The 121896-nt window shown below is 37.9% G+C and overlaps 3 protein-coding genes across 4 annotated transcripts in view; 1 reads left to right on the top strand and 2 right to left on the bottom strand.

Annotated features, from left to right (window-relative positions):
* The window catches only part of LOC127660560 (hepatocyte nuclear factor 4-beta-like), an 11572-nt gene extending 2781 nt beyond the window's left edge, over positions 1–8791 (top strand). Inside the window, 7 exon segments of the mRNA XM_052150888.1 lie at positions 300–483; positions 1654–1748; positions 1925–2028; positions 2653–2802; positions 2917–3004; positions 5718–5870; positions 7540–8791. Coding sequence (XP_052006848.1) covers positions 300–483; positions 1654–1748; positions 1925–2028; positions 2653–2802; positions 2917–3004; positions 5718–5870; positions 7540–7859 — 1094 coding nt within the window. The 3' untranslated portion in view covers positions 7860–8791.
* Positions 8792–38777: 29986 nt separating this feature from the next.
* On the bottom strand, positions 38778–64552 carry LOC127660552 (cysteine-rich secretory protein LCCL domain-containing 2-like). The gene is made up of 15 exons (XM_052150875.1): positions 64414–64552; positions 60977–61308; positions 55912–56030; positions 55277–55409; positions 51103–51218; positions 50616–50716; positions 50364–50531; positions 49449–49509; positions 49293–49359; positions 49072–49202; positions 48918–48961; positions 48499–48571; positions 48307–48382; positions 43043–43173; positions 38778–40760 (listed from the first exon to the last, which is right to left on the bottom strand). Exons 2-15 carry the CDS (start codon positions 61229–61231, stop codon positions 40709–40711), a joined length of 1527 nt encoding a protein of 508 aa, XP_052006835.1. The 5' UTR covers positions 61232–61308; positions 64414–64552; the 3' UTR covers positions 38778–40708.
* A 10095-nt stretch (positions 64553–74647) lies between these two features.
* Positions 74648–119646, bottom strand: LOC127660522 (ubiquitin carboxyl-terminal hydrolase 10-like). 2 transcript variants are annotated; one of them, XM_052150826.1, is made up of 15 exons: positions 119394–119646; positions 107505–107573; positions 104527–104572; positions 104091–104150; positions 102035–103207; positions 97405–97496; positions 97183–97292; positions 96944–97002; positions 96759–96862; positions 95578–95677; positions 93538–93718; positions 90746–90911; positions 89409–89553; positions 86758–86823; positions 74648–79066 (listed from the first exon to the last, which is right to left on the bottom strand). In XM_052150826.1, exons 1-15 carry the CDS (start codon positions 119415–119417, stop codon positions 78879–78881), a joined length of 2583 nt encoding a protein of 860 aa, XP_052006786.1. In that variant the 5' UTR covers positions 119418–119646; the 3' UTR covers positions 74648–78878. The 2 variants fall into 2 exon arrangements, with proteins under 2 accessions (XP_052006786.1, XP_052006795.1); XM_052150835.1 differs by lacking the exon at positions 104091–104150.
* Between the last annotated feature and the right edge of the window lie 2250 nt (positions 119647–121896).

Genomic DNA, 121896 nt, shown 5'->3' on the forward strand with positions numbered 1-121896 from the left:
TTTAAATATGTATATCTGCTAAAAAATACATTTTGTCCATGTTTAGGCCTAGGTGTACACTAGCATGTGGCTTCAAAGCTAACATTGACTTTGATTTAATTAATTTCTCTTTATAAGTATTGAAAATAATTTATAATCTTATTGGTTTAAATATTTATGATTTATATATTTAAATAATTTATATATGAGATATAAATATAAGAGTTTAGTTTCATGTTTATGCATACCTTTTATAGCAATCTGCTGTCAAACAGATGCTAGGCTTCAAAATATATTTTGTCCACTTTTTTCCATCTAAGAACCACTAATACCTCACTCCATGCCTGCTTCCGAACCATTACCTTTGCTGCAGCAGAGCAGCGTGAACCTCTGTGCCATCTGCGCAGACAGGGCTACAGGGAAACATTATGGTGCAGCGAGCTGTGATGGTTGTAAGGGATTCTTTCGAAGGAGTGTACGCAAGAACCATACTTACACATGCAGGTGAGAACACAATCAGACTGATAAATGTCCACCAAATATGCACGGTACACTTGCAAATCATTTTTGTATCCAACATCAGCTACATCAAACATGTTTTGCCTTGATTATTTGCAGTAAAAGCAGTGGAATGAGTTGAGTTAGTCGGCATAAGTCTGCATATACATGAAATAATAATAAAGGGTCTTTTAGGTCTTCTGACGGATATCTTCTCTGACCTATTAAATGGATAGTTCACCCAAAATTGAATGTTCTCTCATCATTTGGTCACCCTTATGCCATCTCTGTATGACTTTCTTTCTTCTGCAGAACACAAATGAAGATTTTTATAAGAATATATAAGCTCTTAAGGTCCATAAAATGCAAGTGAATGACGATTAAATTTTTAAGCTCTAAAAATCACATAAAGGCAGCATTAAAGTAATCCATATGACTCCATTGGTTTAATTCATATCTTCAGAAGTGATATAATAGGTGTGGGTGAGAAACAGATCCATTTTTAAATCCTTTTTCACTATAAATCTCCATTGTGAAAAAGGATTTTAAAATGTATCTGTTTCTCACCCAAAGTGATTGGATAATTTCAGAAGACATGGATTAGACCAATGGAGTCACATTAATTACTTTAATAGCTTGAAAATGTCTGGTCAGACCTTCAGAGACCTACAGAGCTTCTAAAAATCTTCATTTGTGTTCTGCAAAAGAAAGAAAGTCATACACATCTGGGATGGCATGAGGGTGAGTAAATGATAAGAGAATTTTCATTTTTGGGTGAACCTTTTAAGTTCTCATTTACTATAACATGTTTAATATTTATCAGTAAGAGCATATTGAAAGTCAGTGTAGGTTCTCAGAGATTTTGGTTGTGTCCAACAAGACAACTGTAACTGCCGACTAGGTGAGACAGAACATCACAAGTTGATTTCACAGCTTAGTTTATACAACGGTAATGTTATTTCACAGTTTCACAGGAGCTGGCAGCTACACACTGTCTTGATACGACCTCATCTATACATGGTCACAGATGTCTGTGTCCTATAAAAACTCTGTGATCTGTGACCACCTTAATCAGAACCTGTATGAGTGTGACATGAAGTGTTTCATTGGATTTCTCCTCCGTCTCTGCAAATGTGAGAATTATATGTATTTTTGTCTTTTTGTATGTGTGTGTAGGTTCAGTAGACAGTGTGTGATGGACAAAGACAAAAGAAACCAATGTCGCTACTGCAGACTTCGAAAGTGCTTAAGAGTTGGCATGAGGAAAGAGGGTAAAATATTAAAGATGTCGATTTCATTTTAGATAATGTTTGTTTATGATAATGAATTTGAAGAGTTTCTTTACAGAAGTTTCTACAAGATCTGGAATCAGCTTGCATATAAACTAATTGAGTTATTGGAATTTTCCCATTACATATGAATACAGATCTCTCCTTGTGTATCTTAGCTGTTCAAAATGAGCGTGACCGTATCAGCTGTCGTAGAGAGGGCCAAGGGGTGGGAACGCTCACCATCGATGTGTTGCTGCAGGCAGAGGCCAGTACTCATCAGGCAAGCTTTCTGCAGAAGTCATTTTGAAAACATCATGAATATAATATTTTTTCTCACACATCATACTGATAAACTGTTTAGATGTCCTAGTAAAGATTTAAAGGGATAGTTCACGCAAAAATGAAAATTCTCTCATTATTTACTTACCATCATCCCATCGCAAATATGACTTCCTTGTGCTGAATACAAATTAAGATTTTAAGAAAACATTTCAGCTCTGTGGGTCCATACAATGCAAGTAAATGCATACCAAAATTCTGAAGCTCCAAAATGCACATAAATGCTAAATAATTTATAAAAAATAAAAATGACCTTGGCAATTGTTATAATTGGCTCATTGTGATTACAGCCTATTTAATTAAGATTAGCAATTAATTTGTGCTAGTTCTGAGGGCTTTAGTGTAGTAACACCTATACATTCACACTGCATGTCAAAAGAATGCACAATAATTAACTGGATGATTGGCATAAAGTATGAGCCAAAAACAATGCACAGCAATAAGTCATTGCAAGTTTTCTTCCAATTCAGACATACTAGTCTTTTAGTTACAGTCTAGCTTAAGTTATGGTTTTGTCCTACTGTACTGACTGTACTGTAAAGCTCAGTCATGCTGCTTTCCACAGCACCTCTCCCTGAATCCCATGAGGGACATCAACACCAAGAAGATAGCCAGCGTGGGTGATGTGTTTGAGTCCATGAAACAGCAGCTCCTTCTCTTAGTGGAATGGGCAAAGCACATCCCTGAATTCTGTGAGCTTTCCGTGGATGACAGGGTATGCCTATACCTGCTTGTATTCATTCAATCATGTGCTTTTAGTTGTCTATGGCAGGAGCTATGAGCGAAATGCTGTTTGTGTGTGTATCTACGTGTATGTATCTATGTGCAGGTCGTGCTGTTGAAAGCTCACTCTGCAGAACACCTCATCTTAGGGGTGGCACGTCGATCACTGCCCTACAATGATGTCATCCTGTTGGGTAAGGGAGTGGCGGAATTGGGCTCACTTGTACAGTGCTGTGGGAAAGTATTTGCCCCTTTTCTGATTTCTTCCGTTTTTCTGTATTTTTATTTCTAAATTGTTTTAGATCTTTAAACGATATACAACATAAAACAAAGGCAACCGGAGTAAACACAAAATACAGTTTTAAAATATATATATATATCTCTTTTTTTCTTTTTTTTTCTTTTTTTTTTATTGAAGTAAAGAATTTTATCCTACAGTATGTGAAAAACGAACTGCCCCTTTAAACTTAATAGCTGGTTGTGCCACATGTAGAATCAACAACTGCAACCAAACACTTCCGATAACTGGAGATCAGTCTTTCACAACACTGTGGTGGAATTTTGGCTCACTCTTCTTTGTAGAACTGCTTTAGTTCAGCCACATTGGGGGGGGGGGGGGAGTTTCGTGTATGAACTGCCTATTTAAGGTCCTTCTACAGCATCTCAATCGGGTTCAAGTCAGGATTTGACTAGGCCACTCCAAAACTTATTTAGCTTTTTTTGAGCCATTCATAGGAGGACTTCCTCCTTTAGGATTTTCTGGTAGAGAGCAAAATTAATGTTTCCCTCAATTATTGCAAGCCGCCCTGGTCCTGAAGCAGCAAAGCATCCCCACACCATCTCACTCTTTTTGAGGAATTCTGTGTTTGATTTACACCAGATGTAACAGGACCCCTGTCTTCCAAACAGTTTCACTTTCGACTCATCAGTCCACAGAACATTCTCCCAATAGGTTTGAGGTGATTTGTCAAAATTCAGATGAGCCTTAATGTTCTTCCTGGTTTGCAGGGGTTTTTGCCTCGCCACTCTTCCATGGATGGCGTATTTGGCCAGTGTCTTTCTGATAGTGGAGTCATGAACAGTGACATTTATTGATGTGAGAGAGGCCTGCAGATCCTTGGATGTTGTCCTTGGCTTTTTTGTGGCTTCCTGGATGAGTCGTCACTGTGCTCTTGGAGGAATTTTGGAAGGTCGGCCACTTCTGGGAAGGTTCACTATTGTTCCAAGTTTTCTCCATTTGGAGATAATGGCTCTCGATGTGGTTCTTTGGAGTCCCAGAGCCTTTGAAATAGTTTTGTAACCCTTCCCAGACTGATGTATTTCAATCACCCTTTTTACTCATAATTTCTGGAGTTTCTTTCGACCTTGGCATAGCGTGCTACTGAGACCATTTAGCCAACTACATGCTGCTGAAAAAAGTTCTATTTAGGTGTTGATTTGATTGAACAGGGCTGGTAGTAATCAGGCCTAGGCAATGTATTATGAGATATACACAAAAACAGAAGAAATCAGGATGGGGTCAAATACTTTTCCATAGCACTGTAAATGTGTGGTTACCTAAATGTTCAATATAGAGTATATAGCTCTTTTTACAATTATTATTCTAAAGCAGCTTTACACAGAGAGAGAAAAAAACAGAAAAATGATGCCTTACAAACAAACAAAAGTGTTTATTTCTCAGGGCATTTTTTTCTTCCAAGAGTCAGTTTCAGCATAGTCACATACCCTTAAGCCTTAGCTTGAAAAAAATAAAGAAATAAAAACAAAATAACTGAACATTTCCACCTATATTTGCTTGTCCCACAATTTGGGGTAATTTGTCACAGTGGAACTTACAGTGGAATTAGTGTTATGTGCATATTGGGAGAAACACATTCCCCTATCACAAAAAAATCACCTCTCTTGAAATATTTGCCTTCATTAAAGGGATAGTTCACCCCAAAATGAAAATTCTGTCATCATTTACTCACCCTCATGCCATCCCAGATGTGTATGACTTTCTTTATTCTGCAGAACACAAACAAATATATATTATAAGAATATCTCAGCTCTGTAGGTCCATTCAGTGCAAGTTAATGGTGGCCAAAATTTTGGAGCTCCAAAATGTAAATAAAGGTACCATAAAAGTAATCCATGCCACTCCAGTCGTTAAATTCATGTCTTCTGAAGCGATATTATAGGTGTGGGTGAAAAACAGATCAGTATTTAAATCCTTTATTTTACTATAAACCTGCTCTTTCACTTTCAAAATGTGAATGAATGTGAAAGTTGAGATTTATAGTAAAGGACTTAAATTGATCTGTTTCCCACCTACACTCATCAAATCACTTTTGAATATATGGATTTAACCACTGGGGTTTTATGGATTACTTTGGCCTTTAAGTGATCTTTGGAGCTTGAAAGATCTGGTCACCATTCACTTGCATTATATGGACCTACAGAGTTCAGATATTCTTCTAAAAAATCCTTGTTTGTGTTCTGCAGAAGAAAGAAAGTCATACACATCTGGGATGGCATGAGGGTGAGTAAATGGTGAGAGAATTGTCATTTTGGGGTGAACTATCCCTTTAAACAGCCTATTAAAAAGCTTGTATAATATAGTTTACCCCTGCCTGCTTATATGCCAGTGCAGTTTACTTAAGTTCTATTGTTTACCCAAGAGCTATTACAAAAATATGATGATTACTGGTGAGGGACTATTCTAATTTAAGAGCATTTTGAACTAGATGTTTGAAACCACCATGCAAAACCTCTGCTGGAGAAAACACACATTTGCGACTTGGACTTTTGACTCCAAATGTTATCATTAATGAGATACAGCCCTTATGACAACTTACCCATGTGTCAGCTTGCCTCGGTCTCCCCAATAATTTAAGCCATATCAGTCTTTATAATGTCTTTTCACAGGAAATGACTTCATCGTTCCTGTGAGAGGGAATGAGCAGGGGATGTCCAAGGTAGCAGATCGTATCTTGGAGGAGCTGGTGAGACCTCTGAAAGAGCTCAGCATCAGAGACACAGAATTTGTCTGTCTCAAAACCATTGTCTTCTTCGCCCCAGGTTAGTCAGGGATCATCACTGAGGGCCGAGACCCAGATCTCGGTGGTACGCTTCCAAACACAGTGTCTGTGCCAGGAGCTTTTGTACTTGTTCTTGGCACAACTTTGTTGTACCGTCTTCTTTGTTTTTGGCATGTTCTATGTGGATCTATTAATATCTGATACATTGCTGAATTGGATTGGAGAGTTGGAGATTTTACTACCTGTTGGCCTAAAGGTCTTATTATAAAGCTAGAGCCAAGTTAGTCTGAGATTGTTGCTTAGACAAATATATTCACTCACAGACAATCAAGCACATCATATACAAAAGGAGCTTTTCCAACAATGGTTACCCTTGGTGAACCATACCATTCTGTACCGATCTAAAATTGGGGACACAGTTTTGGTTTCTTTTTTGTTTGTGGTGCTGCAAAATCAGGATTAGAATGGACTCAAGGGGGAAGAAATCTCACAATTACGAACCATGTTCAAACGGAAATTCTCCTGGAACCATTACTCACCATGCTCACGTTTGTCCCAATGATGGAAAAGCGCCTAAAGACATTTGTGCACCCTTCTAAAAAGACCAGCTTAACCAGCATGTAGTTCCCACAATGGTCTAAGTTGGTTTATGATGGTTAGTGCTGGTTTGGTTATAGTCTAGCTGGTAAACCAGCATAGCCATTTTTCAGCAAAACCTAGAATGTTTTGTCTTATCAGGCTGTTTAAAGGCTGGTGCAGACACCAACACACCCCATGCTTGGGGACCAGCAACCTAAACACAACATAAGATGGTGACCAGCAATGCTGTTCTTTACAACAGGGCATACAGAGATTTGAACAGTGTTGGGTAGTAATGGTCTACATGTTAGCTGGATTACATAATTAGATGGACAAATAACAAATAGTTTATTTAATGTTTACAAATGTTTAATTTACCCTATAAGCTCTGAAGGTATTATTAAAGATTTCCTGTTTCAGTGGCATACCCAAAATTAAAGGCTTGTAAATTGATAAAGAAGAAAAAAAACAAGGAGGGTCAAGTGTTTGGTATTATTGTAAAGAAAACTTTAAAAAAATGTTAATGATATAGATTATGATACATTCTGAGACTCTCAGCCTTAGAAACTGCTGACATATCAATACAACATAATAACTGTAATAGAAGTGTAATAAGAAATGTAATAAGTAATCCAAACGTTATAACATTACATTACCTAAAAAGTGTTATATATTATAGATCACATTACTGATTACAATTTTAGTCATGTAATTTGTAATTAGTTCCACATTACATTTCAGAAGTAATCTACCCAACACTGGATATGAAGCATCCATCAACAAAATGGTGAATGTGATCTCAGAGAGTACCTTCACCAATAAGTTTTTAATTGCAGTGCTGGGTAGCAATGGATTACATGTAATCCATATTATGTAATCAGATTACAAATTGAAGTACTTGTAATTATATTTAATTCAATTTTAAAATACTCGTGACCAGATTACAGTTACTTTTTATCTTTTTATGGATAACAGATCAGATTAGATTACTTTAAAATGTAATCCAACAGATTACATTACTGACTACCATTTTTGTAACATTATTTGTAATCAGTACCACATAACAATTCAGAAGTAATCAAACCAGCACTGTTTAATTGTAATATGTCACTGAACCCTGTCTGTTTCAGACTGCCCTGGACTACAGTGTGCCCAGGCAGTGCGCCGGCTGCGATTCCAGTCCCAGGTGTTGTTGGATGAGGCCACTAGCGAGCAGCGAGGGCGATTTGGGGAGCTGCTGTTGCTGTTGACCACACTTCAGAGTGTGGCCTGGCAGATGGTGGAGCAGTTGCAGCTAATGCATCTCCTGGGCAAGGCCAACGTGGACAGCCTGTTGATGGAGATGCTACTGGGAGAGGAGGCAGCCAGAGGATCTGAATCACTGCAGGCCTCAGTTATCAAATTAACTTGTTGTTCCCCTAGAAAGGAAGAAAAACAAATGAGATCTTAAATATCTCAATTGACAGTGAAGAGATTATATTAAGAGCAAACTGTGACATTTGATTAAGTCTCTTGCTACTCAGTTTTTACTTCTGAAAAGATACTAATGTCTGCTACCAATAGTAATAGATTTCCATATACAGTTTACATACAGGACATACGGTAAGAATTTAGACAAAATGTTATTTCTCTTATGGAATTTTAGGGTAAACATCTTAGACAAAGTTGATACTTCAATGAATCATAACTGAGAACTTTATTAAGTCTCTGAAGCTATGAAAGAGCAATCTCTGAGTGGTCAAATTTACCTTTGAGTTGCCACATTGCTGATTAATGGTCAGTATATAAAGTCTTGTGTTTAGGCAAGCAGTGCTGGTCCTAACCATCATGGAAAGTTAGACGTTCTCCAGCATAAACTTCAGTGAACTTAGAGCTGATTAAGATTATAGAGGGTCTCAGTTCAGAGTCCATCTGTCTCAGTCGAAGCTTCCAAGTTTAAGATAAGACTCAACATCAGTCCTTTAAGGAAGTTGAAGCTCTCTCTGCCTTACCTGCAGCTGCAGTATGAACAGGTTGAAAAAGCAATAATGGTATAAAACAGTGAGTGTGCTCTTTTTTGCCTCTCTGTTGAGTCAAATCCTGAGCCACAAATACTCTATACATCTACAGAGCCTGTCCTCTCCAAAGAAATAGTGACAGAGCATATCCCACAGCCTAACATCACATCAGTGATCCTCCCTGTACCCTCGTGTGAGTATCTGGAGCTCAGGTAGCTAGTAAACTGTCAATCCTAGGTGTGGGCAATGTGATAAAAATTGTATTTCAGGATTTGAATAATTTTCTTTCATGATAACGATATATATCACAATATAATATTTTTGGGGGAAAATTAATACAAATGTGTTTATATTAAATAACCATATTGTAATGGCTATTTCTGGATAATCAAGTCAGTGAATTAAATACTTTTATAAATGAAAACTACTTCCTCTTATATAATTTACTCTTTTTTGGAACTTGACCAAAATAGTCAAAGTAAAAAATAAACACACACTCAACTCAAATCAACACTAGTTAATGCTGAATTTCACATTGGTCTATACAATGCAAGTAAATGGGTACCAAAATATTCAGATATGTTGTTGACCAATATTATGATAATGTAACAAAGAAATAATACAGAAGTTAAAAAAATATCCAACAAAATTATGTTGGGCTTTCTAGCAGTTTGAGATGTTTGACTTCCTCCATAGTGCTTTAAGGTAAAAACCTCTGATTTCAGAATGGGTTACATAAGTTTTGTGGTCTGTGTGGCAAGTCCAGCAGGCTTCCCGATATTTGTGCATCAGAGACTGAGCGAGATTCCTCGTGTTACTCAATCTGGCTTTACTTGATACCACGGTGCAGACCACAAAACTTGCATGACCCATTCTGAATTCTGAGTTTTTTACCTTACATGAAAGACAGATGTGCATGAGAATATGAGAAGCATATTAAGCACTTATGAAGCGCTGAACACAAGGTGAATGCCATTGAATTTGGAAAAATTTGAAAATGCCAGAAAAAAACTGAACATATTTCTTCAAGTCTCACGTGAAGCACTGCCCACTGATAGATAACGTGGTCCCAAACATGTGGATATTTACGTATTGCAATGTACATGATATAGCAAAATATCTATCGATTGACACTTTATATCGTCACCACAAAATATATTGTCATTTTCCCCAGCCCTAGTCAATCCTATACAATTTTAAAGGAGAGCTCAGCCAAACATGACAATTCTGTTATCATTTACTCACCCTGATGTTGTTTTAAACATGTATGACTTTCTTTATTCTATAGAACACAAAAGAAGATATATTGCAGATTGTTCACGCTGTTCGTTTTCATAAAATTAAATCATATAGTGACCAAAAAGTACCGTAACGTTCCACAGAAGTAGTCCATATGACTTGAATTCTTTATTCCAAGACTTTTTATGTGAACTATATAATTTCTGCACCACTATTGTCACCAAATGGAATTGCAAAAAGAATTACTGTTTTCAGCCATGTTACATTACCCCATTCTCCATTGGTCGACAAACAGATAAGATCTTATTTGCTCTTCTGCATATTCAATATTGACGTGTTGTCATCGGTTATGAGATATTCAATGACGTTTGGCATCTAATGACATTTGATGCAAACCAATGATGTTTGGCATCACTGACGTCAAACCTGGCACAAAAGGTCTTCAGATGGCAATTTTGAATAGAACGATTGAGAACGATTGAAAGTTGATCTTTAGAACAACATGAGGGTGAATTCACACTAACCTAATTAAAATTTTGGGGTGAACTATTCCTTTAAGGCTTGAGGAGTTTAAATATTTGAAATGGAAGTCTACAATATACATAAAACTAGTTTTTGATGTAATAAATGTTTGAATACTGATACTTACAGACTCCCTTTGTTAGATGTAAATTGTATTACTAATGTCACTTTTGTCATTCTAAACTTTGGACCCAAGCAGCTCTGCCTGAAGAGCCCTTGCTACACACACACACTGTGCCTGAGGTCTTCATACATGGACAAGCAGCAGACATGCCAAGAGAAATGGCCAACAGCCTCGCCATACCAACTGTCCACACATGCCTTTAACCACAATAACTAAGTCATAGACACACATGTGTAAAGTTTTTCAGTTATACAGACACTAATAACTTGACATACTTCACTGTATTTTGCATACCTGATCTGAAAAGTGATTTTTATAATGTATCAAAAAGGTGTGTGATCCACTAATAGCCTAGTTTTAAAATTTGACAGAGTGAAAAATTTATGTCAAAATGTTAGGTACTTCATAAAAATTCTAATGAAATCAGTAGTAAATGATTGTCTAATTTATTGGATTGTGACATGGGAGCGTGCACATAAACATTCAAATCCAACAGATTTTCAGGGTTCATGGTTCAATCAGATACAGACACAGTCATGTGCATGAGAGAATGGTACAAATGGTAAACAATCGAGGGAAGATAGCATTTTTGCTAATGTTAGAATTTAACATTAGCTAATATCTCGTTTAATACGTTTTTTTTTATCTAACTATTTACTTCACTTATGAAACTGATATTTGTCTAATGCAAAAAATATATATTTTCGGACAAACGGGTTTCAGCTATGACTGTGAACTCTCAAGTTAGCATAATGTAGACTAAAACGTTTAAACAAACATTCACCAGAGGGCGCCAAATGACTACTAAGATCCAGATAATGCAGCTTTCCTGTGACAGGACTGGTTTTTGTTATGTTGTCTAATGATAAAAGACTAGTTTTCCTTGTCCAGCCTGATTATACAGTTACAAGTACAAATAGTGAAGTGAGATTAGCCCCATATAAAAATCTAACCTATACACAAACTTTAGATAAGTGCAGAGAAGGTACATTTTACCATCACCCTAATTTGGTTGCTACAAATATTAGCATCTAAAAAGCTATATATGAAGTTGCTATTTTACATAGCTATTTATGAGCCTCCCTCTCTAGTGCTTTTCCCCCTAGCAGGTTAAGTGTAAATTAAAGTTAACAGGAGTGATGGTTCTGATCAGGAGGGTTAGTCTGACTCATCAGAACAGAGGAGCTTAGTGGGCAGTTATATGTCAGTAAAGAAATGGAAAAATAAATATTTACCCCCCTGGCAACAGTAGCCACAACGTGTGAGAGTATCTGCCTGCCCTCCTTTCAAACCGATGTACAGAAACGAATAAACTAATCATAACTAATGGATGACTAATGCTCCCATTGCGCCAAGTTCAGAAAATGTTTTTCTTCACCTGTGGAGACAAATCCCTAACTAGTAAAAAGCTAGCACAATGAAACAATGGAATTGCAGGAACTGAAAGTTATGAACCTTAATGCAACATGGAAATGAAAATAAGCAAAATTATAACAGTAGGCTAATGATACTGGATAACACATTGTGTCCATACATTGAAGATATTTACACAGTAAAAGCACTGAAGTAACCTATATTTCATCAGCCAACCCAAATTACCTGTGTGTTTATAATTCAGATGCGTTAGGGCATTAATGACTGGTATTTACATTTATTTAAAAGCTTTGAGTATTTGGAAAGAGGCACAAACTATGATACTTTTGTATTCTGTTCATTGAATAAAATTATCAACAGAGTATTTACAGTATACCAAAGGTGTTCCTACGTATCTGTCATTTATATACCATATATCTCATAGCACTACATAATTATTCTCAGGTGAGTTTTGTTTTTTAATCGAAGTGTACTATAGTTGCCATATGATGCCAATTGGTGCCAGATGTGAATCATGTATTTTGTCATTGCATCAAACCTAGTGCAATGTGTCTTGACACACCATATTGGAATGTATGTGAATGTAAATTATCTATATTTCACCTTTAAATAAAACAGGAGAGAAAGAGAAAATAAAATGTATCAGTTCTATTACAAAGCAGTAATTTTTGGAAATAACTGCAATAACTGCACTCACAGGTGAAGCGAATAACATTGATCATCTCCTAACAAAGCCACATGTCAAGGTCTGGGTAGATTAGATGGTAAGCAAACAATCAGTTCTCGTAGTCAACATGTTGAATGCAGGAGAAATGGGCAGGAGTAAAGATCTGAGCAACTTTGACAAGGGCCAAATTGTTATGGCCAGATGACTGGGTCAGAGCATCACTGAAACGGCAAGGCTTGTGGGGTGCTCCCGGTCAACAGTTGTGAGTACCTACTGACACTGGTCTGAGAAGGAACCAACTACAAACAAGTGACAGGGTGTTGGTGCCCAAGGCTCTTCGATGCGTGAGGGCAACGAAGGCTATCTCGTCTGATCCAAACCGATAGAAAATATACTGTGGCACATGTCACAGAACATTTTTATGATGGTAATGGGAGGAATGTGTCACAACATACAGTGCATTGCAACCTGCTGCGTATGGGGCTGCGTAGCCGCAGACCAGTCAGAGTGCCCATGATGACCCTGGTCCACCATCGAAAGCACCCACAATGGGCACGCAAGCATTGGAACTGGACCTTGGAGCAGTGTTAGAAGGTCGCCTGGTCCAGTGAGTCCCGTTATCTTTAACATCACGTGGACAGCCATGCACGTGTGCGCCGTTTACCTGGGTGATGGCACCAGGATGCAATGTGGAAGACGACAAGCCAGAGGAGGGGATGTGATGTTCTGGGCAATGTTCTCCTGGGAAACCCTGATTCCAGCCATTCATGTGGATGTCAATTTGACAAGTGCCACCTACTTAAACATTATTTCAGACCAGGTACACCCCTTTATGGCAATGGAATTCCCTGATGGCAGTGGCCTCTTTTAACAGGATAATTCACGCTGCCACACTGCACACATTGTTCGAGAATGGTTTGAGGAACATGATGAGGAGTTCAAAGTGTTGCCCTGGCCTCCAAATTCCCCAGATCTCAATCTGATTGAGTATCTATGTGATGTGCTGGACAAACAATTCTGATCACCAGGAGCTACAACTCACAACTTATAGGACTTGAAGAATCTGCTGCTAATGTCTTGGTGCCAGATACCACAGGACAACATCAGGGGTCTTGCAGAGTCCCTGCCTCGGCGGTTCGGCACTGTTTTGGGAGCACGCAGAGGACCAACAGCATATTAGGCAGGTGGTCATAATGTCTTGGCTCATCAGTGTACATACATACTGTATGCATATATATTCAATTTAGGCCTATTGGAAATAACCACATAAGCAGGCCAGCTAATGGTCATGAAACAATATCAGATTAATCACTAGTTCAATAAAAATTCCAGTAATTGTAAGAGTTGGAATGGTTCCATCAGTATATTTAAAATTTGAGAAACTGGCATGTTTATGTTTAAATAATGATCCTTGGAAACTCACATTATCATTTTGTCAATCTAAGAAGACATAAGTTCTCTTTGCCAGCTTTAGGGAAATTATCAAATAAAAGACTCCCTCAATTTTCTCTTGGAACTTGGTCATACTTCACAGCTGATGTACAAATGTGTAGTATGTGGCTATAGCACATTGGTAATACAAGGTTTAGACCCTTGTCTTAACCAAACCAAATCTGTTACATGTTAATTTGCATTTTTCTCTTTTGAATCCAAGCCATTCCGTATCATTCGTATGAATCTCTTTTTCAAAAATCCTAGTCATCCTACATGCCCCAGTACTCTTTTTGGGTACAATAATAAAAATAAAAAGTTTTCTACTTTTATTGTTAATGCTTCTTTGGCATTTTGCTAAGAATGAACCACAGCTTTCATTCAAGTAAATAGATATTTCTTTCTCCATGGCTAAACAGGGCTGCTGGCTGGTGTTGAAAAGTCGTTCTACATTCTCCAAGAACTTCAGGAGCTCCACTTACTTCCAGCTGGCTGCCTTTCACACCACTTTCAGTCTGCACTTCTCTGGGCTTTTCTGTGCTGCTTTAGGCCTGTCCTTGCTGTCTTCAGTAAACAAATTGGGGAATAAACGACAAACCGCACAGCCACATAGCACAAACTGGGTCTTTCAGCATGCCTGTCGTCCAAACTAGCCCAAAGTCTAGCATCCATAATACCTGTAAAATCAGGCTTCTTCTTATTTTTGGATGTTAACATATTGGCATAACCTGGGAGTTTCTAGTTGAATGATGACCTGATTTCAGTTCAGGTGGGGAAGGGGGGGTGGTAACTCCCTCAATAATCAAAACTAGCAAGTACGCCACTCAGTCTGACATTTGAAAAAAGCTTTAATTTTGGGAAAATCCACAGCTGTAGAATTTCAGTGGACTGAACAGCTTTTTATCATATACATTTTTCAAATTCTGGTAATAGCATATAACTTTGCCAACTAATGGTCATGACACAATGAGACATTAGGCAGTACTTAAATGAAGAGTCAAATAAAGGATAAATTGATTTCTGGTAAGAGTAGGAGTGGCTGCATATGTGTAATTACAGTTGAGCAAATCTCAACTTGGATGCTTATGGCCCTTTTTTGAAAAATAACTATGAATGTTAGTTTGTAGAAATGTTTAATACTGCTGTCATTAATAGACATAAAAATATATATATATATATTTATATATATCGGCTATTATATATACAAATACAGTTATCCTGGCTTACCAACACTCCAAATACTTTTTGTGGCTGCTGTATATTGCTTAGATGTTTCAGGCAAACAAGAGGGCAGAAATCATAACTGGCATGTTGAAGAACACATATATTTTCAGTATTGCCAACAAATGAGAGTGGTCATTATAAATCAAAGTAAAGATCAAAACCACCCTGATGCGTAGGCTGCAATCTCATAAGAAAACTTCACTCACCCCAGATGCTTCAAGCCTATCACTCTCACTAACATTCAGAACAGCTGTCATATTGGATTCAGTCATTTCTCCTTATACTTATGCATAATTGTAAAGGTGTTTGCAGTTGGCTCATAGTATGTAGATTGATAGCTTCATAAAGCCAGACACTGTCTACAAGAAAATCAAAAGTTGAGTTCTCATAAAAGTAATTTCTCAAATTTTTTTACAGAGAAATGTGAACAGCTATGAAGGCCTGTTGAACTTGTGGTGGTTGATGGGTGGTTGATGAACATCATTTTTACGAGTTCTGGTTGTCATACACAAATTACAAACTGTCTTAAAGGGCTAGTTCACCCAAAAATTTAAATATCTCATCATTTACTCACCCTCATTCCACCCCAGATATGTTTGACTTACTTTCTTCTGAAGAAGAGTATCTTAGCTCTGTTGGTCCATACAATGCAAGTGAATGGTGGCCAGAAATTTGAAGCTCCACAAAACTCATAACGGCAGCATCAAAGTAAACCATATGACTCCAGTGGTTTAATCCATGTCTTTCTGAAGCGATCTAATCAGTTTTGGGTGAGAACATACCCAAATATAACTCCTTTGTGGATTATTTTTATGCTGGCTTTATGGGCCAATCCTATATCATGAGAATTCTTCACAATAGGACAAGGTGGCATTCATACAAAATAGTATGAGTTATACACCAACCAATGAGCAACACTTCCCTTGTGCCAATGTATAGTTTTCAATGCGGTGTTTGTTCTGTATTAATCCAAAATTGTGTTTTTGTAACTTTAACTCCTAACCCAAACCCCATTCCTTAACTTACCCACAAAGTGTAACACCTTACCATACCCAAAGCGTAAACATAACCATGATATTAATGTTTAAAGGCCTGATGTGTAAAATGGAAGAAAACAACACTTCCGGGTTCCGAACGCATGTTCGTTAAACTTATGTGATTGGATGATGTATAAATCATACATTTTCAGACAAATTAAGTTGTACAAATTCACCACCTCTTAGTATAGTTATGGATTCTCATGAGACTATGTTGCTAAGGCACTTACAATCTAAGTGAATGGTCAAAAATCAAGATTAAATATTGCAAATGACTTTACAGAAATAAGTTTAGTATGCGATTTTATCACACAAAAATAATGTTAACATGAACAATGCTAACGTCTTGAGGCTACACTTTTGAAACAGTGTGTATTTTAATGTTTGTTGGCTGGCCCCATTCACTTCCATTATCAGTGCCTCACTTTAACTGGGATAACTTTTTTTTCTATTGACAAATCGAAATTCATTTGTGTGGAAATCAACATTATGCCACAAATGCTGTTAATTGAGCTTAACTTGTACTGGAATATGTACCTGGAATATTCTTTTAAAGTAGGGATTCTAAGTGCATTACTATGTTGACAAATGGACATGGACATTATTTTCCACATAAAGACTCTAGTTAAAAATGTATATATTTGGAACAGTGTATGTTTCTAGATGCTGTACAGAAACTAGTGACAATGCAAATAATGCTGGAGGATTTTCAAGGGTTCCCAAAATATTGCACAATTAGAAAATGATTTTCTGAGTCTTTCTGCAAAGGATTTAATAATTGGAGACACAATAGACTATAAATTTATAGGCAATATACAATTTTTTACATTTATAGTCATTTGTGAAAACAGATCTCAATTAGGTTATGCCAATATTGTATTTCTCTCCACATTGCTCATTTTGATACGTTTCTATATTTCACAGTTAACAATGAGAACAGTCACAATGTAGGACAATTTCAAATTTATTTTCAGTGAAAAAATTATAATTCTTGAGGGGGAAAAGCTGCAATTACTTATTCAGAAATAGATAGAAATAATTCCATATTATGTCCAATCCATCTTTATTTCATCTTCTTTTCTTCTTCTGGATCTCTCTTCCATCTTCATTACCTTTCTGAAATGGGACAAGAGAAAATTGATATTGTTATTTATTATAGCCTGTGTTGCTAATGTTAGTAATAATTTGCAATAGTGCTGTAACCAAAAACAGGAAGCATCACCACCCACTTTTATTTTATGCTATGGGACCTTCAAGTCTGGTTTCAGTTTAATAGAATATTAAAGAATAGTGAATAGTGTGTTGGGTCTATGCTCAGTTTTGTGAGAACAAAATGTAAAGCCCATAAGTTAAAACAGATTGACCACCAACACTGCAGTTGAAGAGACAGTGGGAACATGATGTGTCTCGTTCTGTAATTCTTTAATCATAGAAAACTGGATGGTTAAGCCCAAAATATCAATGCAGTAAATCCAGCATGTGACATCACAGTGATGAAAGTATATTCATCATAGCTGGGAGGAGATGCTGATTGGCCAGCCAAGAAAGACAGAAGAAATTGAAAGCCACAAGTTGAGAAAAAGCAAAGCGCAGACCTGCCACTTGGAGCCAAGCACCCCAAAACCTCAGAAACCATGGTGGAATTGGCCACCATTGTGAGCATTACCAGGTGCCAGGGAAATACAAGGATGAGAGCACACAGACAAAGACAGAATGGTCGAGCCGTAGCCTGGCCTGAGTTTCATTGCTGACGCATTTCATAAACAACTCTGCTCTGGAGATATCACCCATATATCAAATACACTGACACAATGCCCACAGTAACACAACCAAGTTCTGCTTCAACTGATTCAATGTAAAGCAAAAAGAAAAATTGTTCACACCAATTCGTGATTTGTGGGAAAGAGAGTCAAAAAAATTATTTGTTTACAAATCGGACAGTAGGTGCCATTCACACAAAACACGTTTTCACTTCCGTCTGTGCTTTATTTTTTTCAATTGTTTTCCTACGTAAACTTACGCTAGATGGTCATTTTTGACTGCTGCGCCGCGTATTGCGCAGGAAAGCCACATTTTTGGAACAGGTGTGAAGTTAAAAAGTGATTTCCGCATACACGACTATGATAGTACCGTGACTTTTCCAGTCGTTTGAATTATTGGATAAGGATTTTAAAAATCATTTACAAGAGATCATAATCATGAAGAACAATTTCTTGGCAATTAAATATTTTAGAGCAGAGCTTAACTAGAAAAATTATTTCTATATTTTCAATATAGAAATGTCCTTGACCTTTTTAAGATTTAAAATAATAGTTCACCCAAAAATGAAAATTCATCATTTACTCAGCCTCATGCCATCCCAGATATGTATGACTTTCTTTCTTCCGCTAAAAACAAAGATTTTGTGGGAAAAATATCTCAGCTCTGTTGGTTCTCACAATGCAAGTGAATGGGTACCAAAATTATGAAGCTCCAAAAAGCATATGAAGGCAGCATAAAAGTAAGATTACAGTGGTTAAATCCATATCTTCAGAAGCGATATGATAAGTTGACGTGAGAACCATATTTTTACTATTAAACTCCACTTTCACTTTCATATCCTTCTTCTTGTGCTTTTGGTGATTCACATTATTTGTGCATATCGCCACCTACTGGGCAGGGAGGAGAATTTATAGTAAAAAAGGACTTATTGGTCTGTTTCTCACCCACACCTATCATATCGCTTCTGAAGACATGGATTTAACTACTGGAGTTGTATGGAATACTTTCATGCTGCCATTATGTGCAGCATAAAAGCTTCACAATTGTTGGGCTTCAAAAATTTGGTACCCATTCACTTGCACTGTGTGGACCTACACAGCTGAAATATTATTCTAAAAAATCTTAATCTGTGTTCAGCAGAAGGAAGTCATACACATCTGGGATGGCATGAGGGTAAGAAAATTATGAGAGAATTTAATTTTATTTATTTTACAAAAATATTTTATTTTTGGGAATTTCCATGACTTCCAGGAAATCCTTGTTTTTCAGGTTTCCAGGTTTTCCATCACTGTGGGACCCTGAAACAATTTTATGATACTTTGATGCTGTTTTATTTGATATATATACAGTATATATATATATATATATATATATATATATATATATATATATATATATATATATAATTATTATTATTATTATTATTTCTTGACTTTTTGTGGATGACAAATCTAACCTTCATTCACTTTCATTATATGTAAAAACGAGGCCAGGACTAAACATTCAACTAAATATTCACCTTTTATGTTCCACGAAAGAAAAAAAGTTATAAAAGGTTTTGAACGACATAAGGGTAAGTAAATCCTTTTCAGCAGAACTATATATTCAATGTATCATTGGTGCAGTAATTACCAAATAACAATGGCATGTGATTAAAAGTTAAAGACATGAATGCATCTCAGACCATTTTCTAGATCCTGGGCAGTATTTCCAAACCCCAATGTTATTCCTAATTTTTCTCTTGGTCAAAACACCACACTTATGCTGAGAGTGAGAAAGACAAGCACCTTCTCTCTTATTAGGAAGGGGGTGGGGGCAAGCTGTCAGCTGTTTTTGCCCTCTCTTTCAGGTAGCCATAACTGACAGCAATTAATACAGAATTTATGAATTTATAACAGGAAACCAGGCTGCTTTAACGAAGCATGCCCACAGTTATGTCCCAAATTTAACACCAAATGTTGAATGTTGTTTAAAAGAAGAAAAGCCCAAAACTTCTCAAAGGTTTTTATTTTATTTTTTACATTTTTTGGATAAGACAACGTAATAGGTCATTAAAATCTATCTTGTGTTAGCTGAAATACACTAGCAGACAATAAAACTCTTACTATTTACATTAAACATCTTTTTTACAATAACAAACCAAAAATGGGTTGAACCGAGTAAACAAATTAGTTTTAATTAGTGTCTGAGCCTGCAGTGGTTTCTTTGTTTTGTTTACAAATTAAACTGGTGATGGAAACAGGCTACAGGACATTCATCAAGGCTTCCATTTAAGGCCCTCGGGTTTAATAAAGTTAAACGTGTTGTCTTTGTGCAGTCTTTATTAGAAGATGTAGTACAATGCAGAATTACCATCTGCTGAGCCAACAATTAGCCAATCTGTTGTGTTTCAGCAGACAAACCTGAATAGGACACAAGCTTTTCTACTGTATAATAATGAATCTACTTTAACACAACTTGTAAATAAAATGTTTTTGTGTTTAACATGGTGGTAACAGTGTATTATCTTAATGAAACCCTTGTCATGGCATTCATTTGTCCTGTAATGTGCACCCAGCAAATTATAACCAGCCCTTTGTCTAATTATGTAGATCCAAGGTGCAATATTATTCCTCTCTTTTTATCCTGCACTGCCAGGAACCAGACAGAGTTTTGTGAGATTAAACTGGCAATGCTGGCACAACATCATGTAACTCCAAATTTCACACACTCCAGGCAACTATCACAGCTTTCTTAGAGCTTTCTGTGAATGTTGTTTTAAAGCCTCTTCAGGCACATCCCTTTTGACAATGTCCATGGATGGCAAATCGAATTAGTATGTCTATTAGAGGTCTGCAAAGGCCTTAAAATGAAACCCAAACCCGACCCGTAATCGAGACCGTGTGGCCCGACCCTACCCGGCCCAAATGATACCTTCAGATTTTAAGCCCTGTACCCGACCCGAAATCACTTACAAGGCAAAGCAGCCCCTTACTACACTAGAGCAGAAGGGGAAAATATTGCTTTACCGTTTATTCAGCCTGATCTCACATAAAAATCGGCAAGTGTGTGCCGATTTATCTTTGGCCGAAATCGGTATACGTTGACCGAATTTGAAAACACTGCCTCCAGAGGCTAAAGCGTTAAGTGTTTCAGAGCATATAAACAAGTGTGACATCCATTTATATCCAAGAGAGTTCGACCAGAATCCAGTTGTAAATATTGTTTTCTGCTGAACAGGGTGTAAAACAGTGAAGAGAAATGCTTATTTTATTTAATCTACCCCCCAACCAAAACCCAAATCTAACTCTGACCATTAGTAGAGACAAAATGTAACCTCCTTAACATATTAGTGATTGTTTATACAAACATGATTACTTCCTAGTTTGATTAGGGACTGAAATGTCGTCTCCCATGCAACTGACGCAATGCTACCAGTTGAGCCACAAGGGAAAGTAATTCTTGTTGAGCTGTTCCAAATATGTATGGAGATAGGGCATGTCAGTGAGTCGGCATACTGTTGCCGATCCTAGGTTACCGGCACTTTTGTAAACAGCATGCCGACTTACCATGTGATCATGTTAGTTTATTTGCTAAAACTTCACTTGGTGCAGAACAATCTGGAATAATATGAAACACTGCAACAGTCACCTCTATGCAGCCTGAACTTGTTTAGATTTGTGAATTATTTGAATCATTGTGACAACTGCGCTAAAAACTATAAAGACGCATTTTTGAAACTTTTAAGTTATTTTTAATTTGTATTTAAACAGTGCCGGTTTAGCGCAAGACGCTGAAGAATAAGAAAGACGCGAAGCAAATGTCAAAGACATTCGTCCAGCATGTGTTTACATAGGAAAACAATGGAAAAACAGAACAGGCATGCGCAACAAAACATTTGGCATATCTGTTAGTGACCGCATGCGTGAAACAAGTTCTGTAAGCCTGTTTATTTTTTCATTAATTACAAGCCCCAACACAACCCGAACCCAAAGTCCTACTTGAAAAACTGACTGAACCCGGCCCGTAACCTGTTGAGTTCTCGGGTCCCGTCAGTCCTGGGTCGGGCTGCAGACCTCTAATGTCTATCTGTCAATGTTTGTCCAAAGGAAATCTATGCTGTGGTGCTCTATAAATTACACAAAGAGAGCCGGGTTATTGAGGACACAGGGGCAGCTGTGTTTGATTTGACAGGGCTAAAATGTGTGTCCAGCAGTCTCTTCGTTATTTTCTCGCCAGGAAATTCACAATACCACTATTTACATGGCATAAATCCCTCTTATAAATGCACAATGATGGAAGGGGCTTGAGCATTCCATTACAATGCCAAATTGTTATAGCTTTTTCTCAAGCTGGACACTACTGAGAGTGATTATTCTTGCCCTCTACTGCATGTTTATACGTAAACACCTGTAGCCTCTTTAATCTGAGATTTAAGTAAAAATGAGGGAGCATGTGGGGGCAAGTCTTGGCAGCTCTGGTACTTTGGCTTGAGATGGAGGCCTCTAGCACACCTGGTTACATACAGAGCGACCCCAGAGAGAGAAATCTGCCCAAGCTGTGAGGCCACAGGCAGGAGAGTACTTTTCCATATATCAGATGTGACTGTGTCTGCTAGATTCACACATTTCTAGTATTAAGCAATACGCATTAACATGAAGTAGATTAATCGAGTAAAATACAAGCAAAATACAAGCTATTCTATCAGATAACACACATCCATTATTTGTGCAAAACTGTACATCAATGCTATTCTTTTCTCATGTCATACAATACTTGTATTGCTGCTCAAGTTATCAGCAGTTCTTCTGATTTGAAATTGTTACTTTTAATTCCAGTACAGAATTTGCAGTTTAAAAAATATTATAATAATTTTCAGTTACAGATGTAACCACCAGGCTACAAGCACATCGGACCTTTTCTACTGTAACTCTAAAGTGTTGTTAGGGTAGATTTAAATATATAACTAAAGGAATCATATTCCTTTCTACACTAAGAACAATTTAGAGGCTGAAAAGCTCCAATGTGTCTGTGGCCTAGTGGTGAAATATCTAGGTAAATGTGATCCCTGAAAGGAACAGATTGGTATTTGAAAGGTATTTTGTGTACCTTCTAAGTTACAGTTAATGAAAAGGAATGGAAATGTACCCTCTTGAACCTTCTGAGAGTGTGTGTACCGATTCAAGGTCCAGAATAATAACTTGCTGTTGACATTAAGAAAAATCTTGTAAAACAGTCCTGATTAAACAAGAGTGACATCATCTGTCACTTACAGCAGCGCTCTATGTAGCTGTCAGTCTGAGGATAAGCTGTTGATTGATGATCCCAGGTTTATAAATGAGCATTTACTAATTACCACAAACCTACATTTATGCATGTCTGTTATATATATAATTTACATTATGACCACCTGCCTTATATGCTGTTTGTCCTGTGGTATCTGGCACCAACACATTAGCAGCAGATTCTTCAAGTCCTGCAAGTTGTGATGTGGAGCTGCCGTGGATTGGACTTGTTGGTCCAGCACATCCCACAGATGCTTAATCGGGTTGAGTTGTGGGTAATTCGAGGCCAGGGCACACCTTGAACTCTTCATCATGCTCCTCACACCATTACCGAACAATGTGTGCAGTGTGGCAAGGTGCATTGTCCTACTAAATGAGGGAATACCATTGCCATCAAGGGGTGTACCTGGTCTGAAACGATGTTTGGGTAGGTGGCATGTGTCAAATTGACGTCCGCATGAATGGCCGTAGAGCATCACACTCCCTCCTCCGGCTTATCGTCCTCCCACAGTGCATCCTGGTGCCATCACTTTCCCAGGTAAACGGCGCACACGTACATGGCCGTCCACATTATGTAAAAGAAAACGGGACTCATCGGACCAGGCGACCTTCTAACACTGCTCCAAGGTCCAGTTCCGACGCTCACATGCCAATTGTAGGTGCTTTCGATGGTGGACCAGGGTCATCATGGGCACTCTTACTGGTCTGTGACTACGCAGCCCCATACGCAGCAGGTTGCAATGCACTGTGTGTTGTGACACATTCCTCCCATAACCATCATTAAGATTTTCTGTGAATTGTGCCACAGAAGACCTTCTGTCGGTTCTGACCAGACAGGATTTTGTGGTTTGTCCCTTCTCGGACCAGTGTCGGTAGGTACTCACCACTCCTGACTGGGAGCACCCCACAAGATGCTCTGACCCGGTCGTCTGGCCATTTAGTCCTTGTCAAAGTCACTCAGGTCTTTACCATTTTTCCTGCATTAAACACTTTGATTACGACAACTGATTGTTCGCTTACCATCTAATCTACCCAGACCTTGACATATGGCCTTGTTAGGAGATGATCAACATTATTTGCTTCACCTGTGAGTGATCATAATGTTGTGGCTTATCAGTGTATATATGTAATAATAACCAGCTGGTAGGTAGCTGTGCAGCGTGTGAACCTCACTAACCTGACGCACTAGTGACTGGCATTTTTTTTACTATTGTAATCAGATTATATTAATAGAAGTTACTATAGTAATATTACTATAGAAGTTGATTACTTTTAAATACATTACTTGGGTTACACATATTACAAAATACATTAATTATGTTCAAAACATGACAAAACAAAAACTTAAAAGTAAATTTGAAAACAAATATTTTTCTCTACTTTTTGGCCCAGAGATGGTTCTTGACATTTAGAGGCCCTTTGAAAAAATTATGTTAGATGCAACACAAAAACGTGTGTTTGAAGAAATACGCTTTTATTTTGAAGAACAGAAAAAATATAGGCTGTTGATGCACGTGTCTGATATGCAGTGTGTTCAGATGTTGTGAATCACAGATGCTCATCTGAAAACAGTTTGCAAGAATAGTGTCATCTATGAGAAAGCTGCGAATTATCTCAGACCATCTCAGGTGGTGTTCTGAGTTTAGTTTGCTTCATTTCCAAGAAGCAGTTCACTTTATACATGCTTTGTGAACCCAACTCTGCAGATTATTTTTATGACATTGCTTCATTCCAAATATTTGTGGATATAAGTTTCCATAAATAGCTAATTACATGCAATGGCATTACAGTAGGTGAATTGTCATGTGTGTCCTCATAATTCAGTACAACTTCAGAAATAGTTTTTGAACAAGAAGTTTGTCTTCTTTGCTTGCCTACTCTTTAGCTTCCACATGTATGTTAATATAGTTGTTATGATAATAATGATACTATGGTATGTTATATTACAAAATATTATTAAACATTATATTATGAGTGTGTGTGTGTGTGTGTGTGTATGTGTGAGCGTGTATTTATCACTTTGTGGGGACCAAATGTCCCCATAAGGATAGTAAAACCCGAAATTTTTGACCTTTTGGGGACATTTTGTCAGTCCCCATGAGGAAAACAGCTTATAAATCATACTAAATTATGTTTTTTGAAAATGTAAAAATGCAGAAAGTTTTCTGTGAGGGTTAGGTTTAGGGGTAGGGTTAGGTTTAGGGGATAGAATATAAAGTTTGTACAGTATAAAAACCATTATGTCTATGGAAAGTCCCCATAAAACATGGAAACACAACATGTGTGTGTGTGTGTGTGTGTGTGTGTGTGTGTGTGTGTGTGTGTGTGTGTGTGTGTGTGTGTGTGTGTGTGTGTGTGTGTGTGTGTGTGTGTGTGTGTGATCACCTTTTGATGATGTTGTAGTCTGTCAGCTTTCTGAAGATAATGTCATTTTGTTGAAATTCATCCTATATTCTCAGTGGAAAATAGCAGTCCAAGTGAGTGGGTATTCCTCCCTGTTTTGCAGTAGCAGGTGCACAAGAGCCTTTCACTTTAGAAACCACAATCTCCTCCACCATTTTGAACATGTTCTCTCCAATGTGGAAAGTGCCTTGAGTTTGTGTAATTAATCAGTCTGTTGTGTCTCTCAGCTGTGATGAGCCTTTATGCTGAAGTTGTTTGTTTAAAGTTGTTTAAAGCTATTTCCTAGCTTTAGTAGTTTAGTAGTAATACTAGCAATCACAGAGTGCCGTTGAATGTAAACACTGACTGACCCTGACTTCACGTCACCAACTGGCTCATATTACACACAAAAATGGTCTTTGCCTCCACCTGCTACCTAAAATATGTAATGTGACAATATTAAATGTAAAGAGGCAGATAGCTCTTAACACATCTGCACTGCTCTTACACTTTATTTTAGAATGGCAAGAACACAAGGGGAGTGAATAATTTAAAAAAAACAATTTTAAACAAAAAATTGTTTTTGTTAAGGACCCTAATGTAAATTAACCATGGTTTTACTATAGTAATATTGTAGTAACCATGACTGTAATAACAAAGACTGTTGTCACCATGGTTGTCATAACAGAAATTTTAAGTGGTAATACTGTTGTAGCCATATAGTAACCATAGTTTTACTATAATAATATTGTAGTAACCATGACTGAAGTAATAATGACTGCTCTCACCATTGTTCTCTAGGCAGAAATCAAAGTTTTCTTACAATTAACCATTGTTTTACAACAGTAATACTGTAGTTTACATATAGTAACATTGATTTTACTATAGCATTGTAACCATGACAGTAACCATGTTAATTGTGTGGTTACTATGATTTCACTAAAAATACAATGTTTAAACTATAGTTACTGCAGTAAAACCATGGTGATTTGTAGTGAGGGCAAATCTCTTGAAGTGTCTGTTAACAAATAGAATATTTTTACTTTGGATTTGGCAGTATTATTTTTTTCCTTGAACATAACAAATATGAACCGTACCGAAACCGTGACCCTAAAACCATGACATAAACCGAACCATGAGATATTTTTACCATTACACCCTATATATAGTCTCACGGTTTGGTTTATGTTTATACTATATATATATACAGTATTTTTCTATATATATAGATATATATAGTATTTGTGTCTGAAAAATCCAAGTGATATGATATGCAAACAGCACGTAATGGACCTTTTTCAAAAACTGTGATGATGCGTTTCCACCTTATTTACCAGCATAAATCTAGAAAATGTTATATTTGCAATTTTTTTTGTATTTTGAGTAAATTTAGAACATTATACTTACAGTAAACTGGCTCTTTAACCAATGGGTGAAAACGTGTGGAAATGTATCACTGCTTTTGACAGACCATGTGAGTAACTCCGTAAATACAAGCATTCAATCAATATTAACTTTCAACAAAGTGCCAACATACCATGGTATAAGCTGCTCTGTAAAAGAGCCAGGAAAGAGGCTTACTGCAAGCTTCTTCTCTCTCCAGAAAAATAAGGGAGTCTGTGGAGCATGAGTAAATAAAAATGATTCCATGAAACAAAATAAACATGGGTAAAAGAGCAGGGAATGTGTGATTCTCATTTAATATAACGTGTTAGATATAAAAGTCTGTTGTAAAGAGACATCAGGGATGTGAGACTTTTTGAAGAACAGTTTACACTGTGGTCTGTCTTTCTGTTTCTCAGTAAGTTGAAAATGTTGGTTGGGACTACAGTGTTGGCTCCTCCTCTGTCAACGTACATCAGCGGCCTGCCTCGGTAACTCGTTGCCCATGTCAGATCGGTGTTTGTCCCACAGGGAAATGGAAATATGAATCAACAAAGCTGTCACTTTAACTCCTAAAATAGCCAAAGCCTGTGACAAACCACAATGAGTGCACAGACATCAAAACATCTATATTCATAATTTATGGTTCATAGGGACAACAGGCGGCTCAAGTTTCATCTCTTGTATCCATCTGCTTCATCTAATGGAGTTTCATAACAAAGTTCGGGAGGAGCGTGTTCATTTAATATGACCAATCTCATCGCCAAGGTAAGCATATATACATAGCTGCTTACCTCCATGGCGGTGACGATTCTTCCGGCATTCGGCTCTGCCCTAACCCGAAGATGTCCCACGAATTCGATCTCTTCACCTCCGATGAGGAATTCTAAACTGTCCCTGACTCTCTACTACAGCTTGATGAGTCCGGGATCATCTCTCCTTCTCACAACATGGTTTCTCAACCTCCGGACACAAATCGGGGTCTCCAAGCTAAGCGCTTGGTATCATCCTCCACCCGGCACCGCTGCAGGAACACAACTTCTCCTCCTCCTTCAAGATCTTCTCAAACATCCATGACTGCCACCTCCACCATGCACGATCACCCCGTTACTCCCAACATTTCCAAGTGGACCGTTAATGGATGTGACACACATTATCAGTAGCAGACATCTCGTTCTCTCACATTTCAAACAAAACACAGCTCTATAATCTGTATCAGAAAAACATGGCGATTCACTCACCCCGTCAACTCCTACTACATCCGCTATCTCCGATAGTGCTCCAAGCACTCCAAAATAGCTGATCCCAGTCATAAACATCCAAAACACCCACGATCCTTCGATCTCAACCAACCAGCACCAGTGGAAATAATATTTCTTCTGAGGTAAACAAGGACGCGTGGCATCTGCGAAGACTCTCCACTTGTGGAGCATGCGTCACTATCTCCGCCCCCGCTGAGCTCCTTCCTCCCTCTAGTGACATAACGTATGACATTGAAGCTTCAATACCTATATCGAATCCAGACGTCTATGGTTTATGGAAGTTTAAGTCCATTTACAAACTTATTTAAAATTACATAATGATATATCCTGTAATACAAATATTATTATAAATAATAAGGGCTCTAGATATTTCCCTCATACAATTCTGTTAGTCGTTTATATGTTCATTAATATTATTATCACATGATCACACTAGATCAAACATCAGGCGCTTCTTATAACAGAGACGCATACCTGGATAATGGCTGCTTTAAATTTGACCAACCACCAGATGGCACTGTTTCTGACACTCCAGAGGGTTTGAATCTTTTCCCAGAGCAATCAAGGAGGAGATTCAGAGCTTCACAAGGCTCAATTTGCCCTTACCTACCTCCCTCCTGTCTCCCTCTCCAACATCCCAGCGCAAATCATCACACAACAGCAGGGCTTTCAGCAAACTTACCTCCCAAAATGCAATCAGATCATCCTCTGTTTTCAAGTTTCCCACTGCACACACCAGCCATCCTCCTCTCTCGTCTATAACAGCTTCTCTAAATCTCTTTATTTAGTTTATTCCGTGCAGCCTCCTCTCTTTACCAACGTTCCTTCTTCTATCCCTACCTATAGGATATACCCTACGCTATACCCCCCATCTAACTGCAAGACAACTTTCCTCTCTTCGGAACCAATCCTAGCATGAGGCTACTTCTGCAAACAACTGTGTTTCCAAATTCTTTTCCCCCTAACACTCCTCTCCCAGCTCGTCCTCCCACGTTTACACTTCAAATAGCCAAACCTCTCACCATTCCCTCAAATATGCTTCCACTACAGAGCCTCTGCCAGCCTCTAATCACCTTCACACTCAGATCCTAGCAGATGCAGGCATAGATCTCTCTTCTATCCTTTCGGCAGTCCCTCACAGTAATGCAGTCTGATCCATAGACTGCAACAGGTCTTCTGTTAGACTCAAAAACCCCTCACCCAACTCTTCTCGCAGGCTCACTCTCGCTGAATTCTGCATTGCATTTGGATGCTACACTGATGTAATTTGCTCAATAATTCCACACAGATGGCGGAACTATCAATCTTTTTCAGTGCTGGCCATTTTTTACACTTACCATAGGCTTTTCTCAGCTAAATTAGAAATCCGAAAGTAGTGCAGTGGAATCATTGTCAGTACTGGGGAGCACTAGATCTAGACTTACACAACAGGTTGTTCCTGGGATGCAGGAGCATCTTGTGCACAGTCTGCAGTTCAAGAGAACAACAATGATTTTTTAATGACTACAGCTATGCAAAAGGTCAGTCCCGTTCCCTGCATATTTGCAATTTCTGTGGAGGTGCTCACCCTCGCTCCATATGCCCTGCTCAAAAAGTACCTCAGCAATCCTATCATTATTTATGTCCTAGCAAAAGAACTAGCTAACTATCCTGATACTTCTTTCTCCCAATTTTTATTGACTGGGCTAAAGGCCACCCTTTTCATTTCTCATCTCTTCTCATTAGCCTCATCCATCAATTCACTAAACGACCCCAGAACCGTAGACATATTATGTTGTGCACTGGAACGGCCTCACCTTCTTTTACAATTATTTAATTTCCTTCCCCGATGACATACACTTGTAAACGGATGCAGCCCCATCCATTGGATTCAGAGGATTCTACCAGGGCCGCTGGTCCAACTGGCCTCCCAATCTAAATAAAATTACCACCTCAATCCGCTTCCTCCACTCTTTTCGTACTTTATCCCATCGTGTTAGCGGCCCCCCTACAGGGGCCGGAATGGACCACTAAAATCATTTTAGTCCATTGCGGCAACCTAACAACCGTCCAGTGCATTATCTCTAGATAATCCAGAATTGGCACCTTTTCTTAGATTCCTTATATGAATCTCCATCCACAACCAATTCATAATTAAGGCTGAGCATGTTCTAGGCTCAAAAACTCTCTCTCTCTCTCTCTCTCTCTCTCTCTCTCTCTCTCTCTCTCTCTCTCTCTCTCTCTCTCTCTCTCTCTCTCTCTCTCCAGAGATTCAGAACCTTAACTCTAGAGGTGAACTCAACTTCAACCCCAGTTCCTCCCTGTTCAGAGCAGAAATTCCACTAAACTACCACTCAAAATCCTTCATCAAGCATCTCTGGACTCCATTCTCCAAGCCATCTCTCCACAAACCCTCCAAACATATTGGACAGCCTGTGAATCTTTTAAAAATGTTCACAAAACCTACAAACTTCCCATCCCAGATTCCCATCCCACTTTCCATCTCATCCCAACTCACATCTCAATCAATCCAAAAGTCTTTACGCCAAGACTATCAAAGGGTACATGAGCGACATCCATTTTTTCCATAAAATAATCTTCCTCTTCCACTAACAAAAATTCCTCTTCAATAAACCTTCCTCAAATCTCACTCCTATACAAGGGCATCCAAAAAGCCCAACCCACCAGAATCGACACCAGACAGCCTCTACCCCATTGATCTCTTAACCAGATGCCTAACCACACTCTGTCAGGGTTACATTAAAAAAAACACACCACCAAAACCCTCGATGCCATGTTCATTCTCACTTTTTCCGGTCTCCTCCACTGCTGCGAATTCACCACCACCTCAAAATTTTATTCCAGTATTCATCCCACTATCTCTGCATATCTTTGTACATCCTCGACAACTTTACCATTAGATACCACATAAAACAGAGCAAAAAGATCGAACCAGAAAAGGCATTCAATTAAAATTTCAAACTGTCAACCCCCATCCAGCCGTTTCGATCACTTGCATCTCAGAGTTTCCCAAGTTAAAACCCCTCTCAACCTGCTCTTCGCGGATGACAACAATCAGGAACCATCACAATTTTGGTTAAAAAAAATCGTTCCTCCTCAAATATGGCATCCCAGCAAATTTATACTCAACCCATTCATTTCGCATCGGTGCCGTGACCACCGAAGCCAGGTCTCTTTAGCGTGAGTCTGTCTCCGCAAGCGATAAGTTATTGTTCCTTCATTTGTGGCACTTCCACTTACACACAGGCTCAGCAGACCACCACCACAAACTGCCATATCAGACCCCGTTTTCATTCTTTTTGGGGGGAAGCATCTTAGGGACTGTCGTTCAGCATCTCAATATTCCTACCCAAACACATTGCTTTCCATGTTCTAGAGGCTCCAACGCTAGCAACTCGCTGCCGGGTCTTGGGGTATTCCAGCTCAGGTCAAGTCTCGAGCCTTGAGCCCTTGTCCAGGGACAGCATGCCAAACTCATTTACACTATCCTCACTACAGGATTACATTAACTTGCAAACTACTGAAACTATATGTTGTTGAACAAATAAAGCAATCCACAGCTTGCATGGTTAGAATGTGCAAATTACAGCTTGTGGGAATGGAAAACCCTGTTATGTGTTTAAAATCTACTGGAATAGGGAGGGTGCTATCCTAAATCAAAGCAAGCTCTGTAGAGCAAATCTGATTCAAAACATGAAAAAAAATATTCCACATATGGAGTGAACAGAAGGCAACTTCTTGATGAAGCTTAAAGGGTCGTTCACACTAAATGCACCCTTGCATTAAAAAAAGCTTTATGCAGCGCCACAAATAGAGCAGACTGTAGGTGACTCGAGATGTGTTTTTAACAAGTCGAAGATCTATTTAACTTTACACTGTGTCTAAAAAATATGGCACTCCAGCGCGAAACGCTGAAATAACAGCTAGATTCTGTGCAATGGTCAAATGTGTTCATCTAGTGCAAGAAAAACTACATTTACTACTGTTTAATTTAGTTAATTTTCTTAAGATGTCCAATCTTAATTTTTTTGTATTAATCATTTGTATATGGCAGGTAAGCAAGTGTAAGGACAGTGAAACTGTTTCACCATCAATTGAATAGCACAATCTTCACCACAATGGTAACCCCCAAAACTCAATCTTGCTCAAAATGGCATAAAATAGCGCTTAATTTCAACATTTGTTCACCCCATCCAGTCCCATGCAAAACCTGTTGGGAAATGAAAACCCTGCCCAGTTTCATCAATGCTACAAAAAGTAGTCATGTAGTCCAAACTCAAATGGATTAATTAAACTTCAGTTTTACAAATGTAATTGGACAGAATGCAATGAAACAAGATGTGACAAAATGTTCTACATTTACATTTGGCAGACGCTTTTATCCAAAGCGACTTACAGTGCGCTTATTACAGGGACAATCCCCCCGGAGCAACCTGAAGTTAAGTGCCTTGCTCAAGGACACAACGATGGTGGCCGTGGGGTTTGAACCAACGACCTTCTGATTAACAGCCCTGTGCTTTAGCCACTATACCACCGTTCTACAATTGTTTTGCTTCGTTTCAATTGAGAAAACTGAACAACATGCAAAAATCCTTTTTTGTGTGCACCTTCAGCTCCAAAGGCCTCATCCACACCAATGCATTTTCATTTGAAAATGCACTGATTTCCACTACATTTACACCTCTCATGCACACTGGAATGCTGGTTCCCTTCACTGAAAACCTTACCGCATACTTTGGAAAACAATCACGTTATAAAACTGAACACGGATTAGTGTAGATGTGGCCTAAGTGTATAATTTCCATGCCACATAGTGTCCATCCATCTATCCATCTTCAACCGCTTATCCGAAGTCCCCAAACTTCCCTATCGCGAGCCACATTAACCAGCTCTGACTGGGGGATCCCGAGGCGTTCCCAGGCCAGTGTAGAGATTTAATCTATCCACCTAATCCTGGGTCTTCCCCGAGGCCTCCTCCCAGCTGGACATGCCTGAAACACCTCCCTAGGGAGGCGGCCAGGGGGCATCCTTACCAGATGCCCAAACCACCTCAACTGACTCCTTTCGACGCAAAGGAGCAGCGGCTCTACTCCGAACTCCTCATGGATGACTGAGCTCCTCACCCTATCTCTAAGGAAGAAGCCCGCCACCCTTCTGAGGAAGCCCATTTCGACCGCTTGTACTCACGACCTAGTTCTTTCGGTCATGACCCAGCCTTCATGACCATAGGTAAGGGTAGGAACAAAAATTGACCGGTAGATCGAGAGCTTTGCCTTCCGGCTCAGCTCTCTTTTCGTGACAAAGGTGCGATAGAGCGAGTGCAATACCGCCCCCGCTGCCCCAATTCTCCAGCAAATCTCCCGTTCCATTGTCCCCTGACTCGTGAACAAGACCCTGAGGTACTTGAACTCCTTCAGTTGGGGAAATACCTCTTTCCCTGCCACATAGTGTCACTAAACGAAATTGCTAAAATTATGACTAACAATGAATAATGTGTTGAACAGGTTTTCCCAACACTACCCCCTTATGCATGTGGTCAGACAAACATTTAGTCTCATATCAAACTCATTGGTTGAGCCAGAGTTGCTAAGTCAGGGGGTCCGGTCGTCGCAAACAGGCAGCGCAATAGCACCACAGTGTTTACACTTTTAAGTTAAATTAACCTGTAAATGGTACTTTAACACTTAAAATTGTATACCTTATTTATTAAACTAGGAGAAAGAAGGCCTATTTTAGCATCCAAACAATGTAATACTTCAGCTTTTAAGTCTTTTAGGATAGAGAAATGGAAACAAACATTCAGAGTAGCATCCAGGGATTTCCTCAGTCCCCTTTCTCTAACCCCTACTGAGTAAGTAAACACACTCCCAGTCTTGTACTTTCTGTCTGGGAGAGAAACCTTTCTCAGAACCTTTCTGATGAAACGCAAAGGGCCCTGTATTACGCATATGCAGAGGTTTTATTGAACAACTTAATCATACAGTGTATGTTTATCAGAAATATCTCAGGGACTACATTACGCAAACTAAATGGCATTTGTCTTGGCAGGCAACTGCACAACTGCAGTCTTTGATATGAGAAAGTTTTCCCAATGATTCCCGTTTAAAAAGCATAATAAGTCCCGCTCATGATAAGAGTGTATTTCCTATGAGTCACTGCTTCTGACGTGAACACATAACAGTGATGTTGTAATGTCAAACACCGAGAGGGAGAAATATTAGACCTTCTGATTTCTGTGTCCAAGTTATCTATTAATATATGTTTTCTTTGGCCAGAAACATACTTGCATGACCATACTTGTATTGACAACACGCGGTCCGGCTGAACATGCTTAACGTGCGTTATTAAGTTACTGTGGTGGTAACAAACCTCAGTATTCAAGGGGGCGATAGAGTAAACTTCAAATGTCTGAGTCATTAAACTGTATGTGTTATTATTCAGTATGTTTCAGCCTCTTTTTTTAATAAGGGTGAAAACGGCTAAGAGAAGAAATTGTGAACAAACTTCATTGGTTCTTGTGAAAGTGAACAAGATTTGAGATCGGGGCAGTCTTCAGCCCCACACTTTGAGTACCATTATGCTAGGAGTATGTTTAATGGCATGATTGTAATCTGGGTTATGCAATATCCAATAAATACTCTTGGAATTTGTGAGGATGTTCATCTCTATGCAAGGATATTTAATTGTCTCTTTGTTTGAAGTTCAGTTGATGTTCTGTATATTGACTGTAAATGACAACATTGTCTAAAGTATATGGGCCTTGAAAGAAGCCAGTGTATTAAAATCTTTTCAGAGCCCATCCTGTAGACGCCAACATAATCCTTTGAGGACCCCAAGAGCATATGGTGGCAATAAAAGACCTGACATCCATCAAACAGCATCTCTCTTGAACAAGCCACCAAGCCATCAATGGTCCTAAACAGCTTGTCCTCCAGAGATTCAGCTTACAACCTTCACAGCAGTACTCTGGGGCACTGATGGCATATCTTGTCCATTAAGTAATGTGGTAAATTACTATACTGTACATGAATAGACATCTATTGGAATATAAATGGGATTAAAACAGCTGGAATTGAACCATGATCCCAGACTTTAATAGACATAGTTATTCATTGATAGACAACACAGTTATGATGGTTGTTTGATTTTAGCCAAATATTTCTTAGGACAATATAGTGTATATGAAACTAATAGTATTAAAGACAAAGTTTTTTGTCATAGTAATATGCCAGGAGCCTTTATTATTAATTCTTCCACTATGGAAAGAAGTTTATGTAAAATATAAGGTGCTGAATTCAGAAAATAAATTTTGTCCCTTGATTAATTGCTTTATGGTTTTAAATCTGTATGCAGTATAGCAAACAGTGGATTGAGAAAATGACAATGTAATGCCAACCTTTCATTAAGAGGTCTGGACAGCCAAAATGACTTTTATACTATATACTGTATGTATATACTGTAGATATTTGGACATTTCATTTCAATGACTGTTTGAGCAAATTTGAGTGACATTTGAATCCTGTAGTAGAGATTTATTTTTTTTTTTAGTAGAGCTCCAGTGACGGGGTTCCCAGATCTCAGGTGATTTACTGCAGCTCTTCTAAACTCTAAACAGAGATACATTGTTTCCTTTGCTTCTTTTAGTAGAGGGGCCTGGGTGTCTCTAAGGCATCTCACCTTTGACCTCTGTTATGGCATGATCTTTAAACAGATTCTTGATAGGCAGGAAGACATTAAGAATTTACCAAACTTTTACTTTATAGTTCAAATACCTAAAATGTCAGTTACTGAACTTAAAAGTATTATAACAAATTTAAAAACAATGTATTTATTAGTCTAATTAAAAAAAAACATTCTAAACAAAAACAGAGGGCAAAGCAAAAGGGCATTTATTTTCTCACCTTGGCAGAACAGTTTCTCTTTATTTTTATGATGATTTTCATGGCATGATTTTACACACAGTAGCACAGAAGCATTTTGCTGCCGACGCAACACAAGGCTTTTTAATGTGATTATGACATGAGAAGATTCTCACTGCAGGCATGCGAGACGGGAATAATGCAGGATGCTGTTGCCAGTGTGCGGGATACAACCCGATGTAGTCGCTAATTAGTGCTGCCTTCACGTGCTATCATAATTATCGTAAATATGAGTTTCCCACTCGGATGTTGCACATGAACGACCGTTCAAGTTGTAGTTACGACTGGGAAACTTTACATTTTGATACCAGAGTTTTCCAGTTGGGTGGACACTTAAACTTTCAACATGGCAGAGAAGAGCATAAATCCTCAGCTCCCATGGCATTATGGGATAGTACAATGTTCAGTGGATGCACATATCATAATCTCGCCAGATGTACAGTAGTATGTCTTCGGGTATTTCTCACTTAGCGTTTTATGAACACTGAGGGAACCATACTACATTGGCATACTGTTTTTGGCATACTATATAGTAGGGAAGTATGCAAAGGGTTGGTATCAAGGCTGTAGATTTTGCTTGAACATTGGGGGAGTTGCAGCGTGAAGCCTTTACATGTTTCCATGATCATGATATAAATAATGGGGGGTTGTACTTGCTTGTTTTGAATATTGGGGGGTTACCTCCCCCCATCCCCCCTGGAATCTACATGTCTGTCTAATTGGATGGGGATGTAACACATGGTGTTTACTATACATGACATTCTTTACATGGCACATATTTGCATGGAATTGTACCACTTTATGGTACATGGTACCATATCTAAAAACAAATCTGGTATTTTTTGAAAGTGAATCCTTTTGTAACAACAGTTTCAACTACTGTGCAACAATTTCATTTAGCCATGCTCTTATTGATGATCAAGTTTAATAAGCCACGTCTATTTGTCTTACGTTTTAAATATCAAGCTGATGCATATCGTCCCACATTACCAAAATGTTCTACCAGAAAGTATGATTCAGAAAGAAGTTCTCAATTTCCAGTAACACGCCTCCAATTGCCTGTTCTCCACCATCACCAGACACCTCTTTCTCTCCCTCCTCTTCCTCCCTCTTTCTTCCCTCAGTGATTGTCATTAATATGGCCTCATTGAACTAATGTGTTCTGTTCTTCTTAAATGTTGTTTCCCCCTATAGACAGTCCTGGTCTGTCCCACTTCTGCCAAATCATGAATCAATGTAGTCAGTTCAGCTGGCTCTATTCTCTGGAGTCTGCGGAATGCACATTTTCTTAATATAAATTTTTTATTTATAAATTAGCAACTCACCCAAAGGTGTTTTGTGAGCTTATTGAGACTGAATCGAAATGCTGTAAAACTGTTGAAAACGAACTTTCTCTATAATTCAGTCTGCTGTACACACATAGAAGCTGGCTGAGTGTTGAGTTTGGCTAAAGTGTTTCCATCGTATTTCCAACAGTGGTTGATTAGCAAAACACGTGAATGAATGAGTCATTCCGAGACATTTTCCAATGCTCAAGTGTCAAAGACGCAAGTCACAAGCTGACATGAATAAAATAATTACATGTGTCACAAGGATCTGGATACTCGTTTCTGCCTGTTACATGAGCCATTGTGCTGAGATTTTTTACTTTAAGTTGGGCACCTCATTTGCAGAGAAAGCTAAAATATTTCTAAAAAATATATAGTGGGGCTGGTAAAGCTGTATTATTGTTAATTAGTTTGTCTTATTGATTATTAACAGGGTTCCCACCCTTTTTGACCAATGAATTTTCCAGACCTTTCCAGTCATTTTTTAATGTCTGCAAATACTAGGCAAAGTGTGACTATTTTGAAGATGCTAAAATATAACACAGTTTTGATTTATTTTGGATTTTGTTTAGTCACAACATAATTCCCATAGTTCCATTTCTGTTATTCCATAGTTTTGATGACTTTACTATTATTCTAAAATGTGAGAAAAAAAGATATATTTAATTAAGAATGGGTAAGTGTTTCAAAACATTTGACCTGTAGTATATGGAATTTCCATAATTTTTCCAGGCCTGGAAATCACATATTTAAATGATATTTGCAGGTTACCCATGTTCCCATGGGAACCCTGCATTAAATACTTCTTATTGATTAAAGATTATGTGAACAACTTTTCAAAATGTACACGTTTTCTTTGAGTAGGGAGTTTAAAAAGTCTGACTAAAGTGTCTAAGCAGGATGTTTCACTCCAAGTATTACCATATACCTTAAGAATTCCTACTCCTTTTTGTCTCGGGCGTGAGGAAGACATGATTAAAGGGCAGAGTAATGATGTTCATATTTAACAATTTCGACAGTGGCCTGATTGTTGGTGCCAGATGGGCTGAGTATTTCTGTAACTGCTGATCTTGTGGGATTTTAAGTCTCTAAAGTTTACTCAGAATGGTGCCAAAAGCAACAAAAAAAAATCCAGTGATGGCAGATCTGCAGATGGAAACTTCTTGTTGACGAGAGCGGTCAACGGAGAGTGGCCAGACTGGTTCGAGTAGAGAGAAAGGCTACGGTAACTCAGATAATCACTCTGTACAATTGTAGTGAGCAGAATAGCATCTCAGAATACACAACTCCACGCACCTTGAGGCAGATTAGCTACAACAGCAGAAGACCACGTTTTGCACTTTATGAGGACCTTAGTGTTCCTAATAAAGTGTTCAGTGAGTGCATGATACATTTTCAGGAGAAACAACCTTTTTTTCATAAGTGCATGAGAAAAGAAGTGAAGTGAAGGTGAATACATTTTGACAGATTTTTATTTTTGGGTGAACTATTCCTTTAAATCTACACTGAAGATTATTGTACATATAAAACCCATGACCTGAAAAAATATCAAGTCAACACAAGGCCAAAAGTCAGTTTATAGTAGTAAAAGGTTTATAGTCTTAACTTTTAATTTAAAAAACAATTATCTTCTGTTTTTTTAAAGCACAGATGGCATAGACTTTTATATTCTAACAATAATAACATGAAAAACACATATCAGAATATTTACATCCACCTGTACAAACATGTATGACTTCCCCAAACACATTAATATTCAAATGTTATGCTGCAACAGAACTGAGGTAACCAATTCCATGAAATTATACATACTTATATATATATATATATATATTTATATTATGTAAGAGGGAGTGGAGAAAAGAAAAAGCAGCAAGACAGAAGCCTTCAAAGGCTATAGATGAGATCATGCTGCTCTGCAGCCCTTAAATGGGGTATAAGAACATTTACATTTAGTCTAAATATCTGTAACTGGTTATGCAACATTATCCAAATAAAAAAACTTATTAAGCTTAGAAGTAGATATAGACAGCAGTCCATTTCCTTTCTAAGGCAAGGCTTTACATGCAATCAGCTTAAAGGGATAGTTCACCCCAAAATGGAAATTCGGTCATCATTTTCTCAGATTTATGTGGTTTCAAACCCATATGACTTTCTTTCTTCTGTGGAACACAAAAGGAGATGTTATACAGAATGTTAGCCTCAATCATCTTTCTCTTTCATTGAATGGAAAAATGATGCAATGGAAGGGAATGATGACTAAGACTACAGATTGAAGAAAGTCATACAGGTTTGGAACAACATAAGGGTTAGTAAATGATGAAAGAGTATACATTTTTAGGTGATCTATTCTTTTAAGTACCTTTAAATTTTGTGGCAGTATAAATGTTGTTTAAGACAACACTGTGCACTTTATTTCATTTCACAAGTTAAACTTTAAATGAAATTGCTTTTGGCAGTGATATCCGACTCTGGGTTGTATATAGCGTTTAACCAAACAGGAATATGTTAGCAGACGTTTGGCTCGAGTCGGCACATATCATGTGTCACATTCATAAATATTTGCTTCCTGTTCCACAGAATTTGCAGTTCTAAGGAGGGGTTAGAGGATGCATAATAATAGGTCATGAAAAATGGAGGTGCCATATTGATAGATCAGTCTATGCATGCACTCAGTGCCTAAGAATTCTCCTGGAACTGAACAATTGTGAAATGTTTTTGCATATTTATTTGCAGTTTGACTATATTGAGCATTGTAGACTCTGGAAGGCTCACATGCATTGTAAAAGGAAAGATCTCTTTTTGTTGGAGGTCTGCCTTCACTCCGTCCTCCTTCCCTTTTCCATTTCTCTGCAGAGCATCTGCCCATCCTCTACAGGACTAACAGATTCCAACAACTGTACTAGACACATAACATTCAACTACCATTTAACCCTCCCTCAATTTCATCAGACTATAGAAATTATAAAATGAATGCAAAAAGTGAGAAACACAACAGACCTGACCAATCAAAATATAAAACCAAATTATATGTACAGATTAAATACAGTGTAATCCATACACATTTCTTGTCAGAAAAATAAGGATATAAACAATGATTAAAATCAGCACTGCTGTTAAAATACCATTTCGACCGCACTGCATTTTGGTAAGACTTGCATGTGTGATCAAACACATTTTTAAACGTACAAGTATGAAACCTTTGGAAGTCTTCTGATTGAACCAACAGTAATTTAGAAAACTAAGTTGGAGAAGACTTAAAGAGGTCCTTTGCCAGTGTCTTTCCTCCCAAGGTGACAGAAAGACGGGAGAAGTTGCATTCCACATTGACATGTCCTGTCTTTGAGGGCAAACAGGAGACCTTTTTTTCAATGTCAGTGCTGTCTCACTCCCGAACAGCAAAGACTCGAAACGAACCACCTTCTGTATTGGTTTTACTATAAGACAAGAGAGAGGGGGAAAAAAAACATTTTAAAGTAACAGAACTTTTTACAATTTAAACAGTGTCTGTCAGACAGGAAACAATCAAACCTTGGACGCCCACATAAGCACTACTGTGCAACATTTTAGAGCAATTTTATAGCGCATACCACCAGGCCGTGTCTCCAAAATTAAGACTCACTATAGGGTAGCTTTAGTGGGTCCAGAACACCTACGGTCAACTAACACAAAAATGCCTTAAAGAAAAACAGCTTAAGATGGTTTTGGTTGGTTTCTCAGCCTAGTTAGGCTCGTTTTCTAGTTTTAGAAGAGTTTTGTGGACTTTTTGGCTGGTTAGGCAGGGAGACAAGTTGGCTGACCAGCTAAACCAACTGAAGACCAACTTGGACAGGCTAGGACCCTAGCTAGGCCAGAAGACGACCAGCTTGGCCAGGCTGGCAATCCATGCAGACCAGATGAATACCAGCTCATTCAGGCTGGGAGATTAACTAAACCAGCTGAACATCTGCTTGGCCAGGCTGGCAACCATCTACAACAGAAAAGACCAGCAAGCTCAGGATGAGAGACTAGCACCGTCAGGCTGAGACCAGTTAGACCAGCTGAAGCTCAGCTTGGCCAGGCTGGCAGACCATCTAGACCAGATGAAGCCCAGCTTAGTCAGGCTGAGAGACCAGCTAGACCAGTTGAAGATTAGCTTGGTCAGTCTGAGAGACAAGCTTGACCAGATAAAGACCAGCTTGGTCAGTCTGAGAGACAAGCTTGACCAGATAAAGACCAGCTTGGTCAGTCTGAGAGACAAGCTTGACCAGATAAAGACCAGCTATGTCTTATTCAGTAAAATAAATATTTAATGAGGAAATTCAGGGCAAATAGGAAATAGGATCCAATTTATTTAGTCACTGTAACTGGTCTTGTCAGGGGATTTAGTTCGATTATCTTCTAAATTGTTGTAGATGTTCTACTCAATCAACCTCAATAATTCCTTTACCAGCTAAATTCTGCATAGCTCTGGAAACCATGACACTAACACTGACTCACTGTGTCTCATGTTGTGGTTTAATTCAAATTATACCTTTTTTCCAGCAGCCATTATCAACTACTGTTTTTGGCCTTGCCTTGGCCTTTTATTTAAAATGGATTGGCCTTCAGGTGGTGGTGTATTGGGATATGTTAGACTAAAGCTGGCTTAGTTGGCTTTAGCTGTGCAGTAATTATCCTCAACCGGGACCAAGTGAATCAGCCACAAACAACTTTTCCATCCAATGGAAAATTGAGCGCATGTGAATACTTCCCTGTTAATAAAGCAAAGTTCACATGACTGGTTGCCCCCCATTTCCCCTATATTGCATCATGTGAAAGATTTTCTGAGCCTACTGAAAGCCAATCTAAGATATCACTAAATGGCTTTACTATGCTGTCAATAGACCGCTTAGGGTCAGCAACATGTTAGAGGAGTGGAGGATCAATTCAGTTGAAGATGGTGTTTGATTTAAGCATTAGATTTCATTGCATTGGAGCCGATTTTGTCTATATAAGCACTTTGCATGCAGCATTGAAGTGCAGGGCTAGAGTAAGCAAAGAGAACCTGTGTGGTCCAGCCACACTGAGAAACCACACTATTACTCTTCAACCACTAACATGGCACAGGCAGATTTGGCCATCTGAGTGGTCCATCGTGGTATCTGACCACTGGATTGAGTTAAGGTCGCTCAAAAGGACGAGTTTTGCACCCGTCTATGCAGTTTTGTAACTGTTTCTCAATGCAAGCATGTGCTAGATGGACATCTTTGACCATTGCGATGCATCTTGCTGCTTTTTAAGCATCTCGTGCCATGATAACACATAGTCTTTAGATCACAGTCATGAAAATGATTTGTTACATGTTATTGCTAGTCAAAGGCAGGTGGTATGAGTGTAAGGAACATTCTCCTTCTAGAGAGCACTACTAGGTAAAATGAGTTGGTGAAGTGTGCGTTATCAATAATTTGGTCTGCATTTTTATCTGTAAATTTTAAATATGTTTTTACATTAAATCAGCCAACACTGAATTGTGTCAAAGTTTATGAGTACAATAACATCAAAACTAACAGACATGAACTAAAAGTCACAAAACTTTCCCACAGGGTCTTAAAAAGTTGACTTGAAACACTCACTAAAACGCATTTGTTGCGCTGTGTCTAGTTTAACGAAAAACATTTTCAGATTGAGCGGCCCCTTATGGAGAGAAGGCAATGAGTGGAATGGAGAACAGAGGTGAAGTAAGATACAGAACATGTACCTCTCAGATTGGATGCCATTCCTCATGGTCCCAGTATAACTTTTCCTCTTATCCAGAGCCAGAACATCCACATAGCCCCCGCCAGCTTTGATCACTCCAGCATGGATAGCTGCTCGGCAGATACTGGAACCCTGGCCATGGGTAGACAAAGGGGTATTCTTTGAGTCAATATGCTCTCCACCTCTAGTCTCATGTAGAGAGGCATTCATAAGTGGTTCCATTACACTGGCATTCATTCCTTCATGCAAGAGATTTTATATGGTCATGGCCTCATGAACACACATGCTTGCACATCTGTTACATTACATTTATATACATAGATCATGCATTGGACAATAAACACAACCCCATTACAAAACCCCTATAGGTGTTGGGGTGTGGTTGCTAGGGCATTACTTTGTGGTTGCTAAGGTGTTCAGAGTGTCTTTTGTGCACAATGCTATGTGGTTACAATGTGGTTCTGGGTGGGTGCTTACTGGCCCAAGTTACTGGCCAAAATCCCAGTCCCAAGTCTGAATAGTATTCGGACCTCTTCTAGATACAAATTGGATCTAGAATACAAGTCAGATCACTTCAAAAAGTAATTTCACACCTTTCCTCAACAAACCACAACATTTATGGGATAAACAGAGTGAGATGAGTTTCGCAGCAATCCCAACATTGTCTCATGACAGCTCATGATAATTCGTATGAGACAGCAAAATCTTAAAATATGACTTTTATTCACCTAGAGACTAACCAATCAACTAACAGATTTTTAAATCAATACAATAGGCATAACATTTTAGCCAGCCTCCTATCCGACTCTTTATTTTAGGAAAAGAAACTTCATTGAACAAATTTGGATCCTCATTCCATTATTTATTTATGCAATACAAATGAATAACCTGTAATACTCTTTCCTTGTCTGGTTCCAAACCCAATGTTTTCCTTCTTGCATTGCACACTAAATTACGTTTTCCTGTTAAAATCATGGTTAGATTAAGAGTTTGGGTAAGGGATTACACTTTATGGTTAGGTTTAGTTAGAACAGTGGTTTTTAAAGTCCCACACTTTGCATTTAACACCCTATTATAAGATGCCCATTTCTCAAATCTCATTCACTTTCTCACATATAGTAGCACTTAAGTGTTAGCACTCAAACATTTGTCTAGTTTCAAAGGGGAGCGTGACCAAAAATAATTAAATAAAAGAACCACTAGGTTAAACTAATGGAAAACTGTAAAAATGTAATTTGTCAATTTGTCTTTTTTCTCTATGGAAGTACAAATGGTTCGATTTTGTACGAGCCATCTCCTACGATTTCGCCATCTCATACAAATTATAACATCATAATACCAGGTTGTTTAATCCCTAACAATAGTAATAGTGAGCAATAGAAATGGTTATGATTGACTTAGCAAGCACCACTATGTTTTCAAAGCTTGGTTCAACAGTCCTTGATATGTAAACAGTCTAAAGGAGCCCAGACAAATGACATCACTTCTCAGTCTGCAGTACGCACAAGAGCAAGGCCAGAGCTCATGAGCTCCAGAAAAGGCAAGCTGGGCAGATGCCTGGCATCTGACCAGCTTAGTGTTCAGGGCAGGGCATGAACTTTCTGGATGTCTGGTTCCAGAAACCCACTGCACCCTGGAAGAGGCCTCAATCTTCTTTTTCTTCTGCTGATCAACAACACAGTCTCAATTCTCTTTCTTTTTAGAAATGGAGTATAACACCGGGCGTCCCCTGAAGCCCACACCTCGGCTAATGAAATGCTCACAGCTCATCGCACATGTCTGGGTGCCACTATCTTAATATGCTCATCCAATTGCTCATGCATTAAGTATAAGTGTATGTTCAAACAATGGCTACCTTTATAAAACACTCAGTCCTAACCATTAAATAATCAGAGTATATTAGTGCGCCGATCTAAGGCCAGCTGTATGGAACTCAGCTTTTACAGAAGAATGCAGATGCAACAAGCCAAAAGGCAACAAGTTCATCTGAGTTCACCCACCACTAAACATCCAGGCCATTCCAGAGCCACATCCCATTCAGATAAAAAAAGACAGGAGAAATCAGACAGAGGTACAAGAGGACATGTGGGAGGGGTTGCAAAGCAATGATTTGATGGGATGTAAGAATCATTCTCGTGATATCTCGACATTTGACATTTAGATGACAGAGTTGACCAAAACTGTAATAATAATGCAAAGCTATTTATCCTGATAATGAAGAATCTAATTAAGAAAAGAATATTTGACAGAGGTGGTGATGCAGCTGATGTGAATTAAAGCAAAGCACTTTGGACCTTTGCTTTAAAACACTTTGGACCTTTTTGGACTTTTGGATAATTGAAAATGTAATTCACACCCAAAGTCAGTTATTCCACTTATACCCCCAAGTAGCCACATGCACATGAGTTAATCCAAAGACATTTGTTCAGATTATCAGTTCAGAGTGTAGAATTATTTCTGTATGTCACCGATTGAGTAAAACAGCCCAAGCCATCATAACACTTCAAATCAAATCAAATCACTTTATTGTCACACTACCATGTACACAAGTGCAACAGTAGGAGAAATTCTTGACCTTCAAAAGTTTCTGGAAATAACATGGCAAAGTGATTTGCAAATGTAATGTGGATAAATCTGGAACTACTTTATAGCTGCGAAATTATAGAAAATTATTACACGGCTTCTGATTGCTCAATCGCAGCATTCTGAAGTCAAATATTATTTTATAAAGGCCGACAAACTGTATAATTGACCACTGACAAGGGGAACTGATTTCCTAAATAAACGTACTCATTTCTACATCTCTGCAGTCTTATTCTTCTCACATAAAATTAGTGAACACTCAAAACAATGTTTCAGAAACATTTATGTATATATTTATTTGGTAAGTAGCTGTGTGATAAGCAGTCGGAAAAGCATCCTGATCTTGTGATAATGACCAGCTGACTGTACATTATTACTAACTTTATCAACCACCTTGGAAATGTGTGTCACCCAGTCAAGAATTTAACAATGGCAGGTTCCGAAAGTAAAAATCTCATTCATTTTCTCCATAGGCAAATGGATTTTTAACGATAACTTATAAACCTTTAAAAGACAGACCTATGGTGAGCTCTGAGGTTGTAAATAGATGATATATGCTTCTGTTGAAGCCACAGTCCACGTTATTTCAACTTCATTTAAAAGAAATCATGTTTAATAGCAAAATGTGTGGTCAATAACTACACTACTCCATGAATGCTGAAGAGAACGATAGACTAGTCAGAGATTTGTGGCAAAAAAACCACACCAAAAGAGCTATACAATGACTGCCTACTACACTTAAAGTGTATTGTTTCTATATTTAAATTCAGTAACTTAAAATCAATAGATTTATATTTTTTCATAATTTTCCAGTTGATTACGTTATTCACAATACTTCATTGGATTGTAGTTAATTCCCTCCCTTATGTACACTTACTGAGCACTTTATTATGAACACCTGTACACCTACTTATTCATGCGATTATCTAATCAGCCAATCGTGTAGCAGTAGTGCAGTGCATAAAATCATATGGGCCAGGAGCTTCAGTTAATGTTCACATCAACCATCAGAATGGGGAAAAAAATGTATCTCAGTGATTTCGACCATGGCATGATTGTTGGTCAGACGAGCTGTGTTGAGTATTTCTGTAACTGCTGATCTCCTGGGATTTTCACGCACAACAGCCTCTAGAGTTTACTTAGAATGGTGCCAAAGACAAACAAAAACATCCAGTGAGCGGCAGATCTGCAGACAGAAACACCTTGATGATGAGATAGGTCAACGGAGAATGGCCAGACTGGTTTGAGCTGACAGAAAGGCTACGGTAACTCTGATAACCGCTCTGTACAAGTGTAGTGAGCAGAATAGCATCTCAGAGTGCACAACACGTCGAAATGAGGTGGATGGGCTACAATAGCAGAAGACCATTTTGGGCACTTTATTAGGACCATTGTGTAAAATGGTAAGTACACAGTCTTTGTTTTGAAGCAAACAGTATTTGAAAATGTTGCAAAAAGGCAAATGTTTGTATTGTTGTGATTCACCTCATAGCTGGTTGGTTTGGTTCATTGCTTACCTACGGAAAATACCTATGGAAAAAACGTATGGGAAAAACACCAGAGCTAAGACCCCTGAAAAAGTGGGTGGGCACTGCTGCACTTTATAATGTGAGATAATAAATGAAGAACTTATGGCATGATGATTGAGATTGATAATCCCTGACATTCTCAGGCTGTTCCCTGAGCAGTTAAGAGGTCCATAAGGCCAAGACCTCACCTCAGGTATGCACAAGTCAGTTCTAGAGAACTGCTTTTTAGGTCCACTTACACAGCTGCTCTTCTGTGGTCAGTCTACACTCTGGGAGAGAAATTAGTGGTGACAATGTAGCCTACCTCCTCAACAACTCCCTTGCTCACCCAGACCATTCTCGCGGTCCGCCCATACCACAAGATCAGCACACTCACTTTAGCACTCATGAATGCTTGACAGCAAAAGCCAGTTCTCCCTCATTTCTCATCTCTCAGCACTTTAAGGGTCGCTTGCAGACATGCATGGGCTTTATGTATAAAACTTAAGAATAGCTCTTAAAAATGGTCTTAAACTTTGACTTAAGTTTCAAATATTTCTTAGTAAATAGTCTTGTATAAGAGTTTTTTATATAGCTTTTAGCTTTATTTAAGCTAAAAGCTCAATTTCAGCAAAGTTTGAGCCTGAGTCTTAAGAGCTATGTGAGGTGACAATGTAGTGAATCAACAACTGAATCAGCCAATAGTGAGCCTGAAAGGGTAATACATCAAAGCGTCAAGACTCCCTTCATTCATTTGCATCTGACTGCCTCCACAACAACACATAAATGCTTACTTTACTTTTAATCACTTCCACACACTGTCTACTAGTGGTGAGCAGTAAGATGGCAAGAAGAGAGCAGGTCAGTCATGAGCAGCGAGCCAATCATAACAGTGGCCTTTTATTGTTAAGTCTTAAAGGAGAAGCAGCACCAAAACTGAGTGTTTCTGACAGAGGGTCAAAATGAGGGTGGAAAATCATCATGTTTTACAAATATATTATAATTTTTTTTTATGTGTAAAAACCTTTACTAATATTATAAGTGAACCTTAAGGATAATATTAAAATAATAAAAAAATGTCATGACTCCTTTAAGTCTAGGAATAAGAGCAAAATTACATCATTCTTGAAAAGGTTTACATTCTTAAGACTTAAATTGAACTCCAAGCACTTACGTCACCGTAGATGTTGGTGCCGACCACTGTAGCCCAGTATGAAGGTTCATTTATGCAGTTGGCAGGGCAGAATACTCTAAAGAGGTAGAGTTGGAAAAGATAAGTTGCATTACAATAGTAAAGTACAACTTCTTGATTACATCCATTTTAAACGGATTTGATTAAAAATAATATAAATAGTTTGAACTGTACCTTGGGCAGTGAGAGGAAGCCTGCCTGAATGGACAAATCTCAGCTACTGTCGTGTAGCAGTCTATAGTTTGCTCTAAAAAGGGGAAAAATAGATTAGAAATGGTCTATGAGGCATATCGTCCATCAAGGCCCAAAAAAGTAATGTAACGGGACCATGGATAAATACCATGTATCAGATGGTAATACCATGGTAATTGCAAGACTAGTGTTGTGCTACCATGGCATATGTCCACAAACATGGTATTATGTATTATGCATTGTTCTATCAATTGAAACTTTTTAATAAGTATATTAAAAGTGTGTTGCCAGTTATCTTAGCATCTTCAACAGTTACTGACTCTTATCCACTGATACCCGCTGACATTATCAGCGCAAGGAGAATTTTTGTGTTCAATTGATAAATCAATAATTTCACTCACCTTCCACTTTTGACACCATAAATGCATTGCCGGGTTTATATTTACTGAAAAGAAAAAACAGAATGCACAGATAAGAGTCAATAATTATCACTGTGTATTGTAAATTGTGAACAAACTGAGTGAAGTGACACTGTAACCTTGGGATTCATCCTACCTGAATGACTCGACACCATTCTTGGTTGCCTTTACAAAGAATGGGAAGTTGTCTTTTCTTTTGGTATCCACAAGGCCACCATTGTTGTCGATTACACCATTGTGGATAGCAGCGCGACAAATACTTGATTGCTACAATAACCAGAAAACAATTAATTAAAAAAATGCACATTTATCATCTCATTATATGGGACACATTAGATCTCAAAGTGATATACTTACAACATCATAGTAGAGTGTCCCCCACACTTTCCCTTTCTTGTTTAAGCAGTTGGCTGGGCAGTTGTACCTATGAAAGAAATTATGTACACCAGTAAAATTTCTGAACTTATCTTCATTTCAAATCTTTAAAGAAATATCCAAGTATTTTGCACTGACCTGTTGCAGGTTGCTCCTTTACATTTGTCCCTCATTTTTGTCTCGCACTTAATATTTTGAGCTGTAATGTAAGAGATAAGACATTAGAAAGAAACTTTTATATCAAATGCACCATTGGTGCTTCTATGCACCAATCACTGATGCTGTATGCTCAAAGTAGCCACAAACTTTATATCTGCTTTACCTTGTGCAGTTTTCTAAAAAAAAATGTGCCCTTTTTTACGGTCCACCAGGACAAGCATGCTAAACAAATCATCTGGAAAATATGTTTATCAACTATAAAGAATTTTATAGCATTACAAAGGGGAGGATCTCAGTTTGAGTGAGCTTCTAGTCCACTCAGAGGCCGAGATATTTTAAGAAAAAAATGGGGGTTGATCATGAACTGAAAATTAGACTGAAAGTCTATGGACCAGCACATCTATGGAGGGCTGAAATACATTAGAGTGCCACCTACATTTCAGATCTGCATTTTGTGATGGATGGTGATAGAGAAAAAAAATATTGCTGTCATCTAGTGCAATAAAATAAGACATTTTGCTGGGAGATAGAGCAAACAAAACCAGAATCACATGTTTATACTTTTAGGACAGAAAAAAAATATATATATAAAAAAATATATATACACATTATCATAAAATTAAAAAAGATAAAATATGATTGTCTTTTTATTTATTTATTTATTTGTGCAATTAGTCCACAGTATGTGTGAATAGTGAGCTTTTAAATTTGTATAAAAAATTGCAGGCGGCAGCCCAAAATACACCAGAGTTTAAGAGTCTATGTGACGATTTAACTTTTTGAAACATAACGAAGACAAAGAGACCAGGAATGTTTATTAAGGCAGTAAATGGGGTCAATTTTGATTTCATGTTGATTATTACTGGGTAGTGATTTCCAGCTCTTCAAACTCACCTAGATATGCGGTGCTTATAGATTTGGGTGAGGAGGGTCTGGTAGATACAAGCTTCTTAGGAGTGGAGGGTTTGGACTGAGGCTTGGTTGGAGTAGTGCGAGGTTGTAGGGGCTGCTGAGGCTTCTCCACCTCATTCATATCTGGAGACTCATGGTGTTCAGAGACTCCTTAAAGTCAAACAAAACTCACAAATTAAATATAGATGTTTATGAAATGCTTGGATAGAAGTTCATTGTTCCATTTCTCCTCACCCTTGTAACAAAGTTTGTCCCTGCAGCCTCCTCCATAGCTTGGTGGGCATTGGGAGCAGGGGCGGCCTTGTTGGTACGGGGCTTCGCCGATCCAGTTTCCTCTAGAAGAGAGCACAGGTTCAATGTGAGTTTGGAAAATATAGCAAAACCTACATACTTGACTAAGAACTCAACACATCAATCACTCTAATGCTCTTTGCACATTATTATCATACTCTCAAAGATCTTGAGACAAAAAAAGCTATTCCCAGCTGCCAAATTAAATAATTAGCCTGAAAAGAATAGCCAAGTCTGCCCACGTTTTTCTTTCTTTCCTAAATCCTTCATTTACTTTTCCGTTTCCTAAGGATTGATGGTGTTTATGGCTGCCATGTTTAGTAGGATGGAATCTTCACTTTAAAAAGTTTTGTTCCATAGGATTGTCATCAGGAATAGTAATTAGGCATCTGGTGTTAAGTGGATAGAAGTCAAAGAAAGATAAAGTTACTTGGGCGAGTAGTTGCAGACCAGATAGATGGCATTCTCCCAGATTTCACCCCACACATTCATACGTGGACACTGGTGCACTGCACAGCCCACACGATTGGTTGTTGCCCAGACCAGCTGTAAACAAACAGACGTTCATTATTATTTGTGGTGTTTGTTATGGAAAGCATTACTATTACTACTGCGCATACGAAGAGTTAGGTATGTGAATTAACTCTTAAATATGTGACTTGAGAGGTATTGCTTTTCCCTTAGCAGACAAAAAATGGGTGAAAAAAAATCCAATACATTTACATTGAAGAAAGGATTCAAGTCATATCTAGGGACTAAAAAAAAGACTCTTGACTTGAGCCATTAAACAACCACTTACCAATAACCTGGAATGCCTTAGCAACTGTATAGCAATGTGCTAAACCAGTGGATATTTTGACATTCATTTTGTCATTCTGGAAGTTTCAAGAACTGTATGTTCTTTAATAAAAAAAACAATGCTACCTCGTTAAAAGGAGTTGTTGAATTACACTAAGAAATATGTCTTTTATATGTTGTACATATAGAGTTTTTAGCATTCTAGTACTCTGTTTTTAGCATTTTTATTAAAGAGGTAGTTCACCCAAACATGTCACCATTTACTTACCCTCATGCCATCACGGATGTTTATGACTTTCTTTCGTCTGCTGAACACAAACAAAGATATTTAGTAGAATATCTCAGCTCTGTACGTCCTGTACAGCCAGAACTTTGAGGGTCCAAAAAAGCATATAAAAGGCAGCTTTAAAGTAATGCGGTGTTAAAATCTGTTTAAAATAATTTATATATTTTTCCCCACACCTATCATATCACTTCTGAAGATATGGATTTAACCGCTGGAGTCATATGGATTACTTTTATGCTGCCTTTATATGCTTTTTGGACCTTCAAAGTTCTAGCTACCCTTTACTTGCATTAAATGGACCTACAGAGCTGAGATATTCTTCTAAAAACCTTTGTTTGTGTTCAGCAGAAGAAAGAAAGTCATACACATCTAGGATGGCATAAAGGTGAGTAAATGATGAGAGAATTTTCATTCGTGGGTGAACTATCACTTTAAGTTAGTTTCCAGAGTCCCGCTTGTTGAGAAACACTGTGCTAAACCACTCAGAACACCTTTGCAACCACATATCAACACCCTGACATTCAGAAATCTAGTTACAGCATACAGTTTATCCAGCTTATTTTTTCAAGATTTTTTGAACAGTAACTAATAAGTAGAATCAGGATTGTTTGTTTTTAAGGTCCTTGACCATATCACTCTCTCTTTTCAGCATCTGACTGGTTGGGGAGGGTATGGTATATGTAAAATGTATCCAATTACGAGTCTCATGCCCAATTTAATTTGATTGTATATTCATTCTTATCAACCCCCCTCTGATGAAGAAATGTTCCCCAGCAGGAAGTGATCTGCAGGAAGGGGCAGCAGTAGTAGATTGATGGAGACATGGGGGCAGTGAATACAGACTGCACTCTTTCATTCTGCCCTGTTGGGGTGGAAAGAGAAGCACCTCAAGTGTGACCAGGGTAGTTTCCTGAAAAAGGTGTGTGTGATTCTTCCCTTCATCCACTCTTATCCATATAAACAAAGTAATGCCTGTGTGCAGTCCATCGAGTTGCGGTCAAAGCCCGCGCTGATTCACTTCAACACAATGGAGTTCAGCGAGTGCAACCCAGCAGCACGAGCCAAACCATTTGACAGTGAAATGAAAGGGAAGTGCTTACTCAGGCTGTTTTTTTTACATACAGTTAAACTGCATGCTGGGTTTGCATCCAGCCCCGTCAAGTGCGTGCACAGGGAGTGCTTTTCAATTCTCAATCAGGAATGCACTTCCTGTGCTGAGGCCACAGGCGGTGTCGGCTATGGGACAATGATTCAGCAAAAGCATTGGCCTCAATACATCTTCCTCTCCTGTCTAACAAGACAAAGTATAATTCAAATTGATCCCTGAGGGATTGCCTGGCACGGAGTAGACTGCAGGACCTGCAGACCTGTTCTCCCACGCCAGGCACGTGAGAGAAGGGAAAGAGGGTCAGGGAGAGATGCACGGACTTGGCATGGATTTCCAGCGTCTCTGCGTTCTACATCTTCAAAGGAATTTAGGTCAAACAGGAAAATTAATCAGGAGGCTGGGAACATCTTCCAGATGGTTGCGACCAGCTTTCAGAGGGCCAGTGTACAGGGGAACGTGCATTTTCATAAACTCATCCCAGCAAAAATGTCTGAGCAGAAGGGACACCAGTGCTCAGCTCCTCTCTCTTTCCATTTCGTCATTTGTTCTCAAATGTTTAATCTGTTATTGTCTCTCTATAACTTGAATTGGTCTCACATTCCTACTCTTCTGTTTTTGTGCATTACAGCTGTTTGATCTGGCATGTCTAGTATGTTTTGATGGTATCCACATTACTATTTCGAATGTAATACTTTTTTAAATGAGGAAAGGGAGCCAATATAGAGTGTAGAATAAAACAGCATAAGAATCACAGCAAATCATTGGTTGCTTGCAATTACTACTATAGTGGCGCCAAAAGTATTTGAACACTTAAAATGCATAAAGCCTCACTTAAAGTAGAAATGTCATTGCATTTGATATAAAATATCAAGTTTTGCTTGAAAGGTGTTCTTGTGCTATCTTTAATAAAAATGCCACTTGGTTTAAAATTTTGAAATCAAACCTTATCAAAGACTTAAAGGGACAGTACACCCAAAAATGAAAATTCTCTCATCACTCATCCTCATGCCATCCCAGATGTGCATGACTTTTTTTCTTCTGCTGAACACAAACAAAGGTTTTTTAGAAGAATATCTCAGCTCTGTAGGTCCATACAATACAATTGAATGGTGACCAGAAATTTGAAGCTCCCAAAAGCATATAAAGGCAGCATAAATGTAATCCATATGACTCCGGTGGTTAAATATACAGTATGTCTTCTGAAGCGATGTGATAGGTGTGGGTGAGAAACAGATTGATATACAAGTCCTTTTTTTACAATAAATTCTCCTCCCTGCTCAGTAGGTTGCGATATGCACAAAAAATTTGAATCACCAAAAATAAAAGAAAAATGTGAAAGTGAAAGTAAGTGTAGATTTTACTTAAATATTGATCTTTTTCTCACCCACACCTATCATATATCTTTTAGAATATATGGATTTAACCACTGAAGTTGTGTGGATCAATTTGATGCTCCATTAATATACTTTTTGTAGCTTCAGAGTTCTTGCCACCATTCACTTGGGGGGACCAACAGAGCTCAGATATTCTTCTAAAAACCTTTGTTTGTGTTTAGCAGAAGAAAGAAAGTCATACACATCTGGGATGGCATAAAGGTGAGTAAATGATAACAGAATTTTTATTTATGAGTGAACTATTACTTTAAGTTAGATTATAAGTATTACTGATTTTAAAGAATTTTAAGTCATCTAAAGGCCCCACTGGACGTTTCCTGAGGCCCCCTTGTTGAGAAACTCTGTGCTAAGCCACTCAGAACACCTTTGCAACCACATAGCAACACCCTGACAACCACCCACAAGGACCACTGACATTCAGAAATGTAGTTACAGTATACAGTTTATACAGCTGATTTTCTTCAAGATTTTTTACAAAAAACCCTGATTCTACTTATTAGGTCCTTGACCATTTCTCTCTCTCTCTCTCTCTCTCTCTCTCTCTCTCTCTCTCTTCAATATCTGACTGGTTGGGGAGGACATGGCATATGTAAAACGTTTCCAATTACAAGTCTCATGCCCAATTTCATTTGATTGCATTTTAATTCTACTTTAGATAGACAATCATGCTCTTGTTGAGTCTGCATTGAAATCTTTTCTTTCTTTCTCTCTCTCTCTCTCTCAGCTTATGTCAGCAGTGTTCAAGACTGCATTCCAACATGCTGCTTTTAAAGGCGCTTTTGAATGCATACCTATGCATGTATGCAGGTCACACATGCTACTTGTTAAACACAGCTGGTGAGGAGCAACACATGTACTCCTTTGCAAACAGTTTTTCATCATAAACAAGGCAATGAATCTTGTAGACTGAATCATGTTGTTTAGATTTAGTCCCATAGAGTATATTGTTTGGATAAATAAGAAAAACTGTTAGTATTATAGTAGTGTTGACTGTAATAAGTCTCTATCAGTCCCTCACCTGGGTGTAATGTGTACACATGGGTCCAGAGCAGCGCTCGGGGCAATAGGGATTGCACTCATGAGGGTAAGGGTAGGTGTAGTCCTTCACCTCATCATACCACGCCTGCACATGGTAGACAGGAGATCGGTACCTGTCAGGGTAGAAACAGAATAATTTAATCACAGAAATCACAGGAACAGATCACCTGCTACTGAATAAAGTGGGAGAGGGAAAGTACACTCCTTATGTCAAAGTGTTTTATACGTACCATGCATTTATATATTTCTCAGTTTGGCAGATGCCTAAGTGCAAAGTAACTTAAAATGCATTCAGTGTATATACAACATAGCAGCATGCATGTTGTTCCCTAGGAATCAAACCCATGACCTTGGCATTCAGGATTGCTACACCTTTTTACCAATGAATTTGCTTAATTATTCATGTTTTTTCATGATTATTAATGATTCGTGAAATTCAGGATTTCGTGATTCTTCTATGTTTTAAGAGATTGAGTGAATTTCCATTTATATATCAGGTGCCAGCCTTTACATTTTAAAGGAATGTTCCGGGTTGAATACAAGTTAAGCTCAATCAACAGCATTTGTAGCAAAATATCCACAGAAAATTATTTTGATAACCTTGTGCTCTCATACCTGCCCCAGTGCACTGCCAGGTTCTGCCCAATGGACATGAGCAGATTTTGAGGCCCGTGTTCCCATTGGCACTGTTCCGCCCAATAAGTCGCTGACTTCTCCAGTTCATCATCCCATACCTGGTAATACACACACAAGCACATTCACACTCTCTGCAGACATGGCTTGTAATTTTCATACAAAATACTGCACGTGCTGACTTTCATTCCCAGGAAATTCCCTATGACTTCCTCTTGCTCTCCATTTTCACTATGGGACTTGGAATCAGGCCCAATACAACTATAACATTGGCTAGAGGCACACACATCAGAGCTTGGCTCACATCCACTATAAATCCCCTGCAATCAGGGTTAAATGAGACAAATTTCCCAAGCTTATTTATCATCTATTGGAAAAGAGGGAGGTCTCCATTCACACACTTACTCAATCCACAGAACAAGGATCTGCCCCTCCAAGGAACTCTCAGTAAATTTCCAACTGCATGATGGGTACAAACACTCACACATTCTGCAACCTCAGTCCTGTTCAATGCCACGTTACTGAAACCCCTAGTTGTTCACTGAGGCCTGGCAAAGAATTCTGAAACTCCTGCTTCTGGTAAACAAATCTCCACTGCTTCTCTCAAAAGGTATTAAAGGGATAGCTCAACAAAACTGAAAATTCTGTATGCATTTAGTAATCCTGGTGTCATTTTAGACGCATAAGATTTTGTATTTTTATTTCATGGAACACAAAAGGAGATGCTAGCCTCGGTCACCATTTAATTTCATTGTATGGGGATAAAAAGAGGCAGTAAAAGTGAATGGTGACTGAGACCATCATCATCATCACGAAAGAAAGTCATACAGATTTTGACAGATTTTGGGTGAACTATCCCTTTAAAAGGTACTACACAACTAGGCCATTTCTCTCACATATCTGAAGCCTCATCTCTTTTACTGTAATGATTTTATACTGTTAATCTCTGGCTCTGTCCTCTACTTAGTCTGGCTCTCTCTGCAGGCAGCTAAGCTGAAGTGTAATTGTCTCTACAGTACAAAGGCATCTCACTTGTAAGATCCACATGACTCTACCAATTAATACAGTAAAACCTGGCACCAACAAAACCTTAAATATTTACTACACTAGAAAAAAGATGACTGCAGCTAACACAGAATGCAATTAGTACAAATCAGTGTCATTAACTTCAATAGTGTTGGTTTTGTACAGCTCTCAACATGTGTGGTCGATATAAAAACAATGGCTTGGCTTCATGCTAAAGCAATAATATTGTTACAAAACCTAATGACCTGCCTTGCCATCTATTGTCTACTTGGCAGTTTCTGTACATTCTAAGGCTAGAAACATACTTTACGCAAGTATGTGTATGCCAATGGTCGGTTGAACATACATTATGTGCATCCTAGCATTATGTGGTTGCAGCAAACCTCTGTACTCAAAGGGGTGTTAGAGTTACCTTCAAAAGACTGTGCCCTTAAACTGGTTGTGTTATTATTCCGGTAATAATATGTTGCTCCGGCATGACAATTGTAAACTTCAATAAGAAAAATAACCATAGAAGCAGACTAGGGATGCACCGATACCACTTTTTTCCTTCCGATCCAATTCCGATAAAAGGAAATCTCATTATCGGCCGATACCGATACCTATACAATACCAATGTTGTTTTTTTGCATAATCGGTTTAGAATATCTTTACATTATTGTGTGGAACTAATTGGGAGTACTCTTTAATATGTAAAGAAATACAAACCTCTAACTGCACATTATTTCAATATAAATGTAAAGTTTATTAAGAAACACTTTATTATTAACTAGTATACTGGATAATGCAGCAGCAAAATTAATCGTAATTCCAGTCTTCAAGTCTTCAGTAAAAACAAAACCAGTGTTTTATATAAGTATTTATTTTTATACTTATTTTGTGCAATCTGGCAACCATACACGCGAGTGCGCTTTTTCTATCTCGCTTTCCCCTTTGAACAAATTTAGTGATCTGTAGTGCAATATTCTGCTCAAGGAAAAGTGTTATAGGGTTATTCTGTGTCCATTCTTGAGGCTGCTTGTGATAGTTATTTTGCTACTTTGCAGGTAAACCTTCTCAGTGATTAAATTCAATATAAATGTAAATCTCTGCATCATTGACCTGTTAGCAAAAGCAAGCCAGAGACGAATATGTATATGTATTTTTTTTATACATAATCATGTATAAATATTTTAAGTCCCTTCACACCTGTATGTTAATCTAACTCTTGCAGTAATCATTTATCATTGTCATGCAGCCTGTGTTATTCAATTGTGTGCTGAAAGTCAAACCATCGAGGAGACTCCCATCATGATCCTTTTAGCATGTAAACAGGTAATGTTTTTGAAAAAAATAAGTAAACTCGCCCGCTTTGCGACAAACATTAGAAGTTCTATAAAAAAAAACATTTTTTTTTATTTAAACAGACCCCTGATGTAGAGATTGTTAAATTGAATAATAAAATAACAGGGAAGTAGAGATGGTAAAATACATTTATAAGCCTTTATTCAGTTTTTTAATGCCTGATAGAAAAGTATCTACCTTTGTAGAGCAATACAATACTTTAGGCAATTGCAGAATAGTCTCACTAGTCACAGATATACTTCAGAAAATTGAGTACACAACTATATCTGGGCTTAAAAGATACAAAAAACAAATCAATGCAGAACATTGTATCTCAAAAGGAATACAATGTGACCCCCTATGCACTACTTAAAGCCCGATGTGGCCCCTTTACAAAAATAGTTGCCCACCCCTGCTTTAAAGGATTCAGATCTCTTTTTTGTTCAATTTAGTTGTAAGACATCACTCCACTTTTCATTCACAGTTATTTTTTGGAACCCATTCAACATAAATATTGTTATAAATTGTAAACAAATACTAATGATGACAATAATAATACAATTTGTTATTAATATATTGGCTTTTAATTTTAAACACAGCAGTAATATATTTCAATCGTGAACTTTTTAAACCCTCACGCTTTTATTTTGACTTTCTGAACTCTCCAGGAAGTCCTGTATGTGTCTGTTTGTAGGCAAGTTCACAGTAGTTTAATTTGCTTCTTATTCAAATTCTGGTAAAATGTACCTTAGGTGCCGTTCTAAAGGCATATTATAAGTGAACCGAACTATTGAGTATCTACATCTGAGATGTTGTTCTTGAGTAGCGCTCAAATATTGCGCAAGGCGTGAAGGCTAAAAATAGCCTCGAGTGTGTGTGTAAACAGAGCAGAGCAATTCACTGACGCGTTGGCACTGCGTGTACTATATATTTAGTTATTAAAAACAGCCTTTTGTGATTCACAGAGCTATCACACATCTTCAAGTGGCTTTGAATACAATGCATGAGTCATATGAACTGCTTTAATGTTGTTTTAATGTTTCTTTTATGTAATATTTATTACATTTTGACAGTAACCAACATGACTAACACGCAGTATTGGATTTGGATCGGGCTTGACGGACCAATACCCGATCCGTCTAAAAGCTTCAGTATCGGAGCCGATACCGATCCAGCAATCGGACCGGTGCATCCCTAAAACAGACATTTCCCACTAATGTCGGCTATAATGCCCCTTGTGGCAACATTGAGAACATAACGCGCATTTGCCACTTATAACTACTGAAACCCCTGATTGTGTAGATGAATCTCAACTGCTTCTCTCAAAGGCATTCAAGGAATCATTCACCCAAAAATTTTAATTCTGTTTTTATTCAAATTTGGAAAAAAATATTATGAAAACTCACTGTAGAAGCAGACAGTTTCAAGTAGGTATAGCTGCAGGCTGTAGACTCCAAATGAGGGCGGGATCTCCAGAGGGTGCGGTTACTCCAAAGTTGGGCTGAGTTACTCCAAAAGGGTGTTGCGCCAACTCCAAAGGGGGGTGTCACTTCCACTCACGGTTAAGGTTAGGGAAAGGGTTAGGTTAGGCGCTCCCTTTATCTTAGCTGGTGTTTTGGAGCAAACATCCCTTTTTGGAGCACTGCCTGCAGCTATCATGGTTTTCCAGAGCAACCACTGGGTCATCATGATGATTCTAATTGCCTGTTTAATGTTTCTTGTCTCGAGACACAATGTAAAACAACCGAAACGAGCAATCCAGACTGAGAACAACAAACATTTAAGTTATTTGGAGTAAAAATGAATTTCACACTCAACTTGTGCAGCTGCTGGCTGTCATAACAACTCATTGTAGTTAATGTGTCAATGCAACTAACCTCGGACCATCGCTTCATGTCATCTACATACTCAATTGAGGCACATTAAAAAACAAAAAAACGTAATCTCGATTCTGCAAAGTATCGGCACTACAGAGACATATTTTTATTAGTTTCTATGTAATACTTTACCCACTAAGAATATACGCTGATGTAGGTGAAAACACTGGAGACCAGAAATTGAAAACTTGTGGAACATTTCCACTTTTAGGAAAAAAAAATTTCCTTCTCAACAGTTCACAATAATGTCCGTTATAGCGGCCCATGTGACAATGTTGAGATCGCAATGCGTACTTGCATTTGCCACCCAAAAATACTGAAATGCCTGCTTGTGTAGACGAAACTCAACTACTCTCTAAAAGGCATTCAAGGGATAGTTCACCCAAAATGAAAATTCTGTGATAATTAAGAAAAAACAATTTTGAAAGAGAAAACTCACCATAGAATGGGACAGTTTACACTAATGTGCGCTATAGCGCCCCTTGTGTCAACGTTGAGAATGGAACGCACAATTGCGTTATGTTAAGATTTCGGTCTGACACATTTTGGAAAACAACTACATAGGAAACAGTCTTAGATTTTGGCCATAATAAAGCTTCTTAGAAGGCAGCATAATTTTGTTGTCAACAGCCTTTGTTTGGGAGTGCATTCATAATGACTAACAATGCTATCTATGTAGGCATCTCTCTAGGTTTTGGAACACATTCTTCTACTTACTGCTAGTTACATTAGTCTCTCTGTACAAACCCTTGAAAATACATAAATAATAAAAATGAAAAGGCTGTTAATGTAAAATGCTTTGAACTGTGTTCCACTCTCACCATGTACTCCATGTTGGATGCAGTGGGATACACTTCTCCTCTCAATTTGTTGTGTAGTTGCAGAATCTCTTCCCGGTCCGACCACCGGATGGCTCTGCGGGTGCGAATGGGTGCATCAGCATTTGTGCTGTTGGGCTCCAACTCATCTTGGTAGCGTTGCATTAGCTGCCTGAGCTGCAGGGAGTCGGGCAGGAACAGGGAAGCAGCCAACCTGGCACCCAAGAATAGCAGCGCAAAGGAAACGAATCTGTGCATGGCAGCGGCAACAGCAGTGTTGATGCTTTCAGAATCAGACTACAGTAGACAGCCTTGTGTGAGCAAGTCTTCAGGATCTGGAAAGAAATTTGGTTTCCATGAGGACAAGAGTTGGGAAAGTTGTATTAAACATACACAGCAAACATGTCAACGTGTTTACTTACAAAGAGGAACAAGCACTTCAAAGATTAATTTGCTCAATGCATTTCATTTTCACTCTTACTGCAGTCTGACTAAACAAAAACCACAGATACACACTAACAAAATGCAAGCATATAGGTAAAGTTTGTCAAGATAGACCTAGAAGTTAGCATGACAAAGCCTTGTCTGAAATTTAGACTAGTTTTAAAAGTAGAAGTTTTATACAGACATTACAGAAATATACATAGCCAGCTAGACAGACTGTCACATAGATAGTCAGATAAATCGCAAGATAGACAAATAGAAAGATAAAGAGAGAGAGACTGAAAGCCCTTTATGGGTTTGTATATATTTACATTTTTGACAGTCTTAAACATTCCATTGGACCATTTGAACATTCCGTCAATGTAAGTCTATAAGATTTTTACATTTTGATCATCCACTGTGTGAAAACTGTAAATCCGATCAGTAAGAAAATAAATATCACACCATTCCAGAACAGTAAGAAGGTCTGTACCAAGTTTGGTGAATGTATCTTGAAAGCTCTAATGTTCTAAGAGTTAATGTTAGAAATGTTGGTCTCAGTTTAGGGATTTTGAAAAACCCTAAACCAAGTTTGCAGAATAACAGTATGGCTTTCTCAAACGAACATAATGATGAGAATCATGGTCAGGAATCTGAGGGTTGCTTTTCTAGAACTAAATGAGGTGCTGTGTCATGCAGGTAACTCCTATGTTTAAACTTGTGCTTGTCAATTTATCTGTGAATCTCACAAAAACACATCTAGATTGAATTTCAACCCAAAATCATAAAAGCATATTAAAGATTTTTTTTTTTTTTTTTTGCATTGTGGCATATTTTCTTGAGCACATCTCCATAATGCATCCTGAAAAATCTCATTACCATAATTACCCAGATGGCTTACTTTTGTGTTTTTTCCCATTATAGATTGCAACAGTGCCTGCCCACTTTTTCAGCGATCTTAGTTCCATAAGTATTTTTTTCCCATTAATTTCATCCAGAGACTTTTCATAAAATCCTCAATAAAAGAGTTGTAAAGCATGAACCAAACCAACCAGCTCTGATGTAAATCGCAACATTACAGACTTTGTTTTAAAGCAAAAAAAATATTTTTGAAAATCCAACAGAAGACAAAGGTACAAGTCTGTGCACGTGCCGTCTTTCACGAGGGCGAAGATTACAATCCCATGAAGCAGTGCAAATGACGGAATCGAATATTAAACAATGGAAATGTATAAAACTATCGGTTTTAGATTGTTAAACAATATAGTTTATGTTTATTGTGAAATATTCCGATATACACAAATATACAAGTAGTTTGAGTGTGCAGGGATACTGACTCATTCCCATCATTCAGAATGCGTCATGGGAGCGTGCGGTCGCTCCGAGTCACGTTTCAAGAGCTCGTTGGCCGTGGTTCTCCTGAACCACTGGTAATGTAGTATATATGTGGTATATATATATATATATATTTATTGAAATATGTCCTGGACATGTTCTAGACATGTTTCAGGAGATTCACCCATTTACTTCTGGCACAACTGATGTAACGTGCTCAGATGACAGTTAGCATCTCTCCTCACTGTAGCAGCACTCACTAGAGAGCAAATTAAGTGTCCCATATTGATATACACCAAATTAATGGTTTAGAGCTCCAATTAGAAGAATGTTTGTTTTAGTCAGAGCCCCCAAAGGCCCCATCATTACAGAGCTAATACAACAATTATCTTAGCAAAGCCCCTCAAAATGAAATCCCCTTTGTAGTCTTAATATAAACCTCAGAACACAAAAGGATTAAACTACTGAGCCTGATCTCCTTCGATTAGATTTTTTTGTTTGATGTACCAGCAGGTCTGTTTTATCTCTGCATGCTTGGGATCTACACACATACTGAACTTTGTTTGTCAAACTAATTCCTGTAGTGACAGTGGGGAAATGGATTATTCAATTGTAATATGTTGTCAGGTATGGATACTCTGAAACAGTTTACATGTTTGTCATTATCATTCAGTATATAAGCAAGCATACTTGGTTTACACTACCAGTCAATCTCAGAATGGAATAATCCAGGATTGGACAGGACAAGAGGTGAAAAAGAATGATACAGAAGAGCAAAGTAAATTTGAGTTATTTAGTGGAAGGAGAAATGGAACGAGTCACAACACCCTACAAGTGGCCGATTAGAGCCCACAGATCTCATGCCAATGTGCCCAACAAGTGAGATAACAAGCCTCAGAATCATCATGCTTATTACCAGCTATAAGATTCCAATGTCTTCTATTTCTCACTCTGTAACGGCTCACTACTTATTTCTCCAGTTTCTCTCTCTCTGTTTATTTGCAAGCCTTGACATCCAACACTCAGCCTAAGTAAACATGGCTTTGCTTCAGTTCCAGCTGCTTCTCTCTCCCTCTTTCTTTCTAGCTCATATTCAGTGCCATCTCATCCCTCTTCTGAATTTTATACTACCATGACAGACAGAGCAGCCAGGAAAATGCCAGCCGGGCACCTGGTCCACGTAAGCATGAGCTTAAATATGGCCAGGAGGTCCATCTGCATGTTTATCGATAATGCTGGTCAGATCGTCACATTAAGCTGTCTTCCAATGCAAAAGGTTTGTTAAGTCAGTCTGATATAAATAAAAATAATGGACATTTTATTTACTAGAAGACAAAGAGGATGTAATAACTGCATGACATTAATGCAAACTATACTGTAATATATGACAGTTAAACCACTAGCAAAATTGTCTAGCTTGCATCACTCCATACATCCTACAATCTTCGGGCACCCCATCTTTTGGACACATCATTTGATTGCACAAACATATGAGTGGACCATTGGCAAAAACTAATAGAAAGGACAACAAACACCAAAATTGCACGGATACATTCAACAATACAAAAGACTACATTTAGATGCAATGTATAAATTGCATTAAAATGTAATGCATCAAAAATGTCTATGAAGACTTTTAATTTGGCAGTATAACTTTATGCAGAAATTTAAACACAGTTTACCTAGTTTGAGTCTTCTCCACGAGGTATTTCAGGGGGTTACGACAGTGCAATATCTTCTCGCGGCTGGATTAGATTCCTTCCAACAAGTGTGAGTAGTTGTGGCTGTTTGGCACGAGCTGAAGACATTGGTGATTTGGAGTGTGTCGGTGCAGTCAGTGCAGAGCCTTTTATAGAGAAAGAGAGCTCCGTAAAGAAGAGGAGGAAGGTTCTGTTCTTGGCAAACATCAGGCGCTCTGACGAACGATGTCAAGTTGAAAACGCAAAGAACGTAATTCATGGGTAACCATTACTCAAGACCACACGAGATGATGATGATGATGATGATGATGTTTGATGATTAATTGTTGATATGATATATCGGGGTCAGTTTGGGAGAATAACTCATTAAAAGTAAAGATGCTCTAACTTAAATACATGTTTTCAATAGCATGATAGTATTTTAGCTATTTTCACAACATTGCATGTTCTCCGGTAACGATCTTCTTTTTTGCACTGGTGTACGCAGCTCAACAAAACACTTATTTTGCTAACGCTGTAAAAGGTAAAACGCTCAAAACATTTAAATGAATGTTAAGCGGATTTATTTGAGCACATGCGCATAAGTCAGTATGCTCAGGCAAAAAAAAAATTATTCTTCTGATTAACACTTTTTATTGTTTCGGACACATGAAACAGAAAAGAAAACATATATACACCGAATCAACTTTTAAACCCAATCCCCAACACCACCCTGACCCTCAACAAATATCCCTGTGGTCCAATTTGAGAATACAAAAATAAATAAATAAAAATAATTGTGTGTGTGTGTGTGTGTATATATATATATATATATATATATATATATATATATATATATATATATATATATATATATATATAATATATTCAGATAATTAAAATGCATTACATTCGTGTGGCAGAAGAGTTCATCATTAATAAGAAAAGCGGCTTATGAATATGATTGTTTACTACCATATAACATATTATAACACCTGCGTCAGACATTCTTGTGTAGCGTCTTGGATGCGTTGCGTCATAAACATAAAATTTTTAGGTCACTGTGTCAACTTAAATATAGTTTAATACTTAGAACACAAATTGAGATCCCTTAGTTTGTATTTGCGCTCCATCAAGTGTTTTGAATGCAAGAATGTAACGCATGTCTGTGTTGTTCTGCTGCTCTAGGGTGTTTTTCTTCACTGTATAAACTGCGCATTGCCACGCAGCTGAAGTTTCACTTACTGCCCTCTGGAGTAAACAGGTGGTACTACAAGCTTGCATTTCTTAGGAATCTTCCTTATTATGGTTCGGGAGCATGCGATTAATGGCGTTATTTTTAGTCAAATTAATCGCACTAAATTAATGCGTTAAATCAAAAGCCCTAATACCACAGCCACACACACATCACACACACATTTAAAACTACTCGTCTCTCTCCACTTTCCCTCCCTGAGAGCCTTCTAAAAATGCCAAATAGCTGCCCTATATTTAATTAAATAACTCCCAAGTTTCCCTGCCTTCTATATGACATTTCTTCGAATGCCGCCACCCTGCCCATCTCCTGAAATGAGGGCGCTCCATCCGACTTCCATCCCCTAAGGATGACCTGCCTGCCGATCATAACAATGTTAGACTTAGTTTTTTTTTATCTCCTCTAATACCATGTTTAAATCTTTCTCCCATAATCTCTTGAGAGAAGTTAAAGCTCTGTCCCCCAGACTCTGAATTAGCAGGGAGTAATACATTGATGCCTCATGGCCTTTTCCAAAAGCAGTTATCACCACTTCCAGGGTATATACTGCTTTAGGGAGGTGTATGCTACTCCCAAAAATAGGACAAAGCAGGTGGCGCAGCTGTAAATACCTAAAGAATTGAGACCTGGTGATCTCAAAATGTTGAACCATATTTTCCGAATGATCTCAACACTCCACTCTTAAATAAGTGTATTAACCTCCCTCACAATCCACTCTGTCCAGCAGAATGGGGACTTATTAATAAATAATTTTGGTTTCATTCATTTGTTCGAAGCAACATTTAAATAAATGTTTGAATTAAACACTGGACACTTTTGTTTACACCGAGTGCAAATGCGAGATAACAAGGTGTAACTTCTCCCGTTAGTTTTTATATAAAGGCTTTGCAATTGCAAAATAGGGGCAAGAACTTCCTGTTCAATACAAAACCAGGCTCTCTCAGGTTTAAGCGTCAAATGAGCCAAATGTCTGAGACTGAATGTATAATAATAAAACTAAATCTTGGGTAGCCTAGCCCACCTTTGTTAATCGGCTTATGCAATTTACTGAAATGTAATCTGGGACATTTACTATTCCAAATGAAGGACTTCGCTATGCTATCAAATTGCTTGAAATAAGAGAGGGGTCTTCTACAGGCAGAGATTGTAACAGGTAGTTGAATTTTGGAATACAATTCATATTAATAAAATTAACCTTCCCAATCATAGATAAATGTAATGAAGCCAACCTTCTCACATTGCTCGAATACCTTTACTCTAACTAAATCACACAAATTTGCTGGGAATAAAATGCCCAAATACTTAATACCCTATTTGGGCCACTGGAAGGCGCCTGGCTGAAAAGCTGTTACCGGGCAGTGTGCTGTCAGAGGCAAAGCTTTGGATTTAGACCAATTAACTCTGTATTCTGAGAATCTAGAAAAGTCATAGACCTAGTAGGGTCGGAGATGAATAATAAAACATAATCTGAAATCATAAAGCAAAAGTTTAAGAAGAGAAAGCTTAAGAAGAGAAATGGAGAATTAGAAAAAATTTATTGTGTGTCTATAACAGGATTATAAAGACCACATTCCAATATTAATGCAACAGTCAAAACATGAACCTTCCCCAGAACCAAACAATCAGATTTTTGTTTTTGCATATTTACATCTTTGCCCTCAGGAATTCTGACGATATGGACATTATTCCACCGGCTACGGTATCCCATGTCCTCCAACTTCTCCTGGATTCGCTCGGAATCCACTTTAGTTGCTAGAGGATTAGCAGATAATTCCCTCTCTGATGACTCCAGATAATCGATCCCCCACTCTTGTAATCGTATCAGTGAATTTCGCCTCCATGTCAGTGATCGATCGACATCACAGCAAGATCCTCCAAGTCAGCAACGACCTTCGTCAGCATTGCCGACATGTTCAACATCTCTTGACGCATTTGCCACATTTCTCCAACCAAATTGACTCCCGGGCCCGCGGCCTGCTCAGGGGTATCAGCTTGAGCACGTAAGTGTCTTTTAATGTCTCAAGAGCCCGAGGATTTTGAATTCTTTGACATATTGTCCTCCTAGAACAGTTATGGAACAGAGTGTATCGAATCTCACCTGTTTATGTCATTAAAAGTGCTCGTCGGTCACACGTCTGATCCTCTCATGGCGTCACGTGACTCCCAGGCGACATATTTATAAAATATTTTCATAAATTTCAATTTGATACATTTCAATGTTTTATTCAATAAGCTATAGGCCCAAGTTGTATGTAGTATACATTTATGTTCAATTTAAAGGAATGTTCCGGGTTCAATACAGGCTCAATCGACAGCATTTGTGGCATAATAACCACAAAAATGATTTTGACTTGTCTGTCCTTTCCTATAAAAAATGAAAAATCTGGGTTACAGTAAGACACTTATAATGGAAGTGAATAGGGCCAATCCATAAACCTTAAAATACTCACTGTTTCCAAAAATAGCCACAAGGTGTAAACAATATGTGTATTAACAGGGTTTTAATGTGATTAATTTGCTTACAAACCTTTCTGTTTTAAGTTATAGCATTTTCTTTACAACTTCGCACTTTACTCAAGTGAATATTTAGTTTTACAAATGTATGTGTAGGCGGATATAAAAAGGTACGGTTCATTTAACCCTTATAGGGATAGTTCACCCCAAAATGAGAATTCTCTCATCATTTACTCACCTTCATGCCACCCCGGATGTGTATGGCTTTCTGTCTTCTGCTGAACACAAACAAAGATTTTTAGAAGATATTAAAATTAATTAAGACATATAAATGCTTAATAAGTATTGTTCATTGTTAGTTCATGCTAACTAATGTTATTAACTAATGATAACGAATGGAACCTTATTTAAGCTTAAGTGTTACCCATTTTATTTATCATACAGCATTAAACAAGTTACTTTATTAATTGCCTAAAGAAATAGGCTAAAATTGGGGCTACAAGTTTCAAATTTCACTACCATTACATGTGTAAGTGTGCCATAATGAATCGAATATTATATTTAATTACAACTCAAGAAAGAAAAACTCCCTGAAGCTGAATACTGTATTAACGATTGTGCACTAGATCTTTAACAATATCTAAATTCCTGCCTTGACTTGCATGATCTGGTTCGATGCAAACTTGCCTCAGTACCCAAAGAGACACAATAAAGATTATGAAGCCCAGTTTTGGAATAATAGTGCTTTGACGTGCTTTCGCAGAGGTCTACAAATAGATAGATGTGGTTATGAGCAAAGTAACCTGGCATGTTTGAAATCTGAGTCAGCTGGATTTGCTTGATATGTGCCCACCACCAAAAATGTCACACCCTCAAAACAGGCAATATAGGGTTTAGATATTTGGCACAAGGGTGTGCCACTTTGGATCATAGGAACAAGAATAGGATTAGTAACTAGCTGGCAAATTCTAATGTAAATCCAAAGCATCATATGCTGAGAATACAGCTTAAAGGGATAGTTCACCCACAAATGAAAATTATGTCATCATTTACTCAACTTCATAGTGTTCCAACCCCATATGGAATACAAAAGGAGATTTTAGGCAGAATATTAGCCTTAGTCGCCTTTCACTTTCATTATGTGGAAAAATATGCAATGAAAATGAATGGCGAAGGAGGCTAACATTATGCCTAACATCTGTGTTGGGTTGAGTTACTGAACTGGAGGCATGTTACTGACATCATTAGACAATCGTTAATAAGGCCTTGCTGCACACAGGAGTTTTAGTTTCATAAATCACTGTCCTAAATAACTACATATGGAGCATTCAGTTCTTGAAATATAAAATAAATTGGTACCATATAACTTTACAAGCTTGCAGTCTGGCTTACAGGTGCTTCTTCTATAGTGATAGGTAGAGTAATGCTGACTGAGCAACCTCTTTTCAAACCAGACTTATCCCTTTTTCTTTTACAAGAAAACTGAGCTGTGACATTCAGAAGTCCAAGCACAGCATCTTCCACCAGCCACGGTACCCCCAGCGATCAGTGGTGAGAGAGGAAGTCATAATTTAGAGATGTATATAGTTGGACGTTTAGCCATTTGGCCTATTAAACATGTTTTTTCAATGAGGGGCGACAATATGGGGACCAGCACATCCCTGCTTGCATCTCCAGAGAAACCTTCATAAAAACACTACAGTTCAAACACAGAGAATGTTCTTTGGCTGGCGGTCCTCTCGATAGTCAACAGAACACCCGGGGGCTCCCAAATGGTGTAACTCTGTTTCAAAGGGGTGTCCTTGCTGCTCTTTTTCATTGTGTTTGTACTGGCTTCTTTGGATCAAGCTGTGATTCATGGAAACTCACACAAGGCCACGTCACAATTTTGCATATAAAGATGTTCTATTGGCTTGTAGGAATGTTAAATATATTAACTGTGAATTGGTTTCATTTACACTGAAATTTTATTCCACAATTTGCACTGTATATTCAGGCAAGATTTCATAAACTCAGACCATGGTGAATGTGGTCGATGAGAGACCATGGCTATGTTTTGGAAAAGCATGCTACCATTCTACCCTTACAAAGTCTGTAGGATATAGTATATGCTGTGCTCAGTATGCATAACATACTAGGATGACCAACTGCATTTTCCAAAATGTGTACTATACAGTAGTAAAGTTTTGTTGTTTTTTCTGATCATTCTAATATTGTTTGTTAGACTGAAGACCAGATTGGTTCCACATATGTGGCACAGTATTGTTGACAGTTCTGAATTTCAGCATCAAACAGACCACTTGTGTATCAGCACAAGTCTTTTCAATATGGCCTGTTAAAAGAATGCTCCGCTATTGTACAATGAAGAAACTAGTGTTGCAGTTTTCATGTCTTGTCCATTGTGTAACACTTTCTAAATGTTTTGAATATCAGCAGACACCTGCTAGCTAGTTTCATGATTGAGTAACAGAGTATGTCTCCATTATCCATCCTTGTTTTTGTTTTTTTCACAATAGTTTTGAAGTAAATAAATGGATGACATAAGTATATGTATATATATATATATATAAACTGCTGTTTCTCCTCATGTTTTAGTGAAATCTAGTTATAGTAGCTGTGTTCTGCAGAAGATGGCATTTAAGATGGCATAAGGGTGAAAATGATGAGAAAGTTGTCATTTTTGGGCGATCTGTTCCTGAAGAATGTGAAGTGAATGTGAAACTTGGACGTGTTACTTATGAAGGACGGCCCCACACAGAGGTCACTACAAAACAAGCAACTTGCTATTTGTCAACAATGCAAATTTGTGTCAACGGACACCGATCTTGATCTCCTTGTGAAATTAGTGTTGGGAAATGTCTTAGCCACCAGAACTCCATCAGGAAATATTCCTGATCACGGATTCCCATTGAGATTACTGTATTTTGCATGGAAGTGTGGGCATGACCGAGAATTTAACTCCCCTTCAAAAATCTGAAATGTGTGAAAAGCTTTAAAAGTCTCTTGTGAAAACCTAGAAGAAAATATATTGCATTTTTCATAGCTACAGTGGCAAGAAAAAGTATGCGAACCCTTTGGCTACCATTGTGGTGTCCTGTCATGGCCACAATTCTTGTTTAATCTTTTCCATATACTAAACTCATGAACAGAGATGTTATCCAGTTCCAATGATTCCTTAAAGCTTTAGCTGTCACTCAAGCGTTCTTTTTGACCTCATTGAGCATTCTGCAGTGTGCCCTTTGACTCATCTTGGCAGGACAGCCACTTCTAGGGAGAGTAGCCATAGTATTAAATCGTCTCCATTCATAGACAATTTGTCTAACAGTGGACAGATGAATACCTAAGCTCTTTGAGAAAACTTTGTATCACTTTTCAGCTTTATGCAAAGCAACAAATCTTGATTGTAGGTCTTTTAATAACTTTTTTGTGAGACATGGTCTGCGCCAGCAGATGCTTCTTGTGAATAGCAAACTCAAAATGTTTGAGTGCTTTTTATTAGTCAAAGTATCTCTAACCCACACATCCAATCTCGTTTCATTAATTGGATGCCATGTTTGCCAACTCCTGACTCTAATAGCTTTTGTTGACGTCATTAGCCGAGGGGATCCCATACTTTTTTCAACCTTTACTGTCAATGTTTGAATGATGTATTCAGTAAGTCCAAGAACAATACAATAATTTGTGTGTTATTACTTGAACAGATTGTGTTGGTTCATAATTGTAACTAAAATGAATTTCAAACCAGATTTTAAAATTTATACATAAACACAGGTCATTCCAAAGGGTTCACATACTTTTTCTTGCCACTCTAAGCAATACTTAGCCATGAGGAAACAAGAACCAATTAAAATGAGGTGTTTCTAGTGAAACAGTACGTTAAGTACATAATGTTAATTTTGAGCTGACATCCGATTGCCCAACTGGAGAACTGTGCCAGACTCCACACAGTAACATGGGCATTAGAAACAATTTGTCTGTAGTTCTCCTTGGGCTGTGGCATGTTTAAGATTATGCACTCCAGACTCAGTGCCTGCAGTTTGTTTGAGTGAGCCGGATTCAGCGCCAACTCTGGATAGGGAAAGAGGCCACTGCTCCATGTCAGGCAAATGCAAATTATGAGATAGTAAGCAGCAGCAAGACAATTTATTGTTGTAAGAACATGTAAAAGATTTTTCCTCTTTCCTAAACAGCATTCTTTTGTTTAATATTTGTTTAAGCAGCCAAGATAATCACAAAGTACTGTAATACTACATCATTATATGATAATCAGAGCCCAATGTATAAACCGATGGTCGGTATTCAAGTTGCAAATCAGCAGATTTTCAAGGAATTTCCTCATAACTTGAAATGTGATCCTAAAATGGAAATATGGCATTTTTCATTCCTTTTTCCCATTTTTTTTTTTTTTTTTTTTTTTGTTGCCTTTGGTTTGCTCACTGGGGGCCTGAAGACAAAAACCTTTATGCATGATTTTAAATGTTTTTAATTTTTTTCAATCAGAACTTTTCACTGGGGACACTTAAGGAATTAGAAACACTCCAGATTTTCTGTAAAGCTTATTTGACAGTTTAAATGAATTGAAGTTTTGCTTAAAAATGTCCATTTTAAATGCATAAGTATATTTATTAAATATAAAACTAAAGATCTTTTTACCACTGAAAGTACTTTTGATTCGTCCCTTAGTTTGTAAAAGCACATTTTTGGTATTAACAGAAGTCTATGGGGGCAAGTCTGCCACATTGTGAATAAACATTTTTAATATTCAACTCTAATTTTCAAAAGAATACCTGTAATAATGTAACATTACGCGTTACCATGAGACTGGTTTAACAGAATTGCATAATTGTCTGTGTAATGTTACATTCAAAATGTATATTATTTTCCTGACCATGTAAAGCTGGTAACTTTGATGATGTCTGTGCAAGGATACCAAGAAGGGACGTGATTTAATTATCCGTAATGCATTTTAAACGTGAAGCAAACTCTACCTTAAGGAATTGGTACATTGGATATACTTAACCATAAGTTCATCCATCTGGAAACGTAGTCCCATTATAGTGATAGTAAATATTGGGACAATAGTTAGTGTGCACAATTTGTCAACTTAGTTGAGATATTAAGATGCTTTAAAAAAAAAAAAAAAATTAAGATAATGCTTGTTCAAAATAACCACTTCAGAAAAGGGTTAATCATTTTCTGTTAATTCTAATCACATTTGGCACTTCATAAAATCTCAAGTGCTCTATAAGAAATGAACCTCTATTGGGATTGGATCAGTCAATGTTAGCCCACTTTGAACAGTTTTCATAAAAAATCTATTCAACTCACTTTTTATGGGGGCCTTTTTACCCCAAATACTACCGTTACGTCTTGGACAGTTATTAAAAACCTTTGATTTAATGACCTTGACCAAAACTGAAACTTACAATACTAAAAAGGTATTTTGTCTCAAAGTAAATGTGATAATTTCAAGGATTCTCATTAGCTACAAACTTTTCAACATTGAAAATCTTATATTAAATTACCTCAAATTTAACCGTTAGACACTGCACGCTATGATCTCATGGATCAGGTATATTTTGCGGCGTATAGTGACAAAGAGGTGTTAAAGGGACAGTCCACCCAAAAATGTTCTCATCATTTACTCATTCTCATGTCATCAAAGGTGTGAATGACTTTCTTCTGCTGAACACAAACAAAGATTTTTAGAATATCTCATCTCTGTAGGTCCATACAATGGAAGTGAATGGTGGACAGAAATTTGAAGATCCACAAAGCATATAAATGCAGCATAAAAGTAATCCATAAGACTCCACTGGTTAAATCCATGTTTCAGAAGTGATATGATAGATGTGGATGAGAAATAGATCAATACTGAAGTGTTTTTGTTTCTCTCTATAAATTCTCCTCCTTGCCCAGTGGGTGATAATATGCACAAAGAATGTAAATCACCAAAAATAGGTGGATGTGAAAAATATATAGTAAAAAAGGTCATAAATATTGATCTCTTTCACACCCTCCCCTATCATATCACTTTGTTCAGCAGAAAAAAGTCAGTCATACACATCTGGGATGGCATGAGGTTGAGTAAATGATGAGAGAATTGTCATGTTTGGGTGAACTATCCCTTATATGTGGAGGCTTTTTTTTTTTTGTATGTAGTTTTGTGATTTGGGAGAAAATAAAATTAAAAGTGCATTTTACTCCAAGGGGCCTTCAGCCTGTATGTACCATAAATATGAACAAAGATTATACATCTACAATCAAAAATCTGTGCATTCATATCATACTGGATGGACACCAAAGCTGGTTTGCTTTGAAAAACATCAACAGGCATGAAAAGATTGAAACCAATAAAATGGCCATTTTCTCCACAGAACAAAACATGGTACTTTTCTACATTTGTTTTTTTTTTTTTTTACAATGTAATTTCTTCACCCAATTCACAACCCTGTATGCATTGAATCTTAAAACATATGACATTAACTTTGAAAACACCACATTTAATTGCATGTTTGGGAGCCGTCATGACCATACCCACGTTCCTGGAGCCTCAATGAGAAAGTAACAGAGAAGTCACCCAACCAAAAACTGCACACTGGACTAGCAGGCAGCCAATTGAGCCACAAGTGCATGCAAGTTGGTCAGAATGAGAATGTAAGCACGAGTTAAAAAAATAAATAAAAAAATATACTATTTTAAAATACAACTCATCTGGTTAGTCTACAATACATGCTAATGGGGTATTGAGAAGATCGCTTTCCTTTTATTTAATGTTTGCTCAAGGTTACGCAGCACATTCCTTAAGAGAGGGGGTAATGTTTGCACAGCCTCATTTGTAAGCCTCCTGATCGGCTATAGAAATAACTCGGCCACAATTTATTTAGTTTTTATTTGAACAGTTGACAAAAAAGTAGAAGGCTGAGGATTAGACACATGATATAGTTTGTATTTAGCTCAATTTCCCAATGCATCAATTTCTCAGCAGACACAAGGGTTAGGAAGCACAAAATGAAAAGACAGACATCTTTTGTAGCCATTCACCAGGACTTTCCCTGACTGAGATATTATACTGAAGGAAGAGAATGAAACAGTCTCAAGGGTGTAACTAATACAAGGAAAATCTTCACCTTGAAAAAGAAGTAAACAAGATACGATGAATGCATTGGATGCAACCAAGTAGCGTCAACACATATTAACCAACACTTAGGAATAGTGATTTTCTGAATGCTCTTCTTCATAATGATATGCATGTGTCAACTATATTAAAGTTCATAGTGGTGCATATTGTATCAAGACTAGGGTTTGAGGGAAAATACTTATACATTTTATCTTATAGCAAACATAAGAGGCAATAGTTTCTGTTTATACAAGTTATGTATCCTTTGGTTTCACTTGGTGGTGGTGGTGGTGGGGGGCGGGGGGGGTACTCCTTTAGTCCTTCTGTAGATTCAAATAACCAAATTTAAGTTGAAAAGGACACATGAGTAAAACTTTACTTGGCATTTGTAAATACAAAGAATTGACCAGAAAAATTGACCGCTTTTGTATAACATTTCAGGATTGAACTGATTTGTGGGATATTCGAAGTGCACTCAAGTGCTGGTATGACAAAATAAGCTCATTCAGATGGATGGGAAATATATACTTGGATTTTAAATCTGTGGGAACAATTAGTTAACACTACTAGTCTAATGTCAGAGGTGTACCTTTTATTAAAAAAGGAATCAAAATGAAAAGTTCACCCAAAAATTACAGTTCTGACATCATTTACTCGCTCTCATATCCTTTCAAACCCATTTGACGATCTAATGCGGAACACAAAAGATGATTAATGAATATCGCAGGCCATCATTTCAACATAATGACAGTGGATAGTGACTCACTTTGAAGCATTAAAAAGGACCCAAAAGTATAAAATAATGCACTTTCATTCAGTCAAAGTCTTCCTAAGGCATTCCATTTTTGAGCCATTTTTCTAGTGAAACTCGTACAACTTCAAGAGAAAAACTTGTTCACAGTAGCCCACATTTACAAAATAGTTTTGCAAAAAAAAAAGCATGTTTTTCACACTATAACAAAAGCCACTATGAACAAGCTTCTTTCATAGCTCATAAACATGCAACAGACATCAAGATTTACACTGAAAAGTGACTTAAATTTCAGGTCGTTACTTGCCGAAACCTATAGTATCCCTTTAGAAGACTTGGAATATGACACACTAGTCGTAAGGATTAATTTAATGATTCTTTGGGGTACTCAAAGTTTTAAAGTGAGACATCCATTGACAATGTCTTGACAAGACTGACATGAGATTCACTGAAACCTCTTATGTCTTTTGGAACAGGTTCGGAATGGCATGAAGGTGAAAAGGCAGGACTTTAATTTCTGGGAGAACTATTCCTTTACATGAACTAAGGATTTTGATAGAGGTTTAGATAAAAGGGGTAGAAGCCAGTTAAACCATTAGTTATTTCATGGATATAAATGCTCTTCATGTAAATTGTATTTTTATTGTATGGAAATCTCAAATTTAAATAAAACAAATGTAAGATGAAAAATGTATGGTCAAGCAAAGTACTCGTACAGCTTTAATCATTGTTGTGCTTTAACCTTGGGTCATTTTCTTTCAAAATATCTATTCAAATGAAACAAATTGAAGGGTACTAAAGAGAGATAAGAAAGAAAAAAAAAAATAAATCACCATCAAAAATCAACAGAATACAGGTTGGCTCTCATCTGGTGACAACACAGCCATCAGAGACATTTCTTGCAGCCCATTCTTTAATTATCCTCAGAGCTGCACACAAAGCCTCAACATGTAAATGACAGGCTGACTGCTTGGAGCGGGCTAACACACAGAATAGGATGAAGACCATATTATACACCTGTCTCAATACAGCTCTCCCTTTAACCTTTGCAGGAGTGGCTCAGTTCTTGCTGCTCTACTGACATCAAAAGGCAGGCAGCGGAAAGCTGATTAACTTATTCAAATGATACAGTAATAAACTAACAGAAGAACTACTGAAGAATGTGACAAAAATAAATGTGGGTTAAAAGAATACCTCACCAAAAATTAAAACTGTCAAATTTACTACTCAAAATTTACCCTCATGACATTTCAAACAAGTAGGACTATCTTAAGCGTAACAAAAGGAGAATATTTATGTTCTGGTCTATTTTTTCCAATACAATGGCAGTTGATAGTGACTAAATCCTAAAAGGGACCAAAATGTGTCATGAGTAGTCAATGCAACTCATGCATCATATTCTAAGTCTTCTGAAGACATACGTAGGATTTCTGAAGAGCCTGAAAAAAAAAAACAAAAAAAAGAAAGTCGCACAGGAGTTCACGTGACAATTTCTGATGTTTTAAGTCCTAAACCTATTCTATGCCTTCAGAGGACTTGTAATATGACGCACAAGTTGGATTGACACATTTTGGTCCTTTTTAAGCTTTAAAGCAAGTCACTATCAGTTGCATTGTATTCATAAGATGGACTGAAACTTCCTTGAAATATTCTTTTTTGTTCCTCATAGATGGGTCATATGGGTTTGGAATGACACGAGGCTGTGTACACTAATGGAATAGTTCGCCCTAAAATTTTAATTCTGTTAATGTTCATGATGGAATCTCAGACATCACTGCCATCTTACCAGCATTAAAGTGTGTGAGAAAGTACATAGAAAGCCTAAAGATCAAGCGCAACCCCCCCAGGGAGCTCAAGGTGATCGTCACCAAAATTTAGATTTTTGCATTTCCTTTTTATAATACTTTTTAAAACGTAAATATCTGCAAGAAATGTGCAAAAAGCACATCCACATTTTTATTGACCAGTTTTATATTTTCTCGTGCACAAAGCTTTTTTTTAATCTTGTATATCCTAAAGCGCATTAAAATTGTAAGAGTCATTTCAATCCTACACCCAAAATCACAGGAGGTTCTCTCAAACAAAGCAGCCAATTTTTATGTTTTTTTTTTTTGTCTTGTTTTGCTTTTATTTCCCCCATTTCAGCACACTGCAGCACCCTTTCTCCAGCCCGCTATCTTTTCCATGACTCAATGTAATTTAGATCTGAAAGTGTCAGGATTGTGAGCAAAATGGGGACGAGGAGTTGAAGTAGAATGTCTTGCTTGAAGAGTCGAGAAACTCACAGATCTACACAAATTTCAGTAGCTCGCTGGTGCTGGGCCTCATTTATGCTCTTGTCAATTTAACAGGCTCCACTGAACTGCTGCAACTTAGGGCGACAACTCCCTTCGCTAAAAGGCAAAACACTATTTTTTCTCTATGCCATTTAAAAAGGTAGATTAAACAAAAACAGAAAAGAAAAAGAATGATTTTCTCCAGCAGTCCATCAGTTTTCAGCCTCAACTGGTTCTTTTGGTGGGGATCCACTTGGGCCAGTCAACACGAGGCTGTGGATATTAGCAGTGTTTCAGGTCCGTCTCTCCAAACTGGAGCCTTCTCCAGTGCTAACATTTCTCCTCTTCCAGACCCACGCAAAGTCATATGTTGAGGGGCGGACACCATTTCAGGGAAAGTCTTTAGATACGTTTGTTGTAGTCTTCTTTTTCGGAAAAAAAAAAAAAAAAAGTTGGAAAAGCTGGCTCTCTGGAATAGCAGGGTTGAAAGAGGAAGGACAATTGTGAAGTTGGGCAGTGTTCTTGTTGAGACACGTGTGGATGTGTTAGTGTGCGATTGTGTGCATGTCTGTATGTAAATGTGTGCATGTTTGTATTGTGCGTGTATGGATTCTACAGCAGGTCCACTCGACGGTAGTATAGCAGGTAAGCAGTGCGCTCTGAAGTCTGCTTCACCACATGGTGCTGATTGATAATTTTCACCGCCTGGTCATCAATGCGCAGCCAGCCGTTCAAACCGATGTGGAAGACATCTGTAGTGTAGTGGCCACCCGTGGCACTGTTCCCATGGTGATAGACAACTGTGGAAAGACACAGTGGATGGATCATGTAAATAAGTTGCACACCAATTTCTATATATACTCATGTCAAACTACAGAAGCTTCGGTATTAGTAGTTTGAACATATGTGCGAAAAGTATTTGCATTGTGTACCATTTAGGATTTAATTTTTTTTTTTCTTTATTTCCTTCTCTCACTATTTGGAATGCCCAATTCCCATTAATTAGGTCCCCATGGTGGCATGGTTACTCACCTCAATCTGGGTGGCGGAGGACAAGTCTCCATTGCATTCGCTTCCGAGACAGTGTTTTTTAGATTATAAATGTTGTTTTTTTTTACCACAATACCACCTTCTGACTAAGTAAATTCCATAATAAAGTACATATTTTCCGATCATCGGAGCAACTCAAGCTGTAAGTGCATGTTGTAAAAATATTTGTATGAGTCACGTAAGCAGGGGCAGTTAGTGTGCCTAAACAAACCTCACAAGCAGCGCAACCATATAATAAGAGACCGAATGCATTCTTGACAACTGTACATGCACAAAAATGAAGGGATCTTGAGATGCCATTTACAAACTTTTAAATGACTTCACTTAACACAGTGTCCTAAAAATGTGGCATTTATGAAGCTGAAACCATTGAGATGCTCCAAAAGTGTCTGACACATATGTACATAGGCCAACAATTAAACATTTAAGACATTTTTGTATCATCTACTCAATGCTTTAGAATAAAGTGCATTGTCAATGGCAGATGAGTAAATTGAATCTGAATTGACATATATATTAGGTTTGGGATCGAGGCCTTTTTCATGCATTGATAATCTAAAAGATTTTCCCAATGATTATTGAGAGGGATTTTTTTTTTTCAGAAATAAATTTGGCTGCTCAATGCAGAAGTCTTTTTTCTTTTCAAAAATGTTTCTAAACACAAAGAATAAGTGTGAGCCGCAGGGTAAATTAATGGGCAGTCGCACATGTGGTTGATGACATGGCGTGAAATAAAATTTGAAACAATTATTTTCTACGAAGGTAGGCACACACACACTGTCAGTTCAAACCAGTCTGGCCAATCTCTGTTGACCTCTCTCATCAACAAGGCATTTCCATCTGCAGGACTGCCACTCACTAGATGTTTTTTGTACCATTCTGAGTAAATTCTAGAGACTGTTGTGTGTGGAAAATCCCAGGAGATCAGCAGTTACAGAAATACTCAATCCAGCCCATCTGGTACCATTAATCATGCCACAGTCCAAATCACAGAGACCAAATTTTTTCCATTCTGATGGTTGATGCGAACATTAATTGAAGCACCTGACCCATATCTGCATGATATTATGCACTGCTGCCACGCGATTAGCTGGTTGGATAAATCGCATGGATGACTGTTGGTGCCAGACAGGCTGGATTGAATATTTCTGTAACTGCTGATCTCCTGGGACAGTCTCTAGAATTTACTCCAAACGGTGCCAAAAAAAAAACATCCAGTGAGCGGTAAAAAAAAACAAAAAAAAAAACATGCGGGTTGGTGGCACGAGGGGGACCGAAACAATATTAGGCAGGTGGTTTTAATGTTGTGGCTGATCGGTCTGAGATATATATACTTTCTGGATGCACTGTAAGTCTTTGTTTTACTGTGGATATACACTCACCTAAAGGATTATTAGGAACACCATACTAATACTGTGTTTGACCCCTTTCACCTTCAGAACTGCCTTAATTCTACGTGGCATTGATTCAACAAGGTGCTGAAAGCATTCTTTAGAAATGTTGGCCCATATTGATAGGAGAGTATCTTGCAGTTGATGGAGATTTGTGGGATGCACATCCAGGTCACGAAGCTCCCGTTCCACCACATCCCAAAGATGCTCTATTGGGTTGAGATCTGGTGACTGTGGTGGCCATTTTAATACAGTGAACTCATTGTCATGTTCAAGAAACCAATTTGAAATGATTCGAGCTTTGTGACATGGTGCATTATCCTGCTGGAAGTAGCCATCAGAGGATGGGTACATGGTGGCCATAAAGGGATGGACATGGTCAGAAACAATGCTCAGGTAGGCCGTGGCATTTAAACGATGCCCAATTGGCACTAAGGGGCCTAAAGTGTGCCAAGAAAACATCCCCACACCATTACACCACCACCACCAGCCTGCACAGTGGTAACAAGGCATGATGGATCCATGTTCTCATTCTGTTTACGCCAAATTCTGACTCTACCATCTGAATGTCTCAACAGAAATCGAGACTCATCAGACCAGGCAACATTTTTCCAGTCTTCAACTGTCCAATTTTGGTGAGCTCTTGCAAATTGTAGCCTCTTTTTCCTATTTGTAGTGGAGATGAGTGGTACCGGTGGGGTCTTCTGCTGTTGTAGCCCATCCGCCTCAAGGTTGTGCGTGTTATGGCTTCACAAATGCTTTGCTGCATACCTCGGTTGTAACGAGTGGTTATTTCAGTCAAAGTTGCTCTTCTATCAGCTTGAATCAGTCGGCCCATTCTCCTCTGACCTCTAGCATCAACAAGGCATTTTCAGCCCACAGGACTGCCGCATACTGAATGTTTTTCCCTTTTCACACCATTCTTTGTAAACCCTAGAAATGGTTGTGCGTGAAAATCCCAGTAACTGAGCAGATTGTGAAATACTCGGACCGGCCCGTCTGGCACCAACAACCATGCCACGCTCAAAATTGCTTAAATCACCTTTCTTTCCCATTCTGACATTCAGTTTGGAGTTCAGGAGATTGTCTTGACCAGGACCACACCCCTAAATGCATTGAAGCAACTGCCATGTAATTGGTTGATTAAATAATTGCATTAATGAGAAATTGAACAAGTGTTCCTAATAATCCTTTAGGTGAGTGTAGATACAGAATGAGTCTCCTTCCTGAGTGTTATGATTGCTGCGTGGTCCCAGGGCGTTTATACTTGCGTACTATTGTTTGTACAGACGAACGTGTACCTTCAGGCATTTGGAAATTGCTCCCAAGGATGAACCAGACTTGTGGGCCACAATGTTTTCTGAGGTCTTGGCTGATTTCTTTTGATTTTCCCATGAAGAGGCCCTCAGTTTCAAGGTAGGCCTTAAAATACATCCACAAGTACACCTCCAATTCAGAACTCCTATCAGAAGCTAATTGACTTATTGTCTAAAGGCTTGACTTTCTGGAATTTTCCCAAGCTGCAAAAAGGCACAGATATCTTAGTGCATGTAAACTTCTGACCCACTGGAATTGTGATAGTCAATTAAAAGTGAAACAATCTGCCTGTAAAGAATTGTTGGAACAATTACTTGTCATGCTCAAAGAAGATGTACTAAAGGACTTGCCAAAACTATAGTTTGCTAATAATAAATCTGTGGATTTGTTAAAAAATGAGTTTTAATGACTTCAAGTGTATGTAAACTTCTGACTTGAACAGTGTATGAGACCAATTTGCTTATGCATGTCACGTAATTTGATGAACATTTTTACTCAATTGACAGCACGCTATTAAGAATCATGAAATTTAAACATTATCAACTACCGAAATATTCATATCATGAAAACTCTACATCATAGTACTTTTTTTTTGTAACCTCAGCATAGGCCATTGATGTATGGAGTAGGCCAAATCAATACCAGCATCTTTCAGCACAAGTGTGGAGTTGAATGCAATATGGGCTTCTCCACATACAAATCCATGACAGTAGAAACCACATGTTTATTAAACAGTCCCTGCACGTTATCAGAAAGTTGATGGGTTCCTACAACATGTGTTCAGAGTTTAGTAAAATATGTAACTTCTCTTTCAAGCAATTGGGGCTCATGTTAACAAAAGCAGCACATGCTTCACAGGCCCAAATCATTATACAGTAAACAGTAAGGCTTCAGACAGATTTCCTTTAAACAACCCAAATTTAGGCTCTTTATAAACCTCTACAATGAAAGTATAAACTACAACAATCCTAACATGGTGTCAATAGCATTTCAACATCAATCGACAGAGGGAAATCAGCAGGATATGTGACTCGTTTGGAAACATTCACATTTTTGGATGCTAAACGTCCTGTTTTGATTGCATGGATTTGAGTGTTTTCTACTAGGGTCAACTCTTGGCTCCCAGCAAAGCTGAATTTTGACCATCAGGGACAGTGGAATATCTTGTGCGTTATATCACAGGCTATTAAATTAAGAGATTTATAACTTTCACAGTGGCGTCTCTATTTTCCTCCTACACCAGATGGTCAAACATGGGAACATCCTCAAAAGAGGCTTCGGGGAAATGTATTGTATGGCAACTGTTGCCAGGTGTTTACTGGACAGGCTACTTTTTGACAAGCAGGGAGCCATTTTTCCCCTCAGAAAGGAAAATAAACATGAAATTCAGTCCTGAGGTGGGAGAAAAGTGAAAATGAGCACATCTCCCGAAAGGAAAGACCATGTGTGTTTAAAACAGGTCAGTGAGCCGTGTGTAAGGGGTCATTGAAGAGAAAGCCCAACCAGTCAAATGTAGGAAGGTGCTGGAAGGATGGAAGTGAACTTCTTGATGACAGCTCACTGGAAGCCATTCTACAAGTATTAGCACAGAAACCTGTTATACAAGTTCATATAAACAGGATTAAAATCAAACTGTGGAAAAGGTCCAAATGAAAAATCACTGGTCAGGGAAATGTTGCGCTGTATAGCTTGAGGCCATTTTTTATATTACTGCCGATTCAGAAGCAACCACAGTCTTACAGTTCTCCCAATATTTCTGTAGGATTTGTTGATAAAAGCAACCCAATTCTGAACTGCTTTTAAAAACAATCTTTAGGACAGGGTTTCCACACTGTCATTTGTAGGTAACAAAATTGGATCTGTTTGTTCAAACTCAAGCAAATGTCAAGAGATATAAGAGAATAGCTGTCACTGAGGGAACAAATTAAATAAAAATCTTGATCAACAAAATATACTATAGAATAATAAACCTGAAATCTGATCTGACCTTTCCGATTTAAATGCAATTTTATGTGGATTGTTGCTGCCTGTCTGAACAAAGCTTTAGTGTTGTCACAGATGAGTAACAATTTTAACAACACTTTTCCTGGCCTGTATGCCAATAATAAAATATTAGATATCAAAGTGTAACATTCATAGATTTGGAAAACCAAGTACTATCCGGTATAACTGGTCTATATATTTTTTATTTAATTTGTCAATGTGTATTTTCAAGTGTTTTTCTGTGTCATTCAGGTGTAAATTATTGTCCAGACCGCTGCTGAATTATAACACAGATCGCATACTACCGGTTATTTTCCTCAGCACTAGTCAGGATAGACCAAATCACAGCCATTACGGTCATTTAAAAGTGTGTGAAGGGGTGAATATCAATTTGAGCCTCAAGAATGAATAGTTGGAATTAATAGATTTAAACAATTCAGGGATGCAAACTTGAGGTGAAAAAGGTGAGAAAGTCATAGCAGTTGTTCCAGATGTATATTTCAGTTAATTTGTTAGTTTAGTTAGTATTTAAATCTTAAAAGTAGGGCTGTCAATCAATTAACATTTTTAAGCAAATTACATGGTGTCCCGATTAATTAATCGTGATTAATCGCATATACAAATATTTGCTGTGAAAACCCCTCATATAACAATAACTCATATATATAGATATATATATAATGATTATACATATTTATAACAATATATAATTATACATAGTTATCTTTAAAGAAAAAAAATAAATATATACATATATAGAGAGAGATAATTAAAATGCTTTACATTCCTGTAGCAGAAGAGATAATCATTGATAAGGCAATGCAAAAAGCGGTTTTAGAATACAATGTATTGTTTATTACCATATTACTGATCATAAGTCAATCATTGGCACACAGTTCACAGCAATCCATTACACAAGTGAATTTGTTGATCATTTGGAGATTTATTATGAGGGCTTGTTTATGGACCCGTCAATTTACACCTACGTAAGACATCTTGGGTGTGTTGCGTCATAAACATAAAATATTTAGGTCACCGTGTCAAGTTAAATATAGTTTAATACTCAATCTTTAAACATCTTGAGATCCCTTAGATCGCATTTGCACTCCTTCGAGTGTTTTGAACGCAAGAACAAACGCATGTTTCTGTTGTTCTACTGAAGTGTTTTCTTCAATGTATAAACTGCTCGTTGCTCGTACAGCTGAAATTTCACTTACTGCCCTCTGGAGTAAACAGGTCTTCCTCATTATGGTCTGTGGCAATGCGATTAATTGCGTTTTTAACGCGTTATTTTTTGTTTGAAATTAATTGCACTGAATTAACGCGTTAAATCGACAGCCCTACTTTACCCTAGATTACCCTTTCAAGTGATTTTAATAAGGAAAATGTAGAAATTTTTAATGGTTATATTAGCTTAAAAAAAGTTGACTCTTAAACATGAGTAGTTTGCATTCCTAAAACTACACATTTTCTTTTTAAAGATGACCCATTATGGTTTTTAAACATACCCAATTTTGCTTTAAAGGTCTCATACATTTACATTCATCCAAGTTCAAAAAAACACTTTAATTTGCTTGTAATTTTAATTGCAGCATTACCTTTTTTCCCCAGTGTCAAAATACTCGTTCAATGCATTCTACAGCATTCATTCTAAACTCCTCCTTTCAGAGAGCCTACACTGCTCTGATTGGTCAGATGTCCCAGTCTGTTGTGATTGGTGTACCGCTTCGTGTAGTGTTTGAGGGCGGGTCAAAGCTGTTCGCAAGCAGCCAATGAAGACCAGAGGCAGGTTTTTTGTTACCAAATTACGCAAGTTAGTACAGGCAGTAAGTCTGGAATTACTAACGACTCGTTTCAGGTGTTCAGAATCGGTTCTTTCTTTTGGGAGTCAATAAATCCATTTGACATGCACTTAAATATTTTTAACTTTGCAGATTTTTTTTTTTCATTTCACAAACAGCTGTATAACACAGTACATGAAAAGTAATATAACAAAAACAAAAAAACATGTGCTCTTTAAATGTGCTAGTGTTTCCAATAACAAAAAAAATCCTGAAATTTGAATGCAGCTCAATCAAGGATACAGCCTTCTGAAACATCAAGCGACCCCCTGTCTCTCTGATAGCCCTTTTCCACAGACACTATTCATGGGTGGGTTCCTAGGCAGGTGCAAATTCTCAAACAGTTTCATGTGTTTCCACCGGTGTAAAGGCTGTTCTGGGACAGAAAATATGGTTCTGCACCAGCCCTAAAAGCTTGCTGGTCTCTACACAGGAACCAGATTAAATTGAGGGGCATAGGGTCCGATTGTTTTGTCACACAACAACAGTAGCTACAGTCTGCAGTAAGGAGTCATTTTTCACTCTAACAAAAACCCAACAAAAAGGTCCAACATCAAAAGCGTACAGGAAACATGGAGGAAACAAGCGCTCTACTTGCGATATGGTCTTCGAAGGAGATCCAAGATAAACTAAATATAGCGACAAAAAATGTCTACGAGAAGAAATGGCAAGAAATGAAGCACACCAGCTTCAATAGGATGACTGAGCCACGATTCTTTTTTCTAACCACAATCATCAGTACTGCATCAGGGACTGCACCTTGTCAATCAACTGCATGGCCAACAAGGGCAATGTTAGTAGAAAATAGTTTGAGAAGAAAAATAAAAAAGTGACATTATGAGATTTACTTATTGGTTATTTAGATCAGAGGAGAATCCTCCGGTTTTTATCAAGGGCATAAAAACATACCTGCAAAGAGCCTGTAGGTTCTTTGGCCTTTAAAGATTTTGCTCCGCACCCCCTGTGACAAGAGATCTGCAGGAAAAATATAATTCACCATGATCAGTTTATGCATACAGCAGATTTTACAGTGTGCCAAATACAACTATTAACACAATCCATTTGTTCGATCTGAGAAAAGAGAATCAGCATTTAAAAAAAAAAGAGAAGAACCGCTCAGTATTTGTAGCAATTGCAGTAAATTGAATCTAGACTACAAGTTCCAAAAGGACTTGATTGCAGCTTTGTATTAACTGTTCCTAACCAGAGTACATGTAGCCTTTTATCAGCAGCCAAACATTTATAATAAAAAGAGATTTGTGATGCTCCCTCTTTAGTACTCTTGCTTATTTTGGTCAGTTTCACATTTTGTGGGGGGGGGGATCTCTTTGAGTCTATTTAACGGGAGTCAAATTGAGGCCAAATGCAGGTTTTGCAAATAATTTCACACATCCAACTGCAGAGTAATGACTGACCCAGTTAGAAAAATCCCTTAAAATTTAGGTTTTTCTGAAGGAACTGGGTGAGAGATCACAAGCTCTCAAATAGAGACCGGGACTGCACCGTGCATGAGCCAACAGAGTCAGACTGATGAAGCGGTGTCGTTAAATGTCGAGACCAGGGTTCCCACACTTTCTGAACTTTCCAATCATTTGTCATTAGTGGATAAGGATTAATTTTTTTTTTTATAATTCAGACAGATTTGCTAATGAATCATTCAGACTAACTTGTGAACTGGTTCAATCTATTCATTCAAAAAGTAGGACTAGGTTAGTATATCGTTTTTCAGATGTATCGCGACAGATTATTTAGCAGAGACGGGCCACTTCTAGTAAAATGAATGGGTGACATTGGAACACCAGACGGTCATCGATAAAATCAATGTTGAAATGAAGCTCACCTTACAGATAAGAGCCGCTCACCTTTTAGATACAGACATTGCCTGTTAGACTAGAGCACGCGCATGCACATTAGCTATACAAGCCGGGAATCTTTTTTTTGTGGTTGAATAATCTGAGGTAAAGCACAGTTTATGATACCAGTGTTGTCAGATTTTACTTAAGATTTGAAATGTTCTTCGATCATAATCTTTACCAACCGTTTAGGAGATTTCGGTCTTTCCCCATTCAAGTAGATAGGAGCAGCTCTTTTTTCTCTCCCCAATGGAATGCCCAATTTGCTCTAGGTCCGCATGGTGGCGTAGTGACTCAGTGCCTCAATCCGGGTGGCGGAGGACGAATCTCAGTTGCCTCCAAATCTGAGACAATCAATCTGCACGTCTTATCACGTGGTTTGTTGAGTGCATTACTGCGGAGATATATCGCGTGTGGAGGCTTCACGCTATTCTCCACGGCATTCACGCACAACTCACCACACGCCCCACCGAGAGCAAACCACATTATAGCGACCACGGGGAGGTTACCCAAAGTGACTCTACCCTCCCTAGCAACCGGGCCAATTTGGTTGCTTAGGAGACCTGGTTCGAGTCACTCAGCATGCCCTGGATTCGAACTCGCGACTGCAGGGGTGGTAGTCAGCGTCAATACTCGCTACTCGCTGAGCTTTCTCGCCAGAGAGCGTTACAAAGATGGCCGCCAGCAGACTGACTTCCTAAAAAGATCTGATCGGGATCTTCTTTTGAACGATCAGGATATAGATTGCTAAATCCCAAGATCATTCTTTTACTCTTTTATGCGGCAACCCTTTACAAAGCGAGTAAACCACTTGCAAATGCCACCAAATCAACAGTGATTGTGTAGCATAATGGTGAACAAGTTCAAAAGCTTGGTTTGAATCGTAACCATATGTAATTGAATGTCTCTTAATCCACAACTGACTGTAAAGAACAGAAATGGTATTAAAAACAAAGAAAATAAACATTCCAATCTCACACACCACGAATGCGTTAATGAAACACATTCTCTGTTGCGCTTACTGGCGGATGCCGGTCGTCTTAAAGAGACAGTACCGATTTAGCATAAATGTTCTACATAATGTAAATGCTTATAAATAGTAAAAATGTAGCATGAAAAACAAAAAAATTATTTAATATATGCAATTTAAAGACATGGATATCGATGGAATGCACTGCATTTGAATTTTTTCCCGCAAATGTGACCAATATTATGAAAAAGTTTATATTAAAAAAAATTTATTTATAGAATTGTATCTAGAAAGTTACATTGTCCCATTTTAATTGACAGCATTAGCGGAGATTTTGCAAGCAAAATGATTGTAACCGAAATATAGCAATATGAATAGATATCGAAACCGAATGCTTGTGAATCAATTAAATCAAGAGAACTGTTTCAAAACCCAGCCCTACTCAAAAGAACAATTTACACAAATTAATATGATTACCATAAGTTTTACTTCACAACAGCAATATCTAGCCAATGACCATTTTGGAAAAGATCATAGAAAAACATATTACTTAATTTCCATGATTAAAATCTTATTAATTTCCATGACTTCTCTGGGTTTACCCATGACCATGGGAATGCTGAGAGGTTCAAAGATTTGTACAAGGAATAAAAAGGGCTGCTTTCCAAAGGAAATCAGATACAGGAGTCATGTTTTAAGGAATGTCATATCAGCAGAGTAGTTTCGGTGAACAATACCTTTACTGATCTCCAGATCAACAGGGTAATCGATATTCTTGACCAGTTTTTGACATCCACCGGTCTTCTCAAAGACAAATCTCTTGAGGTGAAGCACCAGCACTGGAGGAAGCTCTTCAAGAGTCACTCTCCGACTGATCTCAATCTAAAATGAATCAAGACAAACAACATTACATTTGAGCTATGGAGCACAAGGCTGTACAATCTGCCACTAGAGGGCAACCTACTGCTAGCCTGTCAGCAACAGAATATAAAAACACTGGAACATATCTTTTACTTCCTTGTTTGAAAAGAAGCAGGCTCATAATCATGGAGTGTTTCCATGATTATATATGGTATATGGATGAACATTGTTTACTGGATAAACCGACAGTGTGTTAAAGTATATGACAAGCACTGTTGATCCGCCAGTCTCGCTGTATCATCCACACAATCACGTCAGTTATCGACGTGACCGCATCCAGGTACTTTTCACCTGAAATCTCACAGTAACCAGTGTAGTGGTATGCTATTAACTGTATTCACACAGTGTTATAGCTTAATTTGAATAAAAAGGTCTAAAACTTCCCACAGTCAACAACATTATGTTTCAATTAACTCAAATCTGTATCTTCCATCTAAGTTATTGTTAACAGTAATATATCTACAGTAAATTAATTAAAACAGCCTGAATGTATTAAAAATATAATAAACTAAATATATATTGTGGAAAATACCAATCTTTGCATTCCTTAAAGCTGCACTATGTTTGTTTTTAATCAAAAGAATTGCCATTATTGACTGTTTTGAATACTTATTGTTATGTAATCAATGTCCTGTCCTTACCCAGATTCACTACAGTAAGCCTATAAAAATGTGTATTTTGAGCTGTCAGATGGATTTGGTGCAAAATCGCTGGCTTATGTCATTCATTTTTGCATCATTACGTCATGTCCGTAAATACAGAAAAGACGTGAACTCTGAAGTACTGTACTGAAAGTAAATTTTAAAGTGAGTACTGAAATACTCACTCATTAACTTAAATACATATTGATGCAAGTTACCATACAGTAACAGGCACATAATCTTTTGTTGTTTTTTTTTCTATTTCTGTTAACATGCTCTCCTCTCTCAATACTTTTAGCGACATGGGCTTTTGACCAATCACAGGCTGCAGCACATCCCACAGTCCCTTAAAGCCCGCTTAGTACACCTACTTAAATTCAGTGCAGCACTCAAACACAGGCCCTGCCAGCATTACAGATACACTGTACACACCTACACATGACACTGTAGAGAGAAAAAATAAATGCTCCCTTTAAACTAAAAGGAAAATGTGCAATGCTATTGGTTCACACCTCCTGTTTGCTCTTAGTGGTGTAGCCCTGAACGGACTCCCGTGCCACCAGTACCTCCAGGGCCTCCTGAACTGTGCGGATCTTTTCTGATTGGATGTCCAACTGCAGCGTGAAGAAGGGCTGCAGGGTGGCAGATTCTTTTGAGCTCTGCTGGTATACCACAGATCTAAGAACAGAGAGAGGATTTAAAGATGTGGGCATGTCAAAAGGGGAAAACTTGGGTTCTCAGCATGAATGACATTAAGGCACTCTTTATATATAACCTATGAGAGAGCAGTGTTTCCTATAGGATTCTGCTGTTGCAAATTTTGCACCTTTGAGATGTCACAAGTTCTACAATTGGAGGCACCATCACCTCAATTGGAGAGTATAGAGTTCCCACTCTCAATAACCATCTGATTATTTATATCCGTCATCCCAGGGAAAATTCTATGTAGTAATCCAGAAATCACTTTATTATAGTCACACAGTTCAAACAGTACAGGTGTCTCTCCGGATGAAGTCACACACAAACATGTGAAACAGATTCCTTTCATCAGGCTTTTATTAATAAGATCAGTCATCTCTTGGAATTCCTGAAGGCAAACAAAACTGGTTATATTTTCCTACAAACAAGAGCATTAGAAGACAACCAGTTTTACACAGAAGGAAAACTCGCTTGTCCACAATTAACAAACATACAGGCTTTAAAGCCCTTGTTTTTTTTTGTTTTTGTTTGCATTAACCCTTATGAAAATTTCTTAGTTTTTTGTTTTTGTTTTAACAGTGGTATTTGTAGACCATTGTAACCATAGATCTTCACTACCATGGCTAGATGTAGGCTAAACATGAGCATTTTTTTTTTTAAATGGAAAAACAGTACCCCAAAGATTTAAAATCAACAAACACAAAATAAACATTTAGAACCTTCCATAGTTGTAGCAAAAATGGATAATATTCTGTCACTCTCCTAATGTAGCCCATCATAAATGCAACAGAATTACAGAAGAAATATGACTAGATTATGAATACACTCACTTAGCACTTTATTAGTAACTCTGGTCTTTTGCTGTTGTAGCCCATACGCCTCAACGTTTGACGTGTTGTGCATTCAGAGATGATATTCTGCTCACTACAATTGTACAGAGTGGTTATCGGAGTTTCTGTCAGCTCGAACCAGCCTGGCTATTCTCCGCTGACCATTGGCATTTCCGTCCACAGAACTGCAGCTCACTGAATGTTTTGGCACCATTCTGAGTAAACTCTAGAGACTGTTGTGCGTGAAAATCTCAGGAAATAAAGTTACAGAAATAATCAAACTACCAACAATCATGCCATGGTCCAAATCACTGAGATCACGGTTTTTTTCCCCATTCTGATGGTTGATGTGAACATGAACTGATGCTCCTGACCCATATCCACATGATTTTATGGATTGTACTGCTGCCACAAGATTGGCTGATTTGATTATCGAATGAATCAGTAGGTGTACAGGTGTTGCTAATGAAGTGTTTGTGTGTATTTCTGCCTAAAGTACTCTATAAACAATTGGTGTTACTACAGTAGATTAGAGGGTTGTGATGTGTGAAAAGTCTTCTAAATTTTGGTCTGTGCAAGCCAACTCTGTTGTCGCACTAGTGTGACCTATAACAGAATTTAGTCACACCGACGGGGAAAATGGTCGCAAAACACGACCGTTTAGATCCAGACTGGATCCCTGTGTCATATGAATAAACAATCAGTAATTATGCAAACCTTTTGAACAAAACACAGTAACGGTTCTGAATTAAACTGACACTAGTATTTCTCCCTTTGATCATATTCAAATCAGGTTACAAGGTTGGCTAAATGATAAAATGGTTTTGCCATCAGGCAAATTTAACAGCTGAATTCACCAGCGGTGCAGGCAAGAGAAACATTTCCATGAAAACACTAGGTTTACATATTTGGCAACAAAACTGACTAGCCTAAAATGAGATTTTTAAACAAATTATGAAAAATAAATAAATAATGCATGACAATCTTCTGTAGTAGGTATTGATTTTAGTTAATAGTAATAAACCATTTCCCCCAATCCTCAACCCAAGAGCAAGTGAAAATTTTAAAAACGAAAACCAAATGTAACTGAAGGGATTTAATAGAATTGCCTAGGGAAAAATGATGAAAAGTGAGAATGCTTCTAGGAATCCAAACGCACTAAACTGTATATGCGTCACAGGAAAGCAAAAGTGCGTAGCTACTCAATTAAACTCTCCATATGGCAACCAAGGAATCCTCCTTTGAGCCCAAATTCAGGAGCGAAGTGTGCCAAACCATAGTCCCAAACACACAAAGCAAAACAGATTTCATTTAAGCCTTGACGCCCCAACATGTTCAGGCTTCTACTTTTCTGCAGCCACCTAATTTAGGGCAGTGTTGGTGGTCAGGTGAGAAGCCACAGGGCATTTTATTGTGCTGTGGAGAGGTTAAGGGATTGTTTGTGATGGCTGCAACCACACAGCCTGGAGGACCATCAGGAGAGCAGGATGGGTTGAAGATGGCACCACACCCGCCAAGCTCGTGTCATACCAAACCATGCAGCGTGAGCCAATGAAAAGTCCATACCCATTTCCTGGCACCATGATTTCTTTTCTTTTCCACAAGTTTATTTTCCTTGCAAACATGCTACAGATCTGTCCATTTCAGTGACTTTATGTGCAAAGAGGTCAGGTGTCTCATGTTGCCACTGTTATGAGGGTTATGACTCTACAATATCTAGAAGTTGCTGGCAACAAAGAAAAGGAGGATTCTGAAATGGGTTTCATCAAACCTACCTGATGTGGCCTCCGAATATATCTGTGATGGGAGTGCGGATGAAGTCTGCCTGACGGGTAATGGATGTTTTGTTTCTGGGTCCAACTTGCTCCCACTCATCCTCACTGCCCTCTTCCTTTTTCTCAGCAGGGTCTTCTTCCACACCAGGCTGAGACTCAGGGCCGTTTGGTGTGGGGGCTTCTGCTCAGAGAGAAAGAAAAATAGCACACATATTTAATAAATATAAGCATGGCTGCGATTCGACCATAGGCACAGATAATCACAGCTATGCCTTTTATTCAACAGTTCTATGAACAAAGTTAATACAGATTAACTTATTTCAAATACAATATGGCCTGCTATTTTTGTACATTTTGCACATTTTGCAACACTAATGAAAATAATGCTATTTTTACAAAGCCAAAGGACGATCGACCATTGCATACAGCCAAGCAACACAAAGATGTGGTCACCCACTAGATTTTGCACTCCTTTAGCTTCACTTCAAATGCATCCGAATGTTGTAGCCCGAAAATGTCATCAAACAACAATTATTAAATATTACATGTTCTTAAGCCTAGTGTTCACTACATGACTCAAAATCATCTCCTTTGTTGTTTTGAGTTAGTGACTGGTCTGTGAAATCTCGGATCTCATGACTAACGGACTTGTGTGCACATTCCTGCAACAGGCTGAGATGAGTCCCAGACTCGACGACAGTTTACAAAACAGCTTGATAAATAGACATCTTGTCTTCAGGTGTGCGCACTGTCCCGACAAACAAGAGATGACAATGAGCCACAGCCAATGAAATATAGAGAGAGGGGGGCAAGTTATAGGAACAAGACAAAACAATAATAATTAAGCTTTACCCACAATTCCCTACACGCTGTATTATTTTCAGCTGTTTTATTAAATGTTTCCTTTTGAAAATAGCAAAATGTGCGAAAGCCATTATGTTCATGTTTGTTGAAAGAGGAGAGCAAGGATTGGGTAGCAGGAGACAAATTATAATTTCAGGGTTCCCAGTCTTTTTAGGGCACAATTTTCCAAGACATTTCCAGGACATTTTATTTGCCCATCAAGTGTAATACTTGATTTAAATGAACGCACCTATTTTTGATTAAGCTTTTAGTTTAGTATTTGTTTTTTTGACTGTAGTTTCTCACCTACAGATAAGCAGTTTGCTACATGGCCCAGTGTCATTATTAATCCCCGTTAAGCTGTGATTTAAGTGAACAAAATTCAAAGACTGTATGCGGTGCACACTTCAGAGTGCCCTGCTCGGTCATCTCTCATATACACACGCACACCAAGTGCGCATGATCATGATGAGGTGTTTTCAGTTTATGAGCGGCCGGCTTCACACTTATTTTGAAGCATGCATCACTTGCAAATGATATACTGTATTTTACAATTAAATCCCATACTTTTGCGGTTTATCATCACACTAGGACAAATCGGAATTTTGATTCCAGTAATTGTGCATCAAAATGTAAATTTCTCTCCAAACGTGTCATTTTCAAAGACATTCTGCATTTTATAGCAAATGCCATTTTTTGGTCAAAATTTTGTGATTGTCCGTTTTCTGCAAACTACAAGTGGTAACCCGGTATAAGCAGAGTCTGGTCGTTGAAGTATTGAAAATTAATTGTTTATAAAAAAAAAAAAAAAAAAAAAAAGTGGTCTGACTGCCATCGTTGTTTAGATCTCAAAAGTTTTTGGGGTTTACACAGCAATGTTGGACTATGTTAGCAGCAGTCAAACAGTTCTATTATACTAAAATATTTAGTATTAGACATTTTATAGTATTTTTCTAATTTTCCATGACTGAAAAACTATAGTGCAAAATTTCAGGTTTTCCAGGACACATGGGAAAAGATTTGCTGATTGTTTTAAATTGTTCAATAATTTGCAAATAAATAGCGGCGGTCGATTGATCGGTGCATCCCTAAAATCTAAGAAAAAAAAAATACACATTTTCACAAAACGAGCGAATATAGGCTGGGTACACCGAAGCACCTGATTTCAGTTGTAATAAGTGCAGAAATGAAACATACTCTCATCCTGTGGAGAGATAAGCTTCTTCAGTGCCAACATTTCCTCATGCAGTCCGTTTAGTATGAAACCAAGGTACTCCTCCGCATCCTCCTGACGACCCTAAGAGAGAAACAGATATAACTTAATAGCAAGCTCAAGACTGCCAGTAGTCAGCCTTTACCCAACTGCCACCCCTGAGACAACACTATGTTCTTCCACATCCGGAACACTGTATCCACAGACTCATATTCGCTAATGGCTGAAGAATGCTATAACAGAGGGGTTTATCTTTGTGCTTGGATCTTGTTCAATAGAGGATTCTGACTCAGACAAGAAACTCGTTCCTCCACATTAGTGAAGGTGCAGACAGATACAGACGGAGAGTTTGAACAGGAAGGTTTTGTCCAAAGGTACGTGGATAAAGTGTCATAAGGTTCCTCCATCAATGTAAGCCTGTTTTACTGTCCACAATGTAAAAATCAAAACCCTAAAGGCTGATTTATACATCTACGTTGAACCTACAGCGTAGGCTCTGAATAGTGGCCAATGTGTTGGTTTGCATTTAGAGTTCTGCATTGGTGTGTCTATGTCATTCTGCAAGTACACAGCCAAAATACTAAATTATACATTCGTAAACAAAAGCAATGTAAGAAACTGAATTTGTGATTTCAGAATTATTAAATTATTATAGCATTAAAAACGTTTTTTAATGCTATAGTATTACAAAAGTTATACTATAGCAAGTTGTAATATTAATAAGGCTACATATGTATTATACATGGTGCGTGTATTGCAGGGAGCAAATAAATAAGAAACATTCAGTGTGCTTGCACTTGAGTCGCTTATATAATAAATAAATATTCTGTTATACTTTTGAAAAATAAATCGAATAACTATCCCTCATTTGGCGAACACTTTATGAGTGTTGTTTTAAATACTTAATGCATAAAGGCAATATACCAAACTCTTATCAGGTGCTTTTGAATTTGCTGATAAATTAAAGCGTTCTATTTCCATTCATTATTAAATATGATTATTTACTCGAATCATCACGCAGATCAGAAAATTTGCAAGTAGAATGCAACACATTTCACTCACATGATTCAACCCCCAGGTATTAGCAATAATAGTGATGCTTATCTTAGGAAGCACCACTAATAATTGCTTTAACTGAAAACAGTTCAGGGTCTCTGATGCTTACCTTCTCAGAAAGGCTTGATTTGATGAGGGTGAGGAGTTTGTAGATATATGTGGGTTCAAAAGGAACACCTGGTTTTATGTCTTTTATCATCTTCTCTCCAGCAGCTATAAAAGAGAAATGAAAGCATGTGTTGCATATAAAACAGAGAAAAAGAGCAGTACCGTGAGATGCTGGTAAGGCTTTACCTTGCAGTTTGATCTTGGAAGAGACGGACATATTGCTGAACTCGTTCACAAGCCGGACACTACAAGAAAAAAATTAAAACAAAATAGCACCACTTATATTAACACCACAAGGACAGAATTTCAAATTAGTCCCTTTTCTTATTTTCAAATGCAATTTTCAAAAGTACAAGTATGAAGTAAATAAAGTGTGAAATAAACACAGGATTTAAAGAACATTTGAAATGTAGCTTGGAACTTACAAATTATCCATCATGGGTGTGGATGTGCAGGGTCTCTGCGTCTCGCTAAAAAGGGGAATAGACTTCATCAGATGATACATGGGGGGACATGCAATCAGGGCCTGCAGGGTCTGAATCTCAGAGTCAAAGGTCAAACAAACAGGATGAGAGAAGATTGACCAATTCAGTAACATTCAAACAGCTCAAAAAGACTGAAAGATCTCAAGTAAAAGAAAAGGATACAGCATTGATATAGCACCAGTTTCCCTTGTTTATCAGTCCTCTTGGTTGCAAAGACACTGGTTTGTGTATCAACTTCACATTCTCGATTAGTTCTGGAGTAGGAGAAATAGATCATGCTTGTGAAAGAATAAACTATGTTTGAAACTAGTGAAAGACAACGTAATGTCCATCACTGCCATCTTGCATCATGTGACTAATGCACAAGAAGCTGGTTAAGGCTAAATGAAGAGGACTCTGTACCACGCCTAGGAAAGGAGAATGAAAAAAAAAAATCATACAGCTCATGATAATGTGGAAATATTTTTTTTTATAAAAACTGGTGGCCCAAATTGCCAGATTATGAGCTCTAAAGGGGACTGTTTACCCAAAAATGTCAAGTCACAATTTACTCTTTACCCTCATGTTGTTCTATAACTTTTAGAGCACACAATCTGGCAACTTGGGCCACCTTGATGAATGACAGTGTTAGCTACACTGGTACATGGAGGTTAGCCAATCAAAACAGAAGTATTTTACATAAAGACTTACATTAGGTACAGTATCAAAAACATCACATTGAATTCAAAAGCCCAAGGTATAATTCAGTTAAACGTATACGCTGCACATCTGGGTATACAACGTGTGACGTTAATTTAATCATCAGCGGAGTGCTCGAGCACTGAACAAAGCGGCTCAATTTTTATAACCAGGCATACTCCGAACATGCATGCGCCTGAATTTATCTGCACCGATTAGTGGGGGTCCACAAGAAGGCAACTCACAGTTGAGCCATTGCGGTCACGAAGCAGCACTAGAAGATATAGTCGCCACTAAACAACAGGAGACAAATGTTGAAACGACAACAGTGGATCTACACGTCAAGAGCACATGTGATGAGTTCTGGAGATCCCTGCACATGTATAACTAGAGACTGCAGAACGATGAAAGCAACTTTATGGGTCAATGGTCCAGATTCTCATAGCATTCGTGCACATGCGCCAACAGCCCGTGCATGCACTATGCACGCAGTCAAACGCAGTATTCTTTGAAAGGCTATGCGCTTGACCGTACACAGACGGCAAGCATGTGGGTCAAAAACGAAGGGCAGAGAAAAAGTTTAAATAGTCATGTAAAACTATATTCTGACTGTTTTTGATGCAAGCCACAAATCTAGATAGAAAATTGAATGACCATGAGGAGACTCTTACACTACGGAGTTTAAAACCATGTTTGTTAGACCTCAATAATGAATGTAAACATGTGGCATGCATTTCCTAACCCATTAATGGTATAAAATGTATAGTGATAAGTATATATATATATATATATATGTATATATATATATATATATATATATATATACATACATACATACATACATACACGTGTGTATATATATGCATATATATGTGTGTGTATATATATGTACATATATATATATATATGTGTGTGTATATATATGTGTGTGTATATATATGTGTGTATATATATATATATATATATATATATATATACATACACACATATATATACACACATATATACATATATATATACACATATACATACATACATATACATGCATATATACACACACACACACGTGTATGTATGTATATATATATATATATATATATACACACACATATACATTATATACATACATACATATATAATGTATATACATACATATACATATATACATACATATAATGTATATACATACATATACATATACATACATATATATATATATATACATACATATATATATATATTTTTAATTTTTTTGGCCCCATCATCCAGCCCTAATACTAACATAATGTGGACTTCAAGGGGAAAAAAGCTATAAAACATAATATATAGTTTAGAATACCCCATTTAATAAAATGGATGGATTTAGACCAGGCCACACATACATAATTAAAATCACACACGTTTTGCTGCACCTCACAACAGAGCAGAAATCCAATCTCAAAATGCATAATGGCTCTGTAGGATTATTCAGAAAACTCAAACTCACACAAGGGCAGCCAATGGTCAGGACAAGAGATGAGACTCATCACTATTAGTGCCTGTCAAAGTCTCTTACATGAGGAGATTAGTGACACATTCTTGTTTCACATTCACTATTTTTATGAAATATTTTTATATACAGTATATGATTGATTAATAAAACAGATTCAACCAAACATAAATTGGAATTCCATTTGCAGACTTTAAGAAAACTGCAAAATATATATTTTATATACAGTCATATAAATGTCATCAATAGACCATCCACATTTCAGGAAGAGCAGGGAAACCCATAGAAAGATTTAATGGTGTGGAGTCAATAAGAATGTTTCCGTGATCTTTGGCTGAGGTCATAGTAAACTGGCTATTGCTTATTTAACATAACGCGACATTAGGAATAGTTTACTATTATGTACAATGACATTTTTTATATTCAACTGTAACTGTATGGGTCATGGTCTGAAGTGAAGCATGTGTGTGGAAGGAAATGTTCCCCTACTTTAGTTCTACATGTGGATAAACTGAGATTTATCATGAAATTTAACTCCGAGCACTGATGAGAGTAATTTGTAGTCATCTATGCATCACTGTGATGAGCTTGTCCATTAGTTTGTTTTGTTGAATTTGAGCAGAAGGAAAAGAAAGTACAGTCTTTAAAATGACTGTGAGCAAAGAGACCTTTTAGAACCTGTCATTGTGTTCAGGACCCACAGTGAGGCTTGAGCATTCCGATCACCAGAATGTATGTGTTGCTGCCTTCTTGTGGACAGAAATGTAAAATCACACAGAGTTAAGTTGTCAAGTTGCAATGTTCAGAGTTCAAAAAACGTTAAGCTCCAACAGCATGTCACAGATATTGCGATGATTACCTCACCCAACGTTTTGACCTCACAGTTTGTAATATATATATAAAAATAAAACACTGAGGATAATCCACTGACAATAGAAGTCTACGGCACAATTATTTGAAGACAATGTTCAACATTTGTTTTAAACCAATAGATGAGTCTAAATTTCATCCATAATTCATGTAGAACCCAGACATTACTTTTAAGACTGTGTTTTCCATGGTAGCAGATTTACACTTAAGATCTACAATTCAAAAGAAGCTTACATCAACTTAGGCCTTGTTCAGACCTGGTATTAACATCCGTTTTGGCAGATTCTATCATAAGTGAACAGCTGTGACGGATTGCTGTTCACACCTGGCATTAAGGGTGTGTTCACACTTAGCAGGTTTGGTAGGATTAAAACGAACTCTGGTGCGAATGCTCTGTTAGTGCGGTTCATTTGACAAGTGTAAACGCTGCCATCCGAACCTTGGTGCGCACCAAAATCCCCTGAATAGTGGGTCTCTGTCCGCTTCCAAACTCTGGTGCGGTTCGACTGATATATGAACACAGCATGGACCAAAGACAACTAAACGGACCAATGACAGAATGTGATGTCTGCACTGTACTTGAGTCTTTGATTTCAAAGGACAGAATGCACAAACATACCTGGTTCTTCTCATCATAGGAGCCATGTTGGCCATTATAGTTCGGTACAGGCGTCGGAACCGCCGTCTCCTTGCAGCATATCTTAATTTATGTGTGCAACGGAGCAATTCCTGGTGCTGTTTTGACACCTTTACACATATTAGCTCTTTGTTCTCAGCTGGTAAAAATACCACCATATATACATAAATCCAACAAGTGCATTTAGCCAAGCAGCCAGCATATTCAGCAAGTTCCGTCGCAAAATATACGTAATAAAACCAGTCCAATCAAGTTGTGAGCTTATTCATATGCCTTTTTTGTTTTGTTTCTTTAGGTTCAGTGTTAAAATTGTCAGTGTGAATGCTTAACGAACAAGGACTAAATGTAAAAATTTTATTTTTTGTCCGGACCAAGAGCACCTCTGATGTGTTTTCAGTATCCGGTATCAAGTGCAAGAGACCCTTCCACTCGATGTCATTGTCTACCACAAAACTTTTTGGACCACATTCACACCTGTATTTAGCACTTGTGATCGTATCACCAAAGATGGATGTTAATACCAGGTCTGAAATGGGCCCTAGATTCTGTTAACATTGACATTTTTACCCAAGTTTGCATTAACACATAGACAGGGGCCTTAATCGTTGACACATGAATTATGTGAACCAACACCATGCTCACTGCATTACATTTATATAGCTTTCATGTGGAGTTATATAAAGCCCCCAATAATAATGTGGAAATATACCTTTTTAGTTCACCCAAAAAATTATTTTAAATTTCAGGCCATTTCTCACCAAAACCTATCAAATGCCTTTGGAAGATGACTGAATATGACATACATGAGTCACATGGACTACTTTCAGGTCCTTTAAGATTGACTGTATATTGAATATTGTAGATACAATCCAATGCCATTGTATTAAAAAGACACTAATTAAAACCAAAAAATCTCATGAGTTCCACAGAAGAAACTAAGTCATACAAGTTAAAAACAACACGATAACGTGTAAAACATGACAGAATTCTCATGTATGGGTAAACAACTAACATTTGCTGGATAAAATAAATAAATAAAACTTACGGTGATAAATATCTTCTAAGAATTACATTGTGTAGGTTCACATTGAAACCTTTAACATGGCTAAATACTTTACCTGCCAACTTTGGGGACATAGGGTCTTCAGACACAGACACGGGGCCCTCGCGCACTTCGCTGGGCTTCTCAGGCAACTCTGTGGCAGCCGGGGTGAGCGCAACCACTGCAGGCACGCTCTTAACCTCAACATACGCTTGAGGACCTCCAGGCAGAGGCTTGGAGTTGTGAAAGAGGCTGGCCCAGGATTTTGGGGGATTGCAAACAGGTGCTGCAGGGGGAGCGGCCGAGACTACCGGCTGGACTTCACAGTCTAAGGGAAGAAGGGTGACAGAGGCAGACCGCTCCTTGCCTGTTTCAGACGAGTCTTTGAGTATGTCTGTGGCTCCAGCAGCCGGGGCCATCTCTGGCAGCCCGTTAGCCTCCCCTGAGCCCTCGGCCACCCCCTCATCAGTAGTTGCAGGAATTGTGGTGGCAGTGGGGCTGGCCACAGCAGCAGAGGGGGGAATGGGAGATGGTGGAGAAGGGCTATGACCTCCATTACCAAAGAGTACTGTGCTCTCCAGAGCTAGGTGTTCTGCATGCTGCTCTGCAGTCCTGGCACTCTGTGCCACCCCACTGCTTTGAGAGGACGAAGATGAAGTAGACAAAGAAGCTGCTCCGTTTCTGTCTGACAAAGAGGCATCTCTGCTTGACAAGTCCAACGATGAATTGTCAGGGCTATCACAAGTCCTAGTAGGGGCATTTTGGGCTTTCGATAATGCGCATGTTGCAGGAGGAATGTGCTCATCCCCCAACATGTCCTCTGAGCCCGGAGCATTTGGAGTGTGTCCATTTACCAGCCCCGACCCCCCAATGCTTTCTGCAGCTAGACCAGTGCTGTTAATGTTGCAACCTTCCAAGTAGTTATAGTATCCCGGTGGCCGTTTTTTCTTTTTCTTTCGTTGTCCCAAGCCACCAGAAACCCCATCCATGTCAGAGCAGGTCTGATGGATGCCCAGGACTGAAGTCTCAGAGTTGTCGCAGCACAGGGAGTTGAAATCTGCGCCATCTGGTATATCAGCAACCGGCGAGGCTGAGGGAAGGGCCATCTGAGATGGTTGGCAGCCTAAGATGAACTCAGGGGCCTGAGGATTAAGAATGCTAGACACTTTGTACAGAGAGTCTTTCATTGCCACTGGCTCTGCATTCATTACCTCATCCACGCCAAACTCTATATGCTGGTAGTCGTCTCCTGCAATTCAAAACATTTCAGTCAGACTGAGGAAATGTAAACGGGGTCTATAAAACAGAGGTTGGCATTCAAAAACAAGTATTTCTAAATGTTTAATAAATAAAAAAAAACTAAAAGTTTTCCAAATTTAAAATGGTCTAAATTAGTTGTAAAAATCTGATGTTATACTGGAATTAAGGTAAAAAATATTAATTGCATTTATGCACCATGCATCATAGAGTTATTACGTTAATCAAATACAATGGATCTGATTTGAAACACTAAAGAGATTGTGGTGCTGATCTGTGCAGACTTTAAGCAGTGAAGGATAGTTTAAAGTGAATGAAAACGGCGTTAGTGAATGCAAGTCACATGTACAACATTCATCAAGTCTCAAAATGTGCCCAGTAATCAGCAAATTTAAAGCAACCAGAAGTCAACATGGAAACAAAAGTTCCCAAGCAATGAATGAATGAAGATTAAATCACGTCCTCTGTTAGTAATCATTATAGGAGTTTTATTTAAAGAAAGCATGGAGAACAAACTCATAAGCAGGTTGTGGACAGTCAAAAAGAGTCTCGATTTCAGTGGGTTTTCTGTTAGAGGTAAAGAATATCAATGGATTCACATTCTTAGTCCACTCGAGAAGTGATGGATTTTGGTAGAGAAACTTCCAGAGAGGTACAAAAGTTTGTCATAGTAGCCTCCTGCCAACTCCAAGGATCGCAGGTAGGAGCATATATATGCACCAGAGAGAGAGACACCTGGCATAAGCATGCAAAGCTCCACAGAGTAAATGGACAGACAGGAATGAGAAAGTAGAAAAAGGGGAAGGTTTAGAAAGCGGTCAGTGTTTAAGACCTGGGTGTTGAGTAAGGCGCAGCGTAATGAACCGAAAACTCACCGCAAACCTGCCGTCTCAATGATTCCGTTATGTAAGGCACAGCAGGAGTGCAGTAACCTCCTAAATAATTGATACAGATGAGGGTGAAGGTCACAAGTACCCGAGAGGGCAATATGATACTGTCTCGGGACAGATTAAGACTACAGAAATGGACATGTATTCTAAGGAGGTTTACATATGTAGAGGCTCATTCTAAAAATTAAGGATTAGGATGCAAAAAGGGACAGATGAAAATTACTGATTTTCTTTTCTCATGTGTGAAAGTGCAAGATATGATCAATGAATACAAATTTATTTAAAAACACTGTTTGAGAGATTATGTGGGAGTCTGATTACCTTATTCTGATTAAGGTAATCTTTAATATATTAACTCCTAATTTATTATGTGCAGCAGTGTTTTTAAGTGTGCAATATTCAGGTGAGGCTTTGATCTTACCTGAGGGATGACTGACGCAGGAGACTTTATCATTGAAGGGGGGAAGCTGATAAGAAATTTGCATCAAATCACTGAGTCACATGAAGTCAATAAAAGCACACGTACAAAAAAAACTATATTCCAAAATCTATCAATTTAACTGCATGTTATCTGAACTAAAGACAGTTAGAATTGTTATAACATGTACTTTGTAGTGGAAGTTCAGCGTTTAATTCTTGCAATTAAAGCTTCCACATTCTCAAAAGGAATAGGTCGCCCAAAAATAAAAATTACATCATTTATTTGCCCTAATCTCATTTGAAGCCCATATTACTTTCTTTTGTGGAGCACAAAATAATATATTTTAAAGAATGTTCAAGACGCTCTTGTTAACAAAAGGCAGACATTAAGAAGGAGCTGTCTAGTGTCAAAAGAGGATTAAAAGAAAAAGGAAAAAAGAAAAATCACAAAAAGTAGTCCATGCAACTTGGGTTACCAAGTTATTTAACTTGGTGGTGGTGTAGTGGGCTAAAGCATATAACTGTTAATCAGAAGGTCGCTGGTTCGATCCCCACAGCCACCACCATTGTGTCCTTGAGTAAGGCACTTAACTCCAAGTTGCTCCGGGGGAATTGTCCCTGTAATAAGTGCACTAAGTCACTTTGTATAAAAGCATCTGCCAAAATCAATTAAAAAAAATAAAATACAATTAAAATAAATAAGTTATACACTGATAATTTAGAATACATTTAAAAATGGTTGTCCAATATATTGGAGCACTCCATTTTCATCCTTTTTGAAGCTTCATAACCCCTGGTCACTGAACAAGCATATGCAATGAAATGAAAGCTAATAGCATGGGGGGGAAATAATAGCTTAGATAAACAATAGTCTGAGTCTAGAGCAGTCAGGATTATTACATTTAGCTGATGATTAATTTGTTAAACAGATAATTGTCATATTTATTAAGGTGGTAATAAATCAAATACAATGGGGATATAGGATTTATTTTTAGGAATGACATGAACAATAATGTTTTAAATATTAAAATATTTGTAAATACTTTCTTTTTGGTCAAATTGAGTTAGTGAATTTTACATGTACACTGTTGTTTTTGGAACTAAGTTTATAATTGTTTCATTAAAAGTAAAATATAACTTCATATATTATATTATACAATACAATTGTTAAACATTTCTAGCGGTTCCTTAGAATTGGGAGTGGCTTTGTGCGGATTTCTTCCACTTCAGTGGAAACGCAGCCTCAGACTGATGATCCGCGTTCGTTCCAGATTGATTCCATCTTGACTGCAAGACATGACGATGGTTACGCCCTCTCTTCGTCTCTAGTGAGCAGCTCGACAAAACAACAGTGCCGGTTACATCATATCTGATCTTTCTGCGCTGAATTCTTGAATATTTTGCTCTAGCACTGAAACGCACTTCACTGATGCCCTGTCCCGGGCCGCAACCATATCCTCTTTTCCCCACATGTGTGTGTTTCCAGAGCACCTTTAGACCATAAAATGTTTTTCTTTCTAAATTTAGTTTTATTAATCAGCATGTTCCAAGCCTTTAATAATAAACAAATAGATTTCAGTTCTAATTTTGTGAAATTATTCAGATGTCATCTCTGACAAGGATGAAAGACAAAACAATTACTAGTTTGTAGCCTAGTCTTTCTCACTTTAATGAAAATAGAAAAATGGTCCATTCAGACTTTTACATTATATATACACCTTCATTATGATTCAAAATGAACAGATCATCTTATAACATTCATATCTAACTGCAATCAAACTCTAATAAACTCTAAAAATATTGTAATATTTTCATAGAAGATCCCTCAGACACCACTGCATTGGCTGTGTCTGGGCCCCCAACGCAGTTTTGTAAAGACTAATTAGACCATTTAGGATTTTGTTTTCTCTTTTTTTGGAAATTAAAAAAAAATGTGCAAATGTGATTGAATATAGTGATAAATATCGATATCGAATGAAATGAAAATAGTGATAATATTTTTTGCCAAATCACCCAGCCCTTCATTCACGTGTTGTTTTAATGCTCTTTGATTAATAAACCCATGAGCCTTCATTTCAAAATGAAGCAAAACTTTTGAGATTTAGTTTCATAAATTTCATCACTCAACAGAAAGAGTAAGCGTGCATCTCCTCCTCGTCACTGCATGTCATTAACACAGCGTGTATGAACCTGATAGGAACATGACATTCCAAGGTCATTTAAAGTGAGGCAGGAGCACTTCGAGTCCACAATCAAAGTTTATATTTGTTGGTTTATAGTGTCGAGAGTGTTTGGTGCGAGGCTCTGCTGACCGCGCATGCATCAAGTGCCCTTCCAGACAGGATCTTCTCTGGTTGACATCAGCGGTGAAGCCAAGTGATGCTCGGGAGTTCAACTGACTGACACACAAACGTGCCGTTGATGGCATTTATATATTTCTTAATTCGATTGGAATTTGAAATGCACAATAAATCACCGTTATCTCAAATATCACTGTGAGCAGGTGTTTATTTAATAATCACGACAGGCCCATCTGAAACAAATATTTGGCCAAGACATTGGTGCTTCTCTATTTTTGTCCTTTTAGGAGATTCATAGGCCCTGGTCACTACACACTTTCATTGCACAGAGAGAAGAGGGGTAAAAAAATAAATAAATAATAATAAGCTCAGATTCTTCAGAATATCTTATTTTGTGTTCCATAGAAGAAAGTCATACAGGTTTGGAACAATATGACACTGAGTAAATGCCAATTTTCATTTTGAGGTGAACTTACCATCAGAAAAGGGGTTCTACAAAACTATGATATGCAGTTTTATAAACTGATGGTTTAAGAGACTTCAATATTTAATTAATTATTAAATTAAGTAGCAGAGACATGGAACTGTAAAACATTCAAAAACACCAAATTAAAACAGACTGCACATAAAAGTTAAGATTTATAAATATTTTTATATTGGTTAATATAATGGTTTTTACCTCAACATAACAACGGGGAGTCACAAAGAACTGATTGAACTCATCCGGGCTGAACTCCCCGAAGATGTACTGTGGGAAAACAAAACAAACAGAAGAACATCTGGTTAGGTGACACTTAATGATCTGTAGCATTGATTTTACCTTCTTGTTAAATTGCAAATACAAGCTTATATTAGCACAGGGCATGTCATAACACTACACTGGGGTAACCGGTTTGCAATCAGATTGAGCATCATGCTATTTGAGACTATTATTTAAGTTCTAAACCCCCCCCCTCTCTTATTAGAGGACAATCAAAGCTCTGTGTACGAGTGTAAGTGAGGACATGGCAGCCATCATCACCACATTATTGCAAGATCAGGTTGGGTGAAAGTAAAGAGCAAGTTGTAAACTGATGAGTCATGCAGCATGGCAAAATGGCTCCCTCATCCCCCACACCACAGGGCAAAGCAATGCCAAAAACAGACTCTTCACACACTCACTTTGGCCAATGTGTAAAATGCTAGTGTTTGAGTGCAAGACATCCTCAAGTTACTGAACACATATATATATGAAAATATACATATACACACATATGAATATATATACAAAAATATACAATTTACTAGTAGAGCATTTTACTGAGCTGGAACTCTGCTGTACAGTCAGAATATAATAACTAGTCCTATAGATAAGATGCTAAAGTAAAAATTCAGTGTCTAATTTTAAAGGTTCCAGATGCTAAGATTTTACAAAAATGTAAATATGCATGTAAACATGTAACAATATATATGAAAAATCATTTAGAATATTATATTAAAGACATCATATTTATAAATGGAATGTTTTGCATTTTCTAAAATCTAAAATGATGAAAAATAAATGAAATAAAATGTCAAATAATTTCATAAATGTACCAAGTTAGAAAGTTTCCAGTATAAGTTTCAGCATTAGCTGTAAGATAATTTCTTGTATATGTCAGCAAAACGGACATTGTAACTGAAATAAACCCACATGAATCGATATCGAAAACGTGCGAATTGGAATCAACTCTGGAAATCTGCATCAATACCCAGCCCTATTTGGCACACATCCAAAACCCTCCCAAAAAAAATCATTTTCTATTAAATTGGATGAATATTAGAATTTCACTTTTTAATTTGACAGCTTTAAAAAAGGTGTGATATTTCAGCAGTAACTTCATAGCCATGCAGGTATTTAGGGAGGCCTGAAAGTGTCAGAGGTTAAAAACACTCACTAAACGTGCACTTAATCCTCTCGTCACATTCACTATTAGCTGCATGAAAAGAGAGAAACTGCAGTTCAAGCACAAGTAACTGTTTGCCAAACACCGACCTACATTGCTGAAATGGCACCACAAGGGACAAACAGAAAGCAGCAATCCAACGGCCTCTGGATGGCTAGTGCAATCACAACAGAATGAATGCCTCTTTGCCTCTTTTTCACAGATGTGCTGTACTAAGCTCACACTCGCCCTTCATTTGGAGTGGGAATTACCACAAATTAATCAACGGTCACGATTGTTGGTGTGGATGACACCGGGAGACCGGTGGATCTACAATTCTTGTTGTCATGTTGTACTTTAACACATGTACAAGGTTAATGCAGTAACTGTATCGTTCATCTATAGAGAAACACTACATGATTACATTGCAGGGCATGAAATTCAGCGCAGTATTGCGCACAATTTTAACAATTCCCGCAAGTTCCACGTTTATAATGCGGGAATTCTAGGGCTGCACCCAACCAAAGATTTTCCTAGTCGACTAGTCGTCGTTCATTTAAGCCATTAGTTGACTAGTCGTTGCACGTTTATGATATTATATTACTAAAACATATATATTTTGGGGGGCATCAGAAAAGTGTTGGAGTTCCAGTGCTGAGAAAGAATATTATAAGTAACATTGCTAACACTGTTCTACATTACAGAGAAATACTAAACCATAATAACGAGCATTTAAAATATACATTTTACAAGCGCACGCACGAAGCGAGCCACAACGACACCGGCAAAAGCAGTAATGATCCTGAATGTGTTGGAAAAACCTAGGTTTAACCCTAACCCTGTGCAATGAAAATGATCCCATAGTACCACCTGGCGTCATACCAGTGGTAATACCGGTGTTCATCAGTTTCCTGCCGAGTTTCTTTTTTCCATGCGACCAACCAAAACTTGGTCTACCGAAACTCCTCTCATCGACTATTGTTTGGTCAACTTTCAGGGGCAGCCCTAGGGAATTCCCACACAAATGTATACTCGTTAACATGTACAGTAACTTAATTTGTATATGACCACACAAATGAACAAATCAGATCAATAATTTTGCCTTTTATAATATTGGAATCAGCACAATAATCTGTGCTACAGAGCGCACTGTGAGCATGAACATGCAGTATACGGTTAATTTGACATGCACTTAACACCATGTCTCTGCAAGAGAGCAGCACGATCACACTATCGTTCCTGTTAATTAATTTTAAAAAGTGACCGTGTGTGACATTGGAGCAGTCTAGTTTTGCTTCATCGCATTGTGCAGCTCATACTATAGCACCTTTGACAAGGCAGAAACAGCAAAAACTGTTGCGTTAAATGCTACCAGAACTAGTGATGGGTGAAGAGAAATGCCTAAAACGGATAACTTCATCTTTATAAAACACCGGTTACATCTCTCATCTTAACCTCTCTGACGCTCCATCCGACCTATACAGGTATTTTCTCTGCTTTGTGAATCAGTCCATATTAATAAAGCTAGTAGAGATGGGCTAAAGTACTCGGACGTGGCAGCAATGCTTTCCCATGAAAATGATGATCGATGGTGATAAAGCATGTTGTGACCAATTTGGTCAGCAATTGACTGATACCAAACATACTGAACTGATTTTTATTTAGCTATTTATTGTATTTTAATGGTCAGCAATTGACTGATACTAAACAGTACTGATGTTTAAGCTATTTATTGTATTTTTATTTATTCTTTATTTTCTCAGTGTTCATTTCTAGAATTTGACAATGTAAAATAATTATTTGATAAAAATATTTCAGAAAGCAGCCTTCGGAGTACCTTTGCATAGTCATATCAGTGCAAAATCTACACAGAAAATCTGTTTTCATTCCAGATACAAAATTAACTATATTGGGCACCATATCGATAATTTGTGAATTTCCCCCTCTAAAATCGGTATCGGTCGGGCTATAAAGACATATGAAAGAAATTTTCTTCGTTAATTATACAAGTGACCTAACTAGGTACAATAGGAAAAAAATGTATATGATATATTGTATCATTTTGGCTTTTGAAATGAACAAAAAAAAAAAAAAAATTATATTGCATATATTGTTGTTACATGTTTAAAGTTTAATTGCATAATAATGCTTTTTACAAGTATTTACAATGATTCGTTGAACACACGCTAAAACCATTACTGTCTCTTTAACAAGAGAGGCATTTCTGAAATGAGCATCTGTAAATGATCACGTTCATTTACAGACACAGGAGAGGACTCGAATGGTTTAACCTAATTTGTACCAAGGAGGTTTAGAATTAAATATTTATTTTTTGTTGTTTTGATCAACAACCAAGTGTAGAGAACAGAAAGGGTATTAAAAGAGTCATTATTCACTGACTAATGGGTCATGTGGATCTAGTTTTTCGACACCCATTACAAGGAACACCTTTTACTCAACACGCAGTTAACTCTTTCCCCGCCAGCGTTTTTGAAATAAAGTTGCCAGCCACCGCCAGGGTTTTTGACGATTTTCGCTAAACTTTAATGGCCCGCAGAATATTTTCTTCCATGAATATATGAAGATGCTATATATCAAAATAAAGATCTGGGCCTCTGCTTTTAGGCAAAAAAAAAAAAACGATTTTATTTTATCTTCATTTGTTCTTTTTTTATTGCGACTTGAACAGAGGTAGGTTTTGTCAAAAAACAACATTTCAGACAAAAAGCTGAGAAAAAGGCATGTTTCTGTCTGATATTTTGAGCTTCTCATACTCCACTTCTTCATGTTTGAGACGATCGCAGTCTGTTTCTTTGATCAAAGAGTTGCGTACTCTTTCAAAACATGGGGGTCTTCCTTACCGTATAACACCTAAAACACGGAAACCCGGAAAATTCCGTGTTTGGCGGGGAAGCGTTTTTTCATAAAACACGGAAAATTCCACGTTTGGTGGGGAAAGGGTTAAAGGATCTCGCTACTGAATACTCCAACACTATACTACACAATTACCGGTGAGTGAAATCTAAACAATTACCATCCAGTTGCCAAACATATAAATTAGTCGCACAGCGCAACAGTTGGTTGCGAGTGATTTCCTATCATTGTAGTGGAGGGTTTTGCATAGATTAAAAGATAAATCTTGGGATTTATGGCATAATAAAATATTTTAACTCAAGTCTTTCACTCATTCTTTTGAAGTAATAACCTACATTTTGCTGCAGTGGAACAGGTAAGCACACTGTGATTTCAAGAAAAAATGTCAAACAAACCCATCAGGCGTGTCACTGGATTTTCTGGTTATAAACCTGGCTGCTTACAACTTCTAAAGTGCCTAATTAGTGATCTTCTAAACATAGGCACTGAAAGTGCAGAGGCGCTATTGTTCTTCTAAGGATTTTTATTATTCTTTAATACTTTTTCTGTACTTTTGGGGTACTTAACATGCGTGAAAATTCTTGAAATTTGCACACACACAGAGTCGTGACCAATAGGGCTGAGAAAAGTTGAAGGGGGGGGGGGGGCGTGCAGGGGCCTCTTTTTCACCTAGTCACCAAAATTGGTATATGCATAGTTCTCATCAAACCGAACAATATTCAAACTAAACAGCCATTAGTGCCACCCTACAGGAAGTCAGCCAATTTGAACGGTCTGAAAATCGCAGGCGCTAAACTTTTAATATTCCTCCTAGGGCGCTCAAGAGACCTACACAAAATTTGTGCAACATCATGCCAAGATATTGTAGATGCTACGACAGCAAAATCTGTAACTAAAATATACCCACATGAATCAATATTAAATCAAAAGCTTATCAATTGGAATTGAACAGGGAAATCTGCATCAATACCCAGCCCTAGCAGCATTATTGTTCAGCCGAACAAGACCACAATATCTGAGAAAGTCAATAGTCGTTTTTCCACCATAAGGCCATTGCAAGCCAGGATTAACAACTGATTAGCCGGGGCCAACAGCCTCAGACCTCGAGACCAAAATCTATCTGCCTTCCCACCATCGGGCCAACTGTCCTTAAGTTGTTGCCCTAAACCCACCCCCTTAATATGATGCCTTGGTAACAACGTCTCACACAGCCTGCCCATTTCACAAGCAAGAGGGAAACTCAAGCTGAGGTATCAGACTATTGAGATTGGCTAGCCCACGAAATGAACACTGATTTGTATGGTGCCTTCAATTTTTATTAAATTTTTTCCCTAACCTGTACTGTTGTGTGCTGCATACACAACTTGGCAAGTTCAGAGACAATATACTTGATCCTGTCCTCGTTAGGCAGACAGCGTTTATCTAACGTTGATGACTTCCATCAGACCAAATAGTCGGAGCTCTCATTTCATCTACTGACCAGTACTGATGATTCTTCATTCTATGTTGATCTGGGATTTAAGAATGGAGTGTTTTTGTGCTGAAATCTCTGGCCTGATCTTCACCTTGGATGATGACCCCGCCTCTATCCCCATTTGGCAGAGGCGGCATAATTTAGCCACAAAAGTGACCTGGCACGCATTAGCATGCGATATTTATCACAATATTGAATCACATTTGCAAATTGTTTTGAATTTCCAAAAAAAAAAAGAGAACTAAATGCTAAAAAGTCTAATTAGTCTTTACAAAACTGCATTGGGGGCAGTGGTGTCTGAGTGGAAACATACGATAAGAAAGCTAAACTGCTACGGTTTATAGCAACAGGCATGTCTAGATGTAGAACACAGGCTAAATATAAAAAATTACTCAAAAGCTTTTTGTCGATATCGTGTTTTATTATCGCGATAAATATTGATATCGTTTTATCACCCAGCCCTACTTCTCAGGACATTTCCGTAGTTCAGACAAGCACTTTTATACAGACAAACCTATTTTATAGGTATGGCACCTTCAGATGGAGCACAGAAAGCTAGTTCATTGCTATGCAAAGTGTTACACAATGAATCTCAATGATCAAAATTTACTTTTGTGCTACCATCCCCAAGTCACAGTGTGTTATTTCAATTGGGATTGCCAGTGCATAACAGCTCACTGAGCTTTAAAAACAGATGCCATCATACTTGGAAAGTGCCCATCAGCTGCCAAAAGTTCTCATTTCTCTATATTAGGCTACAAGGTATATCGGCTAAACATGGCTCATCATAAACTGCCACACCCAGACCTGCAATACTTCCAAATTCCTTTTATAGTTCAGGTCTTCACGCTAGAACTCATCTTAGTCGATTTTATCTGAAATATCCCATCCAGCATTGCACAATTCTAGTTAACAATGTTTGGCAAAGTTAGTCACACACTGTTAATAGATACAAAGGCTCACAGAGCTTGTAACATGGTTGAAAGTATGAACCAGGCCAAGGACATCCAATGGTGTAGAGCAGCATGCACTTAAAGCATGCACTTAAGTAATTCAGAAACTATCGTTTATACCATGTGGTATTCCAACAACGTTGTGAATTTATTCTAAATTACAGTTAACTTCACATCTGTTTGACATTTGTGAATGCAGTGGTAGCAGTACATCATAATGAACCATAGCTACTGCTGCTTCAAGCCCAACAAACTGTTTGTTTTTTGATCAATTATGATGTGTGAACAATAGTAAACATTCATCACAACACAAAAAGAGTTGCAACAATTATGCACTGCCCATTTTTAAAGAATAAACAGGAATGAAAAATCATGAAAGGTCATAGTAGGTGTTCCAGAAGTATATTTTCAGTCCTTTTTTATGCATTTAAAGCTTTAAGTGTTTAAGATTAAAGGGATACTCCAGGATGAAGCATTAAGCTTTGTATCAGTAGAAAACCAGTAGTATTTTCGAATTACCCTGCTTCCCCCCCTCATATCCCCATGATATGAGAGAAAATTTCATTTTTAGTCTGGAAAAAATCGTCATTTTGCGTCATCGGAGGATTTTTGGGACAGAGGCTTTAAACTACAGCCAGAATTAGTAGCTAGTTCCGCATGTTTTCACCACTCCTATATGAGGCGGGATCTTACTCATAGAATGTAAAGGTAGTGTCAGCCATCTTTAAGCTAAGCTAACAGGCTCTTGCTCTGTAAAACTTTGTATAATAGTCTAATCACGATGGCGGAAGAAAGTTTTGAAGTAATGACAGATGGGGATTTCGAAGATCTTTTGTGTGAATCGGATGCTCGCAGCTACCTATGAGCCGCAATACAGCGACGAACAGTTGCGGGAGATGGAGGAACAAGAGGCGGCCGGAGCAGCTGCTGCAGCAGGGGAGCAAGACCTGCTTGGCGGTCAGGAGGAAGAGCTCGAGCTGGGGCGAACTGGTGGTGTCAGTGCTCTCGCTGTGCGTCTATGCAAACAGATAGAGAGTCCTATTGCTGTCGCGAATTTCAGCGATGCCATTTTCTTCTGCATGAGATCGCTGAATCCGCTGATGAAACTGCACCACTAGCATGTGTAACTGAGCACCCAAGTTTTGTACCACACATGGACAGGGGGGTCCTGGAAACTTATTTCAGGATCCCAAAGATAAATTGGAAACACCAGCCAAAGCCTGCAGGGACAAATGGACGGCTTAGTGTAAAGTGAGTATTTGTTTTGTATTTCTTTTTGTTACTAAGACGTAATGTACAGAGTTTGGACACCCGGCACAATCGTGGTTTGGGAGTGGCCTCGTAAGTGCGGCAAAGCAAGTGCATTCTGGGAGTTGTTGTCTTTCAGCCACATGAGTAAAAAAAATAAATTTTTTGCCTTTTCTCAGTCTAGAATGCTTCAAATTCAAAAATAATTTCACATTTCTACTACATAAATGACCACTATTAAATACACATTCATCTTCCCACAGCTGGAGTATCCCTTTAAAGTACCCATTTTAAGTGATTTTAACTAGTACGAATTTGGACAAATTAGCTTGAAAAAAGGTGACCTTAGATGAAAGATGTGTGTTTTGCATACCTGAATAAAACACCTTTAAAAACAATTGTTTTTGCATAAGCATAAGTATGCATATTCTGTGCAATAAAATGTAAAACAATCAAGAATATTGACAGGTAGTTTAACTGAACTAACATTACTACTACCACAATCAAAATGAATATATAGCAATACTTTCTCATAATATTGTATCAACACTTCCATCGATATTAAACTATTTGTGTATCCATACCATGCACTAGGAATGCCCCTGACCAAAGATTTTCCTAGACGAATTGTAGTCATTAGTTCAAGCCATTAGTCGACTAGTTGTCATATATTTATGATATTAAATTTAATTACTTATATATATATATATATATTGGGGGGCATCAGAAAATGGTTTGAGTTCCAGGGCTGAGAAAGAATGTTATAAGTAACATTGTTAACACTGTTCTACGTTACAGAGAAATACTAAACCATTATAATGAGCCTTTAAAGTATATATTTTACAAGTGCACGCACGAAGCGAGCCACCGCGACAAAAGTGGTAATGATTCTGAATGTGTCGGAAAAACCAGCAAGGAGACTGTCTGAACATTGTTAATTTATGGAGAGATGCACGCTAAACACACTATTATATTATTAAGAACAGGTGACAAAAGACTTCTACGCGCATATATGACGCGCTGTTTGTATGGAGGCGTACAGTCTCGTGGAACATGCACATGTAAAATGTTCTCACTCTCTTTGTTCCGGTCTTCTGAATTTTTTATTTTTTTTGCAAGAACACCGTATCATCTATGAGTGCTGCGAATGACCTCAGAAATCTCAGCTCAGGAGGTGCTTTGGGTTCAGTTCACTTTATTTCCACAGAGCAGTTCATTGTGACCACAACTCTGCAGCCTATACATCGGTGATTAAAACAAAATACAAAAACACGTTTACCTCAACCATGATTTATATTTCAGTGATTATTATCTTCATTCTAATTATTTTTACATTTAGAATTGTTTTTATGTCATTTGTGTAAGTAATTTTCCACCTGCATGTTTGACACCCAGTCGGCCAAATGTTTGGAATAATGAACAAATTTTGGTGTTTCGAAAGGAAATCAAAGTGGCATTCAACTGATCAAAGTATAGTCAGGACATCACTGATGTAAAAATCAATCAGCACAATCACTATTTAAAAAAAGTAATTGAATAAAATCTAGACAGGCACCATTTCCAGCAGTCATCACTCCAACACCTTATCCTTGAGTAATCATGCTAAGTTGCAAATTTAGTACTAGAAAATCACATGACATTATATTAAACACAGCTGAAAGCTAGTTGCTCCATAAATTGAAGCTTAACATTGTGTTTGTTTTTGAGTTGCCACAGTATGCAATAGACTGACATGCAATAAGGTCAATATTAGGTCAAAAAAGAAACTGCTTTCTCTAGAAACTCGTCAGTCAATCATTGTTTTGAGGAATGAAGGCTATGCATTTGGCAAACATTTACATTTATGCATTTGGCAAACGCTTCTATCCAGCGACTTGGAGCACTTATTACAGGGATAATCCCCCCGGAGCAACCTGGAGTTAAGTGCCTTGCTCAAGGACACAATGGTGGTGGCTGTGGGGATCGAACCGGCAACCTTCTGATTACCAGTTCAGTGCTTTAGCCCACTACGCCACTACCACTCCACGCTATGCAGTGCTTCTGAAGATTTCATACAAAGTTGTAACTACAGTCTTCAAAGACAAAGGACAACTGGCTCTAACAAGGACAGAAAGAGATGTGGATGGCCAGATGTACAACTAAACAAGAGGATAAGTACATCAGAGTCTCACGTTTGAGAAATATGTCCTCCACTGACAGCTTCATTGAATTCTACCTGCTCAACACCAGTTTCATGAACAACAGTAAAGACAGGACTCAGGGGCGCAGGATTATGGGAAGAATTGCAAAGAAAAAGCCACATTTGAAACAGAAAAACAAAAAGGTTAGAGTGGGCAAAGAAACAGACACTGGAAAACAGTGTTATGGATCTTAACCCCTTTGAGCTTTTGTGGGATCAGCTAGACTGTAAGGTGCACGAGAAGTGCCCAACAAGACAGACACATCTATGGCAAGTGCTACAGGACGTGTGGGGTGAAATGTCACCTGAGTACCTGGACAAAGTGACAGCTAGAATGCCAAGGATCTGCAAAGCGGTCATTGCTGCACGAGGAGGATTTTTTTCAAATTGTAATATTTCACATTATTAATGTCCTGACTATACACTGTGATCAGCTGAATGCCACTATGGTGAATAAAAGTACCAATTTCTTTCCATAGAGAGCAAAATCTGTACATTATTTCAAACTTTGACACCAGTGTGTGTGTGTATATATATATATATATATATATATATATTTTGTTGTTGTATTTTTAGGATCACTATTATAACACTATCATTTTTATTTTAACAGTTTTTTCATTTCGAGTGCAAACTGAATTTAGAAATGTATTTTTATTTAAGTTGATCATGGAGGGAACAAAACTAATTAATTCACTTACTTGATGCATTTTTCCAGACAACTAAATACCCGACCCGTAACGAATGCACAGATGAAGTAGGTTCTTTCACAACTGTTGTAAAACCATCTTTCAATTTTTTTTTCCAGTTTCATTTGAAATGTTTTGTAAAAATTACATTTTAAAATCTAATTTTGAAATAAAAGGTGTCTATCATGCATACACACAAAAATGTGCACACTGTTACTTCCAAATCAATTAATCCATATCTGTTGGTTTGGACCATATTTGTGCCATGAGCTGCCAAATGTCCAACTTTGTGGAAATGACTTGCACTCCAAGAGTACACATAAATGACAACCCCATTCTGAACAGTAAATACATTTGGGGGTTCATTAATTTACACTACTGAAAGCACATCACTTATTCTGTATGTTGCTAACAGTGTTAGCTACAATGATGAAGCAGCTAACAGAGTCCACATGCTACCAGGGTATGAGTGTCTTGTTTTAAAGTTATAGCTAACTTCAAACGCCAAAACCTGTCAGAAGCCACACACATAAACAAACAGCCTGTTGTTGACTAAGTGTAACTGAAAATATAAGAGTCGTACATTGAATAAACTCAAATGAAAGAGTTTGAATGGGGTTGAGGACGGGAAGCGATACCGCCCCCAATCAACAGGCCTATCTCGCTACATCAGCCGCACGACACGACACTATTTCATCTTTAACTAAACACACTTCATATAAACACTTCTCACTCTTGGTGCATTCGGTCGAGTATTGCAGACACGTAACCTATGATAGAAATGCCATTTAAAGCGCGCTATTATCACGTTGAGGAAAAACATTAGCCCGCTAATAACCATTATTAAATGAGCACGCGCGCGTGGTCAGGCCGCTGCAGCAGCGCGAGCAGATGGGCCACGCACACGCTCGTGGTCCAAAAAAATGAATCACACACTCACCGTAAACCCACATACACGGACTCTTGACAACTGTACGTGGCCGTTAAAGCGTGCAGGCAAAGTCTGTCCAAGCGCAAGGGAGCTAGCTAGCTGAAAGTGAGAGGTTTGGATAAGCGCGTGTGGATGTGGGCCTGCAACCATGCCGCCGATTCAATGAACTCCAGTACTAAGCTGCACGCTTAACAATGACACATCACACTCTGATAGAAAGTGCAGTACAGGACAAACACCGACTTCAAAAGATATCGCGATCCGAATGAACCTGATAGGAAATCAAACATGGAAAGAGCTAAACGTATTTCCCTACCTGGTTACTGTGCGCAGAAGCCATGCTCTCCCGGTGATTTCTCCACAATCACAGGATGAATGCTCTCTCGGGGGAAAGGGGGGGGTGGGGGGGTTACGGTGAGTTTGTAGTACTTGGTATTACCAGTAAACACCTACTGCGACATGTTATCCATTTTATACAGTGGTAGTACTCTGGTTCAGTGCCACTACTTCAGCATATCACGCTGTTTCCCCCACCGTCGCCGCCATCTTTATCTCGCGCCTTGTGCTGCCAGTAGTTCGCGCGCGACCTTCTACAACTAGTGCGCGCGAGCGTTGAGGTCTGGCCAGTAGGGTGGGAGTGCCACAATGACGCGCAAATTCTAATTTACGTTTTACTTTGTTGGACACATTTCTCACATTTCTTTTTTTCTCTTTCTGATTTAGCATTTCTGTTAATATTGCTATATAGATATAATTAGTATTCTATTAGTATTTTTTATAATTGTATTTATTATATATATATATATATATATATATATATATATATATATATATATATATATATATATATATATATATATATATATATATTAAGTAAATTTATATTAAGTAAGTTTGAAGTAAGGTTGGAGCACAAGAAATAGAAATAAACCTTGTGTAAATTGTCAGCTTTACGCTAAGCTAAAATGCTATTTCTAGCCATTATACATGCACATGTTACCAGGCACAATCATATTTGTTTTATTAAGAAAATTCAGGATGGATCATAATTGCTTTTTTTCTAGTAAGACCTTTGATTTTAGGGCAAAAATCGTATTCTTGATAATAATTTTTTGATTGTTTTCCTGTAAAAATATCTAAAAATCCTTAAAACAAGATAAATTTGATTTATCTTTTTTTAGAAACACAACTGCATAAAATATTTTGGTTTTTCAGAGAATGTATATTTAACATGTGTATTTTGTCTTACTGTACTGGCAGAGTTATTATAGTCAAAACAAGTGAAACAATCTACCAGTGCTGAAGAAGTAATCCAAAGTATTTAGATTACGTTACTGACCTTGAGTAATCTAACAAAATATGTTACAAATTACATTTTACAGCATGTAATCTCTAATCTGTAGTGGAATACATTTCAAAAGTAACCCTCCCAACCCTGTATATTTATATATATAAATGCCAATATTGAATAAATAAATAAACTCTCAAATGGCTTGTGTAACAAAAGTTTACGGGTCATTAGAGACCCATATGTAATGTATGTAATAGTGTCTTTTATTTTAAAGATGACATTTGTATGATTATTTCATATCTATATAGTTTTACTATCACTGGATATGTATTACTTTGTTTATATAACAACAGCCACCCGGTGAGGAAAACTCCACGAAACTCTGAAACAGAGGTAGGCTGCGGGTTAATTAGTCTGTTTATTTCAGATTTATGTTGTGTGTAACCTTGCAGAGTTTATTTTGAAGCTTTTCAGAGCGCACCTGTCTGTCTGTCTGTCTGTCTGTCTGTCTATCTATCTATATGTCTGTATGTCTGTCTCTCTATTTGTCTGTGTATCTCTCTCTCTCTATCTATGTGTCTGTATATCTGTGTGTCTGTCTATCTATCTATTTGTCTGTCTATCCATCCATCCTCTATCTGTCTGTCTATTTGTCTGTATTTCTGTCTGTCTATCTATCTATTTGTCTGTATATCTGTCTATCCATCCATCCTCTATCTGTCTGTCTGTCTATTTGTCTTTATATCTGTCTGTCTGTATATCTGTCTCTCTCTATCCATCCATCCATCCTCTATCTGTCTGTCAGTCTATCTATATGTCTGCATATCTGTCTGTCTCTCTATTTGTCTGTATATCTGTCTGTCTGTCTATTTGTCTGTATATCTGTCTCTATCTATTTGTCTGTATGTCTGTCTATCCATCCTCTATCTGTCTGTCTATTTGTCTGTATATCTGTCTCTCTCTATCTATTTGTCTGTATGTCTGTCTGTCTATATATAGTCTGTATATCTGTCTCTATCTATTTGTCTGTATGTCTGTCTATCATCCATCCATCCATCCTCTATCTGTCTGTCTGTCTATCTATATGTCTGTCTCTCTATTTGTCTGTGTATCTGTCTCTCTCTATCTATTTGTCTGTAGGTCTGTCTATCCATCCATCCTCTATCTGTCTGTCTGTCTGTCTATCTATGTGTCTGTATATCTGTCTATCTATCTATTTGTCTGTATATCTGTCTATCCATCCATCCTCTATCTGTCTGTCTGTCTATTTGTCTTTATATCTGTCTGTCTGTATATCTGTCTCTTTCTATCCATCCATCCATCCTCTATCTGTCTGTCAGTCTATCTATATGTCTGTCTCTCTATTTGTCTGTATATCTGTCTGTCTGTCTATTTGTCTGTATATCTGCTCTATCTGTTTGTCTGTATGTCTGTCTATCCATCCATCCATCCATCCTCTATCTGTCTGTCTGTCTATCTATATGTCTGTCTCTCTATTTGTCTGTGTATCTGTCTCTCTCTATCTATT

This window comes from Xyrauchen texanus, chromosome 2 (assembly GCF_025860055.1).
Source record: "Xyrauchen texanus isolate HMW12.3.18 chromosome 2, RBS_HiC_50CHRs, whole genome shotgun sequence".
Classification (NCBI taxonomy): domain Eukaryota; kingdom Metazoa; phylum Chordata; class Actinopteri; order Cypriniformes; family Catostomidae; genus Xyrauchen; species Xyrauchen texanus.

Bases quoted from the DNA above. Each gene is read 5' to 3' on its own strand.
- LOC127660552 (XM_052150875.1), bottom strand. From the start codon at position 61,231: ATGCACAGATTCGTTTCCTTTGCGCTGCTATTCTTGGGTGCCAGGTTG. The intron at 56,031-60,976 runs GTGAGAGTGGAA...GTGTATTACCAG, and splicing joins CATCCAACATGGAGTACATG to GTATGGGATGATGAACTGGA. The intron at 48,962-49,071 runs GTAGGATGAATC...TTTTCTTTTCAG, and splicing joins AATGGTGTCGAGTCATTCAG to TAAATATAAACCCGGCAATG.
- LOC127660522 (XM_052150826.1), bottom strand. From the start codon at position 119,417: ATGGCTTCTGCGCACAGTAACCAG. The intron at 97,497-102,034 runs GTAAAGTATTTA...CTCCTACTCCAG, and splicing joins TATGTCCCCAAAGTTGGCAG to AACTAATCGAGAATGTGAAG. The intron at 97,293-97,404 runs GTATCCTTTTCT...TCTGAGATTCAG, and splicing joins ACTGGTGCTATATCAATGCT to ACCCTGCAGGCCCTGATTGC.